General features: G+C 39.5%; 1 protein-coding gene across 3 annotated transcripts; it reads right to left on the bottom strand.

Moving 5' to 3' along the window:
• Window positions 1-43,310: 43,310 nt before the first annotated feature.
• On the bottom strand, window positions 43,311-110,056 carry SLC39A8 (solute carrier family 39 member 8). 3 transcript variants are annotated; one of them, XM_020988298.2, is made up of 9 exons: window positions 109,875-110,056; window positions 108,727-109,323; window positions 87,738-87,900; window positions 81,861-82,030; window positions 76,697-76,819; window positions 70,916-71,086; window positions 49,793-50,000; window positions 49,403-49,587; window positions 43,311-44,970 (listed from the first exon to the last, which is right to left on the bottom strand). In XM_020988298.2, the coding sequence occupies exons 2-9, from the start codon at window positions 109,000-109,002 to the stop codon at window positions 44,821-44,823; spliced, it is 1,446 nt and encodes a 481-aa protein (XP_020843957.1). In that variant the 5' UTR covers window positions 109,003-109,323; window positions 109,875-110,056; the 3' UTR covers window positions 43,311-44,820. The 3 variants fall into 3 exon arrangements, with proteins under 3 accessions (XP_020843957.1, XP_078004911.1, XP_020843958.1); XM_078148785.1 differs by lacking the exon at window positions 109,875-110,056 and adding an exon at window positions 109,739-109,840; XM_020988299.2 differs by lacking the exon at window positions 109,875-110,056 and adding an exon at window positions 109,609-109,719.
• Between the last annotated feature and the right edge of the window lie 34,123 nt (window positions 110,057-144,179).

Raw genomic sequence — 144,179 nt, 5'->3', positions numbered from 1 at the left:
AGAAAACTATAAACCAATTCCCTCAATGAACATTAATGAAAATTTTTTTAGATAAAGTACTAGCAAGGAGATGATAGCAATATATCATAAAGATTATAGCCTATGAAGAGGTTGAATTTACACTAGGAATGAATGGTTGGTTCCATATGAGAAAAACTGTAAGTACAATTAACCACATCAATAACAAAAACAAAAATCACATGATTATTTCAATAGATACAGAAAAGGCTTTTGAAACACAACCCCCATTCCTGTTAAAAATGCTAGAAAGCACAGGAATATATGGGACTTTCCTTAAAATGATAAATATTATCTATCTAAATCCGAGAGGAAGCAATATCTATAATGGAGAAAATCTAGAAGCCGTTTCAGTAAAATCAGGAGTGAAGCAAGGTTATACACTATCACCATTACTATTAAATAGATATAGCACTAACATAAGAAAAAGAAACTGAAGAAATAAGCAGAGGCAAAGAAGAAACAAATCTGTCATTCTTTGCAGATGATAATGATGGTTTACTCAAGAGAATCCTAGAGAGTTAACTAAAAAATTAATAGAAACAATTAACAACTTCAGCAAAGTTGCAAAGCCAAGTCCAGTAAATCTTCCGATGGCAATTTTAAAAAATTATGAAACTATTGAGAGAAAGAGAGAGAGGGAATGACTTTTGGGACTAGTTTTCCTCTTTCAGAAGATGCCTCTTCCCTTTATCCTCCACTTTAGTTTCTAAATGACAAAGTATGAATTTAAACACCATAACAATACTTCCTAATCACTTAAGAAATTTCTTCCCTTAACTTGTCAAAACCAGTTTCAGTCATTTCTTCTTAGGAAGTGATGAATCCTCGAACTCCCTCCTGTCAGAAAGGCATTTGGAAAGTTGGCAGCATTTTCATCAGTAGCTAAAAATTGGAAACCAAGTAGATGCCCAATAAATGGGAAATGGCTAAACAAATTGTGGTGTATGAATGTAATGGAGAATTGCTGTACTTTTAGAAACAATGACTATAAAGAACTCAGAGAAGCTTGGGCAGACTTATACGAAGTAATATATTGTGAAGCAGAGCTATACATAATGACCAAAACAATATAAATAGAAAGAACAATTTAAAAAATGAACTCTGTAATTAATGACCAAGCTTTATCCAAGAGAAGAGATATCCCCCCCAAAAAAAAAAAACTTTTTTAAAATCAAGATAGCAGTGCATAGGTGTGGAACATTGCATATGCTATCAGACCCACAATGATATATTAATTACTTTTGAAGAACTGCTTTTTTTCCCTCTTTCTTTTTTCTTTGTTACAAGGGATGACATGCTGTATAGGGGGAAATGAAGGATATAGATTTAGAAACAAATGTATACAAAAGCAAAAAGTAGCAACAATTTTCTTAAAAGGAAGAAGGTTAATTACTGAGTTGAATCCATCATTCTATTCCTCTAAAAGATGTTCTTTATATTAAAAAAAAAAGATAGATCTCATTTACCCACAACTCCTGCTCCATTGCTTACATCTCCCACTGGTATTGAGTAAGCATTTAGGAAGACATATTTACTTAATTCGCTTTTAGTGGTGTGTACCAAATGGTTTGCTAAGCTAATGGCTCCAACTTTGATTTTATGAGTGTCTCCAATTACCTCAAAATAATTATTCTCAAAATAAATTTCATTTTTGTTTTCCAAATAATGAAAAAGCACTTTTTTAATGTTTAGTATGTACCAAACACTGTGCAGAGCACTGAGGATACAAATAGAAAAGCGATACAACCTCTGCTCTCAATAAACTCATGTTCTAATTAAGGGTTAAAAAAAATAGATGGTCATTCCTGGTGGTCCATAGGATGCAGCTACAGGATGACTGGCAATGCCCCAGAATCCCTAGGATTCAATAGCAGGTCAGATAGCTTGTCCAGAGGCAGGGAAGATGGTAAGTTCCAATGGTACTTAGGGACCCATGGCAGGACAGGTGATTAGGCCAGAAGGATTGTGATTGATGACTCCCCAGATAAATGGGCATCACTTCAGGATAAGTAGAGCTGATGACTACAGAATTAACAATGGAGAATTTCATTATTCCAAAGAGACTGGTAGTGTGGGCAGGGAATCTGCTTTATAAAAGTAGTTATTTTTCAAAGCTTCCTCCATCAGGTGATTGTCATATTTTCCACTTATCTGAAGGCCCCAAAAAAGGCCATAGATGTAGACTGGAGGAGAAATAAAGAAGTGATTGCTATCCAATGCTAAAAATAAAATTAAAATTAGAAAAAAAATCTCTGAGGCTTATATTAACATATAATTCCACATTGCAACTTTCTCCATCATGGTTTTGATATATTGCAGTTGAGCATAAGAAATTAAATGGGAATTTTGCGAAATTTTGCAGAAGCCACAAACAACACAGAAAGTTGTTCTTCATACAGTATTTTTACTTAACATTGACCTACATGTACCCAATGGCCAAATACTTAACCCAAATTTTATAATAAGATACTGTAAATACCCTATAAAGGAAAAAGAAAAAAAAATTCAGATTTCTTCTCTGGTATGAAGGGAGGGCCAAAATAATTTTTATGAGGGTTTTCCAGATTACAGGGATGCCATGCCCTTAACTCCCACGATGTGTAAGGGATAAAACTTTAATCAACCCATAGACACATCCCACTAACATCCTAGTAAAGAGGTAATGTTACCTCTCTCTTCTTACTCCCACACAATGACTTGTTTTACATTTCAGTGTTATCTTTGAGGTGATTGGGACTAGAACTTGAGTAGAACAAAGAAAAAAAATGGTCAAAAGAAAGAGCACCATGAGAATACAGTTCTCCAAGCCCTCATAACCATAATCCTTCAAATATTTAGAAGTTTGGGTAGGGGAGGTATAATTTTGGGCACGAGGGGAGTAGTAGGACAAAAATTGCCAACTTTTTTCATTCTTCTCCACCCACCTCCAATGATTTTCATGGCCATAAGTGGCATCATAATAAAAAGGAATTTCCTTTCCCAAAGTCAAACCAGAGTTTAGACTGAAAGACCCTCAGTGGCAGCTGAGTTCAAGAGACGGACTTGAATGCTTAAGGACTTTTCTAGTTAATTCCCTAGTGTAGTCAGTATATCCAAAAGGCTGGAGTAGCTTGAGACCATGAGTTGTTCAGAGCTGAGACTAGCTGAAAAAGTTCAGCAGACAGTGAAGTCATCCAACAGGAAAGACAAAAACAAAAACTAGAGAGCAGTTCAGTAGGAACAGCCATCAGCAATAGCATAATAGGACTTCCGAGTACATAGGTGACTCTGCAGTCTTAAAGGTAAGAGCTGCCCCAGCCACAAATATTTCAATGTGGTAGGAGAAAGTTATCCATGCATGTTCCCTGGTCAAGTGCTCCACTCTGAGCAGTGAAATAACTTGTGGGAGAGTATACCCCTGTGGGGGGGGGGGAATTTTTGTCCCCTTTTTTTTAACCACACCATTTAATTAAACATGTTTGCTCTAAACTAATTATCCTCTGGTTGGTTCAGGAAAAGAAACACTCTGATGGTGGCTCCTAGGCAATGGCTTTGCATTGATGTTGACATCCAAAGTGCCTTGTAATAACTTTCTAGGGGCCCACATGAAGAGTGCACCAAATGCTATACTTGGAAATTACTGTTTCTGAAAAGTACTATCCCAGTTTTTGAGTGCAGCTGTGAAGGTCTATGGTACAGTTTTGAATGCTTCTGCTTGTTATAGGAAAAAAATTTCAAAGAAAAAAAAAAACAATTTAAATTGGGTTACTGAGTAATTTTTCAAAGAGGCCATCAAAATCATACCAAAAATTTCTTTGAAGAAAGCATGAAAAATTCCTCTCCCATCATCAGTTTTCTCTTATGTAAAACCCAAATTCAGGACCAGTATAGATTTTCATTCTCCTCTTCCATAAGCTCCAATGCCTCCTTGCCACCTCCTCTAAGATCAAAAATAAGCTATCTGGTATTCAATACTCTTTACAATATGGCTCCAATTTATCTTTCCAGCTTTATTATACATGGTTCTCTTCCACTCATTCTTCAGTGTGACCAAATTGATCTTCTCATGGGTCCTCATAAACAATGCTTCATCTATCATCTTCATGACTTTTAGATGATCTAAGTGGTCCCTTTCAGTTCACCCATTGTAATCATTCTATGTCTTGGTTTTCAGGAATGCTTATTAAAGGTAAAAATATGAGCTACTTGTATTTGGGGATACTCCCCCACAGCTCTTCACATATCAGTAGATCCTGAGTAGAGGCATTATAAATGGGGGAGCGGGGTGGCTGATTGAATTAGTAGCTTTTTTACTGGCATAATAAATGAACTCTTCTGAACTCATAACTCAGAATTGCCTGGGGCATTTTGTACTCATATTTTTTTCCTTGGAAAAAAATCCTTTAAGATCTAAAAAAGTCCCTGATAATGGAACTTGCTCCACCACTAATTTGATGATTTCCTTCCTCTCCCTGAGACCCCAGAGGCAGCTCTAACTTGGTTGGTATCTATAGAAAAAGTCACCATGAAAACATCAGTCATGTCCCCTTCATGGAACAGAAAGAAATTAGAGCTGTTTGACTGAAGTGTTTTTTCTGTTTGTTTGTTTTTTACTTTGGCTCCTAGACACAATCTGGAGTGATCAGTCCTCAAATAATAAGGAGATTAAGGGCTGATCAATGAAATTTCAAAGAGTGTGACATACTCCAGATGGCAGTCATTTGTTAAGTATTGACAGAGATGTCCTAATTTGGGCTATTTGTAAATTAATTAAAAGAACAAACTATTTCCAAGAACATTCAAGTATGTTAAAAGAAGTAAGTTTTCTACAGTGGATGGGAAATGATGAATCACTCTAAGCTATTCAGTAAGTAGATCGCCTAAGAATCCTACCAGGCTGCTAACTGTTACAAAACTTCATCCAGGTCACCCCTGCTAACTGCAGGTATCCCTCAAGGCTTTGTCTCTTAGATATCTTAAATTCAATATATCCCAAGTGGAACTCATTGACTTTTCCCCAAAACCCTCCCCTCTTTCTTTTTTTTTATATTTTATTTTTAATTTATGGAATAAAACAAACATTTCCATTACATAGTATAATGTTTTTTAAAAAATGATTATACATGAAATTGCAAATCTACTATGCACAACTGGTTATTCCTTTCTAATATACGACAAAATTATCATTTAAATTTCTTTTTTTCTTTTTTTTCTTCCCTCTCCTCCCACCCTCAGCCCTAAAGATGGCCACCATTTTCCTAACTATGACTATTAAGGTCACCACCATCCTCTCAGTTACCCAGGCTCACAACTTGGGTGCCATCAACAACTTCTCACTCTCTTACCACCATCACCACCCATATCCAATTAGTTGCCAAGCCCTGTTAGTTCTACCTTCAAAATATTTCTCACGTATGCCCCTTTCTCTCCTCTACCATTGTCGCCACCATGGTACAAGCCCTCAACATCTCACACTTGGACTATTGTAATAGCTTTCTGATTGGTCTCCTGATTGCAAATCTCTCCACTCCAGTCCATCCACCATTCAACCATCAAATTGATTTTCCTAAAACAGAGAACCAGTCACCTCTCTCTCTCTCTCTCTCTCTCTCTCTTCTCTCTCTCTCTCTCTCTCTCTCTCTCTCTCTCTCTCTCTCTCTCTCTATCTCTATCTCTCTGTCTGAGTGTCTCTGTGTCTCTCTCTCTTTCAATCTCCTCCCATTTAATAAAGTCCAGTGACTCTTGATTACTTCTAGGATCAAATATAAAATCCTGTTTTACTTTTCAAAGCCCTTCATAGCCTACCCCCTTCCTACCTTTTCAGTGTTCTTAGATCTCACTCCCCTCCACATCCTCTGTGACCCAGTGACATCGGCCCCCTTGCAGCTCCTCAGATTAAACACTCCACCTTTCAATTCTTAGCATTTTCCCTGGCTATCCCCCACACCTGGAACTCTTTCCATCTTTATCTCTGCCTCCTGTGGTTTCCCTGGCTTCCTTGAAGTCCCGCCTTCTTTAAGAAGCCCTTCCCTGGTGCCTTCCCTCTGAGATTCTCTCTAACTCTTTCTATTTCTTGTACTTACATAGTTGTTTATATATATTGTCTTTCCCATCAGACCAGACTGTGAAGTCCGTGAGAGCCAGGACTGCTAGGTTTTGTTACTGTTGTTATTTCACCTGTCTTTGTGTCATACCCAGTGCGTAGCACATAGTAGGTGCTTGATACATGTTTATTGACTTGTTAATCTAAAGACTAGTTTGAGTTACTATGATCAGGAATATATAGCGGTGCTGTCAAATTCAAATAGAACAGGGTCATTAATCCATACATAAGGAGCCCTGTGGGTGTCATATTGAATAAGTTTTTAAATGTAATGGAATCTATGTTTTATTGTACTTTTATTTATTTTGTTAAATATTTCCCAGTTACATTTTAATCTGGTTTAGGCTGTACGAAGGAGTGTTGCAAACATGTTTAACACCTCTGATGTACAGCATGGGGAAATGTGGTTTCATTAAACCACAACTTTGGCAAGCACTTTACCCTTAACAAAATATTTCACTATAGAATTCCTTTGAAAATATTCTTGCTGCTGGGTATGGTGGCACACATGTATAATCCCTCCTGCTGGAGGATCCTGAGACTGCAGGATTGTTTGAGCTCAGAAGTTCTGAGCTATGATGGGACTAAGTAGATGGGTGACTCACTAATATGAGAAGTGATAAAATCAGGGAGCCACTAGGCTGCCTGAGGCCAGGAATAAAAAACTTTTTTAAAGATGTTTTTGAGGTCTTTTTTTGTTTTTGTTTTTGGTTTTGTTTTGTTTTGTTTTGTTTTTAACTAGTAACAAAAATGCTACTAACATTAGCTCAATAGAGCAGGTCAAAACTTCCAAGGAGATCAGCAGCAAGATCTGAGCTCATGAATGACCATAATTCATCTAACCTCAATAAGGTAAAGGGGGGGAGGGAAGGGAGCAAAAAAAAAGGTATGAGTACTTTTCTTTAAAAATGAGTCAAACTTAAATGAATGAGGTATTATAGTGAAAATCATAGAATATCAGAAGCAGAAAGGACTTTGAAAATCATCTTAATCCAATTTCCCCTATGTCCCTTCCTGTGCCATTTTACAGATTGATTTGGCCAACGTCTCCTCCCCCTTGACTCATTTCTTAAACACTGAATGGGTGTTGCCTCAGGCAGTGTGAACTCAGAGAGATCTTAGCTTACAAAGGCCAAGGTCTCCCACTGCATCCTGGGCCATTTCCAATCATCTTGCTCTATATCTGGCCACTAGACCCAGATGGCTGTAGAGGGGAAAGTGAGGCTGGCAACTTTGCACGGCCCTCCCTCACTGAAATCCAATTCAATTGCAAGTCATGGTATCATCTTCCTGATGCCATGGTCCTCTTCAAGAATGAAGGATGAACCACGCAACCACAAGACTTAAACTAAAGTCCCAGATTCTCAGTTCACTGCATATTCTGCCACACCATTTCAGTCATTTCAGTCGGGTCTGACTCTTCATAACCCCATTTGGGGTTTCCTTGGCAAAGATACTGGAGTAGTTTGCCATTTCCTTCTCCAGCTCCTTTTACAGATGAGGAAACTGAGGCAAACAGGGTGAAGTGACTTGCCCAGGGGTCACACAACTAGTGCCTGTGGCAGGATTCAAACTCATGTCTTCCTGACTTCACGCCTGGCATGCTATCCACTGCACCACTTCGCTGCCCCCACTACACCATACTGTCTCCTTTATACATATGGATTCCATTTATCATTTGCTTAAATGATGATGAAGGTCATGTAGTCCCACACCCCCAATGTGGAGGTGAAAACACTGAGGTCCATAAAAGTCAAGTGACAAACCCAAGCCACAGACTAGTAAGTGGCAAAACCCTGATGCCAACCCAAATCTTCTGGTTCCAAGATCCAACCTTCTTCCCACTGTACCACAACAGCTCTGCCAAGTTTAAAGAACTTCCTGCTACTAACAATCAGCATTAGCTCAACAGAGATCAGTTGTAATTGGACAACTGAGAGAGTTCAATGAACAAAGGCATTTGGCGTACAGCAATGCAGTTATATAATGCCAGAGCCTGTAGGTTGTGCATTGCTCATGACAGGCAACAACCAAGTACCAGGAAGAACCTGACTCATTACAAATGGAAAGTGCATTAGGGACAGTAAGGGCTCATTAATTTAGGCCCCACTATTTAAGAATTCATTAGGTAGGAAGTTACCTTTATACTTTATAACTGCGGCAATTCCATTACAAATAAGGCAGCTACACGGCAAAGTGGTTAGACCACAGGGCCTGGAGTCAGAAAGACCTGAGTTCAAATGTGACCTTAGATACTTACTAGCTGTGTGACCCTGGGCAAGTCACTTAACCCTGCTTGCCTCAGTGTCCTCATCTGTAAAATGAGCTAGAGAAGGAAATAGAAAACTGCTCCACTATCTTTGTCAAGAAAACCCCAAATGGGGTCCCAAAGAATCAGAGGTGAATGAAAATCATTAAACAACATCATTTTTTAAAAAAAATCCTGGGTGGGAGGTGGGGAGAGAGAGAGAGGAGAAGGAGAAGGAGGAGGAGGAGGAGGAGGAGAAGGAAGGAAGGAAGGAAGGAGGGAAGGAAGGAAGGGATAGGAAAAGAAAAGATGAAGAGGGACAGAGAGAAAATCTTAAATTGCTTTAGAAATGTTTGTTACTAGCTATTATTATTGCAAGTACTGTGATGTAATGGTTAGAGAATAGGACTTGGAGTCAAGAAGACTTAAATTCAAGTTTTGTTTTGGGTTTTGTTTTTTTTTTTTGAGGCAATTGAGATTAAGTGACTTGCCCAGGGTCATATAGCTAATATCATATATCTAGATTTGAACTCAAGTCCTCCTGACTCTAGGGCCAATACTCTATCCACTGCATCACCTAGTTGCCCCCCTGAGTTCAAGTTTTGTCTCTGACTTCAATGCTTGTGTGATCCTGGACAAGTCACTTAACCTCCCATTGCCTCCCCCACCCTTTCCCCAAGTAACTCCATAATATTAAGTTGTAGAGCTGTTGCTGAGCCATAGTGATAAAGGCTAGGAGTTGGATGGATGGATAGATAGAAACATAGATAGATAGATAGATAGATAGATAGATAGATAGATAGATAGATAGATAGATAGAGAGAGAGAGATAGATAGATAGATAGATAGATAGATAGAAACATAGATATATAGATAGAAAGATAGAAACATAGATAGATGAATAGAAAGATAGAAAGAAAAATAAACACATATATACAGACACATATAATATGTGCATGCATATATATGTATTGTATATATATGCATTTCTATAACTATGTGTACATGTACACCTACATACAGGTATGTGTATATATGTATGTGGGTATATGTATGTATGTATATTTGTAAGTCACTATACCAGGTCCTGGGAATATAAAGACAAATCTGAAACATTCCCTGCCCTCAATAAGTGTACATTCTGTTGGAGAGGGAGGTATACCTAAAATCCATAAGTAAACAAAATATATACCAATTTAGACAAAATAATTTCAAGAAGGAGAGTTAATACCTGGGGCAATCAGGAAATGGCGCCTCAGCTGTGTTTGGAAGGTAGAGATTCTACAGACTAGGAATTCTGCCCTTCCTTCCTTTTTTCCTTCTTGCTTGCTTGTTTCCTTCCTTTCTCCTCTCCCTTCCTTTTCTCCCTTCTCTCTCCCCCTGTCTCTCTCAGCACATAGTAGGTACTTAAGTCATGCTTATTGACTTGGTTTGACTTGACTTGAACAAAAGAGGCAGGAAATGGAATGACCTATTTGGAGATCAGGCCACTAGCCACCTTGATTCAAAGAGACCATGAAGGGGAGTAACATAAAATAACTGGAAATGTAGGTGAGAGCCAGATTGTGGAGGGTTTTAAATGCCACTGAAGATTTCTAAGCAGAGATCCTTATAAGTTTGAGGATACCTATTTTCTCTCAACAGATGGTGGTGGGAAAATAGTGAATTCCATGAGAGGAAACATACACAGTTGAAAGAAGAATGGATTTGATGTTAGGAGACCTGAGATTAAATCCTGACTCTGTTGACCTTGGACAAGTTACATACCAATTTCCTCATCTGTAAAACAGGGATAATATCTGCCCTATTCATTCATAGTAGTGTTTAAGGAATCAAATTAGATACTGTATATAAAAAACTTTGTAGCCATAAATCATGATATAAATATAAGTTATTATTTGTATTATCACATATCATTATAGACCAATGATAATTAAGGATGCAAATGCTTGGAAAAATCCTGGATCACATTACTCCACAGATAGAGAGAGAAAGAGAGAGAGAGAGAGAGAGAGAGAGAGAGAGAGAGAGATAATGCACACACACACACACAAACACACATACCACATACATATACAGATATATATGACTGGAGATAATCAATATCTGCAACCCCATATACCTACTTTCCAATCTCAAAATCTTTTTTTTTTTAGGCAATTGGGGTTAAGTGACTTGCCCAGGGTCATACAGCTAGTAAGTGTCAAGTGTTTGGTCTGAGGCCAGATTTGAACTCAGGTCCTCCTGACTTCAGGGCCAGTGCTCTATCCACTGCACCACCTAGCTGCCCCTTCAAAATCTTTCTAAGAAAAAAAATCTCATCCTGCATTGAAGTCATACGTAGTGATGACGTGACAAGGAAAGAAGCAGCCTTATACATGATATTTCACAGAAGATCACATCTTTCCAGCCACATAGTTGACTCAAAAGTGCAAAGAACATATATAATATTACAGTTATTATTTTGTTGTTGTTCAGTTGTTTTTTCAGTCACGTCCCCATTTGGGGTGTCTTGGCAACAATACTAGAGTGGTTTGCCACTTCCTTCTCCAGCTGATTTTACAGATGAAGAAACCGAGCCTGACAGGGTTAAGTGACTTGCCCAGGGTCACACAGCTAGTAAGTGTCTGAGGCCAGATTTGAACTCAGGAAGATGAGTCTTCCTGACTCCAGGCCTAGAGCTCTATCCATTGGGCCACCTAGCTCACCCAGTTATTGTTTATTAAGTGATTTTTTAAAAAATCTTACCATATGACCCAATAGAGCAAAATATTGCCTTAAAGGCTCTTTTCCAATAAGGTGTCTTTCATGCATATGTTACAGTTATCTATAGCAGGCTTGATCCCAAGGACTATATGCTATCCCTCCGTGGGGACTAGCATGCTTATTAATCTTTTTTATTATTTGGGCATTTATGTTTATTTTGATGCACGTGGTGCATATTTTCAGATGTCAAGTTATTTTGCAAGGGCCTACAAAATTTTTGGCCCTGAGGAGAAATAAACATTGCCACTCCCCCTCCTGACAACACACTTACACAGAGGAAAGAAGAAACATTTGAAGGATTGAGCTAGATAAAGAACGTGAAAGTTATAAAAGCTCCAGAATCTTCCATCTCCTTTAACGTTGTGGGAAGCAAAGATAGTCATGTGGTAGATACAAAAGGATGGAATGGAGTGGCATCCAGAACTCAATATTGAGCTGGCCAAGCAAGAAGTTTGTCCATACTATGATATACAGGTGAATAGGCAGTTCATACTGCTGACCAATCAATACATATATGTCAGGCAGACATTCTAGATGGATAATGAGATGGTTACAGAATTGAAAAAGAGAAGAGCAAGCTTTATTGTACAAGCTTCTCCCAGAAACAAAGGTCCATCTTCTTAATTCTGTATTCTTCAGGTGATGCCATGTCACTGTGTCTTGTGGAATACCACAGTATCTGAAGAATTAAAGTTACAGATCACCCAGAGGGCAATGGAGGGACACAAATGAACATGAGTAGGAAGGAAGAAAAGGAAAGGAAAGGAAGAAATAAGCATTATTTAGCACCTATTATATTCCAGACATTGGGCTAAGTGCTTTATAAATGTCTCATTTGGCCCTCACAATAACCCTATCAGTTAGGTTGTTGTTATTCTATTATTATACATGTTCTACAATAGACTCTATTATTCCTATGTTACAGATGAGGAAACTGAGGCAAATAGAGATAAAGTGACTTATCCAGGGTCACACAGCTACTAAGTGGCTAAGGCTGGATTTGAACTCAGATCTTCCTGACTCCAGGCCCAGCACTCTATCCACTGAGTAGGCTAAAGCATATTAGCAATGAAGAATTGCATAGGAGAAGCAACATGAAGGATATCTTCACATAAACATATAACTAAAAAAGGGGATGGATCACTCATGCAGTGTCAGCAAAAGATAACTTCTGGATAGCCCACATGCTTCTTTAATATTCTTGAGATAACAAGAGAACTTGATGAAAGCTTCTAACACATTGTGTAGACCCCATATGGAGGATTTGTAAGAAGACATGGGCAAGAGCTATTTAGGATAAGAAAATGTGGCTAGGTTGAAATCTGAACAGCTGTTGGAAGTACCCACTGCAATAAGGCAATTAAAAAGAATCCAGGCATTTATATCTGTGAACAAAGGATGTTATGAGCAACTTAATGCTAATAGGAAGATTCTGGGAGGGTGAATGTTCACCTTCCAAAAAATGTTTTGGAGTACATTGGTCATATTTATTTGCATAAAACAACGTACTATTTATAAAGGAATCTGTTCTGTTAAAGCAAAACTGTTTGACAACACAGAAATTAATTGGAGTTACTAAACATTGCATTCAAATTTCAACGTGCTATGCTCTGTTTGATGTGTTTAATGTGTCACCAGCAACAAAACACTTTACATAGGGTATCTCATTTCAACCTCAAAACAAGAGGCAGGTGCCCTTTTTGATCCCACTTGGGCAGGTGAGGAAATCCAAGCTCATCAACTTGACATGACCTGCCCAGGATTACACAGTATCTGAGACAGGACTGACAGTCAGGTTTCCCTGCCTCCAAATCCAGTGATCTAATATGTTAGTCTGTGGCTAGGTGCAGTTCCACTGGTACAGTTGGCTACCCATCCAGGTCTACTCATCCTGGGGTATTCTTGTTATTAATGGCTTCCATAGATCCATTCAGCATGATGAACTCCTTCTTATAGGTGTTTGATCTTTTTTTTTATTTTTAATTTGATGTTTTAATTTTCCACAATTGCATGTAAAAAACAATTTTAACATTCTTTTTTTTTAAATTTTGAGTTGAAAATTGCATCCCACCCCCCTTCCCCCCCATTGAGAAGGCAAGCAATTTGACATAGGTTATGCATATGCAGTCATGCAAAACAAATTTCCATAGTAGTAAAGTTGTAAAAGAAAACAGACGAGAAAAATAAAGAAAAAGTATGTTTTGATCTGCATTCTGATCCATCAGTTTTTTCTCTAGATGTGGATAGCATTTTTCATTATAAGTCCTTTCAGAATTCTCTTGGATCATTGTATTGCTGAGAATAACTGTTATTCACAGGAGATCATCATACAAAATTGTTGCCACTATGTACAATGTTCTCCTGGTTGCACTCACTTCACTTTGCATCAGTTCATGCATGTCTTTCCAGGTTTTTCCGAAAGCATCCTGCTCATCGTTTCTTATAGCACAATAATATTCCATCACAATCATATGCCACAACTTGTTCAGCCATTCCTGAATTGACAGGCATCTCCTCAATTTCCAATTCATTACCAGGATAAAAAGAAGTGCTATAGATATTTTTTTGTACACATAGGTCCTTTTCCTTTTTTGTTTTTTATCTCTTTGGAATACAGACCTAGTAATGGTATTGCTTGGTCACAGGGTATGCATGGTTTTATAGTTCTTTGGGCATAGTTTCAATTCTGGGAAGAAGCCAATATGTGGAGAAGCCATCACCTCATCGTGTCCCTATCCTCAGACTGCTATACTAGAGGCTTCAGGGAATGTCTCCTTTGGTAAGATCTGGGACTCTCAGTTGAGCTATCTCAATCCTAATAAGAGAGGTCATTCACTCTGTGTTGTCTGGTATATTCTCATGTGTACTCCTTCTCTGGTTTGTGTTTTGCTATGGACTCAAATAAATAAATAGGTTTCTTTGATATATGTGTTCTTTATGCAATTTACCTTTTGAGGGAAGGGAGTCAAGCCTTGGATATTTAGACTAGGTATCCCTCTCCCATTAAAGGATAGTGATTAGGAGCTCAGCTCAAAGCTAATTTTTTTTCCCTTAAACTAACAATATTGGGGTGGGAGAGGGTAAATATAACTCTAGTCCAATACCCTTTCTTTGATGAAAACAGAATAGCTACCTCTGGCCCAGAAGTGTGCCGGGCTTCTTCCTCCATGAGGAGAGCTGATAAATTTTTAGTGTGAGGATTTAGACCTCAGAAGTTGGAGATGCTACAAATAGGGACCTGATTTATTGTTTTGTTAATTGCCTAATTTTAAGAAAGGAATGGAGAAAAATGTTAATAATGCAAATTAGACTCAAAAGTGTCCTATGTACATTTTTCCCAAGAGCCAATTGTTAAGATTTTAACAATACACCTCTGCTCTGACCCCAACTTCCTGCTTCCACTCCAGACAGGAATTAAAGTCTCTTTTGGAAAAGGATGGGTGGAGGACTCTAGAGATGTCTTTTCATACCTTTTTGAGCCACTTTTAGACACTCATATGGACACATACAATCTATAGAGGTAACACAGTACACATCTCCCCTTATATTACATGTTGTTTTCTCGGTTAACATGTAAAATCCTTGAAGACAAAGATTGTTTTTCTTCATAACCTCAACACCTAGTAGCGTCTAGAACATAGTAGGCACTTAATAAATGTTTATTGTTTAACTGATTATTTCATTACTAGGTATCCTACCTGTCCATTTCCTCTGATCATCAAAATTCGGGACACTGGCAACAGAATTCAATCAATAAACCCACATCTCATAACTTCTAAGAAAGATGAATTTGTCCATCCTCCTGTTCTCAAGGAGCCTGAGACAAAAGGTGTGACAAATCAGATCAGAAAAAATTGATCCTGTTGACTGTGTTATGTAGCCCAGTAATCACATAAGCCAAGATAGTAAGATGATCATAGGACTTCGGTGACAGCACCCATTATCTTAAAGAGCGATTTAATGGGAAAGAACAGTTTATCTTGTTTGGTGAATGGAAAATATCTGGACTTAATATCTATCATTTTTATAGCCTAGCATATAGAATAGCACGAAGTCAGAATTCAGGTGATCTTTTACATTATATACACACATTATTACAGAACTATTTGGGAAGATTTCACTTTTAATTTAAAAAAAACTTCTATACATATTTTTACATTTATGTACACATTATTCCAGAAGTATTTAGGATTTCATTTCGAGTAAGTTATTATACTCCTCCCTAAACCAATACTCTTCCTCTCAAACAGAAGGAATTTAAATAAATATTCTTTTCCATCTTTGTTTCTTCTGCTTTTCAAGAATATTCTCCAACTTAATGGTGGGACCATCAAAGTGCAATGGATTGCTCTGTATTCCGCAAACCACGCAGTGAAGGACAAATGCTGTCTTAGCTCAAAGCATCTTTTCTTTGTCTGAGCCCCTTAGCTCTGCCTTTCTTCTCCCTGAGAACATCCATTCTCTTAGACTACCTGGAGTAATAACATCTCTGGTTCAAACACTTGGTAAATTCACTTAGGTCATTGTGAAGAACAGACAAGATCTGAGCCCCAGAGAATGCAATAGCAGAGGGAGAAAAGAAACATTCATGTTCCCACGTACACCTTCAGTCACTGTACTGGGCTCATTCACCATAAACTCTTAGGGAAACTCCTGCAGTACATTGTTGCTTAATGAAAAACAAAATGACTTTTAAAGAAAGATAAACTCAGGTCCCCAATCCACCTTTCAAGATGGCTGAATGATAGCTATATTCCAAGATAGCACTATATCCATTGCACCACCTGGGCTACTAAACATATTTAAGTATGATTGAGTGTCCAGATAGCTAAATGAATTCAGAATCCCAGAGTTGGAAGGTACCTCAGCAACCATAACTGGTCAAAGGCTTTCACTACAACATGCTGGACTTAGCTTGAAGACCTCTTGAGGCAGTCCATTCAACTTGGGAGCTCTAATTGTTAGGAAGTTTTTCCTGGTTTCCTGAATTTCTCTCTTCACAAATTTGACATATTTGACATATTGACATATCTGACATATTGACATATTGCTCCTGGTTTTGCCTTCTGGGGCCAAACAAAATGATTTGAAACATCTTTCACATGTTAACCCCTCAGATAGTTGAAGGAAGCTATGAAGTTTCTCATAGGTGGGTCAGTGGATGGGGCCCTGGAACCAGAAAGAGCTGGGTGCAAATCAGGCTTCAGACATTTACTAGATGTATGATCCTGAACAAGTCACTTAACCTATGTATGCTTCAGATTCCTTAACTGTAAAATGGGATAATAATAGCACTGAAGTCACAGGGTTGTTGACAATCAAATGAGATGTCTGTCAAGTGCTTAGCACGCTGTTTATCATATAGTAGATGCTTCTTTCCTCCCTGTGAGTGTTTTTCTTTTCCTGAAGCTCACCATAACTCATTCTTTCAATCAAACTTCAGTTACCATCTCAGGCTCTTCATCATCCTGGTTGTCCTACTTTAGAGGCTCTTAATTAATTAATTAAGGCCTATGAATATTCTCTTTAAACTCTAATGCCCAGAACTGAACTCTAGGGCCCAGTACTCCAGGGATGAGGACCAGGACAACAGCTTCTTCTCCTTTATTTGTTTCTCTCTCTGTGTAGCCCAAGATTCCATTAGTTTTTTTTTTCATCTGCCACATCACTGCTGGCTCATATGAAGTTTGAAATCTCCATATTTTTTGCAGACTAGCTGTCATCCAACAGTGAATCCCTGGCATTCTGTATGTCTGAAGTTGATATCTGGAACCCAAGCATAAGTAAAACTGCCCCTATTAAGCTTCACTTATCAATTTATTCCAAATAAATTTAATATTCAAATATTCAAAATTCAAATAAATTTATCAATTTACTAATTATCATTGTTTGTCAGAAACTCTTCAATACCATCCAAAAATCTGTAGGGTTTTTTTTTTTGGTTGACTTTTTGTCAACAATCCATTTAATGATCATGACCTCTATGCCTTTATCCAAGTAATTGATAATAACTATTAAACAGCACAGAACAAAGTAGAAGTAACAGAGCACTCCATTGAAGACCTCCTTCCAAGTTGACACTCAATCATAAATAATTACATACTTAGCTGTATGATCCTGGGCAAGTCATCTAACTGTTATCTGCCTCAGTTATCTCAACTGTAAAATGAAGATAAGCATAGCTCCTACCTCACCAGGGCTGCTGTGAGGTTCAAATGAGATAATATTTGTAAAGTGTCTGCCACATAGTAGGTGCTTAATAAGTATAAGCATGAAGGGCAGCTAGGTGGCACAGTGAAAGAAGACCAGCCCTGGAGTTAGGAAGACCTGGGTTCAAATTTGACCTCAGACATTTACTAGCTATGTGACTGTGGGCAAGTCATTTAATCCTGATTGCTTCCAAAAATAAATAAATAAAGGCATTTCTTATTCCCCTGCCTTCCTTTCTTGAATCTAGCCACTCAGCTAGTTCAAAATCCATCTAATTATATAGATAAGGATACAGGTTGGGTTTATCTTCTTATAATTAATTTGTCTCTATTTTAACTTGGGTTGAAAATGGAACAGAAAACATTCTTTTTCACAAGGGACAGAATAGAGTCATTACTGAAAGCTCCCCAACTTGTTTTATTTATTTTCTTCACAGAAATGGTTAACTTTAGGTCCACCTGGCATTTTTGTAGTAAATAATAGATTCTAGGTGCCTGCTTTACAATCATTCAGGCCTTCTGGTGAAATTGTAAAATTCCCTTCCTTTCACATCTAGAACAAAGGAAGGCAAATGAGCACTCCAATTTTTTCACTTAAGATATCAGTTTCTACTTATTCTTGCATTCTATTTCACCCCTAAAGTTGGTAAACAAGAAATGATCAAGAAATGCAGGGAAGAAAAAAAAAAAGGATTAAAAAATGATAAAGAAGATATGCAATGAAAAAGTAGGGCCAGCCTAGAATGATTTATGAGAAACATTTGTTAGTCCCAGAAGAACAAAAACATACCAATATTCATCCTTCTTTCAGCAGTGAAGTGTGGTGAAAAAGATATGAGGGATAAAATAAAAAATAGAATAAGCATGAGGTTTTTTCATTAACTATGAATTTCCTGGTGATCATAGGTTTCCAGACAGTTTAACATAATGGTTTTCTTTCCCTTACTGAAGTTCATTTGGTTTCATCCTCTGCCCTTAACAAGTCTTCTGCCCTCAGGTGAATTGTTCCAACCCAGCAAGAATAAAGCCTATGCTTTATTAGATAGATGATATAAAAGCCAACAACCAAATACTAGAATTATAGCATATGAGTTATATACACAAGCAAAAAAAAAATCCCATAAGCTGTTCATACCCCCATTACACTTATCCCTGGAGCCATGCAAGTCAAGAAAATGAGAGAGTTCATTAGCTTCAGGGAACTTGATGACATTCCCAATATGTAGGCTGTTGTGAAGGTTGTTATATGAGAGAAGCTCTGGTTCCACCCCATCCCAAGATGGTGGCTAAAAAGCAGAAATAAAAATTGATCAGTGCTCTGGAGGAAAATGCGTTTGTTTCCTGCTTCTTGATTCCAGGAATACTCTAAAACAGGGGTGGGAAACCTGAGACCTCGTGTGGCCCTTTGACTGAATCTAAACTTCACAGAACAAATCCTCTTAATAAAAGGATTTGTTCTGTAAAACTTGGACTCAGTTAAAAGACCATACCCAAGGACCTAGAAAGCCACATATGGCCTCCAGGCTGCAGGTTTCCCACCCCTGCTCTAAAATAACTGGAGATAATTAGACAAAGAAAGTTAGGCAATAATCTGGAATGGAAGTCTTAGGAGACAACTGCTTCAAATGCAATGATACAATCTGTCTACAGCAAAATTATCTCATTTGATGACCTGGCCGAAAATGTTGGAATTCACTTCACAAAGGATCCTCAGACAAAGGGAGGGTTCTCAAAGCACAATCATATCGAAGCATCCAACTAAGAAATAAGAGTAGAAGAGAAAAGCATGTTAGCTAGAGTATAAGAATAGTAGACAGATAATGATATCAGCTCTGAACACTTGAGAAGCCAGCCTAGACACAAGAGAAATAGGTAAGATCCAGGGTTAGGAGAAGAGGTGGTGGTCAATCTTCACAGACGAAAGGATAAAAGTGATTAGAATAAATAAAAGAGAGAGAGAGAGAGAGAGAAGGAAGGAAGGAAGGAAGGAAGGAAGGAAGGAAGGAAGGAAGGAAGGAAGGAAGGAAGGAAGGAAGGAAGGAAGGAAGGAAGGAAGGAAGGAGAAAGAAAGAAAAAAGAAAGAAAGAAAGAAAGAAAGAAAGAAAGAAAGAAAGAAAGAAAGAAAGAAAGAAAGAAAGAAAGAAAGAAAAGGAGAGAAACAGAGAGACATAGAGAGAGACAGAGAGACACAGAGAAAAAAAGATACAGAGACAAAGAGACAGAGAGTATCACCTGTTATTCCACTCAATGAATGCATACTCCCAGAATAAATGTGAGGAGGAATAGGTGGGTGTATTATATTCTCTACTGGTCTAAAGGCTTTCACTACTTTGATAGTGTGAGCATCTTCCTTCACTAGATGTGATTCTAGGCTCTCTTGATCATCCACATGGTCTATTCATTCTGTCTAACCTGGTAGTGTTAATGGGAGCTACAACTTTGGTTGGCCTTCCTGGAATTCCTATGTTCCCTTTGACTTCCTGGTGTCCTTTCTTGCCTCATGTTGAACAAGATGTAGTAACAGTTACATGGTGTCATGACCACCAACTAATATAATCACTCTTATGTGACAAGCATGACCAAAAGTATTCTTTGCCTAATCATTGATTTTCATGACAGCTAAGCTTTTACCTATTTTCTTTCCTTCCATTTGAGTAGAAGTCTTGGTTTCCACCAGTCTCTTGATCAATAATCTGGTTGGATATTGTTTTTTTTTCAAAATTTATTTTTAATTCATAGTTACTATCTTAAATTCATCTGCTCTCTTATACACATTGCCTTCTTCTAAAGAGACTGTGGTGCCTGTCCTACTACAACTGTTTAAAGATACTGAATTATGACTTATGAGTGATTAAAAGGATTTTCAATGATAATTTTAATTATACATGTAGTGGTGATTACCCTGGCTCCCACTGCTTGAAGGTTAAGTGTGTTATATTTCACTCTCCCCCCAGGGTTCTCCAATATCATAATGGGTTTTACCAGTATATAGTTTCTCTGCCGTTGACTCAATCCCTTACCAATTGTGTTCCTCCAATTTTAGAAATCCCCTGAACCCCAATTCCATGTAATCACCCCAGTTCCATGTAATCACTTAGCAGATTAGATTTTTTTTATTTGCTTTAAAGACATAAGAAGCATAAATATACGAATATTCCCTGGAGGGGGGTACATAATATTCCCTCATACCTCTTCAGTCTTTAGGGGAGAAAAGGAAGACTAAGATTCACTGCTTAGCTCAACTTCTATATAGCATAGTCCAACAGGTTCCAAGCCCAAAGCCTCCTGTGGACTGGAGCCCCGGGCACCCTAGCTTCTCAGGACTTCCCTGTTGGGCTGGCAGCAACATCTAGACTGGAATCCCATTTCCAAAGCTGCCTTAGCTACAGTTCCTGGATCTAAGGGCTTTGTAACCTGCGCCTAGAACTCAAAAAATGAAACAAACCACAACCTCAGACCCCTTCCCAAGGTCACAGGACTTGAAGTGAAGAGGTTAACCCTTTCACCCTACCTCAGCTCATGGTGTCCGTGCAGTGGGCAAACAGGACCTTGACCTTTTGGATGCTGCCAGAAAAAGACTGGCAGTTTTAAAGGCATAGTCCATTCTGGCTATTCGGACAATGGAAAAGGGCTGTTCCCGTTCATGGGAAGAGTCTATAGGGGAGCGCAGGATGTCTTCTCCCTGGTGTCTCCTACATGGGTGCCTCCACATTAGTTGATGCGGGCACGCACACACACACACACACACACACACACACACACACACACACACACACACAAAGCCTCTTTACATACACAATGTTAGCTTTATACACTATCTTTAAAACCTAACCCTCACATAAGATGAGGCTTCACTCTATTCAGCTTTGAGCCTTCTATATGCCAACCAAACAGGTCTACTTGCTGTTACACATTCCATCCCCTGCCTAGAATGCTCTCCTTAGTACCTCCAGCTCACTTCAAGGTTCATCTCACAAGATACCCTCCCTACATGAGTCTTTTGCTGATCCCCTCAATTGTTAGTGCTACTTACCCCCACAGATGACTTTGTTTATGTTCTGTACTGTACATTATATATTTTCTTTTCTCTGTGTATGCTATATTCCTCCAGCAGAAAATTAAGTCATTCAGGGCTGGAACTCTTTCATTTTTGTCTTTTTTATCCCAGGCGCTTAGCACAATGTTTTACACATGTTTAATAAATGTTTGCTGACTGAATGACTACAGATGTCCTGACTACCTCAGTACCACTTCAGGGTTATTTCTGGTCTTGAGAAATGAAGCGATCTTCTGTGGGTCTCAGACAACTGGCCCAGACAAGACCTGTGGGTACATTCTTAGTAACCCCTGGGCTGTTTAGGCTAGCACTATTTCCTACTCAGAAGGACAAAGGTAGCTATAGACTTTTGAAAATGAACCAATATGACATCTGGTTAAGATGCCAATGTGAAAGAGAAGCCTAGCTCTCCCACATAAACCACAGGAAATATCTGAAAAGAACTTCAGAAAAGACCAATGATAAAACCAAAATGAAACAGAAATAGTTCTTCCATCCAGTGCAGAACTGCATAAAATGATCACCAGAAGCTAGCAGTGGCAGGGAGAAGGATAACACCAGGAAAACCAGCAGGTGCTCAGGTAAACAAGGAAGCTGGCAGAAATAGAAAGAGAAACTATGCCAAGGAAGTCAACACAAGCTCATGAAAATGAACCAGAAACAAGCCAGCACTCTGAAGGGATTAAGGTCACAAGCCAGCACAAGCTTCAGCAATTGGGGACTTGAAGCCAGATCCCAGGCATGGCCTATCAGAACAGAAGTAGGAGATAGAACAGTCACCACAAATCACTGAAGACAGAAACAGAGGGATCATGTACTCCTTGGAGTCTGAAGAGCCATGGCAGGAGACAGGGACAACCTAGTGCCTGTGCCTCAGCACCAGGGGGCTATGCAAGAATCCTGAGATGAGCATGATAGCCACCATCCCACAGGGCCTATAAGGCCCAGCACAGAAAACAGAACCAACTCATGATTACGGAGTGGGCAAGGAAAGAGTCCAACCAAGATTAGAACTTCCAGTGGATGACCAAGAGATTGAGACAGAAGCCAATGACTGAGACAGAGGATGGGCTTAATAACAGTCACTTCACTGAGGTTGGCAGGAACATCCAAATTACAAAGGGGACAGGACCAAATAAGGTTCATGCAATCATTTTAAGAATATCAGTGGATTGGGGCAGCTAGGTGGCGCAGTGGATAGAGCACTGGCCCTGGATTCAGGAGGATCTGAGTTCAAATTTGGCTTCAGACACATGACACTTACTAGCTGTGTGACCTGGGCAAGTCACTTAACCCCATTGCCTAGCCAAAAAAAAAGAAAAAAAGAAAAGAAAAAGAATGTCAGTGGATTGAAACAAATACAAAATCCCCAAACAAGAATTGGAAATAAACACTATGAGTAAACAGAAGAAAATACTGAACCAAATGAAGAAATGCTAGAGGCCAAGAGGTAAACCCAGAAGAAGAGAGCAATTCCACAACTATACGCATAACCTCAAAGGAAAAATAATAGTCACAAAAACTATAAGGATGGCTTGAAGAAACAAAGCAAAGAATTAAAAATAAAATTATAAATAAAGTGAAAATTTCAGATAAATTTTGCAGGAAGAATAAATATTTTAGAAAAGTTGAGAAACCTTACTCAAGTAGTAGAACCACTGAAAAACAGAATGGAACAAACAGTATCTCAATGACTCCATAAGACAACAGAAACATCAGAACAAAGTAAAAGACTGGAAAAAAACAGAATAAAATATAAGGTACCTACTATCCAAAACTGACCTGTAAAACATGTCAAAGAGATAATTTAAGAATTGTAAGACTCCCTGAAAACTATAATTCCACCTGCAAAAAAATTCTACACACTATATTTCAAGAAATCCTCCCATTACAACAAAAAGATATAGTGAAAAAATCTGTTGATCACTTCCTAAAAAAAAAAAATAAACCACCCAGAAATATCATACCCAAAATGAAGAGTTTCCAAATCAAAGGAAAAAAAATAGTGCAAGCAGCCAGAAAGTATTCAAGTACCGAAGAACCATGGTCAGACCACGCAAAGCTTAGCAGCATCTAGTATAAAGGAGAAAATTTTTTAATAGGAATTTCAAAAATCACAGGCTTAGAACCTATGACTGAGGATAATCCTACAGGGGAGAAAAATTAACCTTTAATATGGTAGAAGACTTTAAATATTTCCATTGAAAGCACCAGGGTTCATATGAGCAACAAGATGGTGGACTGGACGTTTTCTCTGATTCCCACAACCTTTTGAACTTCTGTAAAACAGAAGAACCAAAGATAAAGCAATTTCAGTGTCTCTGTGGCTGGTCTAGGACACTCCAAAGGAAGGCTAATAAAAAACCCAACCAAGGAAGTGATGCCAACTGACCCTGAGGTCACTCAGCACCTTTCCCTATGCTATTGCTATTAATATTTCCATTTTACAGATGAGGAAACGAAAGTTAAGTGACTGCCAAAGGTGACACAGGATGTACATGCCTGAGGCCAGATTTGAACTCAGGTCTTCCTAACTCTAGCCAGTGCTCTATTCACTGTGGCACTAAATTATTAGTTAGAGAGGTTAATGACAGCATTAATTTAAAAAATTAAGAAAAAAGAATCAGTGAATCATTCAAAGTGAGAAGAAAGTGCATTTAGGGTTTAGAAGTGAGAAGAGGACATAGACAAGAAGGGCAGTATAAAGCTATTGTGTTAAAATTGAAATAACTTTTTAAAGTAGTAGAATCAGGAGGCAGAGCCAAGATGGCAGAGTAAGGCAGGCACTCACCAGAACTCCCTCAAAATCACCTCCAAACAACTATAAAATATTGCCTCAAAATGAATTCTGGAATGGCAGAAACAACAAACAGATAGGGTAAAACAATTTTTCAGCCCAAGATGTTTAGAAGGTCAACAGGAAAGGTCTGTCTCACTGGGATAAAGGGAGAGCGCAGTCCAGCATAGGTGGTATTCAGGCAAGCCAATAGCAGGTTGTGTGCCATGGCAAGCCAGCAGTGAGCCCCAAGCTGCTAGATAAGCCAGCAGTGAGGCCTCCCTCCCCTGGGACAGGCTAATACCCTGGTGAAGAAGCTTTGGACAGTACTCTCTCCAACACAGGAGCAGAGCCTAACTTTAATATAAAATTAAATGTCAAGATAGAGGCTGAAAAATGAGAATGTGTGTGTGTGTGTGTGTGTGTTGTGTATACACATATTAGTCATTATTTTTTCTAGTCTCTGAGAAGGGTTCTAGGCTAGAATTATATCTATCTGCCCTCTTCAAATACCTCCGGTCTGAGAATATGAGTCTGGCTTCAGAAGTAAAGCTGCTTTTCTTTGTCACTCTTAATAGGAAGCGCAGTCCTCAGCACATAACTCTTAGTTGACATTCGCCAGTTTAGGTCTTTCTCACAAATTTCTGGTTGCACAAAATACCACCACAAACACTGAAGAACAAGTATGTTTGTCTAAGCAAAATGAACAAACAAAAAACAGAAACAAAACTTGGAAAGTCCAACAGATGGAATATACCATAAAAAATGCGTGAGCGAATGAGCTCTTCCGCTGAGAGCTAGATGGTATCTTAGCTCAAATCAAGAATAAGGATGAATATTCTCAACCAGTGGACATCCATTCTAGAGTTCTCTATCTAGAATTACAAGAAAGTCCTGAGATATGAATGGGCAAGCTTTCCATGCATGTCTTTCCCCACTGCCTCCTTGGAGTGTTGCTCCAAAGAAGCTCACAAACTAACTCGTTAAGTTTGTCACAGAATTCTCTCCACCAATCAGGAGTCACATCTTTCTACATCCATACAGTATTAAGCCCTTGGCTGTCCTTCCTCTCCCTGACAATAAGAAGTAAGTTGACACTTGAATTACATTTAAATTATGGCAGTTAGACCAAACGACCTCTAAGGCCCCTTTCAGCACTAAATTTGTGATTCTAACTCTCAGATATTTGGAGATTTTCAAAAGCTAAAAAGTACTATACAAGTATAAGCATTATCATTATGAAGGTACCATCACAAGCAATATTAGAAAGCAAAAAAAAAAGTGATAATTAAGATTGAAGAATGTACATCAAAAACTATGCAAAAGTGGGAAACATAAAGGAACTAAAGGAATGAAAATGAAAGCCAGGAAATCATTTCAGTAAGCTTGTGACTGCTCACACTTCATCTAATTTTAAAAATCCATTTTAATTCAAGTGGCAAGCATATTGCCTTTAGTAACAATGAAGAGCACCTCAATTTGAGATATTGACTTTTTCCAAGAAAAATCCTTACTTGTACTTGGGCAGAAAGCAGATGATTTAAAAAAAATAGTAATAAGTATATATCATGAAGGAAAAATATGGGTGATCAAATTTTATAAGAAAAGGTTTTTAACCAGGAAATGCTCCTTGTCTACAGTCTCCAAGTATCATCTGAAATAAATCATCATCATTATTATCATCATCATCATCATCATCATCTCAAGGAATGACCCCTGTGATCCAAAGGAGAAACATTCTCTAAAAGCACAAAGTAACTAAAATAAATTTATCATTTTTAAAATATAAAAAGAATTCTCTAGTGAGCCTTCAGACTTGTTTGCTCTAATTATGCATAGAAGAGTAAAAGGAAAATCTGACTCTGAACAAAAGTACTGCCAACCCAGATGACAGGAAACATGACAAATTAAAGTTATTATTCCTACTTCACATAGCCTGTGATTTTGTAACTCTCAAAATCACTCAGTGACATCGTGTGACTAGAATTCCCCTGCTAGAGCTCATGGTCCATAAATTGCTAAACTTTGTTTCTGCCCCACATCCTCATCATTAGGCTCTGTCAACTGCAAAGGCTCAATAATGACTTGTTATATGTACTTAAGAAGAGAGGAACTTATCCTTACTGATGAGGCAGCTGGATGGTGTAGAGGACAGAGTCTTCATAGTTAAGAAAACCTGAGTTCAAATGCTGCCTGAGGACATGTGATGACTGGCAAGTCAGTTAATCTCTCCCAGCCTCTGTTTCCTTACTGGTAAAAGGGGGGTGATAATAGCCCCTATCTCACAAGGTTGTAACAATTAAAAGAGATGATATTTTATGAATTTAAAAAGCACTTATTTAGCTCTCACTCTGTGCAAAGCACCATGCTAAGTGCTAGGGTTGCAATTAGAAAAGTAGGTCAGACTCTGCTCTCAAGGAGCTCACATTCTATTGGAAGAGACAACACATTTGGAATGTTTCAGATGTAAGTCTGATGGAAAAGTCTCATGGTCCTCAGAATGCAGCAGCAAAGCAGATGGCAATATGTCTTCTCTAATATGATTTCCATTGATAAAAATTGTGTCAGTTTCTTATGTTGAACCATGTGACAGTGCCAAGAATGTGGATGGCAAGAACTTTTCCTTCTGGGTCTTCAATATCTGAAACTATAGCATCTGTAGGAGAAGTTGCCAAGCTTTATCTCCACAAGCGTTGCTTCCCAGGATGATGTCTAAGGGCACTGGGCTAGAAACACTGCTATTCCCATGGCTCTTGGGTTCAAGATTCTGACTGTCTCTGTTGGGCTCTGAGGGAAAATGGTGGTCAAGGTGCTTTGACTTGCCAGGCATATACTGCCTGCTATCTCTTCCACAGGGCGCCCCACTGCTATCATGATCAAATGAGATAACACATTGAAACATGTTGCAAACCTTAATTACATAGCATTATGTAAATTTAACTATCATTATTATTCATTGATAATGAACTAGCATTTTTAAAAATAAAAATACTTTATTTTTTTCCTACTTTTGTGAAAGCCTTAAATTAGAATTTGATCTTAAAATAGAACTGAACCTAAAATTGTACTTGGCAAAAGGGTTGAAGAGTGACCTGGTTTCAATGCCCCTTTTCTATCTCTTGTAACAAAGTTGTTTCCATCATTCAGTCACACTCTTCTCTGAGGCTTCTTAACAAATATATCATTCAGCTTTGACAAACAAGAGTATGCAAGAATGACTGTTTTTAGTCTTTCATCTGTAGCAGAAAAATGCCACTGTCAAAACGTCTTTCCCAGAACACCATTCCTTGTGAAGATGGTGGCTGTCATCATTTCTTGAATGAATTAGTTTTGTTAGATGATGGCCCCTGTAAATGTCTCCAGGTTAAGGTTCCCAGGTATTGGTCAATTTTAAACTGGGCAGCTCCAGGAACACAATAGGTCTAGAGATAAAGGGGTCAAAACTGTATGTTATCCTTGGAAAATGAAGACTTGCAGGACAAAGTTAAGTTCCATAATTAACCCTTTCACCCAAAATCCAGAGATTCTCACTATAGAGCATGGCAACATCAGAGACAGACATCGAAGAAATAGAAACTGAGAAAGCAGCCGAAGCCACAAGCCTGATGGCAGCTGAGGGAGGAAAAATTGGCGGTGCTCCAAACTATAAGTCTTCCAACCTATTAGTGGTCCCTAGAAGGAACTCAGGCAGTAAGAAAAATAGACAAGTAATCATAAGATACCTATTCTTACCTAGCCTTCAACTACTGAATGGGTATGGCTTCAGACAAGCTGACACCTGGGAAAGACCTTAGCTTAAAAGGCCAAGGTCTCCCACTGCATCATGGGCCGCTGCCAGTCATCCAGACCTGTGTTTTGTCATTGGACTCCAAAGACTTTGAAGGAGAAAGTGGGGCTGGTGACTTTGCACAACCCTGCCTCACTTAAATCCAATTCACTTGCAAGTCAAGAGATCACACTCCTGATATCACTGGTTTTCTTTGAGAATGAAGGATGAACAACTCTAAGATATACTTCACATTACACAAGACCATGAGACTCACTGTTATAGGCACCAGAGATGCACTAACTTGAAAGCATTTTTGTTCCTCTTATTACAAGCACATCTAACCCAATCCCAAACATTAAGTTACTCTTTACTATAAGCAGAGAGTGAGGAAAGAAGTTGGACCTTCCTTACCTCAAACGCTCTAATGTCCTAGTCTCACTAAAGGAGGAACAGATGATGTATATCTCTCCTTTCTGGAAAGTTAGTGAAAAAAAATACTTTTTCGTACTTATGTCAGAAATAAATGCTAAATAGGGGTCTGGCAAATGTGGAGACCTCATCAGTTTTCTCAACCACTACAATCTGTCTGTGTGGAAGATGCTACAGAGCTTGCTTCCAGGAAAATGTTTATGGGGAAATGTCTTGGACAGACTGTAAAGCATGTGTACACATGCCATATCTGGTTCTTTTGGAGGGAAAACTCATTGGCTTCAGAAGCATTGGGCTATCAGTACCAGCCACTTCCTCTTTTGCCTCAGTTGCTCTTGGGAGACCTCAGTGACTTTTACAAAATCCACTACCTCTGAGGTCATATGGTGGTGAGAAGTATGCATCAGTCCTTGGCTTTTTATTTTGTTCTTCATCATTATAGGTGAAGGGAGTGACTACAATCTCCAATCCTGGAACTTTTGGAAGGCCAGGACATTAAGCCACAGGAATCTGGAAATAATAATCTAAGTTATCATCAATGCCCCAAAAAATCAAGGATCAACTTCCAGGAGTGACCTTGGATAAGAGGCAGAAGGGACAACCACTCATTTAGCATTAATGTTACCTCTGCACATGAATTTGGAGTTATCAATGCTGTCTAAGAACTCAGCTAAGTTTTGAATCCCCAGAGACCAAGTGTAAGGGACAGTATGCCAGAGCAGGGGTGTGCTGGATCCAGCTCTAAGTGCTCACATGAGCCCATTGCTAAGTTTGCAATGTGAGTATTTGCACCTCGGAAATCAGCAAATGCTTTCAATTAAGGATTGATTCATTATTTTGTTGATCATCTAGATTTAGGAAACCAATGAAGAAAATGTCAATAATTCAAAAGAAACAGAACAGTGTTTTGTTTCCACATTATTTTTGAGAGTTGGTTGTTAAACATTTATTGGCGTACATTTGACTGAGTGGTATTGGAGGAAATATTTTTATGTTTGTCCTTGACATATCTTCAAAGTAAATATCTCTGTGAAATCAGTCAATAAATATTTTTAAGGGCTTACTGTGTGTGAGGCACTCTGTTAAGTACTTGGGATACAAAAAGAAGGAAACTCAAGGAGTTCACAAATTAATGAGGGGTGACAACAAGTGAACAAATATGTACAAATAAGCTACATGTAGGATAAGAGATAATTTAAAAAGGAAAGGTACTAGAATTAAGATGGATTTGGAAAGGCTTCATGTAGAAGATGAGATTTTAGTTGAGACTTAAAGGGAGGCAAAAGGCAGAAATGAGGAGGGAGGGCATTCCAAGCATGGGGGACATCCCAGAGCTGAGAGATGAAGTGTCAAAAGTTTGGAAGAGACACTGTGGAGAGTGAGACAGCAAATGGATGAGGATGGCCTTGTAGGATTGCTGAGCAACAGTGAGGACGCAGTTGAAGTTGTGTAGGATAAATTCATAGTGATCCCAATCAGAACACTTGCATGACTTTCTCTACCTTCATTCAGCAGCGCATATGTAAGAACAAAAGCAGCAAATGGTGGAAGCACGGCCAAAGCACAAATGGCAAAATGATAAGGGGGGCTAGGAAGTCAAGAGACGACAGTATAGAGTTGATTCGTTCTCCAAAGAGTCAAGATGGGGGAAAGAAGAAAGAGTGGCAAATGTGGAGGAGATGGGCTGGAAAAGAATTGAGGAATCAAGGGGTTAGAGGTCACATTGAAGATGAAGAGTAGGATTAGATAAGGGAAGGCAGAAGGAAAGGTGGAAAGCCAATAGGCTGTGATCAGATACGGTGATTTCATCATATTATCAGACAGAGGTGGTATGTTTGTGGGTGATGGCAAGATTAAGGGTGTGACAATCTTTGTGTGTGGCTGAGGTGGGGTGGAGGCTCAAGAGAAATGAGGAGGTAGTGGTTGGGGTGGTTAGGACATTTGAGGGAGAGTCAATAAGTATGTTGAAGTCTCCTAATAGGAGGTCAGGAGCTGGGGAGGAGAGAAACATTGTGAGCCATGTACTGAACTCTTTGAGGAAGAAAGGAGAGCAGTCTGGAGTGCTGACAATAGCTACCAGGATCTTGATTGGGTGATGGAGATGAAGAGCATGAACGTCAAAAGAGGAGAGGTTCCTGATCAATAGAAATAGGGAAGGAGCCTGAGAGCAGCAATTAGTGTTGAGTGGTTAAGTGGATCTGAGGTCCCTAGCATTGAAAAAGAGGAAACGGGGCTTGAGCCAATGGCAGTAGGGAAGAAAAACCCCACCCCCTCAGAGTTACACCTCCTGGGACTCTGAGAAGCAGATGAAGTAGTCCGGAGCTTTCAACACTACACTATGAAGTCTTTTTTTTTTAAAGTTTCATCAATATCTTAACACATACATATATATGTGCATGCGTGTGTATATATATTATGTTTTACAATTTCTCTCCTTTATATCCCCTGTGGAATCCAATGACAATATTACTAAGGCAAGCACTATTTAATGATCTTCCAAATTCTTTTCTGGAACAGTTGAAGCAACTATCATTATTAGTAGTTTTAATAATAGTAATAATAATAATAGCTAGCATTTGTATATAGCATCTTAAGGCAGCTAGATGGCACAATGAATAGAGTACCAGGCCTGGAGTCAGGGAGACTCATCTTCCTTAGTTCAAATCTGGCCTCAGATACTTCCTACCTGTGTCTCCCTGAGAGAGTCACTTAACCGTGTTTGCCTCAGTTTCTCTTCTGTAAGATGAGCTGGAGAAGGAATGGCAAAGTACTCTAGTATCTTTGCCAAGAAAACCCCAAATGGCGTCACGAAGAGTCAGCACGACTGAACAACCACAATCTGTGTTTTTCGTTTATTGAACTCTGAGCTTCTGCTTTCAATTGTTTCTAGCTCTTTCATATCTAGTCTGGGCCATTGACTGACTTCAGTTTTTTGCAACCTCAGTAGCTAGGTAATGTAGTGGATGGAGAATTGGGCCTGGAATTGGGAAGACCTGAGTTCAAATCCAGCCTCAAATATTTATTTACTCTGCGACCTTGGGAGAGATATTTAGTCTCTTCCTGTTTCAGTGTGTTCAGCTATAAAATAGGGATCGTGATGGCACCCATGTCCCAGGGTTACTATGAGTATCAAATGACAGATCTTTGTAAAGCATTTGGCAAAGTGCCTGGCACACAGTAGGCATTTAATAAATGCTTGTTCCCTTCCTGGTACCAAATCATTTTGATGCTTACTTATTGCACATCACTCCCTTCTATGCACTCTGTGGTCCAGCTAAACTAGCCCTCTCATAAATGTCACTCAATCCCCCATCATTGTGCCTCAATCTGACCATCCTCCATGCCTAGCATGGATTTTCACCTCACTCCCAACTTTCAGAATCTTCAGCATCCTTCAAGGTCTAGATCAAGTGCCTCCTGCAACAAAAGACCATTCCTGATTCCCCCTAGTTGCTAGCTCCTTGCCCACCTCCATCACTTTCTATTTTACACGTACTACGAATGTAAATTTTTTTACCCTAACTAGACTGTAAGCTCAGTACATATTACATCCCCCAGCTAGACTGTAAGCTCTGTGAGGACAGCAACTATTTTCACTTTTGTATATCCAGAACCTAACCCAGTGCCTAGAACTACAGTTATCCCTTCCACATGGCGACTTTCCCCATCACAGTTTTAATACATCATGGGTCAGCATAAGAAATTAAATGGGGATTGTTTTTTTGGAGTTTTGTTGAAGCTGCAGACAACAGAGAAAAAGAAACTCCAAATGCATAAAATATATGTATGGTATTGTATAACATCAACATATTCTATCTTTTCATACCGTAACAATGCAGACTTCTTCTCTGGTACAAAGGGAGGGACAAAAATTTTATGTGTATTTATCAGCCCGTGGGGGCACCACGCCCCTCACCCCCTCACAATTTGGAAGAGATAACTGTAGTAGGTGCTTAACAAATGTTTGTTAGTCGATTGCTTGCTAGGAATTTTCATACAGGTGTTAGAACCCAGTAGTACCTCGATCATTTGTCATCATTGAAAACTACAATGTTTCCCAAAAGTGCGTGTTCCAGATTGACTTCTTTAAAAACTAATATTCCTTTTTTTTTTTTTTGGTCAGGCAGTTGGGGTCAAGTGACTAGCCCAGAGTCACACAGCTAGTGAGTGTTATGTGTCTGAGGTGGATTTGAATTCAGGTTCCTGACTCCAGGGCCAGGGCTCTATCCACCACACCACCTAGCTGCCCCATAATATTTCCTTTTTTTTCCACGTTGGAGATGTGATACTTCTATGTTTTCCAAGCTTCTCTCCTTTCTTGAACAAAGACATAATTTAACATTTTTCTTAATGGCTCAGGGTTGCTCTTATGAAGCTCTAAGGTGGCACGTCCCAATGACTGAGCTTCTTATCCCTACCCTAGATTCCATGAGGCCAGTGGGCTTTTACATATCTCTCTGCCTATGTATATCCCTCTGCCTCTCTGTCCCCTTGCCATTGTCATGAATTTTTACTGTTTTCAGTGAAAAATGTCCTCCCCAGCTCTAACATGCTGCCTTATTTAATACATAGCTGTTGGGGCCAACTATACAACCCCACTTACATGCAGGCCTCCCCCACAGCCGCCCCCTGTACATTAAAAGTCAAATATGTGGGCTTAGCCATAGCTGTTTTCCTCACTGCTGAGAGATCCTTTTTGCTGACTTTAGAATTCCTTCCTATGTTTGGTCTTGAGGTGGTAAGATGCCTGCTTGCTATGCAGAAAAGCAGTAAAATACAGCATTCTGTGTGTGTGTGTGTGTGTGTGTGTGTGTGTGTGTGTGTGTGTGTGTGTAGTACAAAATCCCCTTTCATTTTTTACAAACCCTAACAAACTTCAGGGCTGTAACCACCATAAGACATTTTTGCCCTTTGGGGGTTATCTAGGTCCCCATGGCTGAAAGTTCAGCTCCTCTGCCTCCAAACCCCATTAATTCACATTTTATTGTGCCCCGTAACTGTCTCTCAGGCCTCATTAATGCAAAATATCTGTACACAACCCTGCAAAAACAGCATACCTTCCAACCTGTTTATCAAAGGAGGACAATTTCTGCTTCCAGATTTGGGCTATGAAAGACCTCACTGAGATCATTTTATTCTTAAAGGTATAATCATTAGGCCTAATTAAGCTTAATAGGATTGTCATAGAAGTGGAAGGAATGTGGACCAATTGGGATAACAGGAAAGAGGCATTGTTTTAAAAGGAAAAAGAAGAGTTTAACTGGGCAGAATCATGCTACTTCTCAAATGCCAAACCATTATTTTGTTATTTTTTATAAATATCTGATACTACTTGGTGGAGGGGGAGAGAGGGTAAAGGAGGTAGAGGCAAGGAGCCTGAAACTACCTCCTTTCTGCAGACACAGAGAAAAGAGAATCCAGCATATTGTGTCTCTCCTCATCAAAATCTGACTAGAAGGAATAATCATATTTTTCAATCTTTCTTATGAATAAAATTCCAAGTATATAAAAAAGCCTGATAACAATTATGTATTAAATTATCAAAACAGAAATCCTCTTCGATAAAGGGAATGAAACAATGAGTCCAGTTGAAAGGCACTGGAACGTAGAATAAGGATTGCTTAACTGAGGCCCTAGGAGACCTGGGCCCAGATTCAAGCTCTAATATTTTACTAGCTGTTTGACCATTGGCCAATTACTAAAACTCTCTAGGCCTCATTATCTATGACATGCAAATGATTAAAAGAAAAATTCACATCACCTACCTCAAAAGATGACATGAGAGAAGAGTTTAATAAACTGTCAATAAATGTAAATTATTAGGACTAATGTAGACTCTGGCAATTTTGGAAGGAAAAATGCATTCACAAAAAGCAAGGGAAAAGGATAGCCAGGGAAATGATCCTTAAGCTAACAGTGTGATTAAGTGGAAAAAGCATGGACCTGAAGTTGGAAGCTCTGAGTCTAAGAGATCACTTTGCGACTCACTAATCCTGTAACTTCCTGAAACCTCAATTTCTTCATCTGTGAAATGGGAGCAATGCTCTGTCCCTTCAAGGATGGAGAGGCACTGAAAAGCACTACATAAATGTGAGTTGTTGGGGCAGCTAGATGGCACAGTGGATAGAGCGCCAGCCTTGGATTCAGGAGGACCTGAGTTTAAATCTGACCTAAGACACTTACTAGCTGTGTGACCCTGGGCAAGTCACTTAACCCCAATTGCCTAAAAAATAAAAAAATGTGAGTTGTTATTTCATGCCCCTGTCATTAACGTCAATGCTAGATGTTAGGAAGACCCAAGTTCGAATGTGGCATCACGTGCTCACTACCTGTGTGACCCTAGGTAAGTCACTTAGCCTCTGCCTGCCTCGGTTTTCTCATCTGTAAAAGGAGGTTAATATAATAGCACCTCTCTCCCAAGGTTGCAAGGATATTAATAAAGTGCCTTGTGAACCTTAAAGTGCTATAGAAATGCTAGTTATTATTGGTAATTAACCTTCCTCTTTTGGAGAATGAGCTTCTGCTTGTTTTTTTTCTTTAAACTGGACTTGTGATCTCATTGATGCAGGGAACTACAAGTAAGGCTGTAGCACCTGTCCTATAACTGACAGACTTTTTATTTTTTTTTTTAGGCACTTGGAGTTAGGTGACTTGCTCAGGGTCCCACAGCCAGTAAGTGTCTGAGGCAGGATTTGAACTCAGGTCCTCCTGACTCCAGTGCTGCACCACCTAGCTGCTGCCCCTCGCGACAGTCTAAAAAGACTTGCTAGGGCATTAACAGGTTAAGTGACGTGTCACCCAGCTTGTCTTCCATGGAGAAGGGATTCAGTCTTCCTGACTCTGAGGTTAATTCTTTATTGCCTGTTCTTTGCTGCTTTTCATAAGTGGTATGCCTTTTCATCTATTCACCCATTCATTTACTTGTTTATTTATCGGACTAGTGTAAGGTATTCCCCAAAAGGAACTGCTTCTATCAATGTAGCTTAAAGAGTTTCCCAGCACTGAGAATTTCAGTGACTTGCCTAGGGTCACACAGTCAGGTTGAGCAGAGGACAGATTTCAACCCAGGTCTTCCTGTCTCTGAGGACAGCTCCTATACACTACTCTGCCTTGCCTCTCCTATCTTCTTGTGAGCCACAATAAATCGCAGCAGTGTGTAAATAGTTAATGTTTATTTTTAAAATATCATCAGGTGTAATTATTCTGACAATAATTTGAGGGGCTAGAGGTTAAGTGTCTCTGAGACAGGTGTCTTAAAAAAGTGGGTATCTATAAAGATTACGAAATCACTTGGCATCCAAGTGATCTGCTGGTTGCTAAGGAACTGTACTTTTTCTGTGAATCCATGGCATATGGAGTAGAACTAAATTAATGCCCTAGATTCTCATCCTACATAACACAGCTTTCCTGGAGTTTTCTGGGATAGAACTCTAGTTGAGAACACACTGTCAATCTGGAAGTTGCTACCTCAGCTATTCTTGCCTGTTATCCCTTTTAGAAATCATTTCAGGCTAGAAAGACATCATTATTTCAATGCCGAGATCACGTACCATACTTGGGTCATTTGGATTACCATATGGGTGCACTCATTAGCTCTGGGGCATACTGAGTGTCATCCAAGTCTCAACTACTGCCTCCAGTCATTACTGACCAAATTCTGATATGTGTTAGTGCTAAATTAGTGAAATAAACAAAAATATTTATTATTTAGCAACATGCCCAAGGATGAATTTGGGGGCTACCCACCATTTTGTTTTCTCCCCAAGCTTTGTTACTTCTATTTCGGTGAAAAATCTGCAAGAGAAATTTTGCAGAAATTAGGGAGGTGACTGCAAATGTCAACAGAAGGGAAAACCAGAAATAGCTGCCTGGCTCTGCTCATTTCAAGAAGTAGAAATTCTAAAGTTGATACAAATAGGCCTTTAAGCAGCTCTCATAATAGGTTCATTTATAGTTATTAATATCTCTTCAGCTCATGTTTTTATTGCACAAAACTTTCAGTCAACCTAATTCCTTCCTTATGTGATACTCTTTCTAATCCTGGCCATTCTGAAGTGTTTCCAAGGTTTTAAATCTTCAAAGACCAAGGACTTGTTATATTTCACTGTGGCTGATAGCTCTTACAAGCTGCCTTTCGTAAACCGCTTAGCATGTAACACTATGTCTTATGTTTAATGGAGAGCCAATAGGAGCATAGTTGCTGAGTCTTGATGACCTGAGTTCAAATCTTACTTCCAACACAGTGGTTACTCCCTGTGTCACTCAGGGCAAGTTTCTTTGCCCAAAGAGTAAGTTTTGGGCAAGTTAACCTCTTTGGAGCTGAGTTTCTAAGCCTCCAAGGGGACGTCCCTTCCATCTCTAAAACTATGATCCTATGATCCCAGAAACTAGCTTGCTTACCCTGATGAAAACACTTAATATCCTCTCACTATTTTGAAGAAAGTTAGGACAGTATAGGCAACGATGTGGTGCAGCAGATAGAGTGCTAGGCCTGGAATCAGGAAGACCTGAGTTCAAATCTACCCTCAAACAAGTGTCTGAGATGTGCAACCCTTAAGCTGCATTTTCTACTAAGTAAAGTGGAGATAATAACACCACCTACTTCCCAGGGTTGTAGTGAGGATGAAATGAAATAACACTTGTAAAGTACTCAGCCCAGTGCCTGGCATATTGTAGGCACTTAACAAACGTTTGTTCTCTCCCTCCCCCCCCACCCCCATGCCCTGAAGCAACTCTCTAAAACTATAAGTTTCGTGTCAGGTCACAATGTACATTGGTGGAGAGAATTTCCTTACCCACAGGTTCTTGCTTCAAGGAAATCACATATCTGGTGCCTCCCCACCCCCTGTCTAATATTAAAACATAATAAAATTATGTTTCACAATAATGCTTGTGCCAAGAAAAAAATCATGTTATGAAAGCTATAATTTATTTCTTCTCCTTTAGGTACTAAGATTTATTTAAATGCAAGCTTCCCAGCTTATTAACAAGCAGCTATTAATTATATATGCAATGTGTGTGTTGACACAAGTAAAAATACTAAAAGAAAAAGCATTGACTAGTTATGACACAAATGTATGTTTCATGCACACAGATGCATCATCCTAGTAGTGTGTATATGGCACTAGCATAATTGCCTAGTCATGCCATTCAGGCATATGGAACAATAATTTATAGTCTATATTATGAATGGGAATGACCTATACACATGTGCACACCAGGACATCTTTCACATAAAGAAAACTGATCAGTAAGGATTTTTGGAAATGCATGCACTCTTCCCCAGCTTAAAATCTATGTCTTTATTACAAGCCTGTGAGAAGTTCAGTGCAAAAAGGTGAGCACTTGCATATACACTTTCAGAATCATCTCTCTTGAGCAAAGACACTTGCAAAATTTTTCCATAGTCCATTCATATACATCCCTTGAAATTCCCAACCTCCCCATTCACATCTGTCATAGCATCTACCTATGAAGTCATCTTTCTACTGGAAATGACCTTTTGCCCTCTCCTCACTCCCTGGCACACTTCCTTTGCTCTCTGCCCACCGACCTAATTTTGCTGTACAAAGGGACACCCCTTTCTTTTAAAAGCACTAAAGTGGCATACTGCTAATGTGACCTTTGTTCATGATGGCATGACTAAAGTGAAAGACAAATATCAGTAGTTTCTAATTCCTAGGAGCAATTTTAAGAAAAGGGCTAGTTTTGAGCAATAAAGGATAGAGCATGCTGTATCTAGTACAAGCTGTGGAATTGTAGAAAACCACACAGGAATATATCTGAGTGTAGGATGCCTAACAGCAAAAACCTTATCATAGCAAGCAGCTGAGGACATGGTGTTCCCAGAGATTATACAACCCACATGAAAAAGAAAGGCTGTGAGAAGATGGCAATAGGAATTACTGACTGCATAGAATTCAAGTCAATAAACATTAATCCTATTGTGTACAGATTCTTAAAATCTAACCAAGTCCTACTCATGTATTTATTGGGGTGCAGAGGTGACTCTGGGCTCCCGAAGGCTAAGCCCATGAAACATAAGCTTGCAGAGGTGCTAACAATTTGGAAGGGCTTTGAACATGAGTGCAGTCGTCAACTCTGTCAGCTAGCCAGGCTACATTTGGAAAGGCTCTGACCAAAGGTTAGCTACCAGGTGAGTTGGCAAGAGAGGAGGAGTGTCTTAGAAATTCATGGAGACCATCTACTTAAATCCGCATCACTGGAGACAAGATCTATGTTGGTGAGATCAAAGATCATTTGAAATTTGAAGTTGATGATATATGCAGAGAAATAAGTGCTGGAGAGAGATGGAAATTGTAAGGTAACACATAATCTCTACCCAAACAGAGTTTAAAATATTCAAGTCTCCATTAAAGGGGGGGGGAACCCTATGTCTTACCAATCCTGTGTGCTATTATGCTACATTTCCATTTCTTAGCCAAACATCCTAAAAAAGCCATCTACATGCATTGCCTTCATTTCCTCTCCTCCTATTCACCTTTCAAACTTTCTGCAATGTGACTTCTGACCTTATCGCTCAAACGAAATTGCTCTCTTCAAAGTTACCAGTGACCTCACTTGAAATTGAATGGCTTTTTCTCAGTTCTCATACTTCTTGACCTCTTTGCAATATTTGACACTTTGGACTACCTTTCTCCTAGACTCTTTCCTCTCTGGGTTTTCATTATACTGCTGTCACATGGTTCTCCTCCTACCTGTCTAGCCACTCTTTTTTACATTATCCTTTGCTTGATTATCATCCATTGCTCAACCTGTGAGTGTGTGCCCTGTTTTGTGCTGGGTCCTCTTTCTCTATATAGTCTTACTTTATGGGGCCTCTTTTCTCTACATACTCCTCACTTGACGGTCTCATCAGCTCCCATTAATTCAGTTACCACTTCCATGCAGATGACTCCCAGATCTATATATTCAGCCCCAGTCTCTTGCCTGAGAACTAGACCTACATCACCAACTGCCTTTTGGATATTTTGTATAGGATGTCCTGGGAACATCTCAAACTCAATACATTCAAAGTAGAATTCATGTTCTTTCCCCAAAAACCTACCCCACTTTCTAAACATTCTCATTTCTTCAATGGCACGGCCATCTTTCTAATCACCTAGGTTAGCAATTTTGGTGTCATCCTTAACTTCTCACTCACCTCACACTACCAGACTTTGACATTTCTTGTCATTCCCATCTCCAGAGAGTCTCTACATATGTCCCTCCTCTCTACTAACACAGGTATCCTCCCCCCCTACCCAGTTCAGGCCCTCATGACCTCTCACCTGGACTTTTGCAGTAGCCTCCTAAATGATCTCCCAGCCACTAGACTCTTCCCACTGCAAGCCTCCAAAGTCCTCCATAGAACCACCAAAATGATTCTCCTAAAACGGGTCTGATCATGTCACTCCCACATTCATTAAATTCCAATGTCTCCCTATTACCTCTAGGATCAAATATAAATGTCTCTTTGGGGTATTTAAGCTCTGCCATTCAAAGGTACTATCCTACCTTTTGAACCTTCTTACAAATTACTATACAATGCAATCATATTGGCCTTCTTTCTATTTCTTACTTGGCATTGCCTCCCCCATCTCCCTGCCTCTGAATTGGCTGTCCCCTAAACCTGGAATATTCTCTCACCTAACCACCTCTAAGAATCCCTAATTTACTTACAAATTCAGCTCAAATGTCACCTTCTGTGTGGGGCCTTTCTTGCCCTCTAGCTATTAATGCATTTTCTCACACTCGCCTCCTTCAAGGTTACCATGTATGAGCTTTGTATGTAGTGTGTTGTGTGTTGCCTACCCACAAGAATGTAAGCTCCTTGTGGGCCGGACTATTTTGGTTTTGCATTCCTAGTACCTTGCAAAGTGCCAGGCACATAGTAGGTATTTAATAAATGCCTGTTGAAGAAATCATTCCCCTAGAGAAGGTTGTGAGAAGAGTGACACAATGGAATTAGAGAGAAGGTAAGTTACTAAATTAATTTTGTTTTTATTTCAATTTAGAAGTGTTGAAAGCAATCTGTTAACTCAAATGAGATCAATAATGCAAAAATGTAATAGAATGTTATAGACAGTAAATTTAAATATTTTATCTATAGGTAGCCAACTTTTTAAAGAAAGTCGCTAAAATTATATGATAAAGATGATTGGACAATGGATCAATACTATGTGACAGTGCTTAATACAGAACGTCAGACAACTTGTTTTTATTTTTATTAAGGTTTGGTCTATCTTAACAGGACCAAAGGCAGTGTGAGATAGTGGTTAGAACACCAGCCTCAAAACTAGGGAGACTTGGATTCATGTCCTATCTCTGACAAATACTGAAGGGGACAAATTACTTAACTTCTGAGAAGTCTGCATTGCAGAAAAGGGACAGACCTGAACTGGTAGAAAGAATATCTTTACCCTGAAGCCCCCTAAACCAACGAAATCTCAAGTCTAATTCTGATCCCTATCCAGCCCCTATTATTAAGTTAGTAACTACTAAGAATACACTTCTCTAAATAATGAGGATTCAAATGTCAGTGAATCTGGCAATAGTTCATGTCTCCTAATTTCTCAGAGTGTGACGGTGACTGGAGGTTCATGAAGGCTATGGCAGCAGAGCGTAACCCCTGGTCATTCATGCTAAGCTGGAAAGAGTCCAAGCATGGACCAAGTTGGAGGACATGTCTCTGACTGGAGACCCAGACCAGGATAGCCATAAAGTAATGACGTGTCCAGCCACATCAGCTCTCAAAGGCCACCTACTAAGTGATGCAGTTGCAATCCACTCCACTGGAAGAGTACCCCCAATGACAATACTGTGCTGATTAAATTAAGAACAGTGGGGACAGCCTGAACAACTGGAATTTGACAATGATATAAAATGCTAGCCATTAATTTCCCCCTCCACCTCACTGTCTTTTATCGTGGCTTCTGAGCAAAGTATGTGATCCTCCACGTCCATTTCCCTTTATTCTGTCTCTTTTCTAGTTCAGGAGCTAACATTGGGGTGGTGAGGAGATAAAGGAAAGAAGAAATGGATCTATGTAATCCAAAGCCTAAGCTAAGAGGTCCTGAATAATTGAGTTTAATAAATTATGATGTTGTGAGTTCAACTTTGGAAATAACAATAGGAGCATGAGAAATGGCTTCTTACAGAAAGTGGGATTTTAGCTGGGGAGCGATGGGAATTATAGTAGGAAGGCCTGAGGCAGAGATGGGAAGAGAGAAAATTCCAGGCAGGAGCGAATGGTCCTATGAAAATGCTGTTTGAGACTTGGAATGTCATGTGGGAGGAACAAGGGGGCTAGTGTCACTGAATCAGAGTGCAATGGAGAAAAGTTAAGATTTAAGAAAACTATAAAGGTGGGAGGGTGTCAGGCTATGAAGGGCTTTAAAATCAGAAGATTCTACATTTGATCCTGGAGGCAATAAAAAAAAACACTGGAGTTCATTGAATAGGGGAGGTACATGGTCAGACCTGCAATTTAGGAAAACAGCTCTGGCAAGTAAGTGAAAATAGAAGACACTTGAGACAGGGAAATCAAGTAGAAGACTGTTTATTTCAATAATCCAGGCATGAAGTGATGAGGGCCTGTACCAGGTGCTGACAGTGTCAGAGGAGGGAAGGACATGTATCCAAAAAGATGTTGTGAAGGTAGACTTGACAAGTTAATTGGATACAGGGGCTGAGAGTGAGGAGTGGTAGATGACACCTAGGTTTCCAGCCCAAGTAACTGGGAGGCTGGTGGTGCCCTTGACAATGATAAGGAAGTTAGGAAAAGGGAGAAATGAGTTGTTTTGGACATGTTAAATAATGTTTATGGGATATCAAGTTTAAGGTGTCCAACAGTCAGTTGGAGATGTGAGCCAGGCAGTCACAGAGAAGTTAAGGCTGAATAATTAATATGAGAATCATCTGCATTGAGACAATTGAATATATGGAAGTTGATGAAATCACCAAGCAAAATAGTACAGAGGAAGAAGAGGAGATAGGACAAGAGTCTTGGGGGACACCGACATTTAGCGGACGGGCTCTGGTAAAGATTCAGCAAAAGAGTCCAAAAAGGAAAGTCAGAAGGGTAGAACCAGAAGAATGGGATGTCACAAAAGACAGCGATTAACAGGGTCAAAGGCCACAGAGATCAAGAAAGATAAAGACTCAGAAAAAGTCACTAGATCTGACAATTAAGATGTTATTGGTAGCTTTGGAGAGAGCAGTTTCAGTTAAATGATAAGGACCAAAGTCACAGTTAAGAGTGAAAAGAAGCAGAGGGACTGATTGTAGATGACCTCATCGAGGAGTTTACCCACAAAAAGGAAGAGAGTAGTAAGGATGGAGTGATGAAAAAGACATGGGTATGTTTGTAGGTAGCAAGAAAATAGCTAGTAGACTGACTGAATATTAGTCAAAGAGTGGGGATGATATAAGAATAATTTAATGTTTAAAAAAAAAAAGGTTAGAATGGGATTAAGCATGCATTTAGAGGTTTGCCCTAGCAAGAAGGACAAGTTTTTCATGTAAGACTAAGGTGGAGATAGTGGCGAAGGCATCTGAGTGCAAGAGCTCCCAGCAAAATGGCCTCATTTTTTTTTTCAGCAAAATATGAAGCAATGTTCCCAGCAGAGACTGTGGGGGAGCCATAGGTCATCTAAGAAGGGATAAAAAGATTTGGGAAAGCAGCCGTAAGTGGGATAGTGAGTCAATTATAGGGATATGAAAGGATTGCCTTGTTGCAGTGAGGGCCCAATTGAGATTATGAAACACAAATTTGTAGTGTAAGCACAAATTTATAGTCAGCATTGATTGTTCTCACAAGAATTTCTGCATATTACATATCAAAGTTTATTTTTTTTTTTGAAAGGAAGCTACAGATACCAAGGTTACTATTTGGTTGACTAGAAACTTTGAAAAATTGTCATCCATGTGATGTAACATATAAAACATAATGTTCATCAAGTGCATTTTATTACTGCATAAAAACACAATACAAAATTGGAAAGATCACCAATTTCAAGAACAGTCATTTTCACATTTTGAAATAATTTTTTTTAAAGGTGACATGGGAGTGTGGGTTTTCTACACACATATACAAAATACAGAGTTAAAATCATTTAGGCCAATTCACCAGTAGCATTAATTTCCTAACTGAATAGACAGATTGGTCTCTGCTATATCCCTATCACAATGTAGAAAAATAACCTGAGTTATTTTGTATTGAGGTACTTAAACTATGAAGGAAAAAAGATCAATTAATGACAAAACAGGCAATTTCCCAAAGATCAGGTAGTTTCCCATAAGGAAACTGTGACATCCCTCCATTAACCCTTTTTTAACAACAGTCCAGCTGTTTTTCATGCATTTATAAAAACCTTGCTGAACCAACATTTGCCTTTTTTAGAACTGTTTAAAATTTTACTGTTTCTTTTCATGAACAAACAATCTCTCTAGGAAACAAATATTTATCATACATTGATACTAAGCATTTTCCATTCTCCCTGAATGTTGACCTACCATTCAGTAACAATATATAAGCCAGAATATAATTTATGAATGCCATAAAGGCAATTCTAGCTTTAGAATAAAGTCTTCTGGACTAACAAGGCCAAATCTAGGCGAAATTGACCCTTTGGGATAAAATATCCATAAAATTCAGAGTGCACATAGTTAATTAAACTTTTTTGGAATGTCTAGAATGTTCAGATTTTTCATAAGCTTTTTTCTATTTTCAAAAGGGGCTTTCAAAATAAATCTACAAGTCCTTGAGCCACATAAAAAGAGAGCAGATCAAAAGCTAAAAGTGGTCTCTTTCTTGTTTGCATTAATTAATAATTGAGATCTCAGCATCTCTTATATGTGTGCTGAAATGGTTTTGATTCTCTTCCATGTTTTGATGGGCTTGCCCATGAAATCATTTCAACAAATTAATGAGAATTAACCTGCCCTGAAGCCACTTGAGCCTTTGCTCCCATCCCAGCATTATTAAGGCCTGGAAAACCTGTTATAATTTTTCTTCATCTTCATGAATTATTTGCCAGTCATGGAATGCATGGGCCTCAGCTGCCTGGTGGTTCTCTGTTACATATAACATGCAACACTGTTTACCAAGGAACTGGTAAGCTGCATTTAATGGGAAAAGAAAATCCAACTTTTGGATTTATTTTTTAAATAGTATTTTATTTTTTCCCCAAATTACATGTCAAGACAATTTTCAGCATTCATTTTTATAAGACTTTGAATTCCAAATTTTTCTGGTTTTATTTTTGTAACATATGGTTGATGAGCCCTTTTGCAGGCCTGGAACCAATAACTAACTGGTTTTCTGCAACTTGCAAAAGAAAACAAGGTTATCTTTTAACTCAGCAGACCAACTGAAAGGCCCCCTTGCAAACTAAAAAAGAAATTCTTCATGTTTTTATTGGTTAATTGTCTTCATTAATTATGTCATCTTCAAAGTCAGATTACTCCAACTCAATATCTCCTGCAAACAGGGTAATGATAAGTATAGCTGTGAATCCTGTTAGCAGACCAGCATTCTGAATAATGAAAAAGGTTAAATCTGTTTTTCTTCCAGTTATTTTTTCTCTTAGCATATCATTCATCTCCGGGAACTAGGGAAAAAGAAAGGTAGATTTTTAGAGAACTGTTGCCATCTTGTGGTGAAACAAGACTTTAGTCTGAAATCCATAGAATCAGAGAATTAAGACTGAAAGGGACCTTAGATGTTTTCTACCAAAATCATCTCATCTTACATATGAGGAAAGTGAGGCCCAGGATTTGCTCAAAGGCACACATGGAACAGAGCCAGGTCATAAACCTGTATCTTCTAATTACAAATTTAGAGCCTTTTCCCAGCATATCAAATGATGAATCATTGATTCAATGGTCTAGGTGAGCTGCTGAAATGCACCAAATAAATGAAATTGCAGAAAAAAATGTGCCTTATCATCAAGAGTGGAAAAACCAAAATCATCTTTAGTGGAATAAGATTAGTCAACCATCAGAAGGCTCATGATAAAAATCCCGAGATCCCTCTATACCTTTTTGTCTTCATTTCTACCTTTCCTTACACATTAGCTCTCTACTTCCCTTTCCTCTGTCCCATTAGAAGAGAACGTCTTTGGTTCTATTCACTGCTTTGCCAAGGTAGAAACATATAACACCTCATTACAAGTGAATCAATTAAAACTAGGTGCAGTGGTTCCAGTCCAATTTCTGTAGCAATACCTGAAAATGCCTCTATTCAGACAGCTCCCCAAAAATGCTGGGCTAAATGCTGTAATTACCCACCAGTACAAAGAATCTTCAAGCAATCACAATAAACACAGGTACCCTCATAGGGTTAGGGCAAAAACAAATGAGAACAAATGATGAAGAGTTTTGCAAAGCAAAAAACATCATATAAGGTTGTATTATTAGTGTTAGAGCTAGCATGGCATTGTGGATAGAGCTAACTCAGAGCTGAGAAGATCCACGTTCATGCCCTGCCCCTGCCACATCCTAGCTGTATGACGCTAAGCAGGAGTAGACATTCTGCATCTTTGCCAAATTCCAGTTCACCACGCTATTCCCACCATCTTCACTTATGACATTGTCATTGCAGGTACTCCTTCAGTGGAACAACCTCAGTACTTAGGACCATCCTCAGCTGGTTCTTGAGCCAGAAAAATACATCCCATTGAAGCTTGAACTCTTTCCAGCTTAGGAGAAATGACCAGAGCTTATGCTCTGCTGGCATGGCTTCCAGAACCTAGTATCACCTCCACACACTCAGGAGCCATCATAGAAGGAGGGCATGAGCAGAGAGCCACCCCTCCCAGCTAATTTGTATGAAGAAAATCGGGCACTGATCTCAGCAGGAGCTCAGTAAAATAAACCTTAGGCCCAGTAAAATAATATCAGAAATTCTAATTTAATATAATAATATTGTTACATTAATAATAAATAATATTATTATATTGTTCATCATTAATAACATTATAAATGTTGATCTATTATTAATCATTAATATTTATTAAGATAATTGTATTAATTTCTATTATATGGTAATGTTTAATTTTCATTTAAAATTTAATATTTTCTATTATAAATATTTGATTACATTACTTATAAGACTATCACATCTTGATCAAGTAGTATTGTGACAGGGACTAGAACTGTGATTTCAATGGTACAAAGAACTCCCCAGTGAGGAAATCCCCTCTTCTGATGCAGGCCAGCACCTTCTACACCACTTAGCATCTCAGGGAATGGAGAGGTAAAGCCAGTGGGGTCCAAATCAAATACAACCAAAGGCCAGCAAACTGTGCATAACCACCCCTACGGGATGCCTACTGACTTGAAAAACCACATGTGAATGTTATCTATGTTATATTACCTATTATTTGTTTTTAAAAATACTTTCCAATTATCCTTCAAACAGAAGGGTTACAGACCATGATGCTACAGGCTGTGTGTCTGATACCTCTGGGGTAAACGACTCGCCCAGGGTTGTCACAGACATCCAGAATATAGCAGAGGTCAGACTTCAACCTGGGTCTTCCTGTCTTGAAAGCCAAATCTCTATCCACTACGCCATGATGTTAAAGGGACACATGTTTATAAAGGATCTGGATGGTCCAACAGGGTAGGCAGAATTTTATGGAGTATGACATAAAAATCTCCTTTTGCCTGCTAGAGCACACATAAGAGAAACCTGACAACATTCAACACCGAAGAATATGGGCTCAATTTGGAGGCAAGGTGTAGATGAGATCACTAAATTATCTACTTAGTGACTCTGAAGTGAAATCATTAAGAGCCAAACACCTCTAAAAGTAAAGAAGAATCCCTTATGTCGTAACATAGAGAAGTTTCATTGTCTAGAAAGGCACCCATGATTCATTCTATTGGCTAACTAGTCATCCAATAGAGTAGCTTTAGAACCATAAACACATTGACACACACACACACACACACACACTCTCTACTTCAAAGACCCATGATTTCATTGGGCATGAGACCTCCTTCCAAACTACCAATGAGGGTCACAATCTCTCCACTCTCTTCATAGTGGAAAGATCCACATCATAAAAGTTTCTCTAGCCAAAAAAGTCCTCTACTAGATGAGCCTTTCTATGCTTAGCTGGGCTGGCCCACAGAGAACAGATATAAACGTATGTCATCATCCAGTGAGCATTTACTAAGCACCCAATATGTGTCAGGCACTCTCCTAAGTGCTGCAGATGCAAAAGAAGATAAAAAAAAAAGTCCCTGCTCTCCAGATGCTCACAGTCTAACAGAGTCAGCAGCCCACATTCAAAGTCTTACTAGTCTTTCAAGACTTCCCAGCATTCCTTTGAAAACCCAGTTTCACCTCCACTCCAATCAAATACATAAAATTTACTGAAGTGAGTATGTCTATGTGTGAGTGTTTGGAGATGACACACGTACGATACGTAGTCATTGGGAGATACTGTTACACAGATTCTCCAAGCTCTTATGAGAAGACAGATTTTAACCACTGCAGTTAGTTTTAATTGATCTCCTGGTAATAAGGTATAGGTGTTCACTTCAAGGATCTGTGATTTTGCTCAATCTCTTCCAACACAGATCACACCACCTCAGAAAATAGTCTTCAGATGTTATGGTGGTGGTGGCGGTAGTAGAGGTAGTAGTAATAATAACAACAACCCTGGGCCTAAGCCTTCCTGACTTTACCTAGGTCTTCAGATGAACAAACCATAGCAGGATCCGAACTCTTTCGGAGAGTCACTTGCTAAATTTTACCTTCCGTTGGCATGGCACGACTCCACGCCACGATCGAGACATCAGAAGACATCATGAAGTGGGTCTAGCACTGGACTTTAGAGAACTTCAGCTCTGCTACTATTTCCTAGGTGATCTTAAAAAATTCAGTTAATTCCTTTGGGCCTCAGTTTCCTCATATAAAACTGATGGAGCTGCCCTAACTGATCACTAAGGTTTCTGCCAGCTCTAACTGCTGTAAGGACTTACGTCTGACTCTTCAGGAACCTGTGGACCCTACTGTCCAAGGGAATTTTCTTGGCAAAGATACTGGAGTGGTTTGACATTTTGTCTTCCAGTGGATTAAGGCAGACAGAGGTTAAGTGACTTGCCCAGGGTCACACAGCTAGGACGTGTCTGAGGCCAGATTTGAACTCAAGTCTTCTTGACTCCAGCCTTAGTACACTGAGCCATCTAGCTGCCTTTTGTAATCACACACACACTCAAACAGACACAACTTGAACTTTTCAGGAAAGGTCCAGTATGTGACTCCATTTAACCAACTTTCTTTAGTCCAAGTATGGGACTAGCTACAGTTTTCACTGCACAGATAGAGGAATATACCCTTCAGGGTATTCATCGAACTGTGCATCACCACAAAAGCAAGACACAAATAAAAACCAACTCTTTGGCTAGAACCTTCCCAACATGAAATCAACAAAAAGGGCTCAAGAGACAGTCTCTACAATTCAGACCCAAAAAATTAGATCATAGGTCATAGGTAAGGTCTGATACTCTCTAGTGCAGAGGCACCAAATTCATAGACGGCAAAGCTCCTAAGTGCTGCTAAACCAGGAAACATTTGACAAAATAAATAAAAACACAATGCAGCGTGTTCATTTGTGGTTTTCTGAGTTCATATGTCGGTTTGAGTTTGACACCACTTGCCTAGACTCTCAATGACCTTAAGATTACCTGAGACAGGTTTTAAGGCCAGCCGTCTCTCCATCTCCACCACACTGCCTCCATGTCTTTGCTGCCTACTATCCCCAAGACCATTCCAAGAAGATGCCTAAAAGCATTTTCCCTCTCCGCTAGGAGAGTTTTACACCACCGGCAGGCTGCCTTCTCTAAGGCTTGGGTTTGTCGCTATTATTCTTATTCTCAAACTTCCAACATGAGTTTCCCTGGAGAGCCAGCTTTTCTTTACCCTTGGGAGGCAGAACAATAAGAAATAAGGAAGTGATGAGCACCGACCTCTAGTCATTCCTAAATTTTAATGTAAAATTAAAACGAGAGTAAAAAAAACCTTCTTACCATGTCTGCCAGAGAAATATAGAGGAACATGCCACCAGCTAGTGCAAAAATAATATTTGGGGCAAAGTTGTTGCCCACCAAAATGCCAAAGGCCAGCCCAACATAGCAGGAGCATGCTGAAAGAAAGTTGAAAAATAAAGCTTGCCGAGTACTCATTCCTGCATTGAGTAGGATCACAAAGTCCCCTGGAAAAAGAGAAAGGGAAAATGCAAAATTAATTATACTGTAGAAGGATGTTACTTCAAGAAGAAACGATTACTGGGGTCTTACAGTTTCTTTCATTTGAATACAGCAGACAAGATTTCAAGTCCTTGGCATTTCAAAGATGCATCTGATTAAAATCACACCAAAACAAACATTTGATTCTTGTCCTGAGTAGAAGTCTCTTACCTAACTCATGAGGAAACTCCTCACATAGGATTGCTATGGAAGTGCTAAGTCCCTGAAAAAGAGATAGGGTACAAGAAGCACCAATGGCCAGACCATCAATAAAGTTGTGGAGGGCATCACTGATGGTGATCATCCAGGCAATGGTGCCTATTTCTGATAGCTTAGGCCCCTTTAAACAGGTACATGAACTTGGTTCCTTTTTCCCATCCTATGGAGAAAAAAAAAAAAGATAGTCAATTACCAAATAATTGCTAAATTAAGCACCACATTCAAGACACTGATTTAGGTATTGAGGGAGGTACAAAAGCAAAATCCTTTAAGAGTTTTGCAGCTGATTTAGAAAAAGAAAGAATACATGACAAGTTAATAATACAAAAGCAAAAACGTCATACAGATGAACAAAAGACATATTACAAATCATACATATACAGTTTGGGAAGCATCATTATTACATATAGTATAGAGAGACAAGAAGACTTGCCTCTACTACAGACTGGCTGCGTGACCCTGGGCAGTCACTTGACCTCTCTTTGTCCCCAGAAAACTCTAAGACTCTAAATTATGGAGAATGTCTGATCTGCACTGGGACAGTTGCTCAATGGACGTTCTTTACAACAAAGAAATCAGGGGTCCCACCCAAAACACATTTTAGTTTATTGTATCATAAGTAATGTGGACAGACAGTAAGTTCTACGATTGCAGAGGACGGGAGGTCACTATGGACGACCAGAGTTGTTTGGGAATACTTCATAGGTAAGAAAAGATGAGCTGAGTGTTGAAGGGAGGATTTGGATAAAGAGAAGGGATGTGGAAAGGTATTCCAGGTAGACAGAACACTGAGAAAAGTCATGTGAAGACAGAGTGTCCACGGGAAAGTGACTGGGATAATGGAGGGCCTCCAGGTCATACCACATGAGGATAAGGAGAAGTAAATGGGGATCTCAACCTGGACAACACTGGTAGTTGGCTCTCTTCAGGAATTTCAAGGGCTGTCCTGTACAAGAGGGATATGTTAGTCTTGTTCTGCTTGGGCCCAGAGAGCAGAAGTAAGTACAATAGGCGAGAGTAACAGAGACAGATTTAGAATCCATGTTGAGGAAGAAATCTCCCAATTCTTAGGGCTCTGGAAAAGTAGAACAGAGTGCCTTAGAAAGTAGTGGGGTCTCCTTATTCAAGGTTTTCAAGCAGAGGCTGAATGCCCAAATTGTCAGGAATGTCATATGGGGATTCTCATTCAGGGACATATTACACAACAGGGCCTCTGGTGTCCCTTCCAATTCAGAGTCTAAGCAAAATATTGTCAAATAAAAATCAACAGGGCACAGCCAATAACAGATATTAGATAAGGGCATTAATCAATCTAAGGATGTAAAGAAATGTGTATAATGACTCCTAGGGCTATCTCTTTCTGAAATCAACAAACCTGCCATATGTAAAGAAGAGGGAACCTAGGGGCAGCTAGGTGGGGCAGTGGACAAAGCACCGGCCCTGGAGTCAGGAGGACCTAAGTTCAAATCCGGCCTCAGACATATAACACTCATTAGCGTGTGACCGTGGGCAAGTCACTTAACCCCAATCACCTCATATTAAAGAAAAAAAAGAGAGGGAACTAGAAGGAGACTACCCACTCATTCATTCCACAAGACCTCAACAGACAGTTCAACACTACTAGTTGAGACCATATTTGCACCAATGACTATTTAGGATCTCATCATCTTTGGCTTTAATTGTGTTCATTTTTGGCTTTCCTTTCAACAAACAAGTCTGGCCATTAGGTTGAAAACTGAAGAATTAGCATGTTTACCATCTTTGAACATTCATCAAATTCTAAATGCTGATGAATAATGGTTCAAGCTTATAGAAAAACATGATAATGATTGGGCCAGTCAACAAGCATTTAAGAAATTACCATGGCCCACATTGCTAACTTCTGGCAATGTAAAGAAAGGCAAAAAGAGCCTTGCCCTCAAGGGTCTCATGTTCTAATGGGACTGAAAATAAAGAAGTTCTACAAGACAGAACCATTTCTTGATCTGGTGCCATAATACAGGGAAGAGTAGCATTAATGATATTAATCTTCTGGATATATGTATTTGCATTATTCAATTTATAAGAATCATGTGTAAAATATTTCACTAGGCACTGAAGAAAGATACAAAGAATACAAGATAGTCTTTGTCTACATAACACTTCTATTTTAGCATATATCACTTATCATAGAAGTTGGGCTTTTCTCCCTTTACATAAGGGAGGCAAAGAAACATCAAATCATAACAAATTAGAGGTCCACAGATGAGATCAAAATGCACAGGGCTTTGGTTTCACATTTAAGATGTCTGGCAGTGAAAACACCCCACAAGAGCTTCTCTCTTTATTTCAGTTCGTCTTCTCTCAGAAATCCCAGGCCTCTTCATGTTTTTCATGTCATTTTATAAGCTCATTGTAACTGAGCTCCTAATTTCAAAGGAATCAGGGGCTTAGTTACGGATAGTTTGTCACTGCAACGAAGCTATTGATAAAAACTGCTTTCAAAGACTGCCCAAGGTTTTTAAAAGGCAATCCAGTCCAGTCCCTGAATGCATGCATTAAAAATAAAACATTTCCTTTAAATTGTTTAATGTTGCCTAGACTCAAAACATTTCTCATTTGACCTCAGTGTGACACATTTTTCAAAAATGCGAATCTGATCTAAAAACCTTACTTGGAGGAGAAAGAAGGAGATGGGGAGAAGCAAACAAGGGGAAAAGGGGAAAAGATGAGAGAAATTTAGAAGTTAAAGGGGTTCTATATGTCTCCCTCAGAAGTAATCTCATCTCCAAAAATTCATCCTTGCTTTTTAAAGTACATTTTAATTACAAATACCTACAGATCTCATGGTTATAAGTTTGACATTAAATTTTTCAAATGGCTCATTCTCAAAAATAATTATTTTCTAAGCAAAGGATGTCTTTACGTTTATCAAGTGCTTTATAGTTATATCATGTAACATCAGCTTCAACAGCCCCTCCCATAGAGGACACAAAAACTATTACTTTATTTTCAAAAAGGGAGAAAGGGCAGCTTAACTGTCTTCTTAAGATTGACTGCTGCCATGATTAGAAAGAGATTATAATAAGAGAAAACTCTTACGAGAATTTCTTTCCTTGAAAGACTGGGAGAGTTAAAGTGTCATCTTTGACAAAGATTCTAAAGAGATATTTCCTGAGAGAACAGAGTTTAACAATTATGGTAGAGAATGTAGCTTAGATAGAATCCTTGAGAGACTGTGAATGACACCCAGAAAGAGCTGAACGGTAGGACTCTATTTCCAGAGTTGAAGAGAAGTTAATAGTTGTACCTGATGGTTAGAGGTGACTTTGGCCTATGATCTTTCTCACTGTAATACTTTGATGAATTGATGAAAGTATATCTTTGTATTATTTGTAACAATATGAATAAATTATACAGCTAGTTAACACTGTTGTTTACTTAAGCCTATAAGACTAAGGAGTTTCAGAAAAAGAAGAGAAAGCTTATAAGAATACATGTTTCTTGATTTTAGAGACTCTGATATTACTAATTAATAGAAGAGATTTTGCATTGTTATTATTTTATGAGAAAATATCAAAACATACCCCTTGACTACCTTAGAATATGAGATGAGAATTAATAAGGCAATAAATCAGGTAACAAGATAAGATATAGTGGTTTGATATGGACATTAACAAGAAAGAGTGCACCTAACACATGAGGTGGTCACCTCCAAAGCCTCTTAGAATTATATACATGACTTCATTTGAGCCTTATAAAAACCTCAGAACTGTATCATCATCCCTATTTTATAAATGAGGAAACCTTGGGATTTTCAGTGACTTGTCCACACACATACAGAGCAGACCCGGGATTTCAATTCAGTCTTCTCTCTCAAAGTCCCACACTCCACTACGTAACATTTGTGCCTGCTCAGAGTTCCTAGCCATTTGTTCCCTTATCAAAGGTCAGCAGATGCCAGTGAGAAGACATGCAAGCATGGCATGGCAAGAATGTAGAAATATGTACGTGTTCCTGCCTTACACACACACACACACACACACACACACACACACACACACACACACACACACAAGACTTTAAAAAGGCTCCCCAATGGGCAGAGCTTTAGTATGCCTTCCTTTGCCTTCTGAAAGTCTACAGGTACTACAGTTACACCACACATGAACAACGGTATATAGAACAAGAGTCTGGATCTACTGAAATGCTGGTTAGCATAGTTAGGAAAGGAGGCATGAAGGAAATAGGACTTGAAATGGACCTTAAAAGAATTTATTTCCAAAATAAAAATACATTTAACTGAAATTATAACAGTGATTTTCATTTTTCAAATGGTTCACACATTCACAACAGTTTATCTTCCTGTAGTGATTTAGGAAAAGATGTCAAGGCTAAACCTCAATTACTTAATGGCTCATCTATAGAGACTGTATTGGAATGCCTTTAATTCTGAAAAAGAAATTAAATTAATATTTCAGGCACGAGTTCTCTTAATGACACAGATATTATTGAGTCGATTTATCATCCCTCTCATTAACTCCAAGAGTGTAGAGTCCTAATAGACATCTTAGACCAAGTTAGCAGCTATAAATTTTCAACAGGTTTGCAACAACCACTATAAAAATCTTTCACAAAGAGAAGTTTTATAACTCAGTGGCAACTATGTCACTGTTACTGAGCAAATAGGCCCTTAACTAATGCTATCAATCAAATTCTTATTTTAGAGTTCTGCTGCTCTTATATCTATCCCAGATAACGTAAGAAGGTTCTATGTGGGGTTATGGGAGGGGTAGTCACAGGACTGGGATTGAAAAGAATAATCCCAACTCTGCCACGGAGCTATTACTAGTCAGTGACTACTTTTAACAAGTCAATAAACCTTGCTACTGTTCCTCAGTCTCTTAACTTTTTCAGTGCAGGGGGAAGAAGGCTAGATTTTAGAGTCAGTGGACATGAGTTAGAATTTGTGGCATATGTAAGCTTGGGCAAGCCACTTAAATTCTCTGGGCTTCAGCTTCTTCATCTGTAAAATATGGAAGGGAGAATTAGATTAGATATCCTCTAAGGCCCAACTCTAGTTCTATGATGCTAGGACTTTGAAACAAGAGTCAACAGCAACTGAAAAGTCACAGAAATGGGGGAGGGGGGGAGAGGAAGTAAATACGGCTCTACAGACGTAAATAGGTGAGAATTCCAAACACCAACTTGAGAGAGGAAGAGGCCAAAGAGCAAGGAAAACACAAGTACGAAGAAGAGCAAAGCTGTGAACTTTATTATTTTAAAACAAGTTGAGACCACTCAAGCAATTTGTGTTGTTGATATTTCTTGCATAAAAGGGATTTCTTTTGTGGTTCTATGGAATAACAGAAAGCACAGTCAGAATACAGCTCTGTGCCTAGAGGAAGATGGATGGGGCATAATCAATGCATAAATGTTCTGATGCTTTAATGCTGTTCTACTGGGAAGAAATCAGAATAGCACAAGACACGGAGGGCATACTTCAAAGGTCTACTCACTGAACTGAAGGACTGGCAGGAAAGGAGCACGTACAACTAGGAAAAAGTTCTTTGGGCAAACAAAATATGTCACCCAGGGAAATATAAAGAAGATGATAAAAGCTGAGGATCTGAGAAATGAAAAGAAGGAAACTAAAACAAAGAACTTCCCAAGGAGATTGATCTATATCCATAAAACAGAAATTGACACATCAGAAGATCAAGGATAGCAACAAATTTTCACAGAAATTATGGGAAGCAGAAAATGTGAGGTAAAATGGATTTCACCTGGAATGTTTTAAAGAAAACTAACAAAGTTAGTTAGAGGGCAAGGGAGATGGCACCTGCCTAAGGAAAGGCATTGGAAAGAAAAGAAAGACATAGTCATACCTCATCTCTGATGAGGATATGGCAGAATTTGGGAGCCAGTCTTCCAAAATTATAAGAAAAGAAAAGTATGGAAAGCTCTAACTAAGCTGGGGAGATGGGGTGTTGAAATGGGAGAGAGGAGAGAAACTGAAAAAGACAAAGGGAAGGACAAAGCAGATAATCCTTTAACTACTTTCTCAGGCAGCAGATTTTCTAAAGTCCATAAATACATAGGAATTAAGATTAGGAAATTAACTAGCTACAAGGGTAAAACATGCTTTGGAAAATGGGAAAGAACTTTAAAAGTAAAAAAGAAAAGAAAGAAAATATTATTTTAGCATGCTTATACGGAAAGAAGTTGTGATAAAGTGAGTGTTGGTAGAAAATCTGAGTGTAATTTGGTGATGGGAAAAATGATACACATGTACATTAGACTGTAAGCTTCATGAAGGCAAGGGGTTTCTTCTTCTTTGTAACCCCTTAGTTCCTAGTACTCTATGAATATTTATCAAATGAATGAATAAATATGGCTTAAGTGTTGCTTGTAATACATATATTCATACATATATATGCACATACATACACACACACGTGTATATGTGTGTGTGTGTATATATATATGTATATATACACATATATATATACATATATATATACATATACGTATATACATATATATATATATATATATACATATATATATACATATATATACATATATATATATATATATGATTTTTAAAAGCACTTTGAAGAGTTACAGCCATCATATAAGGAAGTGATTCTAAAAGCGTGGTCCAGGAACCCTTTCAGGGAGTCCTGAAGGTCAAACCATTTTCACAATAATAACATAAGGCATCACATATTTTCCATTATTTATACTTGTACTTAATTTCTAAATGTAGATTTACCAATAAATCCAAATGACTGGTACTATACTGCTGTGATTTGTACTTCCCAACCTGAATAAAAATTCAGCATGGGCATGGGGCACAAGATGATAGAGCTAAGCTGGAAGGGAGCTCAGAGGCCATCTATTCCAATGCCCTCAAATGTTAAATGAGGAAACTGACAACCAAGTAGGTTAAGAAACTTGCCCAGATTACCTAGATAAGCAGGAAAGTCAAATGTGGCCAAAATGAAATTTCAAATAGAAAAAACAAAAAGGGAACTTTCCTCCAAATTTATGTGATCTCGTTTAAGTCAATTGTGCTTAGTTTCCACTCATTTGGTTCCAAGAGGAGCCCACACTCATTTCCAATACTCTTGCTAATGAACATAATTATTAACAAGAAAGCAATCATTAAGAGAAGGCTGGCAAATGGTTTCCTTTCTGAAATGTGAGAGGCGTCATCTTGAGGATTTAGGATCTAAAACAAGTAGGCTTCATTTTCACTTGGGGACTATACAATTTTGCTGCCCTGATACAAATGAACTTTTGGGAAACCTGAGGAGTCCTCACAGTTTAAATTAACACTGTTGGTGGAATTTAAAAGTACAAACCAAATTAAATATTTACAGTTCTCCTAATGGACCATCTACTTGAACTACTTTTGAAAGGAAGCCTATACTCTCTGTGGGTGAAAATAATGAGTACTCTGGCACATACAGGAAACAGAATATTACTTCTTATAAAAAACCTATTTCCAAACTCCCCTTTTCATTCAACTCATATTGGCACTGAGAGGTCAGACCTCCAAGAACTTATGAAGATTGTATTCAGTGGATTATAAATGAGTTCCTAACAAAGCTCAAAAGAATTCAAAACAAGTGCTACTTGTACCTCCTAAAACCCTGCCCTGGCTTAAATAATTAATTAATAAATTAAAAGAGCCTACAGTATACTTTCAGCTACGCCAGGGAGAACCATGTTAAAAGGTTACAGTGACATCTAGCTCCCCTGAGAGATTCTCCAGGCAAAATTAAAGGAGTAGCTAGAAGAAGCAATCAACCCAAAAGGTAATACCAGTAAGCTCTTCCATCAACACCAGAGGATTAAGGAGACTAGGTGAGGAAAGGTGTCCCTAGGGCTCTCCTGGAAGACTGAAATCACAGTGATCTCTTGATACTCCATAGAAGACAAAGGGAATTCCCAGGTGGTGATTGTCTAAGGAAGAGACAGATGGAGCCAACAATGTCATCTAGGTTGGCCTACCAGAAGACAGAAATTGCACAAGAAAGGGACTGCAGCAAACTGGCAATTCCTGCTCCCTATCCAGGCCAGGACTGTGAGAAAGGGTAAGAAAGAGAACCAGGAACCAAATACCCCACCCAGGCTGCAGCATGGATAAGACCAGGGATTCATCTAAGAGGGTACAAGGGGACAGAGCTTGGAGCTGAGGCAAGAGACACAAGTAAACAGAAGAAAACTCCCAAGTGCATGAAGAAATCGTATAGGTGAAGGGGAGACCCAAAGCTGAAGGCAGAAGAAGAGAGTAACTCCACAAGAAATAAAAGTAGAGCCTGATTAAAGAGAAAAGTTTGGCCACAAAGACTCCCAAGAGTGTATGAAAGAAATGAAGCGATATCTAAAAAAATGAAATTAGAACTCTTCAGAAAAAAATTAGAAGAATGTTAAAACAAAAGATGGAAAAAATGACCCAAAGAAGTAGATTACCTGAAAAACAGAATGGAGCACAAAGAATTTAATGATTTAAGGAGACAAAAAGCTGGGATTTGAATCCAGGGCCTGTGACTCTATGCACAAGTAGGTTAACCTTACTTAAAAAGGGTCTATAAGCCGAAGGGCAGTTTTCATTTGGTTTAAGTTAACCAGGAACAACTGCGGTATTTTAAGAAGGAAGAGTGCTATAAAAATAGAATAAAACTTTAACTTTCTGGAAGCTAGTCATGCAGAAGAGGGCTAGACCTAGAAGTGGCCAGGAAGAAGGGGTTCAAGTTTGGGGCTGGGAGTAGAGAAGGAATCTTGTAGTCAGTGAAGCAGCAGTCCATGGGCAGTCAGTAACAAATGATCGCTGCCAAGGAAACGCAGAGCCAAAGACCACACTCCGGTACTCTGCAGTTAGTTTGGTCCAAACGGAGTGCTACCATTACTGAGAATGTCCATGGAAGAGGAGGCTTTTCAAACAAAAGTTGAGACACATAAAAAAAGCCAACTATAAATTAGATACAAGAAAACAAAAAGAGAAGAGAAAAGAGAAAAGTGAAGGAGATTAAAAATTAAATAGAAGCAGCATCTGTAATAAGAAGCAACGGTGAGGACAGCAAATAACTGATACTCTGACAGCAGGCAAGAGACAGCAACAAAAAGACATAAGACAGAATAGATTGCCAGTCTTCGGGGACAAGGAGTCATCTCTAGTCCATGTGTCAATAGAGGATACCTATGTCTGGGTGGCTTGTACTGTCAAAAGAGGTTACAAATGAAAAAATAATGCCAAGGATGTGCAGTATTCCTCAAGAAGACCACGAGCCATCAACGAACGTCCAAATTAGAGTCAATATATTACATTTAAAAAGCAATAAAAGTGCCTCTTAGATGTACATTTTTTTTTAATGTAAAATTTTTAGAGCTAATATCCACCTGTCTGGAAATCTCAGCTACCCAGAATGGCTGATAACAAAGGCTTGTAGAAAATCAAACTTTTACTGGTCTGATAAAGATGATTTTTTTCCCTGCATAAAGCATGTTGAAGTCGGGGAAGGACTAAAGAAAGAAAGGCAACTAGAAGTGGTCTAGAATGCCTGGGACTTGGTGAGCCACTACATTAATAAGGCCAGCGTTCATAGATCTGATTGTCCCATGGACCAATTCACTTCATTCTTTGTTGTTGTTGTGGGTCAGTCACGTCTGACTCTTCATTTGGGATTTTCTTGGCAAAGATACTGGCATGGTTTGCCATTTCCTTCTCCAGCTCATTTGACAGATGAGGAAACTGAGGCAACCAAGGTTAAGTGATTTGCCCAAGGTCACACAGATAGTATCTGAGGCCAGATTTAAACTCTGGCAGATGAGTCTTCCTGATTTCAGTTCTGGTGCTCTATCTACTGTGCCACATAGCTGCCCCATTCTAGTTTCTCCCAAATGACCAAAAACTGAATCTCAAATAACAGCCAAACATCCCAAAGACATTTCATATAAGAATAGAATGCAACAGTATATAACCATCACCACTACTACTAAAATATTTCCAAGCATGACCATCTCATTGTGAGTCAGTAATGTGATCTGTATATGCACATGTATATGCAGCTATAAACGTATATATGAATCTTACGCACATAAGAGGATATATACACACACTACATAAACATATCTACATAGAGCTATATATAGTAATATAGAGGTAGCAAAAGAGAGAAGTGACAAGTGGTTAACAGCTGGCTCAAAGGTTTGTAGGAAGAAACAGTGGGACCAAGAAGAGAAAGAAAATAGCACTAACAGGCAGGAGAATAATGGTGATATTTGTTAACAATAATGGGATTGTTTGAGGAGGACAGAGTCTGAGAAACAGAGAGAGATTACAGGACAGAACAGGAAATCCTGCCCATCCTAAGGTTCCAGAACCGTGTCAGATTTGTGAAATGAATTTCCAATTCACAATGAAGACTAATTGTCATCGGTTGGAATTTTGGGTGGGTTTTTTTGTTTGTTGGCTTGTTTTTTAAATGAGTTGCCCTGTGATTTCTTTGGAGCAAGGTAACCTGGATGAGGAAGTTCTCTCTATCAATGCAGACTGGCACCGGCTCTGAATAGTGCCATACTGTTGCCTGTCTCACTGAGAGGTTAAGTGACTCGCCTGGGATCACAGAGCCAGAAACGGAACCTGAACCCAGATCTCCCTGACTCCAAAGTCAGCTCTCTATCTACCATGCTACACATCCTTTCAAAGGAGACAAGTTAAGCTAAGTAATGTAGAGGTGGAGGGAATCTTCTCAAATATCAAATATAACAACCCACCAGAGTACATGATTCAGAGTTCTGCTTCCTAAACCCCAAACAATCCTTATGTGGATGTTAGGATTCCAATACTGCAAGGCAATAATGTTCTGAAGCATTCAAAGCCATTGACCCCCTTGGGGACACACCTTGGCTCCAACTCATAGTTTCTTCTGTACCAGATCCACTTTATTTCTGTGCTTTATTATTATTTCCAGGGTTACTTCTTCACTGCTTCAGTACTTAGCTGGCAACAGGATTTCCTTATGTGAAAAAAGCGATGACTTTGGTGTCAAAGGTTCTGGGACTGAAAACTGGCTTCACCAATTAACTATGTGGCCTTGGGTAAGAGCTCTGAGCTTCATCTGTAAAATGAAGACTAGATGAAATCAAAAGCTAAAATCCATGACCACTGTGGGTATTCCCTCATCCAACACAGCTTTTAGTGTTGGTCTCATAACTTGTGGCCAACATGGGGCAGGAGAGGGAAGAATCTTCTGGCGTCCAACCTTCTTGTAATGAGCCAGCCTAGCAAACAAGCAACAAGCATTTGCTAGGTATCTACTACATTTCGGGCTCTGTACTAGCTTCTGGGGTCAAAATACCATGTGTCAAGATACTCCTCACACTCATACTAACACTCCCTCCTCATCTCTGCCTTCTGTCTTCCCTCAAATCCCAGCAAAAATCCCACCTTCTCTAGGAAGCCTTTCCTGATCCTCCTTAATCCTAGTACCTAGTTCAAATTTCTCCTCTGTATAGTTCAGTTATACTCAGATATTTGCATGGAGTCTCCCCCATTAGGCTACGAGCTCCTTGAGAGCAGGGCCTGTCTCTTACCTTGCTTTTTATCCCAGATGCTTAGCATAGTGCTTAATAAATATTTACTAAGAATCACAAGGTCACCTTTGAACCATATACCAGTACCCAGAGAAGAAGTTGTTTCACAACACAGAGGGACCACAAAACACCAGAAAGCCAGGTTGGAGACTGCAGTCATCCAGTGACCTTGGAAAAACACAATCTTCTAAGTTTTCCAAGCTATAAAATGGGTCATTAGTAAAGTTGCTACATAGATTTTATGAGGCAACACTTACAAAAGTGCTTTGATTTATACCCAAAAGAAAGATGCTCAGTAATACATACACACATACATACACGCATACACCTACATACACACACATATTACCTACATCTATATACACATACAGACATATCTCAGAAGCACACATGTTCAGACATGGCCAACGTATTGTGTTTGTTTTGCTTAACCGTATTTTGTTATAAAGAAAGAGTTTGATTTGGAATAGGCAGGTGGGGGGTGAGGTAGATTGGAAAGTGGCGAGGAAAAAGTAGAATAAATAAAACGTTTTTAAACAAAGAAATTGCACTCTTTTTGATATTTAATGTAGCGATGACCTCATAACATGAACAATGAGCAGAAATGAAGACTCAGAGAAGGAAAAGAGTCTCTAAACAAAGTTCTTTCCCTTAAATTGGTGAGTGTCCAAGCCACTGACTAAACCTAGAGAACAGCTTTAAGGCACATGACTTTGCCACTTAATTAAAACAATTTTGTATTTATTCAGGTAATTGGATAGAGAGTCCTGCAGAAGGATCTATCTAAAAGCAGGGTCACTGTGGCGAATGTTAATACAAATTTCACCAGCCAATCAACGATCCCGGTGCTAACCTTTACGTTAATTTATTAAGAGTAAGCAATTAATTTAGCCTCCAAGTACTCCAAATCCTTAGAATAGTCACTAACATTACCAACCAAAGCACTCCAGCTATGAGAAGGATATATAGAGTCCAGACTTTTATCCTTAGACATAAAAACATTTCACATATGTAATAATATCTTATTACATAGTTCCAAAAGCAAATGGTGTGTAGGCTGCACCACACCTAATTCGTAACTGTGAGTATCTTTTTATTTGCAGGACTTTCTTTCCCAGAGTAACCTCAAATAGAGAATATGAATGATAGTACACACTCTGACGGCCAGCACTTCACCTGTGCCATGGTCTTTATCACTCATTAAAACAGTAAAACAATCTGGACATGAGTAACTTTCCATTTCATGCAAGCCATTAAGTTAAAATCACTCACCAGGGTCTTGATCCAGTATCTCAAAACTGCAAGGTGTAGCATGTAAAGAATATAGCACTGAATTAATATAAAAGAATAAGCAAATAGCGGAGGACAAAGAAAAGCCATATTTTGGACAATCTCATATTTCTCACTATGGTGCCGAATTAAAAGAGAAAGAAACAAAATCCCCTATGTAATAATGGTGCTGATGATTCAGTATCAGTAGGGATATTATTTATTTCTTTTAATATTGCTGCATTTATTCTAAGTCTTTGACTCAGTTTGACCTAGATTCCCTCATGACCATTTGCCAGCTAATATCCCGAAGAGTATGGTGTTAGAGAGGTTAACCAATCATCCCTTAATTGCTAGATCAGGTGGCCTTTTCTTTCATTTTTGTTCTTTTAATTTTTTTTTAATTCTGAGCTTATTCCTAGCCTCTCACCCCAAGTTGGGGGAAAGAAGGCAAAACCTTTGTGACAAATACACAGAGTCAAGCAAAACAAACTCCCCTATTGACAGATGGTCTTTTCTGAATCCTCATTCTTCCCAACCTCTCCCTGGAACTTTTAATACTGTTGGCCACCCTCTCCTTCTGCATATTCCATGTCCTCCCTCAGCTTGAAAATGCTGCTTTCTGTCCTTAGCTATCTTCCTGGTGCTTCTCAGCCTCTTTTTGCTAGATCATCACCCATATCCTGCTCCATCAATGCTGTTGTTCCCCAAGGCTCTGTGTTAGACAATCCTCTTCCCCTCCCCCAATTCCCATGGGTTTAATTATCACCTTTATACAGATGACTAAAAAAAAAATCTATATCCAATCCTAACTGCTTTGCTGAACTTCAATCTGTCATTAACTGGCTACCAGACAGTTCCACCTGAATATCCCATGAGCATCTCAAATTAATCATATTCAAAACAGAGTCCATTATATATTCTCTGTGTGTGTGTGTGTGTGTGTGTCTCTCTCTCTCTCACACACACACACACACATACACACACACCCCAAATTTCCTTATTTATGTTGAGATGACCTCTATCCTCCTAGTCACCCAGGGTCATACTCAGATTCACCCTTAATTCTTCCCTCTCCTTCACCCCTTCTATCCAGTTAGCTGCCAAACCTTGTCAGTTCTGCCTCCAAAATATATTTTATGTCCGCCAACAGGGTCACCATCCAAGTTCAGGCACTGGTCACCTCTTTCCTGGACTACTGTAAAAGTCTCATAATTAGATTCCTTACTTTCAGTCTCTCTCTTTTCTAATCTACCATTTGCAGAGTTGCCAGAAAAATCATTCTAAAACTCATGCCTGACCATGATGCTTCCCTCCCCAAGAAGCTTCAGTGGCTCTCAACTGCCCCTAGGATAAGACATACTAGGAGTTTAGGATGAAATACAATTCAGATTGGCATAGAGTTCCACCCTACATTTCCAAAGTTATTTCATATACTCTCTATTCCAGCTTGCCGACATGCTGTGTGTTTTCCCGCATGCCTGAAATCAGCACCCTTCATAGATCATCTCAGGTGCAACCTCTCTGAAAAACCTTTCCTAATCTCCTTTAGTTGTTAGTATTTTCTCCCGCCTCAAATTATATAGTATGTTTCCATGTTGTCTAGCTCACTAGAATGTGAGCTTCCTTGAGGGCAGGGGCTGGTTTGTTTGTTTTTTTTCTTTCTTTGTATCCTCAGTACCCAAGAGTGCCTGGCACTAGTTGCCAAATGGAACTGGTCCATAAAGTAATCAAATCCATGAGCTCATCATGACATCACAACCAACCTGCTGGGCAAATCTACTGAGCACCTCAGATTGGAGAGGGTCTTCAAGATTTTGACATACTAACCAAAATTTCTATCAAAATTAATAGTTTATACAAAGTAGGTTTAAATCATTTAAATATTTTTTTCTTGAGTCCTTACGCCAGGCTGGGTTAAAAGCAGATGTGAGAGATTCCCAGTTTTGGAACTCAGTACTTCCTTTCATAGGGCAGCTAGGTGGCACAGTAAATAAAATGCTGGGCCTGGAGTCTTGCTGGAGTTCAAATCTGGCCTTGGACACTTATTAGCTGTGTGACCCTGGACAATTCACTTAACCTTGCTTGACTCAGTTTCCTCATCTTTAAAAAGAACTGGAGAACTTAATGGCAAGTCACTTTGGCATCTTTGCCAAGAGAACCCCAAGTTGGGGTTTGTCTCATGGCCAGTCTATTGGGAAGGAATGGGACTAAGCTAGTCTAGGGCTTTGAAAGCAGACAGTCAACAAGACTGTACCAAAAGCCTTTTCTAGCATCTCTGTGACCCTGGGCAAGTCGCTTAACCCCAACAGTCTCACCAAAAAAAAAATTATTTGTTACATCACTTCTCAAATACAAATCATTGTCGACAATATGCTGAGGTCCACATCCATCATATGTCTCTCCACTTCTTTCTGCATGGTAATGCAGAAAATTCAGACATTGTTCATTCCCTTCCTTCTCTGCTTATTTCCCAGTATTACCCTTTTGCTACATCACAAAAAATCTGAAATTTTCTTAAAAAAAGCTCTGAGCTCTCCAGACATGAAAATAACCTTCAGATGGTAAAGAAGGGCGGTACCATTCTTTTCTTTCAGATGCAAGGAAATCTTTAATCCTTTAGTAGGTTTTAAAATTTGCATCATTTGAAAAAAAATACTTTTTTTTAAAAATGGCACATCTTAAATTTAATAATTTTTGTAAATTTGTGGGGTTTTTCCCTGCATTGAAATTTTGATGACATAATATTGCATCATATAACCATATAGTATCATATTGCAAACAAGTTATTACATGCACATATTCCTGCAGATGCATGCTAGACTTCCAGAGGGTACAATGGAAAAGCAAGGTACAGTGGGATCAGGACTCTCGAGGGACAAGATTGACACGGCTAGTTATGTGTGAGCAAGGAGTGGTAGCCAAGAAAGGAGCCAACAACTAAGATTCTAAATGGAGTCACAGGTCAGTAGATTGGGATCCCTTCCACAGTAGCAATGGTAATGATTTGATGACCAGTTTTTGAACAAGAAGTAGAAATGAGGCAGGAGGGAAAGCAACAGGGGTATTGGTATACAGCATCAGGAGGGCACATGTCAAGCAGAAAAGCAAGAATTTTTGAGATCTTAGTGTTACTTTATCCATGAGAATTACCGAAATGAACAGTCAACTAACATAAATCTTAAAGTGTCTTAAAATACTAAGCAGTAAATGACCTGGATTTCGCTATGTAATTTTTGGAGTAGAGGGGTCCCCAAAATGGACAGTCTAGGTGTCATTTTCAATTATTTTCTAGTTTCAGAGATTTATTCAAATTAGAAATTTGGTGAATATAAAGCAAAGAGCAATGGAGCAGCCATAGACACAGATTCTATTGAAAAAGGGCAGCCAATAACCCAAAACTTATCTAACATGAAGGTTGCACTTCCATGGTGGCAAACACATGGATGCAGAATGACAATTTAAGCCCATCATTCAACTGTTTAGATTGTAACTTCCTTGAGAGGATAGCTAGTTTTATCAATCTTGGTACCCCATCACCTACTACAGAATAGGTGCTTAATAAATGGTTGTTAAATATGAATTCTGGGACTAAAATTATCAGTAATTATAACAACTGTGACCCTTAATTTTTAAAAGGTGGTAGCTTGTGTCCCAATTAATTCAATAGTACTACAATCAAATATTCTCTCTGCCTGCTTAAGACTTCACACTCATTTTTAATGCTTTCAAATGAAATGGATGTGTCAGACTTTGACAGTTGTGCTAGCCTCACAGAGAGAGCATGACATAACTCCAAGATTCTCATAGAAGATCAGCAGGGCAAAGGTTGGCAACGTTATCATGCAAATGGCAAATTAAATTGGTCTCAAAAGTTATATTCCATTCAACGACAGCAAATGTTTCAGACTTCTGATTCACTCTCCTTGCATCTGAAAGAAAAGAATGGTACCGCCCTTCTTTACCATCTGAAGGTTATTTTCATGTCTGGAGAGCTCAGAGCTTTTTTCAGGAAAATTTCAGATTTTGTGTGATGTAGCAAAAGGGTAATACTGGGAAATAAGCAGAGAAGGAAGGGAATGAACAATGTCTGAATTTTCTGCATTACCATGCAGAAAGAAGTAGAGAGACATATGATGGATGTGGGCCTCAGCATATCGTCGACAATGATTTGTATTTGAGAAGTGATGTAACAAAAATCATCAAGGCCATGAATGGTTGACCAGCAAAGGAAATGAGTCAGCCAAGTAACAATAGGGAGAGATTACAGAGGGCCAAGCCCAAGTCCTGCACAATTATCCATGAAATAGTATAAGAACTAGGGAAAGGCCTCCAATGTATTAGGTTGATCCAATTTCATAGGGTCATAGATTTAGAGGTAAAAGAGGCCTCTGAGGCCATCAAGTCCAATCCCACTGTATATTTGACAAAATAGGCCCAGGTTAAGTGACTTGCTCAGGATCCCATAGCTAGTAAATGTCTGGGGCAGGACTAGATCTCAAGTTTTCTTGAATTCAAGTCTAGTGCTCTATCCATTGTACCATATAACTGCAGATTTATTGGGGGGGAGGGGTGTGTGGTGGGAGACATATGGACAATAAACCATTTTTTAAAATGAGGATACTTGGGCAGGTTGTAATTGATGTTGGAGGGAGGACTACCCACACTGATGGAATCAAGTCTCATTGAAGTACCCTGTGTTACTCTCTTCTAGGAAAATAACACTAATGCAAAATTCAGAAAGCCCTAGAAGCTACTGAATCTGAGCTTCTTTGCCTGACATTTGGGACTTTCCCTGATTCCCAGAAAAGTACCATAAAGCAGATTATGGTTTAAGAGGTAATACCTTCTGGCTGGTTTATAAGAAAAGCATTCTTCTAGGTGAGTTTAGTTGCTATCAAAGGGAATCTCAGGGTAGCTCTCAGTTGAAGAAAGCATCAGGCCAGCGGCCAGTATCTGGGGCTTTAAAAACTGACCCTACTTGGTTAGGATTTAGCTAATTGTTGTTGTTCTTGTTCAGCTGCGTCCAACTCTTCATGACTCCGTTTGGGGTTTTCTCAGCAAAGATTCTGGAGTGGTTTGCCATTTCCTTTTCCAGCTCATTTTACAGATGAGGAAACTGAGACAAGCATGGTTAAGTGACTCACCCAGGGTCACAAAGCTAGTGTCTGAGGCCAGACTTGAACTCAAGAAAATGAGTCCTCGTGACTCCAGGCCTAGTACTCTACCCACTGCAACACCTAGCTGCCCATTTAGGTAATTATGGGCACAAAAGGATCATGAAACCAAAAGAAGGGAATGCCAAGCAGAGAATTACTGAAGGAGGCCAGAAAATTCTGTAAGACTCAAATAGAAATAAGAGAACCTCAGTACAACATGAGGAAGAATTTCGAATTAGAGATTAAAAAAATGTTGCCTTATGAGAGTTCATTCCATAACTGTAAGTTATTTATCTGTAAATAAATGATTAAAATGATTTAAAAAATCATTTATCTATAATAAGAAAGGAAAATCACAACATTTAAAATCCAACACCATGAAGAACCACAAATTCAACACATTTTTGAATAAATTCTCTGTACCAGCCATGCACAAAGTGATGGGAGGAATACGAAGGTGTACCAAAAATCTTCCTTGCCCTCAAGTTTATATACTAGGAAGGGAGTTAAGGATCACGTTTAACTACAATGCAACACAGTATGTGCTAAGTACCATATGAGGGATACAAGCTGAATTCTATGGACACACAGACTGTTTCCCATTAGGACTGATCAGGCAAGACAACACGAAGAATGGGCAGATTTCAAAATAGGCACTTATTAGAAAAGGGTGCTCCAGGCAGAGAAAATTATTTTATCATAGCCATGAAGTTGGAAAAGTAGAAGGAACATTTGGGATGATCAGATGGGCTGATATCTAAGGTTCATGTAAGTGGTAGGAAAAGTCTAGAATGGTAGATTTGAGGCAAATCCTGGGAGAGTTTTGAATACCAGGCAAAGGGAATTTTTCTCTACTTTCTATAAGTGAAAAGTTCACTTATAGAATGGGAGATTGGTGAGCTCAAGAACAGATCACAGGTATGTCATAAGTATGAAGCAGTCCCTCTCCAAGAAGAGAGTCACCTCCTTTGCTCTAGTGCGTGAGGTGGGGAATCCACAGGCAGCACTATCAGAAGGGTCGTCTGCTAACGATCCCGCAAGGAGCGGGATTTGATGAATGCCTTTCCAAGATCTACTGAGGCAGCTATTGGCCAGAGACGAACAACCCTTCTGAGGGTATGTATCCAAGATGTGACTGAGAAATTTAAGAGACTTTCCAAATATGACAGATGCAAAAACTGCTGGTAACTCATGTAAGGAGAAATAATACTGCTGAACATAAATCAGTTTACCGCCAAATAAAGAGGCAAACCACCAAATTCTGCAGACAGCTAAATTCTAGAGGACATCTGCAGCTGTACTGCCTCACTTTTCCATTAATAAAAAAGTATAACAATCTACTTCTCAAATAGGCTAGAATTTATTTTTTTTTAATTATTGTTTCCTCAAATAGAATGTAAGCTCATTGAGGGCAGATACTGTTTCTTTTTTTTTTATTTTCCTATCCCTCTACCTAACACAGTATCTACCCTATAGGAGGTGCTTAATAAATGCTTATTGATTATTAGCAAATTGTTCAATGTAACAAATTCCTTTGTTTTAAAATAACAGCAGTAATTACTAAAATTAATGGGGGGTAGAGTGACCAGGACACTCAATCTATTCCCCATCTCCCTACCTACCCAACTGCTGAAATCACAGAAGAGAAGAGGCAGGTAACAAAGACAATAAAAATGCATTCATAACTTTAGGGCCACAAAACAATTAAAGCAGAGCTGGTCCTACTCTATTCTGGGTCATATCTCCTTTTCTCCTCCAGGGGGAGCTCAAACACCTAAAAAAAAATTTGTACTCTGTTCCACGTAGCCTGATGTCAAACAAAAAGCAGTTTCAGGTTTATTCTGACGTCTGTATGCTGAAGTTTTACTTTCTTCCCCTTCATTCCCAAACACCAACACAGTAATGAATGTAAGACCTGGGTCCATCATGGTTCTAACAGGCAAATTCACTCATATCACTCCCTAATCCCTTCTATCACTTATTTTTCCCTCTCATACAAACATATTGAGGCCAGAATCAAGGACAACATTTTCCCCACCTATTTTTTCCTGGCCCACCCTTTTTGAAATAGCAACCATTTACCCAATAAGGGAACCTCTAAACAAAACACACTTATTTCTGCAAAGGCACTACATGATTAAATTAAAGGAAGTAAACAGTAGCTGGTTGCTAGCTTAATAGGAAGAGAGGAAAGTCAGCACTTCTCTATTCCCTCTTAGCTGCATTTTGCTCTCCTTTCTCATTATCTAAATCAGAAGTTCTTAACCTGAGGCCCATGAACTTTTTAAAAAATATTTTGATAATTATATTTCAACATAATTGGTTTCCTCTATAATCCTATACATTTCATTTTATGCTTTTACAAATATTATGCTGAAAATGGGGTCCATATGCTTCCCCCACACTCCCAAAGGGGTCCAGGAGCCCTGCTTTGGACCTTCTTCTGACCCAAAGAAAGGGTTACAAAGATATTATTAATCCCTCTCCTCCTCCCCACACAAATGTGCGTGCACCTCTGCTGAAGCATATAAACAGTGGTCTGGGGCTGCAGCAGCTATCTCTCTAGACCAAAGGTGCTTTAAACCCAACCTGAAATAGCAAAGGACACTTACAGGCATAAACAAAGCCCTTCTTTCAATTTTTAAATCATCTCATTCTTCCACTTGTTCTCTCAATCAACCAAAGTAGACTTTAGCTCTAGGCATTGGAGAATTGTTACAGAAGTGTTAAGAAAGATTTTGATTAACTCTACCACTTATAATAAAGTCACCCTTCCTCAATAAAGAAGTGATAATCTGAAAGATAATGCATATTGTCAGTGAGTCAGAACTCAAGTGTCCATAATTCCTCAACTCTCCTCTCTTCCTTGGAGGATTAAGAATAGTCACATCTATGGAAAGGGAAAGAAAGCATTCAGGTAAATAATAAATTCATTGATATATTTTCATAAGGAATCAGACTGATCTTCAAAAATAGAGCAAAACTAGCTAGGCTTCCAAATAGCCTTACATGGCAGAAAGAATACAGTAAATTAAACAAAAAAAAAAAAGAATCATCATACCTGGACAGAAACTATGCTGACATTATCAAAATGGAGATGGCCATTAGGCTGTGTTACTGCTGGATTTGCATAACATTTGACTCCATTGATGGCAGGCACTTTGGGGCCTGGGGAATTTGCTTTTTCTTGGGAAGGAAAGAAGTCCTCCTTTCCAAAGTGAGCATGATCATTCTGCAGTGGAAAAAATAGAAAAATACACATTTCAGAGATCAAGATACAGGTTGATCAAAACAAGTAAACAAATGGAAAGGCGTCTACTTTCTATTCACAAGTGGGAGAAATTCATGTATTTGTTTTATATACATATATATGTTAAATATAATCTTTTAAAATATACAAATTTGTCTTAGATTCTTAAAATCTGGAGGTTTTGTGATCAATCATTAAAGAGTTTTGAAACACTTCCTTACAACCCAGGTCACTCCCTTCCCTTGAGTCAAGAGAGTATCTGTTAATCCCTCTCATAGGAGAGGAGAGTTTCACCCTCTTCCCCCCCCCAACACCTTTGAATTCGCCCTCTGCAACTTGGAGAAAGCAAGGAGGCAGGAGGGGCAACAGCTACAGCATGTGCCCCACTGGCAATGGCCTTGGGCCCTGGGGCAGCCTTTGCCTGGAAGCATCACCCAGGTTCAGCCCATCCTGCTCAAGGTAAAGAAGCTGGCCTCCAAACTTGGGTAAGCATATTCTTTTGAAGTTGTAGTTTTAACTATTAATGATGAGATGTTAATTCTCTGTATAAAGTAATTTGGAAATGCATTTAACGAAACTGAAGTCACCTGATTAGTAACAGGTTTGTTTCAAGTTTCAAATTGGTGAATTTTTTGTATCAGTTATGTCAAGCAACTTTTCATAATTTGATTACTGCTAAAATAATTAGGCTATTGTTGGTTATTGTTTCAATGTGTAAATTTGCCAAAAAGCTTATTTGGATTTTGTCTCGCTGAGAATTTGCAAGTACATAGAAATAATCTCTAACGATTTGTTTTCTTATACCAAGACAAATTTAAGTTTGAGATGTAAATCCTGGAAAAGTTTTTCCTAAGCTGTGATTAGTGAAACTTGCTGTTTGAAGTAAAAGCTTATCGGATCATAATAATCCACTGATAATCAATAATCTACCATCTGAGAGAAATGCCACAAACTACTCAGAGAGAACATGATACTGGTGGGAAGTCAGCATCAGGAAAAGCTGAGAGGACAATTTTAGCCTCAGTCTAAGATGGGATCCTCCTGGCTCAGTTTCCCCATTATGCTTCTTTGAAAAGGAATGTTACCCACCTGGCTATTCCTGAGTCTGGCTATGAGATGGATTTGATACTGCATGACTGGAAAACTGAATTATCTGCATACAAACAGAGCTAAAGATGTTTTATCCTGTCACATTTGGGGCCTAAATCTAGTCCCTGGCTTTATCCTTTTATAGCAAATTTCTATAATCAGAGCAAGTGGTCAGTAAAAGATCAATGCAAGTGTGTGAGATCATGCTGTTTTGACCTGAATGTGTAGCCACTCAAAACCCCCAAACAACTGAAATTAAGTCAGAAACATCTTCAGTTTGGGTTTGGGGAGAAAAATTTCAGTGATAATTGAAGTGAAAAGTCAGTCTCTGGCAAATTCATTTGTGTAACTATAGAACCCAGGGGTGGAAAACTTTTACCTGTAATAGTGTTACTTAAACTTTTGAAAAAATAAGGAGATCAGATAATCTTGCAGGTCAAATGTAAATTATTTTAGTGGAACTCTTACACTTTTACTTCTCCCTAAAGATTTGTGTCTTCCAGACTACAGGCCATTCACCTACATTTGGTAGCAAAAAACAGGTACCAGCAAATGCGCCCCCACATTGTTCCCTGGATGTGGCCTGTGCATAATTCCAGTCAACCTCCTCTTTGGAATCCCTTTGAGGCAGGGACAGCTCTACAACCCCTTGCCAGCAGAAGCAGTTTCAGAAGCCAAGACCTTTACTCCTTACCCCAAAAGAATTTGGGTCTCATTTGAGGGGGAATGAGGAGGATGGGATCTGGACCCCAAAAAGGAAAAACACTGGACTTTCCTACATGGCCAAATCTCTGGCTTTTACTGAGGCTATAATCCCAGCAACTGGACTTTCATTATCACCTCTGCTCAATCTCCTAATTTTGTTACCTAGCCCTCCATCATCTATTACCCTCCAGATGGCTGCTGGCCACTTCTCACCCTTAATCCTACCACTTCCCACCCTTATTCTCATCTAGGCTCCATTCTCCCTTGGCCATGTGGTCCAGGTCCCAGGCATTCTGTTAACCCCATCTTACTGGCCACTCCAATCCAGATCCTCCTTAGACCCCTCCCCTCCAGTCACTCCAAACTACTTGGCCACTCCGAGATCCTTCCCACAGTCTTTCTGTATATAAGGTCCATCTTGTCTCTATTAAAGGGCTCAGATTCTTATAAGATAGTCAAGGGCTCAGATTCTTAAGATCTGGCCACTTGCATTAGTGATACAAATGCTTAGATTCCTTAAGAATCTGGCCAATATGGCAAATGTTCTAATAAACCTTGTCTTTGCTGAAAAAAAAAAATAGACAGATAGACAAACAGATAGATAGACAGATGCAGATATACAATTTTTTCTCACTTTATTTTTTCTTATTTTTTAATAAATTTATTTATTTTTAGTTTTCAATATTCACTTCCACAAGTTTTTGAGTTCCAAATTTCTCACCCTCCCCCCACCCCAAGATGGCATGCATTCTGAATACCCCTTCCCCTGGTCTGCCTTCTCTTCTATCTCTCCCCCCTCCCTTCTCTTATCCCCTTCCCCTTCTATTTTCCTGTAGAGCAGGATAGACTTCTGTACCCCATTTCCTGTATTTCTTATTTCCCAGTTGCATGTGAAAACATTTTTGTTACACATGTGCTTTTAAAACTTTGAGTTCCAAATTTTCTCCCTTCCTCCCTCCCCACCCACCCTCATTGAAAAGGCAAGCAACTCAATATAGGTTGTACATGTGCAGTTATGCAAAACACTTCCTTAGTAGACATGTTGTAAAAAACTAACTCTATTTCCCTTAATCCTATCCTGCCCTCCCATTTATTCTATTCTTTCTTTTGACCCTGTCCCTCCTCAGAAGTATTTGCTTCTGATTACCCTCTTTCCCAATCTGCCCTCCTCTCTATCCCCCTGCTCTCTTGTCCCCTTCTCCCCCTATTTTCCTGTAGGGTAAGACAGATTTCCATACCCAATTGAATGTGTATGTTATTCTCTCCTTAAGCCAAATCCTATGAGAATAAGATTCCCTCATTCCCTCTCACCTTCCCCTGTTTCCCCTCCACTGTGAGAGACTTTTCTTTTTTTTTTTTTGTGAGATAATTTACCCCATTCTACCTCTCCCTTTCTTCTCCGAGTATCATCCTCTCTCATCCCTTAATTTTATTCTCCAGATATGACCCCTTAATCTTCAACTCACCCTGTGCCCTCTATCTATATATACATATACATACAATTTTTTTCCTTCAACTACCCTAATACTGACAAAGTTCTCATGAGTTACAAATATCATCTTTCCATGCAGGAATGTAAACAGTTCAATCTTAATAAGTCTCTTATGATTTCTCTTTCCTGTTTACCTCTTCATGTTCCACTGGAGTCCTGTATTTGAAAGTCAAATTTTCTTTAGCTCTGGTCTTTTCATCAGAATGCTTGAAAGTCCTCTATTTCACTGAATGACCATTTTTTCCCCTGAAGGATTATACTCAGTTTTGCTGGGTAGGTGATTCTTGGTTGTAATCCTATCTCCTTTGCCCTCCGGAATATTATATTCCATGCCCTGCGGTCCTTTAATGTAGAAGCTGCTAAATCTTGTGTTATCCTGATTGTGTTTCCACAGTACTTGAATTGTTTCCTTCTGGCAGCTTGTAATATTTTCTCCTTGACCTGGGAACTCTGGAATTTGGCTACAATATTCCTAGGAGTTTTCCTTTGGGGATCTCTTTCAGGAGGAGATCTGTGGATTCTTTCAATTTCTATTTTGCCCTCTGGTTCTAAATATCAGGGCAGTTTTCCTTGATAATTTCTTGAAAGATGATGTCTAGGCTCTTTTTTTGATCATGGCTTTCAGATAGTCCAATAATTTTTAAATTCTCTCTCCTGGATCTATTTTCCAGGTCAGTTGTTTTTCCAATGAGATATTTCACATTGTTTTCTAATTTTTCATTCTTTTGGATTTGTTTTACAGTGTCTTGATTTCTCATAAAGTCACTGTCTTCCAATTGCTCTATTCTAATTTTTAAGGAAGTATTTTCTTCAGTAATCTTTTGGACTTCCTTTTCCATTTGGCCAATTTTTCTTTTAGGGCATTTTTCTCCTCATTGGCTTTTTGGACCTCTTTTGCCATTTGGGTTAGGCTGTTTTTTAAGGTGTTATTTTCTTCAGTATTTTTTTGGGTCTCCTTTAGCAAGCTGTTGACTTGTTTTTCATGGTTTTCTTGCATCACTCTCATTTTTCTTCCCAGTTTTTCCTCTACTTCCCTTACTTGCTTCTCAAAATCCCTTTTGAGCTCTTCCAAGGCCTGGGACTGATTCATATTTTTCTTGGAGGCTTTGGATGTAGGAGCTTTGATTTGTTGTCTTCTTCTGGTTGTATATTTTGATCTTCTTTTTCACCAAAGTAAGATAATATAGTCTGACTCTTTTTGCCTGCTTGCTCATGATCCCAGCCAATTACTTGAGTTTTAAACTCTTTTTAAGGTAAGAGTCTGCTTCCAATGTGGAGAGTACTGTCCCAAGCTTCAGGGGTTTGTGTAGCTGTTTTCAGAGATACTTGTAGGGACCTGTAAATTTTCAGTTCTTCCAAGGTGGTATGATAAGGGGCGAGGTGTTTACTCCTTTCCTGGCCTGTGACCACAGTATTCCTTTCTGTCCTGTAACTGTGAGGAGGGGTCCTCTCCAGCCACTACAAGCTCCACCACGCCAGCGCTTCCTCCTCACCCCAGCACTGCTGCCCGGAACTGTGACCCAGATCCACACACGGGCAAAGCAAGAGATCCCTGCAGTCCCTCTCTGATCAGCCACTGGATTCCCCCTCAAGTCTGTGGGCTGGAAGCTCAGGAAGCAGCTGCCCCCCCAGGGCCAGCTCTTGGGGAATGGAGCTGAGACCCGCCTTCCTCTCTGACCACGACAGAAACAGACTTTTCCCACTGACCTTCTAAGTTGTCTTTGGCATTCGTGGATTGAGGAGTCTGGAAACCTCCACAGCTGCCCACGATTCAGTCCTCTGAGGCCTGCTCCAGGTTGGCTGCGGCCTGCGCGCCCATGCTGCGCTGTGCTGCGCTCCCAGCCCGGCGCAATACACCTTTCTGATCAATCATCCAGGTCGTCTTGGGCTGGAAATTTGTTTCACTCTGTCTTTTTGTGGGTTCTGCTGCTTCAGAATTTGTTTAGAGCCATTTCTTATGAGTATTTGGAGGGGTTTGGGGGAGAGCTCAAGCACGTCACTGCTTTCACTCCGCCATCTTGGCTCCGCCTTTTTCTCACTTTAAAACATTGTTCCATTGCTCAGATTCTGATTTCTTTTTCCAGGAAGAGGCACAAATGCATTGAAATAGAATTGATATAAACTAAACATGTTATTCAATGTTTAGTTTATCCTTGTACTAAGCAAATGGTAACTTTTATCATGCTAATCAATGTGTTGATTCCCATCATTATTTTAATTCTATTATATTCATTTGCTTCCATCAAACCATTTGTGCCTAGCAAAACATCAAAGAGGAAGAGTGCTCTTCAAGAAAGCACTTTTACCTGCCCATAAGTCTTCAATAACATCTTAAGTATTCTTTCAGCGAAGAAGAGAATATAGAATCCACCAAAGATTGCAGCTGCTTTTTCAATGTAGCGATCAACTTTGGGATCAAATCCAAATGCCTAAGAGAAGAAGGAATAATTTAAATGAACCCAAATAATAATTTAGACAAACCCAATTAATTCCAGGAAAACAATCAAGCACCACAGATGCTATGACATCAATTAGTGCCAAGATTTCAAGGCCAATTTTCCCCATCTACACATTTTTGTGGAGCTGTCTTCCAAATACGCATGTAAATATGTACAAAAAAAAAAAAAGGGATAATCACTTTGGCATATTCCAGAGGGAGTCAAAATCTTAACTCAACCAACCTGAAGACCACAGATAACCAAAGGAGGAATACAGCAGTGAAAGGAAAAGGCTGGATGACCCCTAGGCTCTGACTAGTCAACAATCCTCATTCATGTTTAAAAATGTAATAGAGGTCTTAGAGGTAATATGTAAATGGAAAATTAATTCACTGTCCTTTCTTAAAACCTGCCTCTGGAGATCTGCTTTTTTTTTTTTTGTATTTTTGGTGAGGCAATTGGGGGTTAAGTGAGTTGCCCAAAGTCACACAGCCAGTAAGTGTTATACGTCTGAGGCCGGATTTGAACTCAGATCCACCTGACTCCAGGGCCAGTGCTCTATCCACTGTACCACCTAGCTGCCCCCTGGATATCTGTTCTTTAAAAGGAATAGATGTATTATGAGGATGACTATCAAATCCATATTTTGAAACCTTCACAAGAGAAGAGAAAGAAGATTCAGGGCTTGGGGTGAAAGACAAGGAAAACAGATTTAAAAGGGCCAAGAGAGGCTAACGAACAGAAGAATTGTCCTAAGAAAAATTATAAAAACAGTTGATAATGTTTATTTCAAGAAGAAGAAAAAAAAAGCTAGGACTAAAAACTATAAGGCCCTCCTTATGATGAGCAGAGATACTCACCCACCTGCTCCCCACAAAAAAAGTCAAAAAATGGAAAATTAACATAAAAAACATAGAAACCACTATTTGGGGCCCTCAAAACTGTAAAGCTCACAAGTGAACAGCTGCCTAATGTGAAAAACATTGGGTTAGTAGCCAGACCTCTCATATACTCAAATGGAGCTGTGATCTCATTAGATAACAATCCATACTGGCCTACTAACCCAGTGTGACTCTTTTCTACCTCTTCTTATAGTTGACCACTGGCACTTCGTGGAAATCAAATCATCAAGGGGAAGTCGGCCTTCTACCACAAGGAAGCTAGAGACCTGCCTCCTTTTCTCCTGACCTTGAGAAGGTTCCAGGGAGGACTCTGACTGTCCAGTCACAATGCCTTGTCGTGCCACGTGAATAGCCTGTCTTCTCTTCCTAGCATGCATTTCCTCAAAGGCATATTTTAGTCCCCTTCTTCTCTGATGCTCATCACTGGAAATATACTGTAGCTCCTACATACCATATGCTCCTCCAATTACCTCTGTTGCAATATTCATTTTTAATGTTCTATGCCTCATCGGTATATAGCAGTACCAGTACAATGTTGCTGTGGTGGTTGTGGTCATGGTGGTGGTGGTGATGGCTTAAATAGGTCTTAGAGGTAATATGTAAATGGAAAAATCAATTCCAAAGGTTTCTAAAGGAAACCTGAAATCAAGAGCCTGGACAGCTACTCTTTTTTTCTTTTTTTGGAGGCAATAAGGTCAAGCAATAGGGTTGCCCAAGGTCACGCAGCTAATAAATGCCTGAGGTCGGATTTGAACTCAGGTCCTCTCTGACTTCAGGGCCAGTGCTCTATCCATTGGACCAACTATTTTCAAATCCCAGGTCTGGCACTAACAAGAAGCATGACTTATATAAGAACTTCAGTTTTCTCACCAGTAAAACATATCGTCTGCCCTCTCTACCTACTTTACTTGGTCATTATGAGGCTGAAATTTTTTTAAAATGTGAAAGTAACACTGTTCAAGGTGTCATGGACATCTTTGGGCAAGTTGGTGAAGATTATGGATCCCTCCTTAGAATAAAGTCATGACTGAAGTGGAAAGATATGCTATACAAATTTCAACTATCAGTCAGTTAATAAACATTTATTACGTGCTTGTGCTTAAGTACCAAGGCTACAAAGAAAAGTAAAAGACAACCCTGCTTTCAAGGAGCTTGCAATTTAATAGGGAGAACTGAGAACAAATAAGATATACATAGGATAAATAGAAAGTGATCAGCAGAGGGACGGCACTAGAATTAAAGGGGAGGGAGGGCGTTCAGGAGAAGCTGGGATTTTATCTGGGACGTGAAGGAAGACTGAAAAGCCAGGAGGTAGAGATGAGGAGGGCAAGCATTCTGAGCATGGGAGATAGTCAATGAAAATGCCCAGGGAGATGGAGAGGCTTGTTAGAGAAAGAGCAAGGAGGCCAGAGTCAGTGTGAAGGAATGGGAGACGGAAGGTGTAAGCTGTTATTATGATCACCTCTTCTAGCAGACCTTTCCAATGCCCACTTCTGGACCCCTCAGGCCACTAGAGTGTTCATTAAGCTCATTCTTTTGAGTCTTACCTTTCCAGTGGTTCACAGGGAATTTTCTTTAAAGATAATGGCCTTATAAAGACTTCAATTTGATAACAAAATTTGTCAAAAGGCCTTCCAATTAATTGAAATAAAGGATATACAGTTATACTTTTATATACTACATATAATGTATGATACATGATTTTAAAGTGCCTTATGAATCTATATGTGTCATACTTTTGTCCATAGACAGATAGACTTCTTCAATGCTTCAAAAGATCAATGATTCCATCAAATGACAGAAAGCATAGCCCCTCCAGGTTTTAGAAAAAGGGCTGTTCATCTTAGGGGTCCATTAACTTATTTTTTTTCCAATATTCCGATAAGTGTAATTGGTTGCCTTTACCAACATGTGTACTTTATACTTTTAGACCCAGGATTCTGAGAAGGGGTCCAGGTACTTCACCAGATTTTATTTAGCTCAAGGGATCCAGGACACATACAATAGATGAAGAAGCCAGTTTCACAAGTTGCAATGTCAGACTTGCCAGTGATGAAACTCTGTTCACTCTGTGGAAGACAGCCCTCAGACAATCTGTCACCACCATGTATTGGATGCCTTCCCAACATGGGAGGTGCTGCCAGAAGCTGTATTCAAAGGGCATAGTGCTTGACAGCCCAGAGTGACCTCCATGACCCAGTGAGTCCCTGAAGGAGGACTTTATCCAAAGGCATAGAACACAGATGCATAACAAACATGCACACATACTTCAGTTAAAGCCAGGAAGAATAAATTCATGATACAGGGAGTTTTAGTCATCTGTATTATATAGGGATAAGGATTGAACCCTTGATTCCATTGGTAAAGCTAAATTCCTCTACTAGCCCAGGTCAGCACCTTCTCTGCAGCTTAGAGTCCTTGAAGGGCACTGATGCATTAAGTGACTTGTCCAGGGTCATACAGGCAGCATGGGTCAGAGATAAGACTCAAACACAGGTCCTTACTGGCCCCAAGGTCAGCTCTCTATCTCCTATAGAACACTGTCTCTCATATATAGATATAAATGTGTGTCACATGCATTTATCATGTGAATTGTATATTCTACTACCATAAATTATGTAAGTAAAATAAATATCCACATTATTCTATTTAAGCTCTTGCTGATTATTTATTAGCCCGACAAATACCCCCTTTCTTGATTTTAGACGTCTAAGACATGAAATTGCCAAATCAGCCTAGGTCTACACTGTGAAAAACAGAGTTAGAAATTCAAGCAACAGTATTTGCTTATGGAGTTACTCATTAAAATAGAATGTCTTACTTTAAAAAAAAATTAATCAATAAATTTTCTAATTATCTTTTCCTCTCTCAGAAAAAACTTTAGTCTTCAGTACGATATGTGCATATGATTACTACACAAATGAAAGTTTCTATTTTTTTCGTAGCCATTTTAGTACTGCTCATTTTAAAGTAGCAATATAATTCACTGCTAATTAAGGGATGGAACCTCTGTTGTCTTCAGGACAATTCTGGCTCTTGACTTAATTTTCTCTGACTCAGAAAGCTGAATAACATCCTGAAAAGAGGAAGAAAGCTGGATTCTAAGGTTGGCTAATTTGCTTACTAGCTCTGGGACCTCGGTTATAAGACATTTCACCTTTCTAGGACTTCTCTGTAGAATGAGAGACTGGATAAAGTTCCCTAAACGGTTTTTTAATTGAATTTTATTATTCCAAAAAGCGATACCTCCACTTGGGTCTACGGTTGTGATAATTTAGCATGGCTTTAAGAGATTTTTACCCATAATTTCCTAAAAGATCACAAAATGAAAATGTTATTTCAAAAAAGTATTTTTTTATTCTCTATTCTGTGTATCAGCCTCTTTATCTGGGTGTAGATTTCTTTCTGTGTGTAAAGGGATGCCTGTTGTCTCCATCCCTCTCACTCTCTGGCCCTTTCAGTGACTTTTTAAGTTCATATCTCTCTCTTCTCCCTTCACTGACCAGAGTATAGAAATGTTCTATTTTTTATTTTATTTACTGAATAATTTTATGTTTATTGCTTTTAATTTCAAGAACAGCTAAATGGAATATTTTCTCTCTAAGAAAAAAAGTTAACAGTGGCTTTATTTGTGTGGCTTTCAAGAGAATTTTTTTCCTGTGGGTAAGTAGCGCTTGATTGAAAGAAATGTTCTGTTATTCCCTGGGCTTCTTTAGGCAAAGTAAATATCGGATGGGCATTTTCTTGTCTTCTCTGAGTAAATATGATACCGTCTGCTCTTAAAAGAAAATGGTAACACTGTATTGAAAAATTGGACTTGCCAAAATGCAGAACAGTAGAAATCTTTGAGCTCCTCAGAGGTGTACAGAAGTTGTTTGAGCATGAGCTGCTGGCCAGAACTTCCAGACTGGTAATTTTGTCTCCAACACAAATAGCCTCTGTAATTTAGGATGAGCCTGTTTACCTTGCTAGGATTCAGTTTTCCCTCAAATAGAACGCAATTCACCCAGCTCAAAAAATGCTTCAAGGATCATCATTGACTAAGGAGACTCAGAATGTTTTAAAGAGTAAAACTGAGCACTGTGTTATTATTAATACGCACATAAAAAAAAAAAAGCCAAACCCCTTACCTCTGGAATCAGCTGGAAAATTGCATTTGAAAACAGAGTCCCAATGGCCAGTCCCACAAAATAAGTCAAAATCTTGGGGAAATATGGCTTCTTTAGCAACGGAGTCAAAATCAATCCCAGGAGAGATGCCAGGTTAATGATAGTCACCGAAAGAAATCCGTATCCCCAGACTGTGAATGAGAACCAAGATAAAGGATGAGTCTGACAAAGAACGCACTTCAAATTCTAATTCAAAATAAACACTCCAAGGGCAGCTAGGTGGCGCAGTGGACAGAGTGCTGGCCCTGGAGTCAGGAGGACCCGAGTTCAAATCTGACCTCAAACACATAACACTCACCAACTGTGTGACTCCGGGCAAGTCACTTAACCCCAATTGCCTCATATAAAATAAAATAATAAATTTTAAAAAAATAAACACTCCAACTTGACACTGACTAGCTGTGTGACCCTGGGCAAGTCACTTAACCCCAACTGCCTCACCAAAAAGCAAAAACAAAAAAATACTCCACTAAATTTAGAACAAATTTCTTCTTTAAAGCATCAAAACTATATTGAACTTTTGTTAACATAAACTAGGATAGGGACTAGCCCTGTGATAATATTGACAAAAAAAATCCCATGTAAGAAAATTCTTCTATCATTGTAGGGGGGCACCTTCACTTTAATTTATAACCTTAGAATAGAATGACCCAGAGGCACAGAGATTTGGTGACCGACCCAGGGATGTACATCTGGCATGTGGCAATAGGGGAATTTGGATCCAGGTTTTCTAACTGCAAGGTAGGCTAACCTGTCCACCCTGTCCACCACACCAGGGTGGCTCACATGCAGATGGGAACAAAAGACAACTAACATTAGTGGGAATGACGTACGCCATTTAATTAGCCCTTTCTCATCAAGAATCATAGAAGATTAAAACTAGAGGGACCTTCTGTGATGGTCTAGTGGATTTCTCCTCTATTTCTTACAGCTTCCATGACCTGTATGACTCTGGACACCTAAGACAATAGTGGCTAACATTTACTTAGCTGGGCAGCTAGGTGATGCAGGGGATAAAACACACGACTGAGAGTCGGGAAAAACACATTTCAACTCTTGCCTCAGACACCAATTAGCTGCATGACCTTGGACAAGTCACTGCAGTTCTCAACACCTCAGTTTCCTCATTTGTGACATGAGAAGGCTAGACCTGAAGCCATCTAGGGTCCCTTCCTACTCTAAATCTCTAAGCTCTCTGGGTCTATTAAAAGGTCATTATGTATCCCCATCCTTCATATCTAAGTTCAGGTAATAAGAGATGTGTTACAGTAAATAAAGAATCAGAGAAATCTAGGTTTGGGTGCTACTTCTGATTTATACTGTATGTGTGACTATGGATAAATCATTTGACTTCTAAGTCACCCTGGCAGCCCTCTGAATCTATAAACTTCAAAGCAAATGCTTAGTATCTACTTTAGTAAAGTTTCCTCACTATTAATAATAATAGAAGTTTCCTCACCAAAAGTTCCCTGTACAAGGCTAGAGGGGGAAAAAAGAAGGGGAGAGGGGAAGCTTAAGGTGATCTTACTTTTGGACAAAGATAGTAAGAAGTTAGGGATTCCAGAAATGATTCCCCAAAAAAATCTCTCTGTCCCTTCCTCAGTGTTAATGAGTTTGTGAAAAATAAGGTAGACTACTGGTGTTGTACACACGAAGATCACCACAAAAAGTATAAAAGATCAACTAACAACGTGAGATTTGCAATATATGACCTTAGCAAAACATTTAAGGCTCTTTGGGCCTCAGTTTCCTCATCTGTAAAATAAGAAGTTTGGGCCTGATTGGGCTCCGAGGCTCCTCTGACTTCCATCATGGACAATGGATGGATGGCAGGAAGATGCCTTAGGGGTTGCTATATAAGGAACTGGTAGTGGTGGTGGTAGTGGTGGTGGTGGTGGTGGTGGTGGTGACAGTAGTGATGGTGGTGGTAGTAGGTATATTCGTAGAGTATTAGAAGTAGTAGTAGGTAGTAATAGTAAGTAGTAATAGCATTTATGTAGCATTTTAAGTTTTGTAAAGTGCTTTTACATGTTATCCCATTTGACATTCACATGAGCCCTTTGAGCCAAATGCTGTTATCATCCTTATTTTACAGAGGAGGAAACAGGCAGACAGAGATTAAGTGACTTACCTGTGGGCATATAGCTAATAAATGTCTGAGGCTGAATTTGAATTCAGGTCTTCCTGATTCCAGGTCCGGTGCTCAATCCACGGCACCACCTAGTTGCCAAGTATATGCCCCAAGCATATAGTAATGATGATGATGATGATGATGATGATGTTTATGACACTAAGTTTTGCAAAGCATTTTATAAATTTCTCATTTTGTAAATATGTATGTTTACAGAAGAAGCAGCTAGGTGGCACAGTGGATGGAGTACTGAGCCTAGAAACAAAAGACTCATCTTCTTGAGTTCAAATCTGGCCTCCAACACTTATTAGCTGTGTGACCTTGGACAAGTCATTTAACCCTGTTTGCCTCAGTTTCCTCATCTGTAAAATGAGCTACAGGAGTGAATGGCAAACCATTCCACTATCGTTGCCAAGACAACTCCAAATGAGGTCACAAAAAGTCACACAACTGAAAAACGACTGAGCAACAATAAGTCTGTGCAAAGAGCTATTAGTCATAGATGTAATCATTGTCAGTGAGGTCTTTAAATGCACTAATAATCACACATGCTGCTAGAGTGCATCTCATAACTGACACATGAATAAGTAAAAGCAATTAGCCTACTACCCAGGGCCCTCATTGCGTGGACACAGTGGGAAAAGAATCAGGCTACTATTTGAAATAAATTGGAGAATTTACATTTAATGTTTCACCTTGGTCTGGCTAAATCTGGCCTCAAATTTTTTAATAAATTGACAATATAAAATATTTTAATTTACTTTTACCTTAAGGGATATAAGCAAAAGAATAAATTCCTCTAGAGACAGCCGAGAGAGAAAGAGAGAGAGAGAGACAGACAGACAGACAGACAAAAAGACAGAAAGGCAGCTCAAGGAAAACTAATAAATAGGAAGGATTGAACTTCATGATTTTCTGATTTGTGAAACTGAAGATATGAAGTATGAGAATGTTACTAGATACCTAACAGTTAGATAACTTTTTTTAAGATAGTTTTTTAAGTAATATGTGCCTTTTCATGAGCACCCCAGGGAATATATTCAAATTCCAAGAGAAAAAGAGATTGATAGACACAGTTCAAAACACTGGGAATAAGTGGCACTTTATTTAGCATAGCATTTAAATATATCATTCTCCAAATCCACAGTGTAATTTCATTCACCTAGCATTAATTCATCAAGAATTAATTTCCAACTAGTCACCAGATCATAGAGTAAAATAGCCAGAAATAAGCCTTAGCCACCAATAGAACTACTTGGAAACACAAAAAGCTTTACTTTCCACTTAAATCAAATCATCATCTGTATTTAAGCCTATATGTATGCCTAAACATACTGCACACAATAAGTGCTGATGAAGATTACAATGAGATGCATTAAGTAGAAAGAAAAGCTTTTCATCTCATCTCAAGTTAGTAGGGAAAAAAAATTCCCTGATCATTCATGATGCTTTCAAATATAATCGACTATTTTAAAATTATTCACTTGTGTTATGGCAAATTAAGGAGACTGAATAAGGGAAAATTCTAAGCAGTTACTGATAACATAATAAACACTCCTAGCAATGCCACCACCATTAAAAATAAAAATCATCTTCTCTCCTAGTACAAAGAGCACAAGACTTGAAATCAATGCCTCCTTATTCACATCCAAGCCTGGGCATCTGCCTAGAGGACACACATGAAGAACATGGAGGATGTCTTCAAGGATTTGAAGGGCTGCCAGGGAGAAGTAGAGATAAACATCCTGCTAAGTCAGAGAGAGAGAACTAGGGACAGTGGGAAGAAGTTTCAAAGAAGCAAATAGAGGCGTCATCTCAGGAACACCTTCCCTTGGGTTAGAGCTGCCCAGTGGGCTGACTGCGGAGTGAGTGGGTTCCCCCTCAGTGAGTTTCTCTTCAAGCAAAGGCTGGATGACAATCTAGCAGGAATGGGAATCTTTTTCAGGTAAAGATAGGACTACTGAGGTCTCTTATAACCTGAATAGCCAGAGGTTGTAGGTTCATTTTTATTTCGAAATATAAAGTCTAGGAAGAGGAGGAAGTAGATTCATTTCTCAGCAACCAGAGAATGAGAAGAGGGGGCAAAGTTAGAAGGTTCAAGAAAAACACTAACAACTCCAAGTGGTCATCTGTTAGCCCTACCATAAAAACGATCTGGGCACAAAAGAGGCCAGGAACACCAGAGGGCAGAGGTTTTGTTTGTTTTTAAAAGTTTAGTTTGGAATAATATCCAGGACTGTAAAATTCCTATGTCGCACTCAGTTCATCAGAAAGACTCATCTTTTTGAGTTTAAAACCTGCCTCAGATACTTAGTAGCTGTTTGACCCTGGGCAAGTCACTTAACCCTGCTTGCTTCAGTTTCCTCATCTGTAAAATAAGCTGGAGAAGGAAATGGCAAACTACTCCAGTATCTCTGCCAAGAAAACCCCAAATAGGGTCATGGAGAGTCAGATGCAACTGAAAAGACTGAATAACAAATTGTCAATGAAATTAAATATGTTAACAGTAGTTAGTTCATTAAGAGTAGAAGTCTTAACAGAATCACAGACAACTTAAAATATGCCAGGGTGGGTTTATTTACAGCTTAAAAAAGACAAAATCTAACAGTACCGATTTATATTACGCCATATCTCTGTCCCAGACTGCTGCAGTGAGGTTGCTACTATGTCACTGTCTCACTCCAACATCTTCACTGGCTCCGTATTATCTACACAATAAAATACCAACTTCTCAGCTTGGTATTGAAGATGTTCCACAAAACGGCTCCAACCTACCTTTCTCAGCCTTATTTCATGGTATTTTTCCCTTCACCCACTCAGCATAGCAACCCAACTGGACTCCTAGCTGTCCAGTGACTGTGTCCAGTTTCTCTTCCATCTTCTTCCTGCCTGGATTGTACTCCAAACACATCTCTGTTAGAATACTTTTCTTCCTTTAAAGCCTCACTCAGGTTCTACTTTTTCCAAAGTCATCTCTGATCAACTCAGTTGAAAGTAATCTCCCTGACTTTTCTTGCAGTATTTTACTAGATTCTTCTTTTGCCTTTATTATTATTATCATTATTATTGCCTTATATCAATCGTCCTTGTGAATATGCCTTATGTCTCACTTATGACCTCCTGAGGTCATGGACTTTGTTTTTTTCCAAATCTATAATTCCAGTACTTAGCCTTGTAATCAACTTAACATGCACCTATTAACTGCCTGCTATGAGCCAGGTCTGTGTTAAGGACTCAAAAAACAGGCAAAAAATGATTCCTGCCTTCCAGGAGCTCACAATCTACTGACAGAGACAACATGCAAAGTACCAATTGCTTAGTGAGAAATTAATCATTTCGTTCAATTTAAAAGAAATGAAATGGTCTGAAATTTTAAATTCTGATAAAAAAAGTCAAATGGTAAAATTATAAATCAAATATTTAATATCTATCTTAGGTCTAAGGCAGACCATCAGAATCAAATGCCGCTTAAATACAGGAATTCAGTTTTACCCGGTTTCTGCAAAAGTGCCACGTGGCTTTTATCTTTAACAAGTTAAGAATCACCTGTAACATAGCTAAGTATGCCATTAACCAAGCCCTAGTCATTCACATTTATGAGTGGCTTTTAATAGCAGTTTGACAGATTAATCAGAGACAAAGCCAGAACTTAACCACCATATTTGTAATAGCCCCATTGCCCGTGGGGAAGGAAGCAAGTTACATACTTTCTGAAGGTGATGGTCTGGATTTGTGCTGTGGACGGTTACTACATGGGTGAAATGAAAGCTGCTGTAAGACTGCTGGACATATCTTGGAGAAGTTAGAACTGGTGATTCTACTGGTGTTGGAAAGCCCATGAATGGAAAAGATCTCTTCAGCAGACAAACACTGCAAAAAAATGAAATGAAGGAAAAATCACATCAATAATACAAAATGACAGAAAAAGAATACACTATTATGAAAGGACAAGGAAAGCTTCATCCAAAGTTCTGTATAGAATTCCTCTGTTTCAGCCTAGGCTGCCCTAAGGCTAGTGAGTAGCCTAGGATTCCCAAAAAACAAGAAATTAGCAAAATCACCAAATGTATAGTGAATTAAAAGTCCATCCCTGACATTCAGAAAAATGAGACTTAATCTGGTGGGTGAGTGTGGGGGGTGGAGAGTCAGGGAAGCTCTAAAGCAAGAGTTAATCATTTTTATATCATGCCCATTTGGCAGTATGATGGAGCTCCTGGACCCCTTCTGTGGGATATATGGATATTGCTTCTGCATCAGAGGTTGGAACCAGAGAAACAGTTTTTTGTGTTGGGTTTTTTTTCCCCACAAAAAGCCAAGTGGAAACCTTAAGGAATACAGTCTAGTAGGGGCTAGGTGGAAGCTGAACATATGGGAACTATATTAGAATAAGAAAATACTCTTGGTGGTGAATAGACTAACCAGGAGAAATCAGTTCTGGGGTTAGGTAGAGATTAACATAAAACATAAAAAGGGGTGCTCCCAAGTAAGGGTTGGGGTCGAAGAACTGTGGAGAGTAGGAGACGTAATCAGAGGCGGAGACTCAAGTGGGGAAATCACGCACTTCAGATAGGCTGTAACCTCTACAGTATCCAGCAAATGGGGAAACAGGGGAAGGACATTTGAATGGGGAATAGGGAATAAAAAGGTGTGCATTTGTCGATACATGTGCTCTCACATATGAGGGACACACCTGGCCTTCCTAGGTCGTTAATAAAGCTTCTTCCTGGTTCAACAATGGCTTCATGGAATTTGTAATATCGATAAAGATAACTTCTTAGAATAATGCTTTTAACTGAAGTAAAAAACACAAAATTACAAAGGAAACCAACTATATTGAAATAGTTGTCTAACTATTTTAAAAGACAAACAAACCCATACCAAGTTAAAAAAAAAACCCTGCTATCTAAAATTCAAGCAGCAGACCTAAAAGAAATTCCATACACTTAATCTCTTCTCAGTCAGGTTGCTCAGTGGCTAAAGCACTGGGCCTGGAGTCAGGAACACCCAGGTCAGACTCTGGCAAGTCATTTAACCTCTGCATGCCTCAGTTTATTCCTCTGTAAAATGGGAATAAAACAATCACACCTAGCTCCCGGGGTTGTTGTGGGGATCAAATATTATTTGTCAAGTGCTTTGCAAATCTTAAAGTTGTACATAAATGCTACCAACAATTATTTCCTTTTTTTTTTAACGAGAATCTTTTTGTAGCAAACCTCGTGAATGCCCAATGGCTAAAACGTTTCCTGTCTAGTACTAAACTAGGAGCTCCTTGAGGGAAGGAACTATGTCATCCTCTTTTTTTTCCTTTTAATTGGCATCTCCACTTCTCCTCTCCTTCTCTATGGCATTTTGGCTTGCACAAAGTCCTCTTAATCAATAAGTCTAATGGCCTTGTCTCACGTTCTCCTTTTCACAGCCTAGAACATTGTCAACAATCTCCTCTTGGATACTCTGTCCTCTGGAGGCTTTGGGGACACCGTTCTCCCTTGGTACTCCTCCTCCATGTCTGACCTCTCCTCAGTCTCCTTTGCTAAGTGATCATCACCAAGGTCCTGCTCCTTATTAGAAGCATACCCCAAGAGTTTCTCTTCTCTTTACCTTTATCTCTACATGCTCTCTCAATGACCTTTGACCACCCTAGTTCGGGCTCTCATCACTTCTCCGCCCAGGTGATATATTAGCCTCCTAACTGATCTCTTAAACTCTAGTCTCCCTATGACAATCCTTCCTCCACATCCCAAAGGCGATTTGATCAAGGTCTGATAGTGTCATATCCTTTCTTAATAAACACAAGTGGCTCCCTGTTACCTCTACGATCTAATACAACGCCCTCTCTGGGTCATTTCAAGCTCTTCCAAACCTGATCCCATCCTGCCTTTCCAACCTCTTTCTTTATTACTCACCTCCAGTGCTCTACAATCCACCATACTGGCATGCCGATTTTTCTCACTGGCTACTTCATCTACTGGCTCTGTGCCTCTGTTCTGACTATATCCACGCCTGGAATATATTCTCTCTTTACCTCTTCATCCCTCATTTCCTTCAAGATTCAGCTCAGGAGCCATTTTGAGGCATTTCCTGGTTCCCCCAGTTGCTAGTACTGTTCCCCTTCCCAGGGGATCTATCCGCTCCAGAAGAATTTTGCATATGCGCATGTCTCCCCCTGTGACAGGATCATTATCTACCAGCTTTTCCCTCTTTTCCATTTGAGTTAGGCCAGTTCTTTGCCTAAACTGGAAGGAAGCTGGCCCCAAGACTTGATTAGCCTGGAGAGGCAAAGGCTCAGGCTTTTCTCACTAGCCTTACTGGTTGCCTCAAGCCATGGTAATGTGGCTTTTTTTTTTTTTTGTCATTTAAGAACATAAAAAAACCTGTCCAAGTGATGGAGTCATGGCCCTTTTAGACTTGAGGCCAAATCCAGAGTTCATGCAGGTGAAATAAATATCCTTTTGGTAACTGTGGAAGGCTCACTATCAAATCTAAACTATCAGGGGATGGGCTTAAATCAGCCCAGCCTATCACATTTCTGTAAGAATGTAAGCTCCTTGAAGAGCAGGAACTGGGGAAGCTTGCAGCTTGTGAGGCATTTAGGGTAGGTATGTGGGTGTGTGTCCCAAGTCAAAGGTACAATGAGGGGGCAGGAACCTAAGGCAAGTCATTTCACCTCCTCGGTTCAAAGACCAAGTTAGACTACATGACCTTTAAGGTCTTTTCCAACTCTCCATCTACAAGCATACAGTATAGTGCTTTTGCAACAGAAATTAAGGGATGATGAGAATAAAGTGCGTGACAAACACTTCTTTGATTAACATAAATACGGTCAAGTTAGCATTTGGACAAGAGATAGCTTAGCCAATAAATTATCTTCTCCATATCCCTATTAAACAATCCTGTAAGATCTCTGACATGCATAGCTCATGTAGATTTCATGGCTCAGGGGAAAACTAAGCATATTTCTTTTACAAAAATAGCTTAGGAATCATGGAGTATAAAAAAAATACCCAAACAGCGTTATTAATGAAGAGTCAAACATCTCACAGAGCAACATCAAAAAGTCTTCACTTGGCTAAACTGATTATCATGAAATTGTGAGCTGAGGCTCATGTTTTCCCTTAGGGAGCTGGTACTCCCTTCATCGAGGAATCATTTGAATTGGAAATCTCAGGCTTTAGTATCAGCAATGAGCTCTATCAGAAGAGACTGTCCTGGTCATTTCCTGGGCAAAGTATAAGCTCCCTGAGGGTGGAGACTGTTTCATTTTTGCCTTGGTATCAGCAGGACTTAGCACAATGTCCAGAACTTAATTAACGTCTGCTGGTAAAGTCATAAGACTCTCTGGATCAAATGAAAAAATAATTGTAGAATTCCTTGTAATTATAAACTGACTGCAAAATGACTATATAAGCACCATAAATCTTGGCGATGATGAAGACCCTGATAGTAATTGGGAGACGTGTGAATAAGAAAACCAAAATAACCAGGCAACCATGCGGCTCAGTGGGGAAAGAATGCTAGACTTGTCAAATCCTGTCTCATATGTTTATTGGCTGTGGGACCGTGAAGAAGTCACCTTTCTGGGCCTCAGTCAACTCATCTATAAAATGGGAATAATGATAGTATTCACCTCCACAGGGTTGTGAATAAATGAGATAACATATGCAGTACTTCTAAAACCTTAAAGTACTAAATGCTAATTAGCTGGTACTAATTATTGAGTACCTGCTACCTGCCAGGCACTGTGCTAAGCGCTAGAGATACAAAAAGAGGCAAAAGACAGTTTCTGCCCACAGGGAACTAACAATCTAATGGGGGAGAAAACAAGCAAAAAAACATGTACAAGCCAAGCTATATACAGGATAAATAGGAAATAAAGACAGTGAAGGTACTAGGAACGAGAGGGATTGGGAAAGGCTTCCCACCGAAGACGAGGACTTTAACGGAAGCCAGGGACGCCAGTTGCAAAAATAAGCGGGGAAAGCATTCCAGGGAAAGGGAACAGCCCCGAAATGCCCAGAGCCAAGAGATGGAGCATCCAGAAGATCAAGAAAGTCAGTGTGGCTGGGTTAGCACTCAAATACAGTCATGGGGCAAACAAGATAACATTTGTTTTCAATCTGTTAAGTACCTAATAATAAATTAGAGCACAGATTACCAGAACAGTTAGTGATCCAGCCCAACCCCATTTTGGGCTTCTTGAAATTCTATCTGCATAGGCATGGGAAGTAGACAAAATTCAAAGACTTTCTAAATAATTTCCATTTTACAGAGTTGGGAGAAGCTAGTTCAATGGAAAAAGCAGTAGAAGCTTCCTGGCAGTATAACTTCAAAGAGTCAAAAGTCATCCTAACTCCTTAAGCCAAATGTTTGACCCAGCGGGCCCACAACGTGCTACTGGGTTCATGGTCATCCATGAACCTTGTGATTCTGAGCATAAGTATTTATTACTCACCTACTATATGCCACTCACTATATGCTAGAGGCAAAGATAAAAATGAAAGTCCCTGCCCTGCAGGAGCCGATTTTCCAGTGGGGGAGGGAGTGGATACACCACCCACAGAAAAGCAATGGTGGGGGAACGTTTTGGTTTACTAGCCACAGGAGCTGTGAGTGAAGTTAAGACCAGACATGGCATGATTAGCACACTGTCTGTCACAAGGACGGTGCTTCCTAAATAACTGGTGATTGATTGACAGTCTCCTTTCTAGGCTGAGGCATGTGTCCCAGGGACAACACCACCTCCCGTAACTAGGGGAGAGAATCAACTGCCTGTTAGTGCATCATATTTAAAAGAAATGTCTTTGTCCAAATGGGCTACAGCCTATGATTGTTAAAGCCCGTAATGATGCACAGAATTTGGGTAGACATTGTCACTGGGAAGGACACCACAGGTTATAAAATGTCAGCTCTCATCAGCAAAGGAGAGAGAGAAGATTTGAAAAAAAGAAACAAACCTGATGACAGCATGTGAGGCCAACAGTACCCACTCATGTCCATAAGGTGGCGGCAGCAGGTTCAGGAGCAAATTAGCTGCAGGAATAAGAATCTCATCCGGCTCTGTTCCTGATATTTATTCTGAAAATGTCATTCATCAGCAAGCAGCACTGCCTCACAACCATTATTTTCAGGCTTTGGGCTTTAACCTACTCTGACCTCCTGCTATGAGATAAACAGACTTTATGTAACAGACATAAGTAAGAAATTGTCTATGGCGACAAATATCTAATAAAACACATGTAGCCAATAGGAGAGTGAGCACCACGACTGTACTTTTAGGTTCAACAACAACAAAAAAAAAAAAGCAGAAAAATTATAGCTAAGGAAATCCAAGCCAATGTCCTTATGAGAATAGCTCATGACACAAACAGTGAGCTTTTCATGGAAAAAGTGCCCAAAGATTCCTCATGAGGACTGCAGCTCTGTCCAAATAAAATACTCTAGAATTTCACCATCTGTCATCACCATGTTCTCCTCCACTGGACCACTCACTGCAGCTAGGGGGTGGAAGGGTAGGAGGGTGAGGAACAACCCTGAACCCAGTCACCTTTGTTTTCTTTTTAAAATTCATCCACTAGCATTTATTAAGCACCTAATGTGTGCCACAACCCTAGACTAATACTACAAAGACAAAAACAAGCATTCCCTGCCTTCAAGGAGCTCAGACTCTCTCGGGGCAGAAATTAAATGTAAGCAGAAAATTAAACTAGGGCAACTAGGTGGCACAGGAGATAGAGCGCTGGGCCTGAAGTCGGGAAGATTCATCTTCTTGAGTTCGAATCTGGACTCAGACACTTACTAGCTGTGTGACCCTGGGAAAGTCACATAACTCTGTTTGCCTCAGTTTCCTCAACTGTCAAATGAGCTGGGGAATGAAATGGCAAACCACTCTAGTTTCTTTGCTGAGAAAATCCTAAATGGGGTCACAGAGAGTCTGAAATGATTAAAATGACTAAACAAAAAGAAAACTAAATACAAAATCCAGACAAAGGAATTTCTTGGGGCAGGCTTCCTGTAGGAGACAGCCTTTTGATTTCAGGTTTTTAAAGGAAGTTAGGAATTCTAAAAAGTTGAGTTCAGAATTCCACATTCTAGGCATAAGGAACAGACCATTCAGTGGCACAGGGACAAGAAAAGCCAGACTATCACGTATAGAAAATAGATCATAGTGTACGTGAAGGAAAGTAATGTATAATCAGCCCAAAAAGAGAGACAAGACAGACTGTGAAGGTCTGTAACATGCAGAGTTGGAGTTTGATCCCAGGGAGCTCTTCATCTGGGATCTGTCAACTTACTTTTTTTTTATTTTAATATTTTGATAACTATTTCAATATAATCAGTTTCCTTTATGATCCTATATGTTTTATTTAATGCATTTTAAACATTATTTTGAAAAGTCCACAGGCTTTGCCAGACTGCCAAGAAGGTCCATGACACAAGGAAGATGAAGATCTCCTGTCCTAGAAGCAAAAGGAAACCCTTGGAGCTGCTTAAGAATTCAGATCTGTGATTTTGGAAAATCATTGTGGCAGTGGTGTGGGAATTGAATTGGAGAGGAAAGACTTGGAGAGGGTAACCAAATAGGATGCTACTCTAATAGTCCACGGGAGAGGCAATGAGGGTCAGGACTAGGGTAGTGGCTTTGTGAGTGGAGAGAAGAGGATAGGAGCGAGACATACAGAGGAGGAAGAATCAACAAGACTTGGCGATTGATTGGATTTGTTGAGCCCTAAATCCATCTATCCTGCTTCATAAAAACAACAAGCCCCAAAGTAGATCAGAGGAACATGAAGTTTACTACCAAAGGCACCTTTAAGAAGCCCAAATGAGCAGGGGTGGCTCTGTGCCCTCCTGCCCAAACACCTGGCCGTCTGTGATCCACCAATCACATCTGCTGGCAACATATCTGGCAGTGAACTCTGGGTGCTGCTCTTGTACCACTGTTGGGCCCCCACTCCTGAATTGAAGCTTCCCTGAAACTTCAAATATCTGCTTCTTCCCACTCCCTTTCTGGTCTCTAGTATAGTTTCTTCCCCATCTTCCTGCCCCCTAAGAATGAGTGTCTCCCCCAAGGTTTGGTCCTAGACTCAGGCCACTGGGGATTGCTTCTACTCTCATAGATTCAATTTCCACCTCTATGAAAATGAGTGCCCAAATCTATCTGCCCAGCTTTAAGCTCTTCCCTAAGCTCCAGTTCCAAACACCTTAACTTTCTGCTGGATAGCTCCACCAGGATTAAGAGGCAGCACTGAGTACTGGATGGAGAACCGACCTTGGAGCTGGACAGACCTGGGATCAAGTCCTATCTCTGACCCACACTGGTTGTGAGTCACTGCTAAATCACTTAACCTCTAGGCAAGATCATAAGTTGCAGAAAAGATACTGGCTTGCTTTAGTAGAGGTATTTTCCTATTCCAAAAGTTCCCTGTACTGATTGGTCCAATACCTATCTCCATCTCCACCTGGATATTCCATAGGCATCTCAGAATTGAAATAATCATCTACATGAATATGCACAGGTGTGCACCCACATAGACATATGCACATAGAAAGAATTATATGCTCCTCCTCCCAGCTTCCAACTTTCTAATTAGAGAAACATTATCTTCCCACTTTCTCCGGGTCACCACCATGCTAGTTCATAACTATTCATCTAGCCTATTGTAATAGCCTAACTGATCTCACTACCTAGTTGCTCCCTTCTGCAATCCTGCCGTCACACTGACAACAGAATAATCTTCCCAACGCATAGGTCTGACCATGCCAAATAACCTAGCCATGTTCAGAAGCAAAAAAGCAGGGACAGCTAGGTGGCACAGTGGATAGAGCACCGGCCCTGGAGTCAGGAGGACCTGAGTTCAAATCCAGCCTCAGACACATAACACTTACTAGCTGTGCAACCCTGGGCAAAGTCACTTAACCCCACTGCTTAGCCAAAAAACAAACAAACAAAAAAGCAGAAAAGCACTCACTACCCCAATAAACTCACCTTCTCACATTTCATAATATGAAAGTCAAAACAGAATTGTAAATCATGCAAACCATACCATCTTGACAATGCTTAATTTATTTCTGCTCTCCTCATTCATCTGTTTTGTTTGAGGGGTGGAGAAGAGGAGAGGATTACTGTTGCTGTTCTTTTGAGACCAAATCTCCCTATCTTGTCCAAGTAGAAGGGTAGTAGCCATGAGTTTACCCCCTCCTTAGGCAGGTTGGAGTCCTCTGCTCCCTGTTCCCAGGATTCACTATATTGGTGCCAAAATTAGTGTGGATGCCCCATTAGCTTTAGCTCTACTGCAGCTCAGAACTCCTGAACTCAATGGATCCACCACCCTTCAGCCTGCAAGCTCATTCTCATTTGTAAGATGTCACAATAATGATACTATAGATCAAGGTTGCTTAGCGTATCTTTGATTTGGATTCTACCTTAGTAAAACCCATGACTGGGAGGAGAGAGGAAATCAATTGTGAAGATCGAGTACAATAATACGAGTAAAGAGTTCTGCACACCTTAAATGTCTATACAAAATGGTGGCTATTATCATTATCATTATTATTATTATTGCTGCTGCTGTTGCTGTAAAACAAAGTTCCCTTTCACAAGCTTCTCCCTGCTCCCCATCTCAAATAATCCAGCCTACAAAGAGGTAGTTCATTTCTTTTCTTCTTTAGGAGAAAAAAAACCTTTAAGACTCTTAAGTCTTAAATTCACTTGGCTCCTGAAACAGGTATTTGGGGATCATTTGGGAACATGCTAACTACTCCCAGGGGTATGAATGTGGGCCTACAATTATCTGTAATTTGAAATTGTAAAACTATCTGAAGACAACTGAAGGCACTTTCTCATATTCCTCAGGGTCTACAAAGCACTCCCTTGCTCTGGTTTTTAACCCAGTTGGGTTGTAAGTGATCCCGATGTTAAATGTTTGTTCTGAGGCATCTGTGTGGTCGCTTGAGCAAAGCTCATCCTGGATGGTGTCAAACTTACAAACTCTTTTTCTCCTAATACCTTAAACTCTTTTCCTTCAACTTGCTTTACCTTTCCCCAGGGAGCAGCACTCCTTCTCAGCTGCTGCCCTACTCTCTAGCTGCCATCTGTAGCCCTTCTTTTCAAAGAGAAAGTGGTTCTTGCTAACACAGGAGGTTCCAAAACATACATGTTTTATGTATTTTTAAAAAATTCAACCACATAATACAAATATTAGCAAAGAAATCTAGTTTATCAGAATGTAAGGGTAGATGAGACCTTAAAAATCACCTAGTTCAATGCCCTCATTTTACGGCTGAGGAAATTGAGGGCCCAATATGTGAAGTGACCTGACCAAGGCTACAACACTAATTTGTAACTATCAACACTGAAAGTCCGGGCTCCTGGTTCCTGGTCCAGTGATCTTTCTAAAATTCCACACCACCTCCTCCATTAAGGATATTATTCAGAGTTCTTAATGGAGTAGGAAACAATTCATATTAAGCTCTTTCTAACCTTCACAAAAACCACATCCTCTTATAGCAACATCTTTTAAAAGGGATATAACCAGAAATGCAACTACAGAAAGCACATTAACAACTTCTATTCATTCAGATATAGTCTCCAAACATTGAGAGAAGGAAAAAAAATACATCCCAGTCTCTCAACTGCAGCTTTTCCCTAGCATGACTCCATGAATTAGAGGGAGTACTCCCTCCCTTTCCATCCTTTCCTATATGTTCTGTTTTCATCTCTTGTCTATCATAAAAAGCAGATACTACACTGTCAGGACGGAAGCATAGAAGGAAATGAGACAGAGCAATGGAGAGAGTACTAGACCTGGAATCAGAAAGACATGTGTTCAAATCCTACCTGAGACACTTAACCCCAAGCAAGTCATTTAATTTCTGTCTGCCTCAGTTTCTTCTTCTGTAAAAATGAAGATAATAAGAACACTAACCTCTCAGGGCTGTTGTAAGGTCCAAATGAGATACTGAAGTGCTTTGTAAACCTCAAAGCACTATATAACCTATATACCCAGACTTGTCTGTCTCGGTAAGTAAGACAAGATATATTGGAACTGCTCTCCCAGACTAAAGGTTCTCAAGAAATGGGCTAAAGAAGAGCTGCTTAGTTAAACACTCATTCAGAGCAGAAGCCTCAAAGTTTAGATGGAAGAAGAAAATGGTATTTCTGCCATTCCTGAAGACTAGTAATAGTTACTAGCTCTGTGATTTCATTAGTATAGGGAAGTCCCAGGGGAGGAAACTCCTTTCATCAATCCAGGTCAATACCTTCTCTGCCTTAAAGGACAGCCTAGAGCAGCAAGATGTGAAAGAATGTGCTAAGGGGAACTCACACAGCCAGCAGGTATCAGTGGGGGGACTTGAACCCAGGTCCTTTTGGTTTCAAGGCCAACTTTCTCTCAGCTAGGCCACACTGCCTCACTTCCTGAGGAATACTGGTGAGAGAAAGTACAAATTGACCAATATGTCTTTGGTTAGCTGGATGGCAAAGATTAGGGTGTAGATTCCTGTTCTCCAAGATTTTAAAGCTTATTTTAGATATATACTATAAATAGTAAGGATTTCTTCAAAGACAAACAAACGCTAAAATAGAAAACTTAAATATTTATAATTTGTGAAAAACAAAGGTAACAAATCTTGACTTCAAAGGACTGAGACCCTACCTCTACCAGTCTCTAGATATCTAACACTGTCAGCCATGGCCAATAGGTTGATTTGTGTCGACAGTGCCTCCGTGCCTAAGACTGGGCCTTACCTATTATCATCATATCCTATGGTTGTGCCTGCTTGTGGACAGGAATGGTAATGACAGAGGAGGGATAGTTGGATGAAGTAGAGTGTCAGACCCTCCCCCCATCTCATCCTGTTTGGCCACCCCCTTCTCCCTCCAGCCAGGAGCTTCTGGACTAGGTAACTAAGTAATATCTAGCAAAAAGATGAAGCAAAATAGCTAGGAATAGAAATACAGACTCTGAATCATGACCATAGAAATAATCACTGCACCCACGGAGTTGATAAAATTGGTTAGAGAAAGGGTAGAGACAAGAGGGTTCAGAGCAGAGCCTAGGGGGACCCCACAATTAGGGAGTCTCACTTGGGGAGAAAGCGTGAGGAGAAGAGAGGAAGGAGAGAGGTGTTAGAAGGAGCTTATCCAAGGTTAGCCCTGAATATTCCTGATACCCTGTGTCCATAGATGGAGTCTAAGGCAACAGTCTCCATCTCCAGATTGAGTGAAGGAAGAAATGTATGGGACACTCATAAAGTGGGACAGGAGCTGAATGTCATTTCCCACCCCGTAACTTTCTATAGCAGGATTGCTGCTGCTCCAGGAATCCTCCAGTTCTAGCCTCCAGCATAATCCAGACCTCCCTTTTGGAGTCCTAGACAAGGAAAGACATACAAATGCTGGAGTCGTCATCATATAGATAGTAATTGGACCCATGAGACTTAATGAAAACACTAAGAGTAAGGATAGGAAAAGGAAGGTTTAGCACCGAGCCTAGGGGGACATCACCATTACAGAGTTGGACACAAGCCAACCACAAAGGTTACTAAAAAAGTCAGACAAGAAGAAAGACAAGGTGCAGACGATGTTACAAAAAAAAGAAAGGCAGAGAAGAGAGACTAAGCCAGAAGACGTAGTAACTGGCAGGGCCAAAGAGCTTCAGAGGTCAACAGTGACGTAGACTGAGAAAAGATCAGATTAATCATTACGATGTTGTTGTCACCTTTAAGAAAGGAGATTCCGTTAAATGGTGGAATCAGAAACCAGATGGCAAGGGTTGGGGAAGTGAGTCAAAGGACAGAAAGTAGTAGCAATAACTGTATGTTTGGGAAGGATATTGAATAACTTGAAGAAATAACAGACTCAAGGCTTTGGAGTTTGTTTGCTTGGTTTGGTTTTTTAAAGGATAGGGTAGACCTAAGTAGGTTTGTAGGCAACAGGAAAGGAGCCAGGAGATAAGGAGAAATTGAAGATTAAAGAAGGGGAACAGGAAAGATGACTGAGGAAATAAGCTCCCAAGACAGATGGGATCAAGGGCACAAGGACTTGGCCTTGGCCAAAAAAGAAGAACCATTTCTTTTTCAGAGACCAGAGCAAATTAGATATAGGTGTTTGAAGGTACAATATAGTGAAGAACAGAGAATGCATGATGGATACCTACATTCTCAAAATAAAAGGCAAGGAGTACCATGGGAGGCTTTAGAAAAGAAGACACAAGGGCAATTGGGTAGCTCAGTGGAAAAAGCACTGGGCTTACAATTAGGAAAATTTGTCTTAATGAGTTCAAATCCAGCCTCAGAAACTTATTAGCTGTTTGGCCCTGTGAAACTCATTTAAGCCTGCTTGTCTCAGTTCCTCAAAACACTGTAATATTGCTTGTTCCTTGAAAAATGCAAGGCAGAACTGATTTCTAGGGGCAAAGGGTTGCCTTTGTGCTCAGCCAGCATGTTTTGATAAAGGGCAGTGAGCAGTTTTGGGGTCTATTTAAACAATTTCACCAGGTAGTCTGTGGACTGTGGACTTCGGGACTCTGCAGGCATCTCTGTATAAAGACTAACCTGTTTCTCTTTTGTCATTGTTGCATCCTCTCTTCCCTTCTCCCCTTGCACCCCCCATAGTACTTTGACCATTGTCTGGGTTTTTATTTTTAAAATAAACTGACCGTTGACAAAGTGATCATCACTTCTGTAAAGGTATTTACGTGATATGCTCTGAAGCTTGTGCACAAAGGTTTTATTTGTCAAACATTAAAAGATTGCAGTGATTAGAGAGATAGAGAGAGAGAAAAGGAAATGGCAACCACTCCAGAGAGAGAGAAAGAAAGAACAAGAAAGAAAGATAGAAAATAGCCATTTCTGAAAATTCAATAAAATTGATCAGAGAATAAAAAGCATTATCATGTGGCAGTGAGGACCCAGTATATAAAATCATACATTTAGAAGTAGAAGAAACTTTAGAGGTTATCAAGCCCAACCCTCTCATTTTCCAGATGAGGAAACCGAGGACAGGAAAGATTAAGTGAATTTCCCAGGGCCATACAGTAAATGTCAGGGGTAGGATTTGGGCTCTAGTCTTGTGATTCCAAATCCAAGGCCCTTTCCACTGAGTCACCTATTAAAGAACATGAATTTGTATTGGACTTCATCAGTATGAAATGATGATAACAATGATGATAGTAAGCATTTTAAGGTTTGCAAATAACTTCACATCTGATCCTCACAACGATTCTGGGAGATGGATGCTCTAATTATCCTTATCTTAATCATGAGAAAACTGAGGCTCAGTAAAGTTAATAATCGACCAAGGCAGGATAAAAACTCAAGTTTTCCTAAATTCAGGTCCAACACCATGCAGTTTCTATGACTTCTAGCAGCTTTCAGCAATTAGCCAGGAGTCAGTTTTCAAGTGTCAAATGGTCAGGGTCATCCAGGGCTGGGGCTTAACAAAGCAGAAAAACCAGAGAAGACAGCAAAGGAGGACAGGGATAGTTGAGCTAGTTCACTACTGATTCAAAACTGAAAGAAGAAAAGTGAGTCTGCATGAAGTGGGGATGCTGGACTGTGACAACAGGGAGGTCACCAAATGGATGAAGAACGAATCAGTTTAAGGTGAGAGGCACAGGGAGAGATGGAAGACCAGGAGGTTGTAGTCAGAGAAGAATTTCAGAAATTCGTAAGTCATAGATTTAAGTAATTATGATAGGTGGTAAGATTAAGGATATGGTCATCCCACTGTGTGGCAAAGGTTGATGAACTGGGAGGGCAGAGTTTTTAAGGACATCAGATATACCGAAGTCCTTACATCCAAAGGCTGGGGTATAGCTAGAGTCCAGCTACTGAATTCCTTGAGAAAGGAAGGAAAGTGACCTGGGGACCAATAGATTTCTATAACAAGGACTTGAATGTGGTTAGATAAAATGAGCCTCAAAGAAGAGGTTCCTAACTAATGGTGACCATCCAGTCTGGAGGAGACATGAGACAGAATAGAGGGGCGCCATCTCCTGGTCCTATGTAGGTGGGACGCCAGTAAGAGAACACGTGCACAGGCCTGCAGGCAGTGTCAAGGGATACAAGTTAACTCTGTAGGAAAACCAAATTAGGTAGGTTTTTTTTTCAAAGTTACAAAGTTTTCAAAGTAACAAATTACATTCCTCAAAGCAAGTTACTTTATAACAGAAAAAAAACTAAAAAACTTAGGTTTACAAAATCAATGTGAAACTGACAGAAGCTGAGTCAATGTTATCAAACATACAATAGGAATTTCTCACACATACAATAGAAATTTCTACAGAAAATATAACAATGCTTCCCACTTCACATGTTCAATTACATACCAGAAAAATCACTTAAAATGAGTGTCACTTAGGATCCTTCGTTTATCATGCTTCATTTAGTACCACATTAACGTGTTTTCACTGCATTTGGAAATCACATAGTTCTATAAGTATTTTGCTCGACACAATAATTGTTAATGTTGTAAAATCTAATTGCCAAGTCTAAGAAAGGAAAAACCGATGGGTTAGCTTGAAGGCTGGAGGACCTGGGGCTGAAAACCATACCAGCCACCTTGGAGGTGGAGCAGGCTCAAATCAAAACAGGTGTCATAAACCAACTTTCAAGTGATTTCGGATGTGAAGCTTTAGGCTAAAGTTAAAGCCTAGATAAAAACCAAAGCAGACTCTTAAAAGTTACAAAAGTTATAGTACATTGTATCTGGTACTTTCTAGAGGGAGTCAGGTTTATGTGACTACACAAAGGTAAGGAAGAATTAACACGAAGAGCAGTTAATGATGGGGGGGGGGGTTCCAGAAGGGGGAGGGGAAGGGAGAGAAGACTAGGGACCAGGGAGAAGTAACACAAAGATGGATAGATAAGAGATGGGGGGGGTAAGAGGAACCATAGCAGGGGATGAAAGTTTTGTTGGAGACCTTTGTTAGCCATAGGACAGGTAAAGCATAAGTTATTCCCACCCTCAACCATTCTATGATGGCCTCAGTGTCTTCTCCTTCAAAGGGAAAAAGGAAAATCAGAATGAGTGTCTGTAGTCAATAAATAATCTAAAGATTTGGGAGACCAATTCAGCAGATTTACCATCATATCTCAAAATGGCAGAGGATGACTGATGTCCAGTCCAGTACTAAATGTATTTAAGCTCCTGGTTGAGCCTGACACCTAAGGGCCTGCTTCTAAAAAAGGTTCTAAACAGCCAGAGCCCTAGTGTCCAAGACTCAGACCCTAGGAGATGTCCGGACTGCAGAATTCACTAAATCACAGAATTTTAGAGTCCAAAAGGTACCTCAGCGGACAGCTGATCTAACTCATACCCGACAGACATGGTCACTATAACTTATTCAACAAGCAGTTATCCAGGCTATGCTTGAAGACCCCTATGAAGGGGAACCTCAGCATCCAGAAAGTCCATCTTACTTTTAAATAACCTTAACTATTAGCAAGTAGGGAGAAGCATTCTTCAAATATCAAGCCAATTTGCTTCTTTACAATTTCCACCCATAGTAACGGGTGGAAACTCTGAGTACAGGAGTTCTGCTCTCTAAGGTCAAAGAGAACAGAAGTTTACAGCTCTTTCACATGACGGCACTCCAAACACTTCACTTGAAGACAACCAATCCTCATGTGTCATGGACTTTGGGCCCCTCACCATTGTGGTTGCCTCCTCTGGACAGACACTTTGGTTTATTCTTCTTACTTAGAAGAGGATAAGGGAATTTCTGTGTAGTAGTGAGGGCCCAGTAGAGAACAGATAATATAGAAAGCCTAGTGATGGAGAAAGATTGTTATCTTATCTGATGCTAATAGCCCTACCCACACACTCGATGCCCTAACCTTTTTGTGCTTTATGGCCTCCTTGGGCATACTGGTAAAGCCCATCAACCCCTTCTCAGAATGTTTTTAAATGCATAAAATACCTAGTTTTGTGAAGGAAATGTGGGTGTATACACATACACACACAATGCCAAAAGACACACACACATATATATATATATACCGTACATATATAAATATACTGAAATATAGCTATCAAAATATTTTTATGATTTTTGTGATTTTTTAAAATAAATGTACAAACAAAAGTCTCCAGCAGGGGAGACATGGATTTTTTATGATTTTTTTGTGGGGTTTTTTTAAATCAATTTTCTTTTCAAACAAGTTCACTGCACCCCAGGTTAATAAGTCCTGTGTATACGTGATATGACTAATAATGAACGTTTATTGATTATTGTCTGTATTGTCCTTTGACTAGACTATGAGCTAATTCCACAAGGGCTGAGAGCCCAAGTATTACCCAAGTTTTAGGTCTCCTTCAATGCCTTCCCAAGCAGCAGGTGTTGTTAATTGTCTGCCGATATTAGAAATACTGCAAAAGAGGAAGCAACAGGGTGCTTTTAGAAGGAGGAGAGCTTGGAAAAGTCAAGACTAGTGACTCTGAGGTGTGAGCAGCAGCTGCTGGTGAACCTGAATGTATCCCTAGTAAATAAAATCTCTTGTACCTTGTGCCTTCTCAAGGATTGGAGAGGGAGGGAGAAAATTTGGAACTCAATTTTTAAAAATGAATATTTTTTAAGAATGTACATGTAATTGGGAAACAATTAATGAATTAAATTTATTCTTATTATGAATTACTGATTCTTATATCTAGAAATATCAGGTTGGAGACATCTGAATCACAGGATTTCTGCATGCCCCTGACTTTTTTTTTTCATTTCCAGGATTTCCTTCTGGGAAAACATTTGTAATCTTCATATCATTTCACTGATTCAAACAAGCATATTTTACCAGTTGTGAAATGCAATTCCTTTGGAATTCTGGAAAACTAACTATTCACAACACATAAAAATACAGACTTTTACAGAAATATTTTTAAAAGTATGTTTGAAAATTTTTTATGCACTTGGAAAATTTATTTTCATGGAGAAGGCTCTCAACTTTAAGCTGGTCTAAGTCTGCATCTAAGGCTCAGAGGGAAGAAGAAAGGTTCACTTAGGCCACCTCCCATTCTGGGAAAGGTTAGGCAAACATCAAGCCAATTGCTTTCCTCTCTCTAAGAAGTTCCCAGGAGCTTCAACCTAAGAGAATCCTATTTTTATATTACCCATCCCCCTTCTATGGAGGGTGTTGTATCTTCTATCCCTTAATTAACTCTAAATGAAGAGAAACTTAAAACACAAAAATGTACCAGTTGGGTTTTTTTTTCCTCCAATTTTAACAGACTCTGACTATTAAGGAGCCTTATGGGGAACAGCATCTTCTTAAACACTACGCAATTACTGTGACTGTATTTAAAATATATATATGGACATATATTTCCCAAGCTGGCCAATTTCCCCACCAGAGAATAGTTTACTGTTGGTCGTAACTTATTTGTGTTACAATCCACATTCAGAAACCCTGACCATTTGTAGAGATCTGGAACCATCAGAATCACCAAGCCCTGACTTTGGGAAAGGTCCTGATCCTTACTTCAGCTTTTCCCAAGTTCTCAAAACAAAGTTCTACAAGGTCTATGCTAATGAGTTCTTGGCTCATTCTTTATTTTACTAGGCTCCAGGGGCAACTGACTGAAATCAGTGCTGTTTTAAAGTCTACTAACACAATGAAACGGTCTTCAGTGTTTTCCCCAAATTTGAGTGGATTCTCCATGCTAATATTGGGACTGAACCTGTAATGTCCTTGGCATTGAGAACTTCCAAGGCAGAAAGCTTCCTCCACCAATGCAGGTCGCACCTTTTCCACAAACCCGATTCTCAGAGAGCTGCCCATAGAACTGAGAGGTTTTGTAGGGGTGGGGAACCTTCCGAGTTGAGGCCAGGTGTGGCCTTCTAGATCCTAACAGGTTCTCCACCCCTGGAAGTGAGGACTAGCCCAGGTCACACTTGAACCCTAATCTTCCCAGTTCCCAGGCTAGCTTTCTAACCCCAAACTACTCCAAGCTGTCTCTGCATATTATTCCCTACAAAAATCAATAATCCCACATTAATAGACTATTGCTAAGTAAATACTTCTCAGAGAAGTGATTTGTTCATTTAACTGACGGTTTCTTTGTCCAGGTTTGTTGCCAAGTCCGAAAACGTGAAAATTTATGCTCCTGCTCCTCTTCAAGTTTTTTTTTCTTTCCCCACAACCTTCAAATACCTGGCAAGAGCATAACAAAGGCCCTTTAGCTGTTTAAATCAGCAGAACGGGGCCAGGTATCAACACAAGGCACAATCTAACCATCTGAGTCAGCCTTACCCCTGAGCAGGGGGGCAAACCAGTAATAAATTTCCATTTGTTACTTATAGCAAACATTCCATATACTTTTTTTCCCCTTTGGGGACAGAAGGAAAGTGGAGGGTCAGTTTCTAAGTGGTCTGAAGTCTCTGGTAGCATATAGATAATACATGAAACAGCATTGGGTTGTGCTACAATTAGAATAAAGAGATAATGGTAGGGTTTTTTATTAAGTGCCTACTATGTGCTGTGCCAAGTCCTAGGGATATAAAGAAAGACAACAGTGAAGGTTTTCAAGGAGTTCACGGTTTAATGGCTGAGACAATAAGCAACATAGATGTACAAAGAAGATATAGAGAGAGAATAAAATAAAAATAATCAGAGGAAAGGAACTAGAATTAAGAGGGATCAGGAAAGGTTTTCCTGTAGAAGATAAAAGTTTGGCTAGTACTAGGTGATGAAGTGGATAGAGTACTGGGCTTGGAGTCAGGAAGACAAGATCATCTTCCTGGAACTCAGACAACTTCCTAGCTATGTGACCCTGCGCAAGTCACTTAACCCTGTTTGCCTCAGTTACCTCAAACGTCAAATGAGCTGGAGAAGGAAATGGCAAACCACTCCAGTATCTTTGCCAAGAAAGCCCCAAATGGGATCCCAAAGAGTCAGACACGACTAGGGAGGGAGGGGAGTAGGAAGAGACAGAATAAAGGAGATGAATGAAGAGATGAGGAGGGGGCCAGCCACTGAAAACATCCTAAATTGGGAGATGGAGTGTTTTGTTTGACGAACACCAAAGAGGCCAGTGATAGTGAATTAAAGAGAAGGGAGAAGGTAACGAAAGGCTTTGAACACCAAAGTAAGAATCTTATTTTTGTTCCTGAAGGACCCTGTAGTTTATTGGAGGGAAAGGGGAGATGACATGATCAGACTTAAATGGTGGCATCTCAGACACAAGAGTTGAAACATCTGCATTATTATCAGAATCCACCCTATCTCTAGTTTTCAAGTGACGGTGTAAAACAAGTGTGCCATACCAAAAACAAAGAAACAAAATTTCTCCCCCCACCCCAGCCACAGTACTCAAGATTGGGCCTAGGCCATTGTAAATGAGTATAGTGCTAGCTTGCCAAGGGAACACGTTAGCATGAATCAGTTTATCAGATTGACCCACTACCACCTGTTGTCATAGGAAAACAGCACTGAACAAAACAAACAGTTTTTGTTTGGGTAGGAAAGTGTAGACACCAACTTTGAAAGGGTACTCGGAGAGTTAACAGCCTGATGAATGACCAAGGAGCTAAGTGAAGACTCCTAGGTAGCCAGATTGAAAGAATTACACAACAAGGCAGGAGAGAAAAATGTAAGCTAAATGCAAGTTATTCCTTCAGAATTTAGAGAAAGGCAGAGCTATATCATTCCAAGGAGCGGAAAGAATTCTATTTTTTGGAGTTTTTAAGAGAGCAGGGTTCAAATCCTACATCTGACACTCATCATTATGTTGATCTGAATGACTTACTTATTTAAGCCTCTCTTTCTACATTTGTAAACAAGATATGATAATATCTGGTATTTACCGAGTAGTCAAGAGGATTAAATGAAATCATGTTTGCAAACTGTTTTTGTCAATTATTGGCAGTCTTTGCATTAAGGCCAGAATTTTCATTACTATGGATTGAAGCCTGGAAGGCCTAGATTCAAATCCAGACTCTAACACATATTAGCTGTTTGACTCTGAATAAGTCAGGTGCCCCCAAGCGACTAAGATTATAATTTGCAGAGAGGTTGGCCTTCTCTGGGATAATATGGGTAAGAAAAATCAAGTCAATAAGCACTTATTAAGCACTTACAATGTGCCAGGTACTGCACTTAAGTGTTGAGTAAAAGGAATTGCCTCATCAGAGAGCTCCCAGCATCAATGAAATCACTATCCCCAGAGAAATGAGAGCGGTTCTAGACAGATTTCTAAGAAACGGATAAGTTGCAATCTTTTGGATAGGATTTGAGTGAGGCCCTCCTAAGGCATGACCAAGCTCCCAAGGTCCCGTTATGGCTAGAGAATGATGAAACTACTTTCCCCTCTTTCTGAGGGTGCCTCCCCTTTGCAATAGTTTTCACCCACCGTTCTGCATTAAAAACTTCGACTTACTCCACCCCTACCCTTGAGAAGTCTGCTTAAGGCAAACAGGTTTTGCTTTAAAAAAAAAATTAAAATTAAAAAAAAAGTTAGGTAGTGAATCTGTTGATCTTAAAGGCCAGCGTCTGTTTTTCTTCCTCTGATCAATCAAACTTCTACTCTCCATTTTGAACCCGGCAGGACAGCGAAGGAGGAAATGAGAAAGCGGCCGCCAGGCTGGACAGGACAGGTACCGCCAACTCGCTCGGAGCGGCTGCCAGAGGAGGAAGAGTGAGGCCCGGCGAGGAGGAGAAGCGAAAGCCGGGCTCATCGTCGCAGTCACTGTCCCACGGCGCACGTACCTGGTTATAGTGCAAATGCAAGTGCTGCAGCTGCTCCACTGACTTCTCGGACGCAGCGCCCAGATCATCCAGCAGGTGACCCACTTGAGCCGCGGTCAGGCTCCGGTTCTCCCCGAACACGGTCAGCAGATCCTCGGTGAAGGCGAGCCCGGAACCGAAGGCTCCCCCGAAGCCCCCAGCCGCGGCTAGCAGCAGGAGCCCCGCCACGGCTCGGACCGAGCCCCCCATGGAAGTGCGCGAGGCTGCTCGCTCCAGAGATCCCCACGTGCGCGCCATGCGCCACTCACTCTGGCCCGGGCCACCGCGCTCCAGGCACCCCGAGTCCGCCGCTGCCTCTGCTTCCCGGAGCCGCGCTACGTGTTCTGTCCCACGCCGCGGGCTGGCTCGGACTGCGGATCCTCCGGCCGGCCCCGCCCGATCTTACCGCGCCTCCGGGCCGAGTAAGCTGGGGTCACCAGCAGCTCCCCTCTGCGCTGGCCAAGGCTCGAGTCCCCTCCTCCTGGGCTGTCCCAGGGCTGGCCGGCATTGAACCGAGCGTCCAGCAGGGAGGAAGCGATAGGCAGCGGCAGGTCGGGGCCCCTGCTCCTCCGGCTGCGCCTGCGATAAGGAAGACAAAGGGGTTAAAGAGAGATAACGCGGCTTGCGGGGTCAACCTGCCCGCGCCGCCGCAGCGCCCAGGTACGAGGGGACAGGGCGGCCGACCACCTTCGGCTCCGCAGCCGAGCTGGCCAAAGCCAGGGCTCTTCCACCGCCTCTGGAACAGGGTTTGCAGAGGAATACGGGGTCAGCTGCCCCCGGCTTCCACAAACAACCACCACCTAGATCAGCCAATTTCGCCGGTCCTCCCTCCCCCTCCCACACACTTCCTTTCTTTCTTTTTACCTCCCGCTACTAGAAGCTAGGTGAGAGACTGACTTGCCCTGGAGCGACTCCGTTCTAAGGGAGTAAAGGCTGGGTAGAGAGTGTGCCTAGCGCCCTCTCTTCCCCCTTTCTCTTTGACACGTGCGTTTACCCTCTCCACGCCTGGCTCTGCCTCTTCCCCTCTCTCACTCTCTCCCCTCCCTCTGGCTTTGTCTTTGTTTCTCTCTCCATCTGCTCAGTGGCCTTTCTACGGTGAAACCCCAGAGAACGGATGCTTCGCCCTTTACCAGCTAAAGGGAAGCAGAAGGAGGGGCCTCGGGCTCGGCTCGAAAGCCCGGGGTGGCTGCGGAGAAAGCCGGCCCTCCCGCTCTCCTGCCAGGGGAAGCGTGCGCGGACCCGCGCGGGGGCGCAGAGCAACCGCAGTCCAGCTGCGCCTAGCGTCCAACTTCACTTTCCTCTCTCCCTCCGCTCCTCCCCGTCTTATGCTAGTCACCGCCCCCAGTTCCAGGGATTAATTTGCCCCAGTGGATTCACATCTGTGTCAGAGCACCTGACCCTCTTTTTTTTCCTGTTGTTCTCCACGCCCTCGATCCTTGAGAGAAACGAATATCTTGAAATCGGACCTGGAGTATCAGGCATTGTTTGAGAACTTGGCAGGAGCTGACTTTTAGGGGTTTTTGAAAAATTATTATTATTTTTAAAATCCAAGGAGAAAGAGGAAAGTAAAGTGGCTGGCTGGGGTAGGACTAGCTGAGCCAGCGTTATCCAGACTGGCCCTTCCTGACTCCACAGGGGTTATCCGTGGACAGAATAGATGTTTATTTTTCAGGCTGAGGATTCCAGAAAAGCTGACTTGGGTGTGAGGTCAAAAAAAAAAAAACATGTGCAATGGAAGTGGGTGATGGTAAACAAGCTGGATAAGATAGCTTAATTGTTCCTGAATAAAATGAAACCATTATATATTGTTGCACTCCCAGGAATGATGATAATAATAATCATAGCAATGATAACGACTCAGGCATCTCGAGCTGCCTTTCATCTAGGGAGCTCAGAGCACTGCCGCTAAAGAAACCCTGGGTCATTATTCTTAACTAGCTCGTTTGAAGAGCATTACAGATTATGTTGACTCCCTTCCAGGAGACGGCTATCATCCTAGCTGGTGAAGGGTCTGGAAAGAACCTCACAAAGTGGAAGAGTTGAAGAAACTGTGTTTAACAGGGAGGAAAGGAGACTTCAGGGAGTGAAACAGCTGGTTTCAGATGTTGTTTGGAAGAGGAATTGAATGAATCTATGTAGATCCAGGGTGAGAAAGATGGGAAATGGGAGTCATAAGGACTGTATAGGTTGAAAGAACTAACAATTCCAGCTCTGCCATAACGGAATGCATTATCTAGAAAGTTCCTTATCCCTGAAAGTGTTCAAGTGCCTACCAACTCAACATATCTTGGGGATTCCTGCAGTTCGTGGGCTTTGATGACCTCGATGATCCTTTTCCATTCTAAAACTATTTTGTCTTTTTTTTTTTTAGGCAATTGGGGTTAAGAGACTTGCTCAGGGTCACACAGCTAGTAAGTGTCAAGTGTTTGGTCTGAGTTCGAATTTGAACTCAGGTCCTCCTGACTTCAGGGCTGGTGCTCTAATCCACTGTGCCACTAGCTGCCCCCATTCTAAGACTATTTTGAAATTGGGAATGAGCCTCGTTTCATAGGAGCTCAGATAAAGGCCTGGAAGAGACCTCAGAAGTTAGCTAGTCCTTCTCCTCATTTTATAGATGAGGAAACTGAGGCACAGAGATTAAGGGAATCACCAACAGTCACATATCCTGTCAGCTAAGGTGGGGGCAGATTTGAACCCAACGCCTCTGACTGTAGAGCCAGCGTTTTCTCCACTGTGCCAAGAGAAAGAAATTAATTACAGAGGACAAATGGGCATAGAATAATTCTGGAACAAAGCTGAAAGTTAAAAGAAGTAAGATGTCTAGGACTTCATCCATTGCTGTTGTATTAAGTTTTTGATGTTAACTTTATATAAATTCTTTCTTTACCTATGTAAATACATAAATGCTAGTTCTATCTCAAGGCATTTCTTAGAAATCTGGAAACACCAGACTGTCAACACCCACTGAGTTAATTTCCAAGAAGTACTCTATTATGCATATTATTATTACTAATTTATAAAATAAATTGCATTTTCAACCATTAGGAGTGGGCCCTACAGTTCTGTGATTTCATTGATATGGAGAATTCCCTGGCAAGGAAATTCCCTTTGCCATCCCAGCACCTTCTTTGCAACTTTTGCTCTTAACAAGAGTTGTCTGGAAGGATACTGAGTGTTTAAGTGACTTACTCAGAGTCACACACCAAGTATGGATCAGAGATTGGGTTTGAACTCTGGTCTTCCTAATTCTAAGGCCAGCTATCTTCTACATGACTCTGCCTTGAAATAATAAGCATCTAAATTGTGGATTAGTGTGGAATAGTTATAAATCATTCATGTGTTCACATACTAGGGATGGTCACCAATCTGCCGACCTCAAAAGCAGTAAGAGCAAAAAAGTCATAACACTTTGTGACCTATCCATATAAAGCTCTTGCTAAGCTAGGCAAGTGGGAAAGAAAACTTCATAATGTCAAAAGATAATAATCATGGCAACGTACACTTAATAACCAACAATTCCATTAAGTAGTTAGTTCAAGTATATTATTTGCATTTTGCAGATAAGAAAGCTAAGGATGTGGCTGGTCACAAGGTCTTGCCAAAGACTCCAGATCGATAAAGCACTTTTCCTACAGTCAAAACACCTGGATATTGATCCCAGGTCTAGCCTTTCAATTCCAGTTTTGTGAGTATTAAATAGTATTCATCAGGGACTCCTTTCTATACCCAAGAACAGTAAATGCAGATCCCATATGCAGGCTATGATTATCAATATGACAAAGCAGACCTCTTTTTATCCTATGTCAAATAAGAATATCATCTCATCTACCTTACCCGGTTGTGTGAGGATGCAAAAGTGCTTTGTAAACTGAAAAGGGAAGACATTTCAAATATAATGTATAATTAGTGTAATTTCACTAGGAAGCCAGTGGAATAAGCCTACTAAACACCCAAAAGCAAGGAGAAAAGCAACTCCAAGACATTATCACTTGGATAATAAAATTCAGGATGTTCCTGAAAAGACTGCTTCAAAAGAAAGATCAGAGTCAGTGTGTCAGAAATAATACCTTTCTGACTAAGTTAATTATAGGCTTCCTAATGGAAATGACAGCTGATGACACTGATGTTTTTGAGAGAGTTATGAGAAATGCCTTTATAATTAGTTTGGGGTACTGCATTGATAGGAGTGCTTTACAAATGCTAAATAAGAAGAAATGGAAATATTTCACAACACTCATTGCAATCACAAACCCCGGTATCGTACATAACCCTCCAAACTAATACAGGATTTATAATACTGGATATATAATCCAAGGAAGCAAAAAAAAATGCTTGATGTCAATTTTAATTGTTCAGTAAAAGGTCCCTGTTTTGTTTTTATGTTGGTTTGCTTGTTTTAACATTATAAATACAAAAGTATAGCAAAGAGAGAGGCTGTATATCTGATGTCCAAGAATGAGTCAAGCTAAATTTGGAAAAGCTGAGAATCATCGGATTAGCCTCTTGGTAATTAATATATTTTAGCTGTGACAACCCTCAAAGACTAAACAAGAACTATTATTGTTATGCTCCATAAATGTGAGTTATTACTGTTATCCATAAAGAAAGGCAGTTAAGTGGCCCCATAGGTAGAATGCTGGCCTGGAATCAGGAAGATTCATCTTCTTGAGTTCAAATCTAGCCTCAGACACTTACTAGCTGTGTGACCCTGAGCAAGTCACTTAACCCTATTTACCTCAGTTGCCTTATCTATAAAATGAGTTAGAGAAGGAAATGGCAAACTACTTTAGTATCTTTGCCAAGAAAACCCCAAATGGGGTTTAAATGTTTTAAACAAAACTTAAAGAAAGAAATGTGGGCTGGCCAATCAACAGGAATACATTGTAGCTGAAAATGTAGCATTTTCTACTTGTCTGCATCAGTGGTTGGAGATGATTTCTTTCTTCAAATATAGTGACTATTGGAGATCATAATAATGATTGGTATTTATATGGTACTTCACAGTTTTCAAGGTGTTTCAAATACACTATCTCACTAATATGATCCAATTCAGTAAGAAGAAGGAGCCAAGGAGTTAGTTCTCACCTTGGCATTTATGTCAGCCACCTTGCTGAGTCAAAGCGCTTGGGAAGTGTCAGTCTCTCTTTGGTTATCATAGAGGAAATAGACCACCTTCTTTCCTCCAGTTGTGCATCTCTTGGGGAGGTCACCCATTTCATCAGTCTAAGGTGTATTTAACGTGGATTTTCCCAGTCAAAATGAGTCTCTACCAATTTGTTTTACCTTTCCTCCTATCTGAACCTGAACTATTTCACTGAGTCCTGGTTGTATGTCCTTGATATAATGGAGTCAGCTCTTCTCAGGAATGAACTAACATGCTTGCATACTATATACAGGCTTGCAGGCAACAAGTATTTATTAAATGCTTATTATGTGCCAAGCACCATACTGAGACCTGGGGATACAAATCCCCAGCAGAAGTTCCCCAAGCGAAAAGAAAGACGAAAGAAAGAAAGAAAGAAAGAAAGAAAGAAAGAAAGAAAGAAAGAAAGAAAGAAAGAAAGAAAGAAAGAAAGAAAGAAGAAAGAAGAAAGAAGGAAAGAAGGAAAGAAGGAAAGAAGGAAAGAAGGAAAGAAAGGAAGAAAGGAAGAAAGGAAGAAAGAAAGAAAGAAAGAAAGAAAGAAAGAAAGAAAGAAAGAAAGAAAGAAAGAGAAAAAAGAAAAGAAAGACAATCTCTGCCCTTAAGGAGTCAGAAACTGAGACAGGAGGGCAGTGAGACATGATTGGCTTGGGTCCCTTCTCCCAAAACAGAACACTCTGAAGGGAACTCACCAATAGGAAAAGGGGGCCCACACAGCAGAGGGATGTTCCAGGGTAAGAAGGCAGTTGAATCATAATGTGGAAGTCTAGAGAGTCATAAGCACAGCCAGGAGAGGGAAATATACAGTATTTTACCTTCTGCACAGTAACAATAAATATAATAAAACATAATAAGCATCTTCTGCATGACTGTGTGTCTGTACCTTCTAGACCTAGGCAGACCCCCAGAGAGTTCATAGGCCCACTCTGACACCAGATTTTCAATGAAAGGCTCAATGTTCCCCACAGCTACTATTTCTGAGGGTATGCAAAGGAATTTAGGAAACATAATAGAATACCCAAATGATATCTGACTCACACTTCCAGGAAGTCCAGTCTTTGAAGCAAATCTCAGGAACTCTGGACTTGGGTCTTAGCTTCTCCTCACAGGTCAGAGACATACACTTAGGACCCAGGTCAGACTAGAGCTCCAAGCGGCTGATGCTTCAAATTTGGTCACTGGCAGAGACCTTTGGCTACTCATCACCATGGCTCCCTCACTGTTCATTGGGTGGAAGAAGGAGGTGAAATAGTAGGCTCCAGGTAGCCTTCCACTTTTAACCCTTTAATTCTGGTTTCAGATGGCTAAGAGGCACCCTTACAAGTGGAGGGTGTGTGTGTGTGTGTGTGTGTGTGTGTGTGTGTACACATCATATATATATGTGTGTATATGTATATGCATACACATATACCTTTAACTCTTTAATTCTGGTTTCAGATGGCCAAGAGGCACCCTTACAAGTACAGGGTATATATGTGTGTGGATACACATCATATATACATGTGTGTACATATATGCATACACATATACATACAAATGTGTATACATTCACAAATCCATATATATGCATATACATACATATGTGCAGCATAAATACAAAGAAAATAAATTCGAATATGTACGAAGCAGTTATATACAATGTAGTTGAAGAGAAAAGCCACTAACAATTAAGAGCAGTGAGAAGAGAGTACATTTCAAGCCATGTGTGACAGCCAATACAAGACACAAAGACAAGAAATGTGTAGCCATTGTTGTCGTTATTGTTAAATTGTTCGGTCATGTCTGGCTCTTTGTGACCCCATGGACCATAGCACTCCAGGCCCTTCTCTCCTCCATTATCTCTCAAAGTTCATGTTCATTGTTTCCATGACATTATGTATCCATCTCATCCTCCACCTTCATCAAAGTCACCCTTTTGTCAGCGTAGAGAAGAAAAAGAAAAGTAGAGGATGATGCCAATTGGTTTTTGAGATGAAGAAATGGGAGAAGATGGAGTGCATATATAACCTCAAATTTCTGTCTAGTAAGATGTTAGGTCTTCAGTTGAGGTGGGAGGAAGTATTGAAGGTTGAAGAAGAAAAAGACACAAATAATTTTTGAGGTAGTGAAATAAGGACTCAATTCACAAGGAATTAAATGTTACTCTTTTGCTGCAGTAATAGCCTCGTTGAGGCTGGATAACATAAATTTGTAATCTAACTTGTCTACACAGCTGTGAGACTTCTTTTAATCGCGTTCAGCAGTTCATAGATAGTATACCAGAATGTGGCTGGTAAGGGGAAGTGAGGGGTCAGGTTTGGCAAAAGATGAGTAGTGGGCCTGTGGCAAATGAGGTATGACAATGGGCCAAGGAATTCCAGAATAGTATAAAATTAAATTGGCTAACTATTGAGTTGATTGTGGAGAAGGTGGAAAATGAAGTCAGAGAGTGAAGTCAAAGGAATGGCCAGAGAAAGTACTAAAAGGTCGGGGAATTGGGATTCTTCATGAAAATGAAAGGTAGGTTTAGGGTAGTGAGGAATAGAGAGAAATGGAGGGGTAGGAGGTTGTGGTCAGATATGAGAAAGTCAGAGTTTCTAAACAGGGAAGTGGAACTTTTGAGTAGTGGGTAATCGTGAGATCTAGTATGTGACTGTCCCTTTATGTGGGTAAGGTAAGAGAAAGGAGTAGATTATGAGATGTCAGGAGTAAATTATGAGATGAAAAGAGTAGATTATGAGATGTAAGGAAGCTGAGAAATTGAGAGTTTGGGGAATCTGAGGGATCATATATGGGAATATTAAAATCCCCTAATAAAAGAGAAGGAGTAGGGGATGATGATGAGCCAGGTACTGAATTCCTTGAAGGAGAAGGGAGAATGACCTGGGGGTCAGTATATTACAGTCACTAGAATTGGGAATGGGTGGGAAATATTGATTGAATGGATTTCATGTAAGGAAAATTTGCTTAAGTGAAAAAGGCAAAAGAGAGTCTGGAAGTAGCAGAGAGGATCAAGGAGTATTTTGAATCCTCTTCCAGGGCTAGTGTGTCAGGTGTATAAAAGGAACTACAGAAGTACTAGAAGGATATCAAGGAATGGCTGTATCATCATCAGAGGAAAACCAAGGCTCAATGAAGCTAGAGCAGGGGTGGGGAACCTGTGCCTTAAGACAACATGAGGCCTTCTAGGTCCTTAAGGGCAGCTTTTTGACCGAATCCAAATTTTACAGAATGAATCCAGGATTCAGTCGAAGGGCTGCACTTGAGGACCTAGAGGGCCACATGTGGCCTTGAGGCTGCAGGTTCCCCACCCCTGCGTTATGCCATATTCCCTCTCTCATTATATGCTACATATGCCTCTATTTAATAAAAAGCATTCATACTGAAACATGAGTGTGAGAGTCCACATCCATTCTTTGCTTGACACTAGACATTTTGTTCTAGAACAATTACTTAGTCTGTCATCTTCCTGGCACAAAGAATAATTTACCTAATTTATAAACTCTTGCTCAACAAGTTACCAAGTAACTTGAGTGGAAACATGAGCTGCCTTTAATTGTTATAAATGGAAATTAAAAATATTGTTTTCTCATTTTTTTTGAGTGAGAAAAGCCAACCAGCATTGTTTTTTAAATACTAGAGACTACAAGACAGACTGGTATTTTAAGGTATCTTTCTAGATTTGTTAAGTACTTCAAGGATATGTGATTCTCCTAGTGTCATACTCTGTCCATAAACACAAATTTCAATGCCAGCATACTTCAGAAAGGATATTGAACCCCAAGCCACCTACACATTAATGGGATTGTTTTTCATTGAATACTAGTTATTGAATATAATTATTGAAATACTTGAGGCAGCTAGGTGGCACAGTGGATAGAGCACCGGCCCTGAAGTCAGGAGTTCAAATCCAACCTCAGACCAAACACTTGACACTTACTAGCTGTGTGACCCTGGGCAAGTCACTTAACCCCAATTGCCTAACCCCCCCAAAAAATTATTGAAATACTTGTTATTGACTACTAGTTATTGAAATACTAGACTCCAAAAATGGCCTCCAATAGTTGTTAAACTTTAAGAACTAAAAATTATGAATTGAATGACAAGTGGAGAAAAGGCTTTCTGCTCCAATGTTTGTATGCCAGTCACATTGAGCAAATAATATTGCTTTACTTATAGATAACAATAATAACTTCTGTTTGTATAGTATTTTGCTAACTCACAACAATCCCATCAGTCAGTCAGTCAGTCAGTCAGTCAACAAGCATTTCATCACCTGTACTGTCATGAAGGAGGTAGTACAGACATTACTATCTATATTGGGCAGATGAAGGCACTAAGGCTTAGAAACTTGTGTGTAGACACACGGCTAGTACCTGGCAAAGCCAGGCTTCTGACCCAGCCCTCCCGCCCAGTCTTGGTGCTATCTCGAAGCAGATAATGGGAGATATTAGGTAATATACATAACATGAGATAATATCCATATCTCGTAAACAGTCAGGTTCTGAAGTCCATGATGAAATACTGCACATGCAAGCTCAACCCTCTCCTATACTTCCTTTAAAAGAATAGGTTGCAATTATCAAGTTTTAGATTTGGTAATCAACTTATTGATCCCTACAGGCCCTGGATAGAGGGCCACACATCCAAAGGTATGGATCAGGCCTGCAAACATAGAAAGGACAGGCCATACAATTCAGTGAGGATCATCTTTTCTACTTCTTGTGATTAAAATGGAGTTGATTCATCACAAATGCTTTCACGTAATGAGCAACCCTCTTACCAAGTCATTGTGATTTTGAGGGCATGTCAAGTCTAACCAGACACCAAAGAATTAACTGTAACTGAGTTCCAGATGTGAATCTAAGAAATGGCTGAAAAAGAACCTTGTTCAGACATTCCAGAGTCAGAAATATGGATTGGATTGGGATTTCTTCTAGCATGTGAACCTCAGACAAGTGACCTCACTGTGAGTGCTGGTTGTCTGGGATGGTGATGGCATGAAAGTAGAGAAGAGACAGAAAAACAACAGAGTGGAATTCAGTAGAAAACAGAAGAATTCAACCTGGGAGGGGTGAGGGGAAAGAGGGCGAGAAAATTTAAAACTCAATATCTTATAAGAAGTGAATGTTGAAAACTAAAATTAAATAAATAAATATTTTAGGGGAAAAAATAATGTAAATTCCTTGTAATCAAGGACTGTTTCTTTTTCTTTTCTTTTTCCTTTTTTTTTTTTTGCATTTCTAGTGCTTAGCACAATGCCTAGAACATAAGTGCTTAATAAATGTTCTATCTACCAAAAAAATAAAAGAATTCAGTTTGGGCCTGAAGATAAAAGTAAGATGAACTAACAAGAAAGGGAAAAGAATGACTGGGGGAAAAAAATCTATTTAATGTGCAAAAATTGTGGAAAGCAAACTGGCCATATGATATTATGTACTCAGTAACAACTCAGCTATATATCATTTGTACCCTGACACTCTCACACGATAGTAAAAGTGGTACATTTGAGAAGATCTGAATATGCTTCATGGAAGTGGACAAAAATAACATGGGTTTGAAAGGGATGGAAAATATGAAGAAAAAACCAATGAATCCATGAGCATATTTTAAAACAAAAATCTCTCATCTCTTTATGATATTCTAGAGTGGCAATAAAAGTGACTCAAGATAAATTGTGGACTGAAAGATCTTTCTTTGGGGGAGCTATCCTTCAAGTGTCTTATTTATTACTTATTATGTTCAAGATACTTTCCTAGCAGCAATCCATGCTGTACTACAACCTTTCCTGTGAGGTTAAATTACCTCACTTTATGTCATTAGGAAACAGCCACTCAAAATTTAATCAGAGAAAAATAGTCTATATGTGGCACCTTTGGGGTCACTCTCCCTTCTTGAAATAACCTAACAGGTTAGTTCCCAAAGGGAAATGACTACTCCTCCTCTAAAGGTTAGAGTTATAACCCTGAAAGGGTGGTGCTGTTATTAGTGATGTTTCTTATGAGCCCCCATCTGGTATGGTCCCAACTGATTATCAGCCAAATTTAATTAGCTATTAGAAAGGGATATTTATTAATGTAGTTTAGTGAGAAAACTTGGTACAAAAACATATCTTGCAAATAACGCATTAATAGGGAAATTTCTTTGTTATCAAAATAGTGAAAATACTTCTATGCAGCCTGTCAGTACCACCATTGTTTGCTTTACTCAACAAAGAAAAAAAATACTTCTTTTTTTACTTAGTTAAGTTTTTGAGAGGTGAAAACACTTGATACTTTTGTGATATATGATGTAAAATGTTATTCTAAGCCTAAATTTTTCCGAATTATTTTTAGTTTTTTGGGGTATGTGCTCCCACAAATACACACATCCTTAGGAAGAGTGGGCTCAAACTTAATAGTGGAGGGGAGACAGGTATAGTATATACATGTGTCAAAGGAGTAACTTGGTTCCTGCTTACTAGAAATCCTTTTCTCCCTTCTTAGAGTTCTTGTGGAGTTCTCTTTAGGTATAGACATAGGCTGAACTCTAAGGGCTCATTTCCTTGTAGAATCCTGAAGTTGCCTGTCCTTCCCATGTCTCTCAGACTCTCATCTTGTAGTTGGATGCATTGTCTGTTCTGGGTCCAATGTCTGATGACATAGGCAATGTAGGAGACAGAGACTGTAACACTCCCTCTGGAATAAACTCAAAGATTTGCCTCCGTGAGGTGATCCCAAGCCTGGAAGCTCTCAAAGCTTAACTGCTTCTTTGGTGAATTTGATGAATTCAATATGACTGGCTATGTTATACATGGGCCCAGAGGTGTGTCTGACTGTTTCAATCAATCACAAAATATTCCTATGTGATATCATCTATTTTCATCCAGCAATTCAAGTACTTCACTTCTCCCAAAGTGATTAAGGTCTTGTTCAAATCTAGTTTATACCTTTGGTTAATTGATTCAATCAAGAAATCTAGGCCTTCTGGTTTTATAATGTAAACAAGCCCCTACATTTGCATGAGAATTGTTATGAAAGTGTTGGGGAAAAAAAAAACACTTAGTGTTCAATAAACCCCAAAACACAAACTTCCTGAGAAGAAAGAAGTCTTGGGAAAACTGAAACTTTTTGGAAGAAATCAGGTTTAGAACATCTTTTACCATATACTACAATAAGGTCCATCCCAATATTCTACCTAAATAGTCAGCCAGTCAATAAACATTTATTAAGCACCACAATCTAACAGAGAAAGACAAAACACAAAAGGAAGCTGAAAATCAAGGACACCTCTTTGAAGCTGAGGTCTCTCTTGAAAGAGGAGGTTTGGAGTTCATGGACCCAGCCACAATCAGAGAGGCAGATGGTGGTGATGAGGTGGATTATCAAGACTGATCAGGACAGCTAGATGGCATGGTGGATAGAGTGTTGAGCCTGAGTCAGGAAAACTCATCTTCCTGAATTCAAATCCAGCCTTAGACATTTACTACCTATGTGACCCTGGGCAAGTCACCTAACCCTGTTTGCCTCAGCTTCTTCATCTGCTGGAGAAGGAAATGGCAAACCACTCTAGTATCTTTGCCCAGAAAACCCCAAAAGGGATTACGATGAGTCAGACATGACTGAAAACTACTTACCAATAATAATTAAGGCTGATGAGATCTTACAGGATGGTGAAGTCATCCCAATAATGAGTTTCCTGGGACTTGGTGGAAAACTCCATCAGAGAAGTCCCAAAGTAGTACAAACAACCAGATAAGATGACCATTTCATTAAAAAAAAAATGAAAGTCTAGTAGGAGGAAATATCTATCACTATTATGTCTACAAAGAGAAATATTAAATGAACAAGGAATCACAAAAGATTAAAAAAACAACTTCAATAACAAATTTTACAGTTTTATACAAATAAAAATCAATTCGGCTAGACTAAGGTGGAAAAGTTGTTTGGTTAAACAATCTTCACAATAAATATCTCTGATTAACAATGATGATGGCAAGTAATAGTACTAGCTAACATTTATAGAGAACTTAACTATGTGCCAGGCAGTATGCCAAGGACTTTATAATTATTATCTCATCTGATCCTGACAACAACCCTGGGAGGCAGGTGCTATTATTATAAACTCCATTTTACAGATGAGGAAACTGAGACAAACCAAGGTTAAATGACTTGCCCAGGGTTGTACAGCTAGGAACTGTCTGAGGTTGGATTTGAACTCAGGTCTTCATAACTCTAGGCCCAGGCTCTATCCACTGTGTCACCTAACTGCTTGCCATTTAATATAACACTTTCAAATTAAAGTTTGCAAAGTGCTTTTCATATATTATCTTGTTTGGTCTTGCTAGCAAGAGTATGAGATAGGTGTCTATTTTTATCCCCATTTTATAGAAGAGGAACTGAGGCAGAAAGCTAGTGTTTATATGGGCTAGGTGGCACCGTGGATAGAGCACTGGGTTCAGAATCCAGCCCTAGATACTTAGTGGCCACATGATTCTGGCAAGTCATTTAACCCCATTTGCCTCTATTCCTCATCTATAAAATGAGCTGGAGAAGGAAATGGTAAATTGCAAACCACTCCAGAATCTTTACCAAGAAAACCCCAAATGGGGTCACAAAGAGTCAGACATGACTAAAACGCTGAACAATTACAATAACACAACAGTGTGTGTCTAAGGTGGAATCTAAAAACCACATTTTCCTGGCTGCAAAACAAATAATCTACCCATTATACCATGCTGCCTCCAAGATATATAGTGAATTGATACCAATATAGGAGCCCTTCCCTAGTAGATAAATGGTCAAAGAATATGAACAGGCAGTTTTCAAAAGAAGAAATGCAAAAATTCTATGCAAATGTTGGTTATCATATAAAGCATGCTCCAAATTACAACTAATAAAATAATAATAATAATTAGCATTTGTATAGTACATGAAGGTCTGCAAATTTTTTTCATGTGTAATCTCATTGCAAACTCACAATAACACCATGAGATGGGTGCTATTATTATCCCCATTTTGCAGATAAGAAAACTGAGGGTTAGAGGTTAAATAACTTGCCTCAGATCACATAGCTAATAAGTATCCAAGGCAGGATTTGAATTCAGGTTTATGTTATGGGACTAAAGGTCCGGTATTTTAGCTACTGTGCCATCTAGCTGCCAATGCAAATGTACCTTGAAACAATCTGACCTTTCAGATTACAAAAGACAAGAATGGAAGAAATGTTCAAGGGACAGCCAGCAGACAATCACATTCATAAAGGATCTGTGAATTGGTCTGACCATTCTGTTAAATGATCTACAATTCTTTGAAAAAGTCTTGAAAATGTCCATGCCCTTTACCCTAGCAATTCCACAAATGAGCATTAATATTTATATCATGGCAGGAAATTTTTGTATTTTTTGTAGTAGCAGATACTAGAAACAAAATATGTACCTATTGATTGGGGAATAGCTAAATCAATTGTAGTAATTTATGTAATGAAATATTAACTTGCTATTAAGAAACAACAAGATTTCATAAAATCTTCTGAAGGCTCATATGAACTAAAGCAGAGTGAAGTAAGAACCAGGAAAAGGATTTGTGCAATAACCATAAATAATATGAAGGGATACAACAATGAAAGGCATCAGAACTCACTTCAGTGCAATGTAATCTTAATTTCAGTCACTCAACAAGCATTTATCGAAAGCCTGCTTATTACTATGTAACTCCAGAGGACTGAAGACGAGGCATATCTCTATTTCTTAGCAAAGATGTTGTAACTATAGATGAACAATGAAACAACAAATGGCCAGTGTATTTGGATTTGGGGGGTTTGTTTTGCTTTCTTTTTCCTTAATTGTACCTTTTGTTACAAGATAGGATTCTATGGAGGAGGAAAGGTCATTGGAAAGTGATAGTCTTTTAAAAAACATCAATATATCACTTTTAAGTGTTGAAAAATATGGACGGTAGCACATTGACAAGTGCGAAAAAGGATTGTGGTCCTCATGAAGACTTGAAAAAGCAGCAATAGAATAAGAATTCATTGTTATAGATACTTCATTGTCCAGCAAAAAGAGATAGAAGTGAGTGCCCTTAAATATTCTAATCTGTAGGGCAGGTATATGCTAAGATTTTGTGGATACCTTATATAGAAATGTGAACCACAAACCTGGCATGCCCTGATAAAAATATCCTCTAAGAGTATTCAGCTTCTTTTATTCAATGATTACATACTCACCAAGCAGCCTAGGTTAGGTGTGAGCTAGGTAAGCTATAGTTTAAAGCTTCAGTATGTGTCAAAAGGATCCTACTCAACTAGATTTCCATAATACCATTGTATTGCAAAGGGGGTGACCTGACCCATATTCTTGTCTCCACGAGACTATTTCCATTGTACACAAACAAGTTGGCATTATTGTTTATACATCCTTCTCTAATGGGTTTAGTTAGCATACTTCAATTCCTCAGAGACTGATCAATGGAATTAGAAGACTTAAACATTGAGAAGAAACACGAGAAAGCAATGTCATGAAACCTAGAGAGAAGAGAGAATATCAAGGAGAAGAGTAATTGATGATATCAAAGGCTATTGACTATTTATAGTCAACAGCCAATGTTGGAGATCCTGTGGGAAGATAGGCACACATGTACATTGTTGGTGGAAGCAGTGCAACCATTTTGGAAACAACTTGGAATTATGCGAATAAAGGCACTAAAGTATAAATATCCTTTGACTCAGAGATTCCATTATTAGGCTTATACCCGAAGGAGGTAATTGATAAGAAAAAGGTCCTCATATACACCAAAATATTTATACCACTAGTTCTTGTGGTGGCACAAAATTGGAAACAAAGCAGATGTCCATTGAGTGGGGAACAGCTAAATAAACTGTGCCATTGAATATGCTGGAATATTATCATGCTATAAGAAATGACTAGCATGATAAACACACAGGAAGATTTATATAATCTGATGTAGAAGGAAATAAGCAGAGCCAAGAAAAAAATACACAATGACTGCAATAATAGAAATGGAAAGAACACCCACAGGAAAAAAATAAAAGAATGTTGCACAATTACAAAGTACAAGCATTGTCTCAAAGAAGAAATATGAAAACAACCATTGAATTGCAATCCTCTGCAGCAGTAGGAGGGGGTGCACAGGTGTTGTTTTTGAATAAATTTTCAAAATGTTTTCAATATGCAGTATTGATCAGTTTTGTGGACTTTTTTCTTTTCTTTTTCTTTAAAAATATTGTTAGTTATATGGGATGGCTCTTTGGGAAGAGGAGTGGGAGGGAAGGATACTGGGAGAATTACGTTTAAAAATTAAGGTAAATATTATTTGAAAAATCTTAAATGCTTGTCGACTGAATAATTAAATATAAGAAATTCAAGAAAACATGAGAAGATCATTATAAAATGAAGGCAGCAGAACCAAAAGAACAATATTCTCAATGATTCCAACAATGTAAATTTTTTAAAAAAACTAGACCAAAGGGAAACTAATTCTAATAACTGGTCTGGAGCTCAGAGAATGAATCATGAAATTTACTTCCCTTATCTTGTAATGGCTATAATATAAGCATTAAAAAATATTAAAGGATGTTAGATGACCACTATATTTCAAATAAAATTATTAAACAGTTTTACTAGACAGGCAGAAGGCTGCAAATCTTGTCAGATATGGTCCTGGTGTCAACTGTTAACTGTTTGGTTTTTTGTTTTTGTTTTTGTTTTTTTGTTACAAGAAAGGGTTCAAAACCAGTGTTTCGGGTTGGAGTGTATATACAGAAATAACTGTAATGTAAAAATGAAAGGGTTTAATAAATCTTACTTTTGAAAAAAAAAGTTAAGTAGTTGAGGTAAAAAAAAAAAGTTTAAATAAACTCTCAGAGTAAAACCCCCCAAACCACCTTCTCTTCCTAACTTTCCTATATTATTTGTCAAGGATATCATCAACCTCCTAGTCACCCAGGCTTGCAACCTATGTGTCATCCTCGACTCCTTACTCTCTCACACCCTTCCGCATCCAAACAGTTGCCAAGTCCCGTTGATTCTACCTTTGTAACATCTCTTGTATACCCTCTTCTGTTTTCAGATCCTTCCACCTCTCTGGAGTGTCAGCTCACCTGGAATATTGCCAATAGCCGTCTGGTTGGTTTCTCTGCCTTTCTCCAGGCTAATCTACTCTTAGCAGTAAAAGTGATCTTCCTAAATCACAAATCTGGTCACTTTCCCACATCCAATAAACCTCAGTGGCTTCCTATTACCTCCAAAATCAAATATAAAATCCTCTGTTTGGCTATTAAAGACCTTCATAACCTACCTTTCTAGTCTTCTTGAACTTTATGCCCCTCCATTTATATTTAAGATACAGCAGCACTGACCTCCTTGCTTTTCCTCACTCAAGATACTCCATCTCCCAACTCTGGGCATTTTCACTGGCTGACCCCTTGCATGGAATGCTCTCTTTGCTCATTTCTGCTTCCTGGCTTCCTTCAAGTCCCACCTTTGTCAGGAAGCCTTTTCAATCCTCCTTAATCTTAGTGGCTTCCCTTTGAGTTTACTTCTGATTTATCCTATAATTGTTTTCATGTTTCATCTAGTAGATTGTGAGTTCTTTGAGAGCAGAATGGGTTTTTTGCCTTTCTCTGTACTTAGCATAGTACCTGTCAGCTTGAAGGTGCTTCTTGATTTAAAGAGAAGTCAAAATGTTTCATTGTTTTATTTGAAACATAGTGTCCATTGAACAGCCTTCAATATCTTTAATTGTTTATATTATAGCAGTTACTCTAGTAAATATCAATATCTCTGAGTCAATTTACTTCAAACTTACTTTATAAAGCAATGACTTGTAGAGATCTTCAGCTACTTAGCCTAACTTGCAAAACTGATTCAGATGTCTTGGTCAAGCAAAAGGAGAAATGACAGGGTGTATCTCTATGATTCCAAAACAACCTATTGAAAAATGAAAAAAAAAAGTATTAAGATTTTTCAACCAGTTGTTTTGGGTATATAACAGCACCCTCTCACTCCTCACCCCCCCCCAAAAAAAGACAAACTACTTACATGGATTCCTTTTACTAATTTAACTGAAATGACCACTCGTTGTGGCTAGACAGGAATATAAAGCTCAGCTCATCCTGAATATGATAATTCAAGCTGGTAATACTAAGATGCCATCATATGCAGAGGGATGACTTAGAAAGGAAAATTGTTTTTACTATTAATAGAAATTTCCATTTTTACCAACATCTAATATTCACTCACTACCAATTTTAAAATAATTTTATATGCTACCTTCGTAGGTTCCAATTTAAGTTTTTAGGATTCCTAGGCATACTGAAGGACAGTCCACATAATCATTTCTATTTTTCATGTATGTATGTTTTTTCCTGATACGACTTCCCCCGCTTCCTTCATGCTGATCTAGGAAAATAAAAAGTCTCATCCATGGGATTCTAGGACTTGTTGGGTACCTAAGACCACACAGGTTGCCGTACCCTGGCACAGTGCTTGGCTTATAGTAAGCATTACATAAATGTTAGTTATTGTTGTTGTTATTATTATTATTATTATCCTGGTGACCTACTGACCAGATGGGTTTCTAGATGGGATGGGAGAGGAAGCTCACTTAGAGAAGCTGTGTCCTTGTTTTATACTCTTGATGCAATGGAGCAAAGTAAATCTCTTTCTTGAATGTTGAGCACCTCGGTGAGTGCCTCACTTTGTCCCAACATAAGGTATGTAATAGTGAATGGTAAGGTGGCCTCGTCAGCAGCCCTTTCATCTCCAAATGTTATCAGCATCTAAGACTCCAAGTTGCAGAGGAGGAGATGACTTGCATTGGTGGAACGAGTTTCTTCAGTGGGAGTCCCCTGTGAAATCAGAGGTCAAGTTCAAAAAACAACAAAGAGCTCATTGTCATTCCAAAGCAACTAAACAGACTGTGTCTGGTTTCTCTCAGAACGCCAGGGAAAATGATATATGTAAAGAAACTTTTAATCTTTTATTTAACATATTAAGACGTTTGAAAAGGTTATTAAATATAGCCAGTTGGTGGGCTGGGCTTGGGAGACCCTTCTATTTTTGAAGTAAGGTTGAGCTTATCATCTATTCAACTACTGTTAGACAGGGTTTGGGATAAATTGGGTTCCTCCAGGACTGGACTGGCAAGCTTTGGGAGCTTTCCTTCCAGAATAAAGTTCAAGACAGCAGGGGTTGGTAATGAATCTCAGGATGGTATCAGTGCAGGTGTTCTTAGATGGCAGAGGAAATGAAATGTTTGGTGAGGCAAGCCAAGGGTTGATATGTGGAGGCATAGGTAGCCAGGTAAGGCCAAGGTCAGCTCAGGTTTCAGAATGATTTTGGAGTATTAGTGTGGGTCAAAGCTGCTCACTAGAGTTGATCATCTGGAGAAGCAATATAAGACTTGATGCTGATTGGCTAGGGAAAACAAGGTGTGATAGGACCAATGTTTTTCCTAATACAACTTCCTTCAGCCCCAGCTTCCCTTAAGCTGATCCAGGAATATTAAAAAAAAAATCCCAACCATGGGGAGCCTGGGTCTCTCAGATTTGGTGAGTGCCTGAGACCACACAGGTTGCCATACACTGACACTGTGCCGAACACACAGTAAGTGCTATGTAAATGTTAGTTGTTGTTATGGAGAAGGAAATGGTAAATCACTCCAGTATCTTTGCCAAGAAAACCCCAAATGCGGTCACAGACAGTCGGACACAAATGAAAAGACTCAACATTGTTATTGGTGTTGTTATTATTATCCTGATAACTTACTGACCAGATGGAGATGGGGGAGGGGGGGCGGTGCTCATCCAGAGAAGCTATGTCCTTATTTGATATTCTTGACGCACTGGGGTAAACCTCAAAGAGTTAAACCTCTAGGTGCCAAATGTGGCCTCTAACACTTACTAGCTGTGCGACCCTTGGCAAATCACTTAACCTTGTTTGATTCAGTTCCTCATCTGTAAAACAATTAGCGGAGAAGGAAATGGCAAATCACTCCAGTGCCTTTGCCAAGAAAGCCCCAAAATGGGGTCACAAAAAGTTGGACCCGACTGAAAAATTACTGAAGAACAACAAAAAACCTCTTTGTTAAATGTTGAGGGCCTTTCTGAGCACCTTACTTTGTTCCAACACCAAACCTCTACTGAGAAGGTGGTATCTTTAAGGTAGAGCCCCTAACATTTGGCAGAGTCTTGGAAGGTTGGGACAAGAGGAGATGACTTCATGGCTCCCTTCACAGCTGAGCTGGGGAAAGAGCCCTGCAAATATAAGGGAGGAAGAGGGAAATGAAGCCACGCTTAGGAGGGAGCTTTCAGTGTGGGTCCTTAACTACAGTGGTTGATAAATAAGTAATGGCTAAGTGGGGGGTGTTGTGAGAGCAGGGTGAGGAGGGGCTGGTAAAACTATACAGGGAATTTAGCATCAGGGCCCTAGGGGCCCTTTAGATCACCCAAGCTTGAGGTAGCCTCAAAAGCCCTGTCTAACTTGGATCATTCAAGGGAGGCTATAGAGGGCAGTCCATGGAGAGAAAGGGAAATATAGGTTCACTCAGTATTTGTGTGGGCCCTTTTAGCAACTTTTAGGCAAATCGCTATAGGTAGGGCTAAATGGTAATCCATAGAATTAACCTGAACTATCCCATGTAGTTAATGCCATACAGTTGTTCAGCCTTCTGAATTAAGGAGGACCAAAAAGACATCACCATGGTGGCATCCAGGTACAGTGTGTTTGACCACGGCTGATCAGACTAATACAATTTTAGAAAGCTCTACCACAGGTCTGGCACAAATAGTCTGTTTGAACATTTGAGGTGGAGAGTTCTCTAAATTCTAGCATTTCACTTTTCTTTTAAGCTACCCTGATTCTGCTTTGCTCATAGAACGTAGCTCCTTTCATTGATGCAGGCACACCATGTGCCGCTGTCTCCCATGTCTTACAACTGACGCTAAAATTCTTCAAAGAGACCTTGAGAGTGTCCTTGTATTGCTTCTTCTGACTTCTGTGTGAGCACCCGCCTTGTGTGAGCTGTCCATAAAATTGTCTTTTAGGCAAACATACATTTGGCATTAGAATGGTGTGGCCAGCCCATCAGAGTTGCGTTCTCTGCAGTAAAGTTTGAATGCTTGGCAGCTTATTTCAAGAAAGTACCTCAGTGACCAGTACCTTGTCTTACCAGGTGTTTTATATTTTTGCAACTAGGGCAAAGCAAACCTCTGTTGTTAAACATTCAGCGACTTGTATCTCATTTTGTCCCAATATCAAACCTAAATAAAGAGGGTTTTGCCATTAGAGCCACACCTCCAATGTAGGGGTATAGTTAGGATCAGAGAAAGGGGACAATTAAGGGATGTTCTTAAGTTACAGCAAAACAAAACACAACCCAAATGGCATAACCTGGTCCACATACAAGGTCTGGAGCACTGTCTTCCAGGGATCCCACTTTCATTTTTTGTTGAGCTGATTTTTATTCCCCCAAACAGCCAATTGAGGGCATGTCATCTCCCTTAACAATCAGTCCATCATATTTGGTATCAAGTTTAGAGATTCAAGTTCCAATTAACCTGAAGCTTTGTAGTTATAACAGTCACAGCATAATTTTTTTTCTGTTTTGTTTTGTTTTTTAATGCATTGCACCTAGACTTTAGCAGTACGATTAGAGGGCCAATTTGACCCTTTCTTCTGGTTCTTTGCCAACAACTCTACAAAGTTACTCTCATTAACCAGGTCAATGAGTAGATCCAGTTGGCCAGGAGTTTTTAGAGAAAATGGTTATTCATTTGCAAAGCAAATACCTCAACTACTAGTTCAATGGCCTTTCTTTCTCCAGAGAGTCTTCCTCAAGTCCCTGTGGGGCTGAGTATTAGTGATGAACAGGCCGTTCTGCTTCACAGCCAGACTGGTTCCTCAAAGACTACTGGATGAGTCAATTGGCTACTGGGCTGGGCCAAGCAGCTCAGGTCACTCATCCACTGGGCTGGCACCTCCCCTGGCACAGTTGGCTGACTACCAGGTAGAGCTGTTGCTAGACTGGGCCAGGAATTCTGCTTGTTCCCTGGGCCAATCCTTCAATGGGTAGGTGAGGTGTCTACTCCATCCAGTCTCTGGCTCAGCTTGAAGTGTTATTACAGTCTTTCAGAAACGGTAGTGACCTTTAGCTGAGGATTGGCAGAAAGCCTCTACTTTTGACTCTTTCTAGGCCTTGGCACTGAGGTTTGCTACTCCAGGAAGGGGAGTCCTTCCTAGTTCAGAGTTAGGTTGTCTCATCCAACTCCCATCCTTATTCATTTTGACCACCATTGAAGTCTTATATAAATGAGCACCTAGTATGTATAGGTCACCTGAATATGTCCTCCATTGGTATACTGGCCACTTTGTAAAAAAAAATAGAGTGAAAGGCAGGTGCAAATGAGTCCCAACTCATTTTTCTTCTCCTTACGAGGAGAGGGAAAGGATGGATAACAAGGTTTAGAAGAGAGGATGTTTGTTGGACAAGATTGGAGAAAGGTTACTATATCTTCATAGATCTGGCCAAGTACCTTGTTGCTGCTGTCAGATCCAAGAATGTGGACTGAATAGGTAGCTGACTTGTCCAGTTTGGCATTTTGTGTGTTTCTCAATCAAATGTGTTTATAGCTCTGCAATGGGTTTATTTTTCTGTAGGAAATGATTCCTTTCTCTGATCTCACTTTAGAGAAAACTGAAGCCTTAATGTAGTCCAATCTGTCAACGTCATGAGAACTAGTTAGGAGTCTAACTAGTCTAAACCTCCAAGGACATAGAGAAGTTTGGAGGTAGGAAGGGTTAGGAAGAAAAATAAACAGTGTAGCATCTGCTGGAGAAGAAAAATTTATCCTTGGCTTGCATAAGTCTCAAATGAAATTTCTTAGATCATATTAATATAAATTAGAGTTTCTAGGTTCTCTTCAAATCAGTCCTGGACCCTGAGGCAAGGAAATTGGGATGACTTAAAGTTACTATTCATTTTGCTGATATTTTTACCTCCCAAACCTGTGATCTCATTGGTAAAGAGAACTCCCAAGGAGCAAAGTCTCTCTAGGAGCAAAGGTTGTCATCTGTTCTTAAAGTCTTAAAGTGTGGCCTGGAATGCTGAGAGGTTAACTTAATGATGCAGAGTCAAAAAGCCCTTAAGGGCCAGAGCTCTCCGGGTTGTCCTGGCTCTTAAAGAGTTCTGGGATGCTAGCTTCCGGATGCTATTTACCCATTCTGTCACACTGCCTCTTTCTCTCACATTGGTTTTTAACTTCATTTTTTATTTTGAACTTAATCAGTAAACACATATTTCTTTCAATATACAAAGAAAATAAAACAAGAAAGAGGATCATACAAGAAATTTGAACTGTTGCTGAGTTGAATAATTTATTTTTAAGATATGTATGTGTATATGCATATCTATATATACATCTACATTTATTGTTGTTAACAGTTGATAACAAAGCTGCTCTATTAATTTGTAGCTCAATGCATTTTTCTTTTCTTCGAATTTTAAAATGTTTTATTAATGTTTTTCTCTGCATTTCACTCCACGTGCAGCACCAGTAAAACAAACATATATAATCCATCAAAGTAAGTCAACACATTTGCCACCTCTGAGTATGCCTGTCTCATTCTTCATCTCTAGTGCATCACCTCTCTGCCAAGAGATGGTGGGACACATTTCATCATCCATCTTTTGAAGTCACTGTTGTTTCCTGTTTTGATCAGAGTTCTGAGATCTTTCAAAGTTGTTTTCTTTCATATTATTGTCATCCCTAGTATTTTTAAGGCTCTTTACCTAAGAAGCCATGTAATGCAGGTGATAACAAAAGACTCTTCCCCTTTCTTCCATAAAAGTGCCAGACACAATTAAAGGTTTAATCTAGTTAAAGCATGGTATAGTGGAAAGCCGGTTGGAGTCTGGAGTCAAAAGAACCATATTCAAATTCTATCCTTAATACTGCCACCTACATAGCCTTGGGTAAGTCATTTCACCTCAGTCAGGCCTCTCTTTCCTCATTCTTCAAATGAAGGATCCTCACAGGATTGCTGTGAGTAAAGGACCTTGTTAACTTTAATGTGTTATGTACTTTTGAGTTGTTATTATGAAATGTGGATTTGATTGAATCAGTATTTATCAAATTGCTTCTCTGTGTTAGACACTATGCTAGGTACTAGAAATAAAAGGACAAAACAATGAGGTAGTCCTTGGCCTCAAGGGGCTTTTATTCTACTGAAAAGAACAGCATGAACACAATATATGCAAAGAAATACAAAGTAATGGGGCAAGACAGGAGGAGGGAGTTACCAATAATATTTTTCAAGTGTTGGTTTTTAGATCTGGCATCCTGTGTGGGTATCCATAGGAAAGAGAAACGTATGCCAAGCTGGTCCAGATGGGGAGTGGGATTACATAGCTTTGGTTTTATACCTTGATATAAATAAAGCATTGTTATGAGAAAGGCTCCATGTAGATAAGTGTACTTAGAATCTGGTATAATTTACAGGGAAAAAAATGGAGGCAAATACAAGAAGATATTATAAGGAAAGCTGATGCAGAGAAAACCTCAAAAGACCACAAGCCAAAAATAATATATTCTAAGCTCGTAAGAACTGTAGATCAGTGTCACTGTGTATCAGTGGAAAATTTCAACAGACATAATCCTTTACAATCATTAGGAAAAAAAGGAGCAGGTTTACAAATCTCCAGTTAGCTTTCCTTAGGTGCAATATCATCCTCCAAATGATTACCTTTAAGCTTTAGGAATAACTTTAAAAGAGTGGCTTGTGATAAAGCCCAAATACCACTAAAAGTACATGAGGGTTAACCAAGTAGTGTACAGGCTACCACTAAAGAAAGTTACCCTCCCCAAATTGGCCCCTTGCTTCCCCTTTAAATTGAATTTGCTTAAGGATTTGTGCAAGTATAAGAATTATCTGAATTTCTCCATTCTTGCAATGAAATTTCCCTCTCTAAGATCATCAGTGACTTCTTTGACCATCCCTTTTGACCTTTCAGAAGCCTTTGACCTTATTGACCAACTCCTCTTTCTTAATTTCCTGCCCCTGATTCTCCTGGTTTTCCAATATGATGATGATGATAACAGCTGTTAAGCTAGCATATAGTACTTTAAGGTTTGCAAAGTACTTTACATATTAACTCATTTGATACTCACAACCCAGAGAGATAGGTGCCACTCAGAGGTTAAGAAACTTGAAAAGAGGGGGCAGTGAGGTGGCCCAGTGGATAGAGCACTGCCCTGGAGGCAGGAGGACCTGAGTTCAAATCTGGCTTCAGACATTTGATACTTACTAGCTGTGTGACCCTGGGCAAGTCACTTAACCCCCAGTGCCTAGCTGAGAAAAAAAAAAGAAACTTGGAAAAAGAAAAAAAAAAGAAAGAAACTTGCCCAGGGTCATATCACTAAATAAATGACTGGATCAGAATTTGAACTGAGGTCTTGCTGACTCTAAGACCTGGGCTCTGACACTGTGCCTTCTGGATTTCCCACATCTGACATCTCTTTCTTGTTTTCCCCTGTTCATCATCTTCCTTCTCCTACTCCTCAAATGTGTGGTTCCCTCAAGGCTCTTAGATGTTGTTTTACTTTCTTTGCACTGTGTTCTCTTCCCTAACCTCAATTATCATCTACCTCTAAGTAGATGATTTCTAAATATGTATCTCTAATATAAAATCATGCCTGATCTTTGGAGATCTAATCTTGCATTTCCATCTTCTAGCTGGTCATCATCTCCATTAGGATGTCCTTCTGGTTTTTCAAACACAACATGTTCAAAATTAAATGTATTTCTTTTCCCCAAAACCTAGACCCTCTTCCAATTCTCAAAAATCTCATGCTCAAAACACTAAAGTCATCTCTAACTCTTTCCTCTTCCTATATTCAATCAGTTGCCAAATCCTATCCATTCTGCTTCCAAAGCATGTCTCCTGCCCATTCCTTCTCTCTATTAACCTGCCATTATGATAATTCAGACCCTCATTGCCTTTCACCTGGAATGTTATAATAATAGCCTCCTCATTGATCATCCTGATTCCAACTTCCCCCTCTATACCACTGTTGCCAAATTTACCTTCCTGAAGCAAAGATTGGACCATGTCACAATTCTGATGATAATGTTTTTACAGCTTGCAATTGACTGTAGAATAAAATACAGACTTCTTAGTTTGGCCTTGAAAACCCTCCATCATCTAGTTCCAGCCCACCTTTTTGCCTTCATTTTATTCTGCTTCTTTACATATTTCAGCCAAACTGAATCAGAGAGATAAATAATGTGGTATACGGCAAAAAAACCCACTGGATTTGGTTTCAGAACCAGCCCATCTGGCTTTGAATCCAATCTCTGCCACAACTCTATTTGGATGTGTATCCAAATGAGTCACACACACACACACACACACACACACACACACACACACACACACTCACACACGCACGCACATGTGCGCGCGCGCACGCGCACACACACACACATACATACATATATATGTTCTGTTTTATTTTTCTATTTATTTTATTATTATTTGTTTTTCTATTTTCTATTTCTATGTTTAGGGTAGCTAGGTGGCATAGTGAATAGAATGCCTGACTTGGAGTCAAGAAGATTCATCTTCATGAGTTTAAATCTGGCCTCAGACTCTTACTAGCTATGTGACCCTGGGCAAGTCACTTAACCCTATTTACCTCAGTTTCTTTATATGTAAAATGAGCTGAAGAAGGAAATAGCAAACTACTCTGATATCTGTGCTGAGAAAACCCCAATTGGGGTCATAAAGAGCTGGACGTGACTGAAAATGTTTTGTTACTATAGACGAGTCAGGAGAAACCTCTGATTTCATGTGTAACAGGCTTATGGGATTTCTGGTCTTATGAACAGCATCTCAATCCCCTGGATACTTTCCTCCACCTGTTTACTAATATTTACAATTCCTTTAACAAGAGGTAAAAACTAGATATAAAGGTTAGCATGTAAATTGTCCTGGTAGAAGTAATACATTGAACCTGAGTTAGTGGACAGTGGTAATACATACTGATACATTGACTTAAATTTAAACCCAGGGGTAAATGATCGCAATAAGATCCTAAGAATGGTTTTCTACTGAGGAGGATGACAGAAGGAAGAAAGATAACACTGGGGAACAACCCGAAGGAGGAAAAGAAGTATCACCACAGAGAACAAAATGGCTCAGGAGGAGAAACAGGAGGCCAGTAGTGAAAGGAAGACCACAGACTTTAATTACTGAACCATTTTGTCTTACCTTAATAAAAGGGCAGTTTTAGTTTGTTGAGGACAATTGAGTTGCTCACACAGTATCTGGAGGGATTCTGTGGTTCAACCACCTAATAAAGGCCCTGGACTATGAGAATAGCCTCTTTCCATGTTTTTCAGGCTCCATTCTCTCCCCACACCAATCTTTCCTTAACACTACACCAGAATAATCTTCCCTACACACAGAACTTATCTATAGATCCAGTTGCCACTACCTCCTAAGCAAGGGGTTCTTAACCTATTCCAATAGTCCATGTTCGAGGTGATGAGTGCATGCACCAACCGGGGTGATGGCAGTCTGAGGAGAGAAGGGGGAATATAGGAGAGATGTTATGAAAGCAAAATCTGTAAGACTTGGCAACAGATTGAATGGGCTGGAGTGGGAGGGTAGGGGAAAGTGAGGGGGAAGTGAGGGGGAAGTGAGTGAAAGAGAGGGAGGACATCCCTGCAATTTCCAGTTCTTTATGAGTGACCTTTTTCAGCTCTTGACAGTCATTAAGACTAGGTTGCAGAATAAATGGAACTTAGAATAGGACCACTGAATTTTTTAAAATAGTGAAACATTATTCAGTCATGTTATCAAAAAGGTTTTTATATCATTAATATGAAATCATTTATATATTCACATAAATATGTTCTATTTTTATTTTTCTATTTTCTATTTATTATTTATTATTTATTTTGCTATTTTCTAATTCTATGTTTAGGGAAGCTACGAAATGAAAAAAACATTCAAAATATTTATTTCCTATTTATTCTATCCTTTTAAAATATTTTGTATATGTTTTATAATATACATATAATATGTATAATTATATGTACAATTATAATATACATAATTTATTAGGTTTATAATTTACAAAAAAGTATAAATATATTGGGAAAAAAGAAAACAAAGAGAATGAGGAGTCAAGGATGACATCTAAGAGAATAAAATACAAAGAACTACAAGAGGTGCCAATTATATTAAGATAAATTAATCAAAATATAAAAAAACAAAACCAAGTTAAGAATCCCTGCTCTGAAACTGTAAGTTGCAAAGCAATTGCTGATCTTTATTGGTAGTAGAGAGAGTTCCCTCAAGGATAATTTTCTATACTAATGAAATCATAGTTCCAGTAAAAATGATTCATCATCATCATCATCATCATCTAGAGAGCTGGTCATATCACTGCTATACATCAAAATCTTCAGCAGTTCCCTAGTGTGAGTTAGTTAAAGTTTGAAATTCTCAAGATTCTCTAAAATTCTCTGTCTCAGGATCATCACATCCTCTGGAACTTTGCTCACTCTGTTCCTTAGATCTAAAATGCCCTCCCTTCCTCTCTTGACTTCTTTCTTTAAAGTCCAAAAACAAAAAAGACCACCTCCTTTGAGAAGCCTTCCTTGATTACCCTTCATTGGGCACCTTTCTTCAGTCTTCCCATAGCACGTTGGTAATTCTCTAATGCTCATTATCATATAGAATCAGGCATCCTAGCTATGATAGCAAACCCCTTGAAAGCAAAGAACAAGTCTTTTTTTTTTCTTTTTTAGGCAATTGGGGTTAAGTGACTCGCCCAAGGTCACACAGCTAATGTCTAGTGTTTGGTCTGAGGTGGATTTGAACTTAGGTCCTTCTGACTTCAGGGCCGGTGCTCTATCCACTGCGCCACCTAACTGCCCCTTGCAAAGAACGTCTTAATGGAATTTTTTTTATCTCATCTAAAAGCTAGCACTTAATGTATTTGCTAGTTTTTTTTTCTTATCATTGTGTTGTTATTGTGTACAAAAAACACACAACTTTTTTTTAATCTTTTAGCTGATATTTTTGGACATGATCAATGTGGGAATTTATTTTGCCTGACTATGTATATTTGTTACAAGGATTTTCTTTTTCTTTTTCAGTGGTAGAGGTGGAGTAGAAACAAGAGAAAATAAATGCTTAATCTTTTTTTTAATCTAATGGCTTATCAAGGATAGTTCAAATGTGATAATATTTGTGCAATGCTTAGCACAATGCCTGACTCTTAGAAGATGCTATATAAATACCTATTCCTTTCTCTTCCCTTCCCTCTTCTCCTACAGTGCCTTTGGAATCAAATATCATTGATTTCTCTAGAAAATTAGGACAATTCTGAGCTTCCCTTCCCTTCTGTACCAAAGACTTTCATAGCAAACGTGAATCACTGAAGATCCTAGAATTATATATCCCCAGCCCTGACACAGATTTGACCAATTCATTAACTTTGTGTGGTTTCCTTTAAAACAGAAATAATCAATTGCTATACTGTTTCCTTCTAACCTCCCCCAAAAGAATTGAATGAGAATTAATAATATAATTTTTCTAGCTTTCTGTGAGGCAAGTACTAATATAAATCAACAAAACCATAAACAGAGCTTAACCCATGTGGACCTCCCTGCTAAGGTTGTCTGAGCTTCTTAAGCTAGGTCAGTCAGGTATTAGCTTTCATAGGTGTTACCAAGCAATGAAAACTTTGGCTGACAAACTGAGTGCTTATGTCCAAGGACCAGCCATGGAGAAGCCCATCACTGAAGGTTGGCCATCATGCTTTAAATTTTCCCCCCTTAACTCATAAAACCTGTCTACTAATGAAGGTGAAGGCAAGGGAGTTCACAGGATTATAGATTTAGAGTGGGAAACTGAGTCCCCAAGAGATGAAATGATTTCTTTTTTTTACATAAATTTATTTATTTTTAGTTTTCAACATTTACTTCCACAAGATTTTGAATCCCAAATTTTCACCCCATCTTTCCCCTCCCCCACCCCAAGATGGCATGCATTAGGATACCCCTAGTGTGCCCTTCCTTCTGTCTCTCCCCCCCTTCTCTTATCCCTTTCCCCTTCTATTTTCCTGTAGGGCAGGATAGATTTCTGTACCTCATTTCCTGTATTTCTTATTTCCCAGTTGTATATGGAAACATTTTTTTTAAACATGTGTTTTTAAAACTTTGGGTTCCAAATTTTCTCCCTTCCTCCAACCCCATCCACCCTTATTGAAAAGGCAAGCAACTCAATACAGGCCATACATGTGCAGTTATGCAAAACATTTCCATAGTAGACATGTTGTGCAAAACTAACTCTATTTCCCTTAATCCTATCCTGCCCCCCCATTCATTCTATTCCTTCTTTTGACCCTGTCCCTCCTCAGAAGTACTTTCTTCTGATTACCCCTTTCCCAGTCTGCCCTTCTCTATATCATCCCCCTGCTCTCTTGTCCCCTTCCTCCCCTATTTTCCTGTAGGGTAAGACAGATTTCCATACCCAATTGAGTGTGTATGTTATTCCCTCCTTAAGCCAAAATCCTATGAGAATAAGATTCCCTCATTTCCTCTCACCTTCCCCTGTTTCCCCTCCATTGTAAGAACCTTTTCTTGTCTGTTTTGTGTGAGATAATGTACCCCATTCTACCTCTCCCTTTCTCCTTCTCCTAGTATAATCCTTTCTCACCCCTTAATTTTATTCTCCAGAGATCATCCCTTCATCTTCAACTCACCCTGTGCCCTCTATGTACCTATCTATCTATGTATCTATGTATCTATCTATCCATCTATCTATCTATCTATCTATCTATCTATCTATCTATCTATCTATCTATACATACATACATATAATTTTTTCCCTTCCCACTACCCTAATATTGACAAAGGTCTCATGAGTTATAAATATCAAGATGAAATGATTTCTCCAAAGTCATAGGAACTAGTGATGGAGTATCCCTCCCGATGACATCATATATGTTTGTATTATCAGGAAACCTAGATATAAATCCCAGATCTGCTACTTATTACCTGGGTGATCTTAGGGTGTTGATTTCTAAGATGATTTCCAACTCTAACAAGGCCCCTTATTTTTACTAAAACCTTGGAATGAAGTGCAGATTTTTTCAAAACTTGACACCAGGTACAGCAATTAAGGCAGCAGGATAAAAATGCCAACTCTAAGACCAATATCACTCACAACTGGAAAGCAATCTAGCAGAAATTAAGCGTAGGCCAATATCTTACACCATATTTAAATTCCAAATGGATACGCGACCTGAATATAAAGATCATATTATAAAAAAACTTAGAAGATAAGGAGATCATATGCCTTTCACCACTGTGAGTAGGAAATGTATTCTTAACCAAACAAGGGATAGAGGAGGCAATTACAATCTGGTGACTTGAAATTGAAAAGCTTCTTCAGGAATAAAATTAATGCATCTTTGATATGAAGAGAAGTGGTCAAATGGGGCAGGGAGGAGAATCTGTACTAAATTCCTCAGATAAAGGTTGGTTTTCAAGGTATCAATACAACTAAAAAAAATAGGTAAGATCAAAAATTGTTCCCCAGTAGATAAGTGGTCAAAGGATATCAGTCAGTCAGTAAATATTTTTTTAACTATCTGCTACTAGCCAAGCACTACACTTAAGCCCTGGGGATGTAAACAAAGGCAAAAAACAGTCCCTGCCCTGGAGTCTGATGGAGGAAGGTAACATAAAAGCAAGTTATTGTTGTTGTTCAGTCCCACTCTTCATGACCCATTAGGGTTTTCTTGGCAAAGATACTGGAGTAGTTTGCCATTTCCTTCCCCAGCCCATTTTACTGATGAGGAAATGGAGACAAACAAGTTAAGTGACTTGCCCAGGGTCACACAGCTGGCAAGTACCTGAGGCCAGATTTGAACTCTGGTCCTCCTGACTCCAGGCCCCAAGCTCTATCCACTGCACTCAAACTAGCTGCCCTTCAAACAAGCTATGTACAGGATAAATTTGAGAAAATCAATACAGGGAAGGCACTGGGATTAAGAAGGATTGGGAAAGGCTTCCTGTAGAAAGTCGTATTTTATCTGGGGCTTAAAAGAAACTGGGGAAGAGATGAGGAGAGAGGGAAAGAAGAAAGGAAGTGATGAGGTCTAGAGGTTTAGGGGTGCTGGGACCCCAAGATCATGACATGTGGCTCCTGCCCAAAAGAATTCCACCCAAGCCTTCTTTCAGCCAAAGACAAGGTTTATTAAAGATCTGCCGTATCAGCCAGACTCTTAAGGAATCTGAGCACCTGTGAGCTATTGGCTAGACTGTAAAAATCTGAGTACTGGCTAAATTACAAGAATCTGAACACCTTAATGGAGACAAGAGGGACCTTATATACAGAAAGACTGTGGGAGAGGTCTAGGAGTGGCCAAGTAGTCTACCAGGACTGTGAGGTAATAGAATGCCAGGGACCTGGGTCACTTGGCCAACAGACAATGGAGCCTAGCTAGGATTAAAGGTAAGAAAGTGGCCAGGGGCCATAGGAAGGTAAAACAATGGAGGGCTAGGCCAGGTTAAGAGTAACCGAGAATTAGGAGATTGGGCATAGCCACAATGAAAGGCCAGTTGATGGAATTACACCTCAGGCGAATGCCAGAGATTGGCCATGTGGGAAAATCCAGGGTTTTTCCTTTTTGGGGTCCAGATCCCACCCTCATCAGGAGGGAGGGAAAGAAGTATTTATTAAGTGCCTTCTATGTAGCAAACACTGGATTAAGCATGTTACAAATATTATCTCATTTGATCCTCACAAGAACCCAGGGAGATAAGACACCCAAGTGGTTGTACTTGAAGGCTTCCAAGGAGGGTAAATGGAAGGTGGCTTATTCCAGCTCTAAGTTTGAGGAAATTTTTCCTGACATCCTCAGTGCTGCCAGCTGATCTTTATCTGGCATGGCCTCAAGACCCTTCCCTATTCTGACTGCCTTCCTCTGGGCATTCTCAGCACCTCATTGTCTTTCCTAAATTGACATCCAGAGCTGAACACAACACTTCTCATTGTAGTCTAGCCAGGGCAGGGCACAGTTGAACTCTCAGCTTCTCTCTTCTAGAAGCTCTGCCTCTCCAGGCAGCCCCACAATGCAGTCAGTTGTTTTGACTGTCACCTCATCCTGTTGACTCATCCTGAGCCTACAGCGCTACTCTGAGGTTTCAGGGTTTAAAGTGGGACAGAATGATTCAGAACAACATTCCTGTCTTCTCTGGAGGACTTTATATTTTTATATCACTTCTCCTAAGCAAATGGATGCCATTTTGGAATGCTATATACACACCCATAAGTGAGTTGATACAGCTTACAACTACTTAGGGCTCCTGCTTCTGCAGACACAAATAATAGTAATAAGAGCAATTTAAATATTTGAGTATGGCTTCATGGTAGCTAAGATCACTAAAGAATCATAGAATCACCGAAACTTAGAGCTGAAAGAGACCTTCAATATTCTATACACCAACCCTTTTTACAGAGGAAGAAAACAGGCTTAATAAAGCCCAAGTTTGTTTGTTTGTTTGTTTTTGGGGGGGGATTGTTGTTCAGTTGTTTCAGTCGCATCTGCCTCTTTGTGACCCCATTTGGGGTTTTCTTGTCAAAAATATTGGAATGATTTGTCATTTCCTTCTCCAGGTCACTTTACAGATGAGGAAACTGAGGCAAATAGGGTTTTAAGTGACTTGCCCAGGGTCACATAGCTAGTGAATTGTCTGAGGCAAGATTTGAACTCAGAAAGATGAGTCTTCCTAACTCCAGGTCCTGCATTCATTCCACTAGGTTTAGTTTACTAGGATTTTTTTTTTCTGAGAATTTAACTTTTAGGAGAAAAAGGTAAATAATTATCCTCCCTCGCCAAAGGCCAACATTAGGAGGTAAGCTTGTTTACTTTTTTTAAATCACCTCGGGGAATTTTCCTAGGGTCAGAACTGATTCAATCCAACTGCTAACTGTAATCTTCTACAATCCTCTACAGTGATCACTGGCATTAAGCATGGATAGTTTCCAAAATGGCAGCACAATTTAATCAATTCACTGAAAAGTGAATTGATACACTTCACTATTACATTATATATTACTAATAGTAAAAATGGTTCAAAACAAACAAAAGAAAGTTTTGGGTTGACCCTCAGTTTACAAGAAACAATTATCCAGAATATTCCATTCCCTAAGTATCCAATTGATTAAGATATTTTTTAATATACACAATTAATCAGATGAGTGTTTAATTTTGTTCTTGCAACCCCAGCATGTTATCACCTTTGTTCTCATTTCTCCCATCCAATCAGCCCACACTGATGTCATCCAAAGATTATGTTACAACTATGTCAACATCAGCTGATTATGTAGATGCCACTGACAAATCTTTCTATTAGAAAGTTTCCATAATTACCCAGCATATCTAGATGATATCCTTCACCAAGAAAGCAAGTTTACTTTTACTAATACACAGGCTTAGAATTTTTGTGTAATTATATTATGCAAATATGATTTTAAGAAGTTAATTTTTGTTCAAAAAAGACTATGAACATTAAGTTTATGGTCATAAAATGGTAAATGGATAAAGGAATAGACATCAACTCCCACTGTCACCATTTCCTGCAGAAATTTAACATATATCATAAGTAGATGGATGGATGGTTGTAGGGAAGGAGGAATATAGAGATAGAGGGAGGGAGGCATAGAGGAATAGTTGATTGAGTGGGAGACAGACAGACAGACAGACAGACAGACAGATTATGTAATCCCCTCTGTGGAAAGGCTAGGGAGCCTGAATCTGGAAAGCCATAGTGCAGTGTGGTGGACATGCATTAGAAAGATGTGGAACATGAGCAGATATTTTGTGTTTGGTTTAGTATGCTAAGCAAGTAATGAAAAGGAGTCTCTTTGATGTAATCGGTAGCCAGAATTGGGGTGCATTGAAAAAGGCATTAGCCATCCCAGGACTAGTATCTTGGTGTGGACTATGACCAGACTTGCTGATGCTAGAAAAGGAAGTGAGATGCTGAGGACCATGCCTGAAACCAAATGCTAATGGCCCTGCTGCTGATTCTGTCACTGTGAGACATGGGGTGAGAGTGGAGGCAGCATGTTATAGAGATGTCTGGGAAGTGGTGTGGAACACATGGCCCCTTTACCAAGAAGCCAAGGACAGCTAAGTCAATTTGCAGAATCATTCCTCACTGGGCTCCACCCTTGACTTTCCAGGCTTTCTCTACCAGGCTAGAGCAACCTCCTTACCCTAGAAATTCGCT

The sequence above is a fragment of the Phascolarctos cinereus genome, unplaced genomic scaffold, assembly GCF_003287225.1.
Source record: "Phascolarctos cinereus isolate Bilbo 61053 unplaced genomic scaffold, phaCin_HiC Scaffold_9;HRSCAF=440, whole genome shotgun sequence".
Lineage (NCBI taxonomy): Eukaryota > Metazoa > Chordata > Mammalia > Diprotodontia > Phascolarctidae > Phascolarctos > Phascolarctos cinereus.
Note: the sequence above shows the minus strand (reverse complement) of the source record. Positions and strands in the feature narration are given on the sequence as shown.

What these genes read in the sequence shown, in the direction of transcription:
- SLC39A8 (XM_020988298.2), bottom strand. Translation starts at nt 109,002, where the DNA reads ATGGCGCGCACGTGGGGATCTCTGGAGCGAGCAGCCTCGCGCACTTCC. An exon ending in TTTTCCAGCTGATTCCAGAG is followed by an intron (nt 76,820 to 81,860) that starts GTAAGGGGTTTG and finishes TTCTTCTCTTAG; the next exon opens with GCATTTGGATTTGATCCCAA. An exon ending in TATTGAAGACTTATGGGCAG is followed by an intron (nt 71,087 to 76,696) that starts GTAAAAGTGCTT and finishes TTTCCACTGCAG; the next exon opens with AATGATCATGCTCACTTTGG.